General features: G+C 43.3%; 8 protein-coding genes and 1 long non-coding RNA gene across 9 annotated transcripts in view; 5 read left to right on the top strand and 4 right to left on the bottom strand.

The window, feature by feature from the left end:
• LOC133887044 (ultraviolet-B receptor UVR8) overlaps positions 1–3,085 on the top strand; it is a 5,865-nt gene extending 2,780 nt beyond the window's left edge. The window contains exons 5-15 of the mRNA XM_062326951.1: positions 1–86; positions 172–265; positions 763–805; positions 908–953; positions 1,044–1,084; positions 1,186–1,288; positions 1,396–1,450; positions 1,565–1,631; positions 1,745–1,781; positions 2,405–2,484; positions 2,583–3,085. The exon at positions 1–86 is cut by the window's left edge and continues 16 nt beyond it. Coding sequence (XP_062182935.1) covers positions 1–86; positions 172–265; positions 763–805; positions 908–953; positions 1,044–1,084; positions 1,186–1,288; positions 1,396–1,450; positions 1,565–1,631; positions 1,745–1,781; positions 2,405–2,484; positions 2,583–2,708 — 778 coding nt within the window. The 3' untranslated portion in view covers positions 2,709–3,085. The remainder of the gene's footprint in view (positions 87–171; positions 266–762; positions 806–907; positions 954–1,043; positions 1,085–1,185; positions 1,289–1,395; positions 1,451–1,564; positions 1,632–1,744; positions 1,782–2,404; positions 2,485–2,582) is intronic.
• A 21,739-nt stretch (positions 3,086–24,824) lies between these two features.
• Positions 24,825–39,895, top strand: LOC133886209 (centromere/kinetochore protein zw10 homolog). Its single transcript, XM_062325939.1, has 14 exons — positions 24,825–25,459; positions 25,553–25,696; positions 26,509–26,682; positions 27,107–27,265; positions 35,516–35,746; positions 35,856–35,966; positions 36,239–36,331; positions 36,488–36,583; positions 37,615–37,743; positions 37,848–37,925; positions 38,637–38,795; positions 38,868–39,024; positions 39,132–39,214; positions 39,586–39,895. The coding sequence occupies exons 1-14, from the start codon at positions 24,923–24,925 to the stop codon at positions 39,667–39,669; spliced, it is 2,235 nt and encodes a 744-aa protein (XP_062181923.1). The 5' UTR covers positions 24,825–24,922; the 3' UTR covers positions 39,670–39,895.
• Positions 39,896–66,369: 26,474 nt separating this feature from the next.
• On the bottom strand, positions 66,370–71,093 carry LOC133886567 (uncharacterized). Its single transcript, XM_062326234.1, has 6 exons — positions 70,909–71,093; positions 69,413–69,485; positions 68,843–68,936; positions 67,278–67,394; positions 67,150–67,201; positions 66,370–67,060 (listed from the first exon to the last, which is right to left on the bottom strand). Exons 1-6 carry the CDS (start codon positions 70,939–70,941, stop codon positions 66,665–66,667), a joined length of 765 nt encoding a protein of 254 aa, XP_062182218.1. The 5' UTR covers positions 70,942–71,093; the 3' UTR covers positions 66,370–66,664.
• A 12,987-nt stretch (positions 71,094–84,080) lies between these two features.
• Positions 84,081–90,707, bottom strand: LOC133886566 (uncharacterized). The gene is made up of 9 exons (XM_062326233.1): positions 90,517–90,707; positions 88,870–88,975; positions 87,752–88,029; positions 86,983–87,088; positions 86,498–86,854; positions 86,347–86,423; positions 86,134–86,258; positions 85,639–85,887; positions 84,081–84,451 (listed from the first exon to the last, which is right to left on the bottom strand). Exons 1-9 carry the CDS (start codon positions 90,606–90,608, stop codon positions 84,429–84,431), a joined length of 1,413 nt encoding a protein of 470 aa, XP_062182217.1. The 5' UTR covers positions 90,609–90,707; the 3' UTR covers positions 84,081–84,428.
• Positions 90,708–106,689: 15,982 nt separating this feature from the next.
• On the top strand, positions 106,690–114,549 carry LOC133886855 (uncharacterized protein At1g10890-like). Its single transcript, XM_062326744.1, has 4 exons — positions 106,690–107,021; positions 108,600–108,815; positions 113,580–113,799; positions 114,033–114,549. Exons 1-4 carry the CDS (start codon positions 106,882–106,884, stop codon positions 114,297–114,299), a joined length of 843 nt encoding a protein of 280 aa, XP_062182728.1. The 5' UTR covers positions 106,690–106,881; the 3' UTR covers positions 114,300–114,549.
• A 6,851-nt stretch (positions 114,550–121,400) lies between these two features.
• LOC133886639 (uncharacterized) lies at positions 121,401–123,089 on the bottom strand. Its single transcript, XR_009903398.1, has 3 exons — positions 123,031–123,089; positions 122,813–122,883; positions 121,401–121,488 (listed from the first exon to the last, which is right to left on the bottom strand). It is a non-coding gene; the product is annotated as an uncharacterized LOC133886639 (long non-coding RNA).
• A 4,082-nt stretch (positions 123,090–127,171) lies between these two features.
• LOC133886025 (protein AUXIN RESPONSE 4-like) lies at positions 127,172–129,566 on the top strand. The gene is made up of 2 exons (XM_062325740.1): positions 127,172–128,420; positions 128,979–129,566. The coding sequence occupies exons 1-2, from the start codon at positions 127,290–127,292 to the stop codon at positions 129,072–129,074; spliced, it is 1,227 nt and encodes a 408-aa protein (XP_062181724.1). The 5' UTR covers positions 127,172–127,289; the 3' UTR covers positions 129,075–129,566.
• Positions 129,567–129,804: 238 nt separating this feature from the next.
• Positions 129,805–132,495, bottom strand: LOC133887435 (uncharacterized protein At3g49140-like). The gene is made up of 11 exons (XM_062327394.1): positions 132,180–132,495; positions 131,971–132,118; positions 131,792–131,894; positions 131,606–131,673; positions 131,328–131,486; positions 131,096–131,236; positions 130,900–131,017; positions 130,706–130,800; positions 130,398–130,550; positions 130,188–130,283; positions 129,805–130,017 (listed from the first exon to the last, which is right to left on the bottom strand). The coding sequence occupies exons 1-11, from the start codon at positions 132,428–132,430 to the stop codon at positions 129,913–129,915; spliced, it is 1,437 nt and encodes a 478-aa protein (XP_062183378.1). The 5' UTR covers positions 132,431–132,495; the 3' UTR covers positions 129,805–129,912.
• A 5,329-nt stretch (positions 132,496–137,824) lies between these two features.
• LOC133886131 (uncharacterized) lies at positions 137,825–140,989 on the top strand. The gene is made up of 4 exons (XM_062325863.1): positions 137,825–137,945; positions 138,984–139,141; positions 139,512–139,628; positions 140,020–140,989. Exons 1-4 carry the CDS (start codon positions 137,897–137,899, stop codon positions 140,248–140,250), a joined length of 555 nt encoding a protein of 184 aa, XP_062181847.1. The 5' UTR covers positions 137,825–137,896; the 3' UTR covers positions 140,251–140,989.
• Positions 140,990–142,911: the final 1,922 nt, after the last annotated feature.

Below are 142,911 nucleotides of genomic sequence, written 5' to 3'. Positions count from 1 at the left end.
TTCTACCCCAACAAAGGTTGATTATTTGGCTGACTTCAGAGTGAAAATGGTTGCTTTGGGATCAGAGCATTCAATTTCTGTTACAGGTAAATATAATAAGTAGGTGTTTTATAGCACTTTTTTCAATATCGTGCCTTAAAGAGTCTGAAGTTCTGTCATTTTCTTCTAAAGAGAATGGTGAAGTCTTGAGTTGGGGAGCTGCTGGTGCTGGCAGGCTTGGGCATGGCCATAAATCTAGCATACTGGGATTCGCTCTGACCTCAAGGTATGGGAATATTTATTTCATAAACACTTAATCTATGAAACAACTTTTTTGGTGGTGCTTAATTGTGTATATATTATATACTCTATGTTACGTGATAATTTATTGTCATTTATTTAGAATATATGGGAATTCTTAACCATATGAGTTGCAAAATTTTCTACTATAAGGTGGCAGGCTATGCCTGTGTACACAGAAGAGTCATGGGTATAATTTAGTGGGGGGTGGGCCTTGCAAGTATCTTAATCTCTTGATGTAGGCATTCGGTATGACAGAGATGGACTTTATATTTTCTTTCCTTGAAATCAACAAAGTTCCTTGATGATATAGTATGAGCTTTGAGTATAATTCTGGGTGACATGTAGAAGCTGGAAACTTGGTATTCTTCTGTCAGTTATATTACTGTAAAATAGATCTGATGGTTCCAAATGTGTTTGCATTGTACTGTGCTAAATTGTTATAAGGGTGATAAATTGATAGCTACATCTTCATTTGTGCAGTGAATATACTCCAAGGTTGATCAAAAACCTTGATGGTATCAAGGTATTTTGCTTTAAAACTCAATATGGCTCCTGATCAAATTGCGGTTCGCTTATTATCTAATAGTGATTTGCTTCTCTTTCCATGTATATATGCATTGGCTAGATTAAAAGGATAGCTGCAGGAATGTTGCACTCAGCTTGCATTGATGGTAAGCTTATGGAAAATCAATATTCAAACAATCAAACTGTACAAATTATGATTTTCCCCATCTTATGATTTCCCTATGTCAAAATTGCAGAAAAAGGTACTTTGTTCATATTTGGGCAGAAGACTGAGAAGGTGGTACTCAATCAGGCCATATGGCATTTCTTTTTTCACCACCCGTATTGAAATATCTCTTCAGTTCGCTTCATTTCCTTGTATTTAACATAAACTTACAGGGATTTGGAAGATCAAATGAAGCATTTAGACCAGATATTGTTGTAGAGGTACCATTTTCGGAAGAAGTTGCTTGTGGAGGTTATCATACTTGTGTTGTAACAGGTATTGGTGTTTGATGCAGTGTTTGGGTTGTATTTTGTTAATGCAAAGTTATCGATTTTGTTCAAGTCTCATATGTTTTTTAAAAGATATATGGTGATTTTTTGCAGATGGTGGTGATCTGTATTCTTGGGGTTCAAATGAAAATGGCTGTCTTGGTCTGGGGTATTTTCTGCTATTACTTCTTCTAGAAATTTGCTATTTCAACTTATATTTTGCCTATATCAGTACGTGTATCCAAGATCTAAGTTATATTCTTACATGATTATCCCTTAACAGAGGTACGGATATGGTTCGCTCTCCTGAAATTTTGAAAAGCTCATTATTTAAGCTTCCTGTATCTAAGGTTTGAACTTCTGGTCATTGGTGTCAAGCTTTCTTTTGTATTGCATCACTCAAAGACAGTTCTTGTATTGACGTATGGTCGACCTCGTGTCCTTGACCATTTGCCCTCTGTAGGTATCCTGCGGTTGGAAGCACACAGCTGTAATTTCAGGTATCATAGTTATACTTTTCACTAATATATTGGTACTAATTAGTAGCAATGGTGGTAAGCAGAAAATATTTTTTCTTGAGTTCTGACAAAAACTGTCATAATCAGGCCTTTATAAACAATTTGTTTTGATGGTCTCTTCTAGGTCAAAAAATTGTGTTAAGAGTTCTAGCAACCAGAATATAGAACTGTAGTTCTACTAGGCTATGCTTGAAGTATCAAACACTTTTGAGGTGAATGTCATGTTACTACAATATAGGATACAGTACATCAGGTGCTTGTCATTGCAAATGGTTCAACTAAGCTCTAAGCCATCTGTACACACAACTCAGAGTAGCAATGCGCTAATTCTTGGCGAGTGCTACCTTAATCTAATTCAATTGAACAAACATACTAAAGGGCCTTTGCAGTTTGAATCAATTTACACGTGCATTTTTTGAGGGATGAACATGAAGTGCAGTTTTTTTTGGGGGGGGGGGGGTGGGGATCTGGATCTTAATGCTGAAATGAATGAGAAGAGTGCCTACGTTATATATTATAGATAATAGCAGTAGTTAAAAGAAGGTTTCTCAGTTTTTATTTCATTGTGTATTGTTTCCGTGCTCTGAGCACCTCAAAACATCCAGGTGATGATATTTACACATGGGGTTGGGGAGGTGCTAATGGTACCTTTTTTGAAGAGGGCCATTCTTCTGGTGGACAACTGGTGAGTTACTTGTATGTCATGCTGATGACCTGTGATTTGTGCCTGCCTGTGTAATCCCCACTGTAACACCTGTCGTGGTCACACTGCCTACTTTGCAGGGACATGGAAACGATGTAGACTATTTTGAGCCAATGATGGTGTCATTTGGCAAGAATACAAGAGCTGTCCATGTATCATGTGGCTTCAATCATACTGGTGCAATTTACGAGTACACAAACAACTGACTGCCATGCCATCTGCAGGACTGCAGACCATCATGTTTGGGAATAATTACTCAATTATACTGAGAAGTGCACAGAGAATTTAAATGAATAAGAGATAAGCTGGATGCTTTTGTGGTATGCATCAGAATTACAGATTAGTGAAGCTGTATAGTGTCCTTTCATTTATTGGGTGGATATGTATTATTTTACCAGCTAATAAGAACTCTATTGTTTGAGATCTCCCAGGCTGTTGTACTTGATGGGCGGTTGGTGTCCATGCTAGCTGTGTTTCCATGTAAAGAATATCTGAATCAGAATAGATCCCGTTGTACAGTTAAATATGTACGTAGATCATCCGTTTTTTTTCTGAAGATTTATTGCTTCTCCTTTGTCGGTTTCCTTTGGCATGGTAATATTCTTTATGATGAAACAGAAAAGAGAAGCTCCCCCAAAGATATTTTGCCCAAGATCTCATTTTATCAATGAACTTTCTTTTGCAAGGGTCAAGGTTTAAATTTGAATTTACCTTTTGAAATATCTTCTTTAACATGAAGGAAGGTCACATATAATTCAAGCTCTACCATTTATTTTTGGTGTTCGGAGATACATATAATGCAATGACAACATATAACTTGACTCAACTGTCTATTTCCTTTAAATTAGTCAATTTTGGATCAAGAAACCTGCCGCCGCCACCCACAATGGCGCTCTTGCTTCATTAATCTCACTAGTTCCTAACTTGGCCTTTTGCCACTCCTGCACCTCTTATGAGCAATATTGGTGGCGCTAGTGACAGCTCGGAAAACCTATTTGTACTAGTATAAAAAGCACGAGTTGGGTGAAAAACTTTTTATCTTATCTACTCATCAATTTAATCAAATGGTCATATCATGCGTGTGATCCTCTAAAATCATGGAATCCAATTAATGGTGCAGTTAATCACCACACTACAGGAATACTTAGGGTACGTTTGTTTTAGCTTAAGATTTTAAAAAACTTCTATATTGTAGATTTTAAAAAGCTAGATTGTAAAAAGGTAAGGGTTGTTTGTTATTCTATATTCATGTGGGTTGGATGTTTATTTTAATTGTGTACTGCCGTAATACCTATAGTTTTTTAGTGAATATTTATGTCTATTTAACCTTTTATTTATTGTTTTTCAACTGTATGCTTTCAACCTCTGGGATTCACATGAAACATGTCAACATGGAGAATACTGTTCGAGCCTGCCCCATCATTCGGAGACTGGCATACAATTGAATCAAAGAGTTGCAGAATGCAACATCAGTGGCAAAACCTCTATTTTACTGCAAGCCCATGTATTTCCTTTGCAAAACCTATGTCAGACAACAACCCTAATACGACATTCACACTGGTTAATGATAATTAATGCCTTACGAAGGAACTCGTAAAATTCCTGTGCAACTAGGGTGAAGAATAATTTTAGAAATTATTCCATGGTATGTGAAGAACTTGGTGAATTTTCTCAGATTTTAAGGTTTTGAATTGAAGACTTAAAAATTAGATCAAATTAGAAAAGTTTGCAACTTTAAATTTTTTTAATTGAATATTAGCTCAGGATTTTTGACCAAACCAATTAAAACAGGTTACATATAAATTATAGAACCTCGCAAAAATTTGTAGATTTGTCTGTGTATAGAAAAATATTTGTTTGGGCAGAGAGGGGAGGAGAGAAGTAAATGAGAACGGCTACTGTTCATGGCCCTCACTAACAGTTGATGACCGTTGATGGACGTGGGACGGCTCAGATGAGCTAAGGTTAGGCTGCACTTCACCCTCCAGCATGGTAAAAAACAACTCCAATCCGACGCTGCACTCATCATTCTCAAAATGCCCAGCAATCACCGCATTCCATGAGATACAGTCCATCACGGACATACTGTCAAACACTTTCCGAGCAACCACCATGGAAGCTGCAACAAAGTCACCATGGAAGCTGTGAAGAAACGATCTCACTTGTCTCTAATCCTGTTAACCCACATATAAGAGAGCTCAACAGACTATAGTGTGCCTTCCATTTAAGCTTCCATTTAAGTAGGTGATGGTGGATCTCTCCTTAATCTTCTGCAGGCACTGCTTCAGCTTCGACAGCGTTGACGAGCTCAACTTGATACCTAGATCGATCATGTCTTCTACAAACTTGCACGCCTCGGTAGCCTATCATCCTCTTTAATACAAGCATGTTTCCACTCTCCTACGGCCGCGCGCGGGTGCGCGTAGGAGAAGCGGAGGACCTGCTCGGCATTGGTGGCGGCGGAGCCCAGGATCTCGCAAAGGAGGCGGATCTTGGGGGGTAGGTCGGACGCGTCCTTGTAGGTGGGGAACGCCGGGGCCGACGGGTCCTAGGCGCGCTTCGCTGCCGAGGAGGCTGCAGCGTCGGACGGCCGCTTCGCCCGGTGGTTGGACATCGCGGCGGGGATTCGGTGGTGGGTGGGATCGAAGAGCGGCGGGGAGGGGGCGGCGCTGGGATGGGGCAGCGGGGAGAGGACATGAGAGACAGAAAAAGAATAGGGTTAATTAATTTGTTTCACTCGAGCAGTGGCACGCTCTCAAAAACCATCCTCTTGAGATGATAGGCTAAAATACAGACTGACCATAGAATCTTACTCATTTACCACTGAGCTATTTTTCATCTATATGTATTTTTCTTTTTTTCATCCGCTGATGTTAATTATCACGAGAAATGACCACTCTATCATCTCTCTCATTTTTTCCTCATCTTCTCTCTTGGTGGTCGGCGGATGCCATGTCGAGCAAGTCAATCAGAGGAGCAAGCATGGAGTGCGCCGACATGAAGGCTTTAGAGCGGGGGCCACTATTGGCACGTTGTTGGGCAGTTCGGCCACTGGCGCACCGCCGAAGAGCTCAGGTGGGAGCACCATGTCATCCATCGATCGTTGGGGTGTCGTCGAATAGGCGGCGACGTGGGGCTGGAGCGGCGAGCTGCCCCTAGCGCGCACGTGGGGAGGAGGTGGCGGAAGAGGAGGAATCACCAGTGGGACTTGTCGTCGACTGCTGCTCAGTCGTTGAGCACGTCCCTGTCCCACCACTTCCCGGACACCGACGCTATCGCCTTCCTGGCCTTCCTGGCGACCACTTCCACCCAGCTAAACCTCACATTAGCCCACCTCGCCAGCTCGGACTCCTTGCCGACCAGCATCGACCGTAAGCCCCTCTCTCCAGCAAGCGCAGCAGAGACACGAGCTCCTTGTGGCCCGAGACCAGCATCAAGGACCCTACAGAACCTGCAGACCGCGAGAGTACTTCTTATCCACCAACCGATGGTGGTACCAGAGAGTTCAACGATAGTGCCATAGCTGCGTGACCTCACCCTCTTGGTAGAGGCCGCCCGACTCCAAATCGTGGTAGCCACCACTCCATCTACCACAACTAGTGGTCGGCAGGGTTCATAGTGGACTCTGCAGCTGGAGGGAACCTATGCTCCCTCAGTAACAAAGAGTACGAGGAGACCCCCACCGTGTTAGGATAGTACACCCACAGACTTACATGACTCGCTTCACCACCGCGACCTCACTGACATAATCTGAGGCCAGAGGGCCACCTAGAAATAGGAGGACCGCGCCTGGCGAGAGTAGGAAAAGGGCAAGCAGCCCGGTCACTCACCTTCCTCTCGCAAGGAAACATCGGACTCCTCTGTCCCCTTGCTAGGGCTGCAAGACCATCGGCTTCCCCCGCCCCCCCCCCAATCGCGTGTAGCTGCCAATCAGCGAGCGGCTCCCCGTTACAGGACGGAGTGCAATGCTTTCTCGGTTTGGCTGCGAGAGGTGAACTGGCCGGATAAGTTCTGGCCAGTCTTAGCCGAAAAATATGATGGCTCGATTAAGAAGGAGTTCCTATAGATCTACACCACTATGGTGCAGGCCGCGGGAGACGACGGGAAGGTCATGGTGAACTATTTCCCAACCGCCTTGCCCGATTCATCCTAATTCTGGCTTATGAACCTACCCCTCGAGTCAGTTAATTCCTGGGAAAACTTGTGCGATCAGTTCATCGCCAACTTGCAAGGAACCTACACTCAACCAGGGGTCGAGGATGACCTGTATCAGGTTAGGCAGTGGCATGGTGAGCCGTTGTAAGACTACATCCGCCATTTCACCGAATGCGGAATACCATTCTAAAGATCATGGATGAGTTCGTGATCATAGCATTCCGGAGGGGGGGGGGGTCAGAGACCAGAAGATGGTCGAAAAGCTGGCCACCAAGGAAGTTCGGAGCACCACCAAGCTCTTAGAGCTCACAGACAAGTACGCGTAGGCCATCGAGGCCTGAGAGCGCCAGATCGGTGTGAAGCTGCAGCCAACCTACGACCAGCCCACCTCTTCCAAGGGGGCCAGCCGGAAGGAGAAGAAGAAGAAGAAGCACAAGGTCGAATCACCCGACGTCATGGCGGTCGAGCAGGCCGGCCAACCGTGCTGACGCTTCGAGAAGAAGGATGGAAAGAAGGGTAGAGGCTACTGTCTGATCCACCGTACCGACGCACATGACCTGACCGAATGCAAGGTCGTGCGAGGCATCATCGACAAGGATCTTGGGGATCGCAAACTCATGCGCGACAATGATGGGGAGGATGAGGCTAATCCTGACCAGTCAGCTTTGGGTTTACAGCAGGCCGAGTACATGGTCCACCATATCTTTAGGGGTACCGCGACATATTCCTCTAACAGGGAGTATAAGTCGGTGATCCATAAGGTATGTGCAACCATGTCGAGTCCGAGTCCATGTTTGAAGTGGTCTAAGGTACCGCTCACTTTTAGCCAGGCGGACCATCCTGCATACGTTAAGTGCCCCAGACGCTACCCCATCGTGGTTGAGCCCACGGTGCACAACATCCAAATGGGGTGTGTACTGGTCGATGGAGGGAGCTCCATCAATCCTCTCTTCGTCGATGCGCTGGACGCCCTATAGATTCTGAGAAGTACGTTGAAATCTTCTCCTCCCTTCTTCGGGATCACCCCTGGCTCCTCAGCCAAGCCATTTGGGCAGATCGAGCTACCCGTCACCTTTGCTTTGCCTAACAACTTCAGGACCGAGAAGGTCTTGTTCGATGTGGCGGACTTTAGGACTACTTAGAACGCGATCCTAAGGCGACCAGCGATGGCTCAGTTCATGGTTGCCGCCCACTATGCATACCAGCTAATCAAGATCCCTGGTCCCAAAGGAGCCATCACTAGTTTGGGCAATCCAAAGACAGTCATGCACTACGATAAGAGGAGCCTCGACATGGTCGAGCTGACTCTCGGGTCGCAGCCCAAGAACGATCGGCTCCTATGAAGGTCTACGTCGTCGCCAATCCTAACGATCGGCTCAAGGCAGTAAGCCTAGACAACATCGACCCATCTAGGATAGTCCATATAGGGGCCACTTTAGACCCTAAATAGGAACTCGCGCTTATCACTTTCCTCTAGGCAAGCGCGGATGTCTTTTCTTGGAATCTGTCTAATATGCTTGGGGTCCCTAGGGACGTGATCGAGTACAAGTTGTCAGTGCCACCTGACGCGTGACCAATGTAGCAAAAGGCATGTTGGTTTGCACCCAACTGAAAGGAATCACTTCATGAGAAGATCGATAAGCTCCTAGAAGCAGGCTTCATCCGAGAGGTGCAGTACTTGGAGTGGCTGGCTAACGCAGTCATGGTTCGGAAACCCAATGGTAAGTGGAGGATGTGCATCGACTTCACTAACCTCAACAAGGCATGCCCTAAACATTTGTTCCCTCTGCCCTGAATCGACCAGCTTGTGGACTCGACTATCGATAGCAATCTGGTAAGTTTCTTAGATGCCCGTTCAGGGTACCATCAGATTAACATGAATAGGGTAGATGAGGAGAAAACTGCTTTTGTAACGCCCTTCGGATCTTTTGCTATGTAAAAATACCTTTTAGGTTGAAAAGTGTCAGTGCCACTTACTAGCGATGTATTCAACTCATCCTTCGACCACAACTCGGTAGAAATGTCAAGGCGTATGTTGACAATGTGGTCGTGAAAAGTAGGACCCCTGGTCGCGGACCTCCAGAAAACATTCGATAACCTTCAGAAGTATCGCATGAAGCTGAACTCGGAGAAGTGCACATCCGAAGTCCCATCAGGGAAGTTGCTCGATTTCTTTGTGTCTAGTCGGGGAATAGAAGCAAACCTAACAAAATTAGAGCCATCGACCATATGGGATCCCTGACCAGGTTAAAGAAGATTCAGAAACTAACTGGGTGTGTGGTAGCATTGAGCAGGTTCATCTTAAGGATGAGAGAGAAGGGGATGCCGCTCTTCAAGCTCCTGAAGAAAAGCGTCCACTTCCAGTGGACACCAGAAGCGGAGGCGACCTTCCAAGATCTCAAAAGGTACATCTCTTCCCCTCCTGTACTAATTGCTCCTCGACCAGACGAGGAGCTCTTGCTCTATGTTACAGTTACCCCATAGGTCGCAAGCGCGGTCCTGGTTGTCAAGCGTGAAGGTCTTCAGCGACCAGTGTACTACGTCAGTGAATTCCTACATGGCGCGAAGGCTCAGTGCCCACATACATAGAAGCTAATGTATGCCATGCTGATGGCCTCTCGCGAGCCCAGGCACTACTTCTAGGCCCACCAAATCAAGGTAATCTCCTCACTCCCAATTAGGAAAATCCCCCACAGTAGGGATAAAGCAGGAAGAACAGCGAAGTGAGCAGTAGAGTTTAGAGAGTTCAATATTCAGTTTGTCCCCCAAACGACTATCAAGTCCTAGGCACTGGTCAATTTTATGGCTGAGTGGTCGTCCTTTGAGCTCAAGCAGGAACAACAACTAGAGGCAGAAGAGCACTGGACTATGCACTTTGACGGATCGTTCACACTAAAGGGAGTGGGGGCTGGAGTGGTCTTGACCTCACCTACCGGCGACACCCTTAGGTACGTAGTCAATTATGTTTTCATGCCACTAATAATTTTGCAGAATATGAGGGTATCTTGTTAGGAATGAGAGCAACCTCCACACTTGATATAAAACTCCAGCTAGCGAAAGGGGACTGTCTACTGATCGTAAATCAAGTGCAAAAGGAGTTTCAGTGCTTTGACCCGACAATAGTGGCATACCTCGCTGAAGTGAGAAGGCTGGAGCGACGCTTTATTGGTTCCGAGGTTAAGTAGGGATAACTTCCTCGTCGATGAGCTGGCCCGTCTAGCTTCTTCTCGCACACCTGTTCCGGTCGGAGTCTTTGAAGAAAGACTCACACGACCATCCACCACAGTCTCAGGCCAAGGTGAAGGTGATGCTGCACATGGAAATAGAGCACCCGAGGTAACGCCTTTGGAGGCAACACCTCCTTTGGTGCGAGCCATGTTAGTACCATGGCTGACAGACCAACCTACTAATTCAAGCACTGCAAACTATACTGCTCTCTTGGCCTTTCGCTGTCTGAGGGCTCGATATCGTGGGACCATTTCCTAAGGCCATGACAGTTTTGAATTCCTATTTGTGGCAGTCGATGAATTCACTAAGTGGATCGAAACTGAGCCCATTAGGAAGATCAGAACCACAACAACGATCAAGTTCATACGAGGGCTGGTAGTGCGGTTTGGCAGTTCAAACTGCATAATTACAGACAACGAGACTCAGTTCGTCAATAGTGCTTTTTTTGACGCAAAACTATAGGGAAGATCCCCATAGAGCATTTTCATTAAAAAAAGGAAAAGGAACGGATACAAGGTGAGCAAGAAGCTTACCTAAACAAGGGAGTCTAACCAAAGAGGCATGTTTTGGGATTTCATGAAAATTCTTGGTGGATGCTTTGGATAGACATCTTGTAAACTCATCTATGCAATGAAAATCAGGTTTGGTAAGTTGATAAGTTGTTGATTCGAAATTTTCTCTATGTTCTATATTCTACATGCTTGGTTTTGGTTTTTGAATAATTTTGTGTTTTTAGCAAGTTTCATCTTGGTTTAATCCATCCAAACCTTTGTAGAATATCTAGTGTTTGATACGAGAAAATTTTGAGTGGTTTTGATTTGATCTCGAGTAGCTTTTTGGTCAACTCGACTAGGTTTTGATCTACTCGATTCTGGTTAATACAGTCTAATTTGACTAAGCATAATTCTTGATCCACATACCCAATTGATTCAATTCTTATTGGAATAGTTTTGTATTTGAATCTAGTTTCTATTTTCCAAATTTGAGGGCAATCGGACCAACAGATCTTTTTCTACATCATTTTTACTAGAGCATGTACAATATGTTTTGAGTGGAATACCGAGTTTAAATCGATTTTCGATTTGGGTGAGTTAATCTTTTAATTTGATTCCCGCAATCATTCACCCCACTCTAATTGGGTATTTTGCACATATTTGATCCTACATGGCCGGAGGACCATCTTTCCTCACGGCTGCCGACATTAGGCTTTGGACCCGCGAGTTGAAGGTATTGTCATTAAGATATGGACAAATTAGGAGACGTAAGAAGTCGCACACATATCTAAAGGGCGGTACCAAGGAAACGGCGGTGGGGTTACCTGGGAAGCTCTCCCGGGTCACATCGTTCAACTTGGAATATAGAAATGTCAAGTGTGCTTGCCTCCATAGGGGACATAACTGGTGCTTGATGAAGTCACAGATGACATCTAACCCCGTCAGCCCGACCTCTCAGAGCTAGCCAACCCACTTAGCCCAGGTCAGTAGCTCCGGGGTAGTCATGGGCGGACTCATCGGTGCGCTTAGCACTCGGAGGTTTTCCAAGGAGTTGTCTACCACAAGGTAGAACCACTACTCCCTCCAGCCTGATTGCGATGACTTAAGGCCCACCTCAATGTAGGAGTCCTCGGAGCCGTTGCGAAGGTGGGCCCACAGCTTTTGGTGGCTGGCTCGGTCACCAACCGGCAAGTGTAGAAGAACCAGAAGAGGTCAAGGCATGGCTCGACCCCGATGAAGTTCTCACACAAATGAGCAAATATTCTCAGTATAATAATGGAGTCGGGGTTGAGGTGGAGGTGTCAGGTGTCGTAGAAGGAGGTGATAGTGGTGAAGAAATCGGAAAAGGGCGGCACGAGGTTGGCCAAGAAGAATGAAATGAACATGATGATCTCCCTTGAGCAGGGAGCAGACGCGCTCTCCCTAGGGCAGTACCCCGTGGTTAGGTGGTGGGTGAGCATGCTGGCGTCATGCATCTACCGCAACCTTGCTGTGTCACACTTAGACCTGGGGAAGGTGGGCTCATTGTCGCTGAGTGCCATCGGACGATGATGGAAGATGCTGCGAGGGCAAGAACGGAGATGGAGACGAAGTGCTTTGAGCGCGAAAGCTTGGAGGCTAAGAGGGGTGATGAAAAGATTTATGGGGAACCATAGGCACTCCAATTTAAAGGGTCACTGCGGTATCTCAACCGCCGCGGGGTCCGACCCGCCCGAAATTCGAAATATCATGCGTGGTGAACCAAAATTCCCTCAGGTTCAGCTATAATTAATATTTATCTCTCTCACATTCTCTCTCTATCTCGCTCTGTTCGGACATTTAACCTCCCATCGAGATGTGGTTTCCTGAGTCGACCACAAAAGTGGGCTGCATTAACAACCACTCCCCAGGGCGAGCATGCGTTCACTCAAGATCCAAGTGGTGCGACTAGGCCCGACCACGACTACTCATCGTGCAACAACCACGGTCTGCTACGACAAACCAATCAGTCCGCCCCATTTGCGATGGAGCTTGAGGGCTACTATCAGTGTAATAGATAAAGGGTGCCTCACTAGGCGAGCCCTACACCGCCAAATATCAGTCGATAGTAGATATTTTCAAGACCACATGGCACATTGCGCGATCAGGGCGGGCCTTGTGCAACGAGCTCTTGTTAGTCGCAGGGCAGGTATTCACCTAACCTGACAGGACACATTTAATATCATTAACTCAAGTGTTTTTCTTCCCCAGACACTCCTTTTCGGTGAGCGAGGTCATAGGCAAGCGTGGTGTAGCAGTGACCTGTCACGTAGAATTTAATGCTACGGGATCACCTTACCGATGAGCGCCACAACATTCGGTGATGGGAAAGGACGTGCTGGATGACCAAAGCAGAGCGAGCATGCCTATCCGACGTCATGATGGGCTAGGGGTAGTTGGCTTTGGCAGGGGTAGGTCTGCCACGGTGTTTGGCATGATTTGGTTGTATATATTCCTTTTTTCCCTACTATATAAAGGGAGGAGGGGAGTCCAAGAAGGGAGATTGAGAACACTTTGTAACAAGTTCACCCAATCCATAAGAAAATACACACGACATAGAGCTATTATCCCGTGGGAGGTATGAACCTGGATAAATCATTGTGTTCTTGAGTTCGTTTAATACACCTGCAAGAAATGTAGACCAATGTGCCCGGCGTTTGGTATACTCTATATTCATTGTCAAGGATCACCCCCAGGGTTCACAAATTTGACGAAATGTGACCGATATTCGTGAAATTTGACCTATGTGAGCCGCATCGCATTCATAAACCAATCGAATATTGAGATTTGAATTCAAAATTTTCAAATCCAAATAGAAAAAATCAAAATAATTCCTAAAAACACTTATGACAATTCTAAGACCTTCTATGAAATTGTTTTTTTAAAAAAAATTACATTTGCATCTAATTTTGTGGGCAGGAAGTTTGATAATTAGAAAATAAGAAAAGAAAAGGAAAAAGGGTGAAACGGATTCGACCCAGTGGCCCATTTTGGCCACCTTTCTTGAGTGGATAAGGTAGACATTTCTCCTCCTTGAGCAGCACATTGGCACTGTAGCACTTTCATCTCCTCCCCGAGTGGCGCAGCGGCAAGCACCGGCAGATCCACCATAGCCGACGAAGAAATCATGCCAGCGACATTGAAAACCAAGCGTAAGAGTAAATATTCGACCAAATCGAGTTGAATATCGAGTTCAGCCGAGCGGGCACCGTCGAGTTCGGTGAGCATCGAATATCGAAGGTGAGTTTTCAGTTTTTCGAATAAATCGGTTGAATACTGAGATAATCGCTTGAATATCGATGGTCGGAATGTTGGGTGCAAGACTTCATACATCATATGTAGTCCATGTTTGAGATGTATTAGGAAATGGAGCACCAAAGTTAGCACCTCACATTCATACTAGTAGATTTCTGTATGCTCAAATGTTTAGAGTTGGTTGAGTATATTGGTACTTAAAACATGTGGATTAAATTATTAGTGAGTCATTAACTGCCCTGATCTATCCTCTTCAATTACCTGATAATAATAGTTGGCATCTGTAAACTATTGTAGATGATTAAAACATGTTGGCATCTATAAATTGTTGTGGTTGTTCAATTTGTAGTGTGTTTGATTGGCTAAAGTTGTTCAATATCTGAGTAATGGAGAAATAAAACAATTTACAGGGAGAGATGGAAAGAGCCCTATGATCCTCTTTTGGAACATCACCAATCTCATACTTTCTATATGCAGAGGCAATACAGCGAAGGCTAGCAAAAGTTTGACATCTGAATTCTATATGTTGTTTTGTAGTAATCGATGGCAGACAAAGACGCGATGCGGGAGCATGACGAGAACTTGTACCTAGGGTTTAAGTGCAAGTATTGTCATAAGGAAAGGAGAGGTGATGGTGCCACGAGGTAGGAACAACATTTGGCAGGGCACAACACTAATGTTATACATTGTGACCGAATGACTTCTGATGTACGTGATTACTTCAGACGCGAGCTTGATAGGACAGAAGAGAAGAGGAAGGAAAGGTCTAAGGCAAGGCTTCTGAGGGTGGGGTCCCACATAGATTTGACAAGCGATTGTGAGGAGACAGAAGAGGAATAGATGCAGCATGCCATGGCCCAATCTAGGGAGGAGGAAGAGTTCAGGAGCTGGGCAGGGGACTTCTACGAGAACAGTGGTGGCAATGGGAGTAGTAGAGGAGGGGTGGTTCTACCAATGTGTTGAGGAAGATGTTTAGGTGGGCATCTTCCACGAGGGAGATACCGAGTATAAGGGATTATAGTGTTGCAGCAGCAAAAGGCCCTGTGTAGCAAATGATTGACACTGGGACATGGACTACAAAGGGAAATAATACAAAGACAGCTGTTGGTTTGGCACGGTCCAAATTTTTGCACACTTTAGGTATTTCTGATAGAAGGGCGGATGACACATTCTTTATTGTTGTAGCGAGAGAAATATAGAAATGGGGTGAGTGATGAAGTTGTAATGAATTTAATTTTTGTCATATTTCTTTTTTATTTACTTATGACCATCTATTCTATGATAGGAGAGGGTGCCCCATCTCCAACTGATCGGGATATAAATGGTAAGTACTTGGACGAGAAGGAGAGAGAATTGAAGAAACTAGAATGGTCAGAGTATGGTGTGACCATCATGTGTGATTCTTGGATTGTACTAATGCACATGAGTATTATTAATTTCCTTTTATATTTGCAATGGTCGTATGTTTTTTTTTTCACAAGTCCATAGATGCAACTGGCTACAGCCAAGATGCCAAGTATTTGAACAAGATACATTATTTTGCTGAGTTGGTAACTTAGTATTGCAATTGTTGCATATTTATTTGGTTCATTCACTTATGCAGGAGATAAGATCAGTGGTGAATGATGTGGGTACAGAAAATATTGTGCAAATCGTGATCGATAACGGGTCAAACTATAAGAAGGTTTGTCGGGTTCTCACAAGGGAGTATCTTGCTATCGCGTAGAAGCCTTGTGTGAATCTGCTCCCGAGTGCGACATAGATGAAATCAATTGGTCAATTTAGAGACCACGACATTTTCATTCAAAGTGCAAGTCTATATCGCGATGGCTTTACAATCATTCAAAGCTCCATGAAATGATGAAGACCGCGATTGGCGGGGAGTTGGTGAAGTGGAATGCTACAAGGTTTGTCACAAACTATCTATTTCTTGAAAGCTTTCGATGTCGAAAGGATAAGTTCATGCAATGAATAGCATCTAGTGAGCTGCAGCAGTCTTGCTACATTATTCCTTACACTGGGAGATATGCATATTCTTGCCTATCTAGCTTATCATGGTGGGACAATCTTAAAAGGGTTGTCGATTTTGTTCAATCGTTGTATGCCTTCCTTTGATTCGCTGATCAAGACAAAATCCCCACATTGAGTGAGGTGCTCCTGAGATACAACATTGTCAAGCAGGAGTAGGATTCCTTGTATCACAGTGATAGGGATACCTTTGATATGTACATGGCAGTTGCCGATAATACCAGTGATACACTCTTACCACAGAATATATGATCTAATTCAAAGCACCTACGTCAATACCAGTGATACACTCTTACCACTTTCATTGTTATAGTACTATTACTTATAGTACTATTGCTTTGATCATCAACTTGTAGTGGTCACATTGAATCGCCGCACGCACTATGCGTATGGCATGGGTCAAACCGTGTTTGAAGATCTCCGGGAGGCATTAGAGAGGATGACCGATGTTAATACTACTACGGAAGCACTTCGTGAGGTTGATATATATCGGACTAAGTATATATCATTCGATGGTCCACTCACTTCACGATGGCATGTGACGCTAGGACTCCACCTGGTACGAATTGCATTGATATATCTAACTGCTACATGTGCTATTTTCTAAACGTTTCTATCACTTCATCTACTTGTAGTTCAATGGTGGTCTATGTTCAGTTCATCAACAACTGTAAGACTCCAAACCCAGGATCTCCTATGCCTCCAGTATCAGTCCCTGAATCAAGTAGCTGATACGCATAGTATAACAATTATAGCATCACAATCAAACTTCGCATATAAGTATTAAGGTTTAGAGTACAAAAGGTTAATCAACCACAAGGTATATTGCAAACCTGGACGAACGGCCAACAAAAGCAAAGCGAAAATGACGATCTAAGCCACAAGCAGCTAAGGTGCGAACGCAACGGCTAACTCTACTCTTCATCCTTGTCTTCACCTCCAGCGAAGTCGACACCAGTTTACTCATCTGAATGATAGCAAAAGTGAGTACGAAAGGTATTCAACAAGTCCTATACTACTTCAAAGTGTTGATAGATGCATAAAGGGGGTAACTCAAGGATAAGGCTTTACGATTTAGTTTTAAGCAGTTTATACAGGTAATCAGTTGTATCCTCTACTATTAACTTTAAAACTATTTAAAATCCTGAAAACAAGGTAATAAGTTATATCTAGGGGTTTTCGGTCCTGGGAGGGGCTACACCTCGCTCCGCGGTCCCTTTCATCACATCTAGTGTACCTCTAGTATCACACAGCTTCTGTGAATTGAGCCAGCAACCTCATCACACAAACATCGAGTCCACACACTCACTCATCGAGAGACACGCACCTCGAGTCTAGTCAAAGAGGTCTTTGCTTCATATGTCCATGACCGTAAACACGGCTATTCAAATAGGTTTACACTCTGCAGAGGTTGTACACTATACCCACACGATATGTTCAGCCTCCCACCATAGCCAGTGGAGGAGCGATTCATACCGAGACACTTCAATCACATTTTCTGTCGGACTTTTCTACGTGATCCATCAAGTGCTCTAGGTCTGCGAAGGGATGTCAAGGTACCACGGGTCTGGTTCAATAACACCCTTGCAGAGAATGTTTCAATAACACCCTTGTAGGGCTGTCAGGGTACCAACTAGAAGACGCTTAGCTAACCTTTGCTTTCAACTTCCTAGTATCATACCTAACCCAGTCCGATGAAGAAAAGTCAAGTCCTACTCATTCAGGACTCATGGTTGCACTGGTATGGCTTAGCATGACGGCACAATGACTCAATCCTTAAGCGGTCAGGGCAGGCACCTTCCATTGGCACTGAGTATCACCTCAAGCCCCCAATGTATGAGATAGCCTCCAACTTTCAGAGAAATATCCTACTTGCCCCCGCCAAAACAGTTTTCGCCCATTTTACACATCTCCTACCATGTCTCACATGACATCAAGGATTTCATAACCATCAAGGATTCATGGTATATGAGTTATCATTGATAACGATGAAGCAATATCTCCGAACAGACGTATTTCCAAAAGTGACATCTCCGAGGAGACGTATTCAATCCTAAGCATGCTAGATATCAAGGCGTCATCCGACGTTAATATAGATAACAACAGGTAAATCCTAGGTAATATGTATTCTGGACGAAGATGTTTAAGGCATGGCAAGTGTTTGATGGAGTTAACTACTACAAGCAGTTTGTAAGAGCGCAATATATAGCACATGCGATAATAAGTCCAGTTTTAGTTGATCATGTAGATTATTTGAAAATATAGGTTCAATATAATCAAGGAAATAGGACTTGCCTTCTCCAAAGTTTTCTTCTAAGCCTTGGTCAAAATCAGGATCATCCTCGCTCTTAATGCTTCCCGCACAACACTCGCAAAACTCAACTGGTTTTGCAAATGCGACTACGATCAATAATGAACTATACTAGAGAAGAATCCAATAAAACCAAATGGAGAGTCAAATGAGCCCTAATGGATATCCCACTGTGATAGATGGATAGATCTCGAATTTAGATGAATTTTGGTGAAAGAATCGCCAAAATCGGAGTTGAAATGGAGGAGTTATGGCCGATAGAAGATTTACCAAAAATGTAAATTCTGGAAAAAGAGAGGGAGCATTATTCTGTGAACTCGATCCGCAGGATTGTGATCTGAAAGGAAAGAACACGAGTGCGGTGCATGGTAGACCGAAGGGGGTTGTGTTGTAAGTGGACTTGATCCATGGCTCGTGGACCGAAGTGCTTGCAGTGGGTGGTCCACCATGGACGATGGCCAATGGACCAGCCCGTGGGCCCACCTATCAGCGAGGGGAGGAGAGCCAAGAGATAAGGACTACTGGTAATTTTTCCCGTGCGGCTCACCAAGAGGAATAGAGGCCAGAGGGAGAGGGAGGCACCGGGTGATGGGGGCGACGCCGGAGATCTCGCCAGTTGGGGAAAGGAAGATGTGGCCGACGGAGAGGGAGGAGACGGCGGCTGGAGAGAGGAATGTTAGAGGAGGGAGTTTGGTAGTGCGTGCGAGCGGGAAAGGCTGAGCCAGTTGAGAAGGCCGGAGCGGGCTACCTCACTGGCGGCGTTGCGTGCGGCAATAGGACAACATGCACACGGCGGCGGCCGAAGAACACGCGCATGTGGGATGGCGTCGGCTGGCAGGGCGGCACGACGTGGCACGGTGCACGGCCTAGTGGTCGCGCACGCGGCGATGGTGGTGGCGAGACCAGGTGAAGCTCGGCCTGGCGACGTGTACAAGTGGCGTGAGCCGACGGTGCAGCTGGTGGCGCTGAGGAGGTGAAGGCGGCGGGAAGGCATAGCAGCGCCAACCGGGAGAGACCTAGATGATGCGAAGGGGCGAAGAGGAGAGGTAGGGTGCTCACTGTGGATGGCGGCGACGACGCACGCCTTGGGGCGTGCTCGCGGTTGGGTGGCATGGCGACGCGGTTGTGGTGGAGGCTCGACAATGGTGGTGCTCTAGACGATGTGCGCGAGCGGAGCAGTGCGGCGCGAACCGGCGGGGAGCAGAGCGCATGGGTGAGCTACTGCTGGTGGTGGTGTGGTGCATATGCTCGTGTGTGTGTGTGTGTGTGTGTGTGTGTGTGTGTGTGTGTGTGTGTGTGTGTGTGTGTGTGTGTGTGTGTGTGTGTGTGTGTGTGTGTGTGTGTGTGTGTGTGTGTGTGTGTGTGTAAATGGTGTGGGGTGGATGACCTTTTGTGGCAGCGATGGACTTTTGGGTCCAGGTGAACGATGAGAGAGGAGAAGATGGATTTGAGTGCTGTGTGAGAGAGATGAGATAGAGAACTGAGAGAGAGAGATTTGTAAGACAATTTTATTGCATGTAATCAAATTTGTAGACTGGATGTGTGGTAATTCAAATTAAATAATTCAAATTTGGAATTGGAATTGGAATAATTCAAATAAATTTACTTGAATTAGAAATTGTATGTACGATGATTCAAATGAATAATTTGAATTGAAATGGATTCAGATAAATCAATTTGGATTTGAGTTGAAAAGAATCTACGAATAGATTTGAAATTGAGAGTCATTCAATTTCGAACCTCCACTCAAAGAACCATAAGAACAATAAACCAAATTGTCACACCCTGTTTTTAACGGACAAAATCAAATGCGGCTTATGTTTGCACAGGAAGTTCAACACATAAGGACATCATAGGTGAAGTAACAAAAGTATAACTTTTAACTTACAACTGTTTAACTTACATTAAAGACTTCACCTAAACAACCTATTAGCTAAACGACAACAACTAAACGATGGCAGCGGAATAGAAGCATTGGCGACTAAGGAACTCCATAGGCACCGACCGGAAGACACGCTCTTAGTACAAGTCATCGTCTTGAAAGTCTTCCATTGAGCAATATATGTATTGTGTGAGATAGCAAGGATGAGCACATAGAGTACTCAGTAAGTGTGGAAAAGATAATGATATGTAGGCTTACAACAAAAATAGGCTAACATATGGTATATTTACGTAAATACGAGTAAAGAAAACGGTAATGTAATTCAAAAGTATTCAGTAGTTTTTAAGTAAATATAACCCAACAACTAGACATTACCCAAGGCTAACCACCTTACAAACTATAACCATCCAACCATCACTAGTATCATCAACCTATTGCCAAACCATTACCATGACCAACTAATCATGTGAGGATCCAAATCTTCCATAACTGTGGGCACAACTGTTATAACAGTTTTACACTCTACAGAGTTTATCCAACTTTTACCCATGAGTCGTGATATTCATGTTATCGTGTTGCGCAAACACTTAACACACGCCAGTGGTGTGTCCCTAGGAGATCACTATGAAGCATGGTCCATCAATTAGGTCCTGGTACTCCAACGAATGCCAGTCAGATATCTAATTGATATGCTAAGCCTTACTCATATCAGTCTCGTGTTTGATACGGTATTTCTTGGGTTGTCGCTGCACGAACTGGTCCTTATATGTGACACTTGGGCAAGTACTATCCAACAGGAAAATAACCAACAAAATCTAACACCTTTTCTTGGAACGTATTCACAAGCCCACCACATGAACCACCAATTCAAACCAACTCCTTACCCAAATCCTAGGGTTCCATGTTGCTAAAAAAAGTTCCTCATCACCATTGCAGATGTCCACTAAACATGTATGTGACACCTACCCAACATCCCAAAAGCATGGCTTATCAATTCTACCCAAGAGACTCATATCAACTACCACTTAGGCTTCAAGAAATGTAAAGGAAGAACTAGGTAAACCCTAACATAGGTGACTACCCATCAAGTTGACAGATATTGCATGCAATTTCGTAAAAAACAATATTTAAAACATAGGTTCAAAATGATCAATAACACTTGCCTTCTCCTTGCTACTGCTCAGAGTACTCTAGCTCATGGTCTTGACGTTCCTCAAACTAATTCGGGGCGTTGTTGTCTAATCGCGCGATTACCAGCAAAGCATACAAACAAACATACTAAGAATAGTGCACAAAACAGAAAACAACAAGACACAACCTATCTAGAAAGATAGAGCTCGGGAAAACGAATCTAACGGCTCAAGAATCACTGAAAAAGGAGCAACGACGAAAAAGATACGCTAAAAATAGGATTATGGTTTAATTTGAAGAAGGACTAAATTTAAAATAAAAAGAAAGTTTATGGACATTTTTGAAAAAATAGAGGACCTATTTGAAATTATATAAAACTTTAGGGGCTAAAGTGTAAAAGTATAGGGGCTTTTTTGCAAAAACAAAGAAGTACAAGGGCCTATTTGCAAAGTTACATTAATCCTAGAATTTCTGGAATTATTATTTTATTTAAAAACATGTTTAATTGCATGGTTGCTGATTTGGCTAACACGTCATTAGACACGTTGGCTAGATGATGATGTGGCGCTAAGGTGTCAAAGGCTGACGAGGATTACAGAGGGACATATGTCATCTAACTATTAGCTTCTAAATCGGTATTATCCAATCTAATCGTGGCCACACGATCTAAAATGGATGGCTGAGAACGAATCGGACAACCGGAGCGGAGCAAGACGGCGGCGTCGGGGCAGGCACGATGGCGCATGGCCGGAGAACAAGTCGGGATTAGGCTCCAGCGGGTTAGACACTCCTGCGAGTGACGGATCACGAAGAGGGTTGCTCGGGAAACTCACCTAGGCACCAGAAACGCTTGGCGACGAGCGACAGCAGCCAAGACGGCGAAGCTACTCGGAGAAGGTGCTACAACGTCGAACTCGAGTCGGTGAGTTGGGGAAAAGGATCGGCAGGCTCTGGTAAGGGCATACAGGCTCCTATTTATGGGCGGGGAGGCTTGGGGTGGCCAGGTCGGGTTCGATTTTGATTCGGCTATGGTGACTCAAATCCGAGCTTGTTTTCCTTCGTTTAAACACGGACTTGCTGGGGATAAGGTGGCAAGAGATAGAGTAGATCACAGGGACCAAGTTTGGTGAGCTTCTAGATGATATCCGACTCGGTTTAAGGCACGAATTTGACGTGGTGGTGCAAGTTGAGCGAAGGCAGGTATATGAGTTATCAAGGATTCATGGTATATGAGTTATCATTGATAACAATGAAGTAATATCTTTGAAAAGACGTATTTCCAAAAGTGACGTCTCTGGAGAGACGTATTCAATCCTAAACATGCTAGATATCAAGGCGTTATCTGACGTTAATATAGATAACGACAGGTAAATCCTAGGTGATATGTATTCTGGATGAAGATATTTAAGGCATGGCAAGTGTTTGATGGAGTTATCTAATACAAGCAGTTTGTAAAAGTACAATACATAGCACATGCGATAATAAGTCCAGTTTTAGTTGATCATGTAGATTATTTGAAAACATAGGTTCAATATGATCAAGGAAATAGAACTTTCCTTCTCCGAAGTTTTCTTCTAAGCCTTGGTCAAAATCAGGATACTTCCCCCTGATGCTTCCCACGTAGCACTCGTAAAACTCAGCTGGTTCTGCAAAGACCACTACGATCAATAATGAACTATGCTAGAGAATAATCAAGTAACACCAAATAGAAAGTCAAATGAGCCATAATGGATATCACACTATGATAGATGGGTAGATCTCAAATTTAGATGAATTACGGTGAAAGAATCGCCAACATCGGAGTTGAAACAGAGGAGTTATGGCCGACATAAGATTTACCGAAAATGGAAATTCTGGAAAAAGGGAGGGAGCACTATTCCATGAACTCGATCCACGGGACTGTGAACCGAAAGGAAGCTCATGAGTTCAGTGCATGGTAGACCAGATAGGGCTATGTGGTCGGTGGGCTCGATCCATGGTCTGTGGACCGGAGTGCTTGCAGTGGGCGGTCCACCATGGACCATGGCCGGTGAACCGGCTCGTGGGCCCACCTGTTGGTGAGGGGGAGGAGAGCAAAGAGATAAGGCTGGCTGATGATTTTTCCCGTCCGGCTCACCGAGAGGAAGAGAGACCGGAGGGAGGGAGAGGCGCCGGAGATCTCGCCGGCTGGGGAAAGGAAGAGGTGGCCGACAGAGAGGGAGGAGACGATGGCTAGAGAGAGGAACGCCAAAGGAGGGAGTTCGGTAGTGCGCGCGAGCGAGAAAGGCCAAGCCGGCTGAGAAGGCCAAAGCGGGCTTGCTCGCTGGCGGTGATGCATGCGACAATAGCACAACACGTGCACAAGGGCGGCCGGAGGACGTGAGCACGTGGGACGGTGTCGGCTGGTAGGGCGGCACAGTGTAGCGCAGCGCATGGCCTAGCGGCTGCGCACGTGGCGACGGCGGTGGTGAGACTGAGCGGAGCTTGGCCTGGTGGCGCGTGCCAGTGGCGTGAGCTGGTGGTGCGGCTGGCAACGCTGAGGAGGTGAAGCGGCGGGAAGGCATAGCGCTGGTGACCGGGAGAGTTTGGGACAACACGAAGGGACAGAGAGGGGAGGTAGGGTGCTCACCGTGGATGACGGCAATGACGCGCGTGATGGGGCGTGCTCGCAGCTAGGCGGCACGGCGACGCGGTCGCGGTGGAGGCTCAACAATGGTGGTGCTTGGGACAATGTGCGCGAGCAGAGCAGCGCGACACAGACCGATGGGGGAGAAGAGCACATGGGTGAGCTACTGTTGCCGGTGGTGTGGTGCATATGCTCGCATGTGTGTGTGTGTATGAATGGTGTGGGGTGGATGATCTTTTGCTGGTGAAGATCAGGGAGAGGGGCAGAGGAGCTTGGCCGATTTGCTTTTGACACTGCGTGAAACGACCAGCGAGGGAGCCATGGGTGCGGTGTGAACATGGGAGAAAGTGGCGGCGGTGGACTTTTGGGTCCAAGTAAAAGATCAGAGAGGAGAAGATGGATTTGTGTGCTGTATGAGAGAGATGAGAGAGAGAACAGAGAGATTTGTAAAACAATTTTATTGCATGTAATCAAATTTGTAGACTGTGTGTAATTCAAATTGAATAATCTGAATTTGAAATTGGATTTGAATAATTCAAATAAATGATTTGAATTAGAAATTTATATGTACGATGACTCAAATGAATAATTTGAATTGAAATGGATTCAGATAAATCAATTTGGATTTGAGTTGAAAAGAATCTACAAACAGATTTGAAATTGAGAGACATTCAACTTCGAACCGCCACTCAACCATATGAGCAATAAACCCTGTAGCATTTGTGAACCCTGAGCACCCCAATAAAATCCAAATGTGAAAATTGAATTAAACAAAATTAGCTAAATGCCCATACATTACAATAAAAACACAAAATATTGGATGCGGCAACATCAAGTACAAACTCAAGGTTTGGAGATGTGGATGCGTCATATGAGCGCCGCCAAATAAATATGTTCGGAGTGATATTGTAGTTTGATTTTAGATGGGATCTTAAAAAAAAAGAGAAAGATCCACTAATTTCTCTCCTAATTTATTTATTTATTTTCATTAGTTAACGAATCCTATATCCGTAGCCGGTAACGAGGTGAGGAAGCTAGAGCACGAGGGCGGATAGTAAAAGTAGGTAATTTATTTAAATTTTAGCTATTTTATTAAATAAAAGTAGAGTAAGGAGAAATATGTGATATATGAACTAAATCGTGTTTTATACAGTAGAGAATTATACAATTGAGAGGAGAGAAGAAATGCTTAAGGGTGATATGGTAAATTCGGTAATATAGATCTCAACGGGAGCTCAACTCACCCTCGCAGCGCAGTCAGCGAAGGCAAAGGCCGCCGGGATCCGCGCGCGGCCCAGCACACCGCCGCGGCGATGGCCGACGACGTGCGCGAGCTCCTCCTCTCTACCACCGCCGACGCCGACCCTTCGACGCCCCTCTCCGCGCCCGACCTCCGCCTCCTCATCGACCGCCTCCGCCTCCGCTCCGACCGTCTCCACGCTTCGGCAATCTCTTTCGCTGCCTCCCACCGCGGGGCTCTCGCCTCCGCGCTCCTCCGCGCAGCCTCTGCCGCCGACTCCTCCGCCTCCCTCGAATCCTCCCTCGCCGCCGCGCTCTCCCCGCTCTCCTCCTCGCCAGATCTCTCCGACCTCAGGACCCTCGTCGACCGCCTCCTCGCCGCACGCCGCGAGCTCGCCGAGCGCCAGGAGCACCTCGCCGCCGCCTCCTCCATCGCTTCGCTCGCCGCCCGCCTCCGCGAGGCCCGCGCCGCAGCGAATCCCCTCTACACCGCCGCCGCCGCCGCCGAGCTGAAGCCCCTCCTGATCGACCCTGAGCGATCCGGATCCGGCCAAGACGATCCGGTCGTGTTTGGGCTCCTCCGGAGCGACTGGGAACAGCTAGTCGACGAGGTGAGGGGGCTAAGGGAGGTTCTAGTTTGGAGTGATTCAACTTATGTTAGGGTTTGTGTTTGTGCTAATTGTTGTTGTTGGGTTGTGATACAGCTCCAAGTGGGGCTCGCGAAGAATGTGGAAGAGTGCGTGGAGTTTGCACCAGAGGGAGGGAAGGTGGTGGTGAGGGCTGCTCCGAGTGGCGGTTCCAGTGGAACGCGTGGTGTTGTGCTTCCTGTGGCGCTGCAGGCATTGGAGGTGAGTTTTACTGAGAAAACCCATTAGGGCTTGACAGCTCCAATAGAATTGACCCTAACCCATTTGGAAACAAAGTATTATCAAGAGATTATACAAAATTTAGTGATCCACAAAAGTTACCGCCTTAGAAGACAAGTGCAAAATATATATTTCGTCTTAACTTTTGGGAATGGTATTGGTATCCATCTGATGGAAAATTACTAATGGATTTTAGTTTGGAACTTTGGATGGACATCCGGAACATAAATTGTGCATTAGTTTAAGCTTCATAACTGTGGAAATAATGAAAAAAATATTGTTGATGAATATTAGTCAAGGATTGTGGGCTTTAGTGGTTGACATTTCAAATGCTAATCTGAACATTTGGCAGTTAACATCCTCACAGTTTTGAAAAGAAACATCCACTTCCCTGGAAGCTCCCACCAGCTTCCTGTGTTCATATCTTAACCATCTATCTGTATGTTATGGGCTAGATTGGAATTGAAGTGCAGGGCGTGATTCTGGTGTACGGCAGGCTGAGGGTGAGGCCTCGATGGGGGTTGGCCCTGGTGAAGGTGGCATGGCTTTGGATGTGGAGATGTTTGCGGTTCAAAGGGAGGATGGGAGGGAGGAGAGCAATGAATACAATCCTTATCAGTAACGTAACTTAGGGGGAAAGCCAAACCACAACAGACGTCACCCTCCTAGAGTTTGGCCGGTGGTTGCTGCTGTCGTGGGCATCTGACATAATGCTGATCCACACATTACACGATAACTGTTGGACTTGCCCAAATGAACCATTTTGTCATTTCTTTGTGTTGTCAAATATGCAGATGATCGATGCCCTAGACTATGGGATGGCAAAAGTTGCAGACTTGATGATGAAACATGTCCTGGTTCCAGCAATCAGTAACATATCAGTTGCAATTTCTGTAGAAGTGCTTGAGGAAGGTGGTCCAGAACGCTCTGTATCAGTCTTGAGCATAGTCCCTTCAGTGGAACAAAAAGTAAGCATTTCATAGTATTTCCTGATTTGTAAGAGCAAATTGTTCCTAAACACCTTCATTCAAAGTAACAACCTTTTGTTATTGCAATGGCCATCTGCTTGATTCGGTGTACTTTGAGCTATATCATTGTCAGCTGTGTGCCGTACTGCCGCCTCCTTAGTTTTCAAGCAATTACCTCAGTTCTCAAATATATGCTGAATGTGAGATTGAATGGGCACCTTTTCCTAAGAAGCAATTCAAACAAGTAAATATTTTCGGTTCTTAGAAAAATATTATTGAGTCGGGGGAATTATATATTTGTACATCTGGAGGTACAAACTGCAATTAGTTTAATTTCCTGATAAATTTGTGCTGACTAAGTAAACTTGGTTTTGTTCCTTTTATGGTTGGCTTGGACAAATTTAACTGGCTGTTATTGTTGAAGGACAACAAAGATGGTTCAAATCTGTACTCAAGAATAATTGATATCATCAAGTTCGTGTGCAAGTTTATTTGCATGGAAAATAGCAAGTGGGTGCAGTCTTTTGCAAAGTTAACCTGGTTAAGCATTTCTGACCTGGTTATCACACACTTTCTCTGCAAGGTATGATTCTGACGTGGTTATCAAGAACTGCTTGATTTCCTGTGTTTTTTCTCGTGAGCAGCCTTTAGCAACATGCTCGTCTCTAATCAACTACTGTGCTGTCATTGTGAATTGTGATTACCATTGTTTATTGTCTATAATGTGAGGCAAAACCTCTTGTATCTTAACTTGCATAACCTTCATCAAACATCTACTTTTGCTCATACATATGGGACTTGCCTGCAAATTTAAGTTCCTAGTTCCTTCTGTTAAGGCCCATATATTATCTAGGCCCATATCATGACTATATATCCACATCAACCCTAATGGTGTGAAGATCTTCTCTAATCCCCAAAGGTTAGTAACATGGTAACAAAGCATGGTTTAGGGTTAGGGTTAGTCCTCATCCACCCCGATCCATTTTTAAATTTTTTCGTCAACGTCCGTCGTCGTCAAGACGTCTGCTGTCACGGACTTCTCCCTGTCGCCTGTCGCGGACTCCGTGTTGTGCGTCATGTGAAGCTACAGTTCGTCTTCACCGTTGCGCCGTCGCTGTAGATCATCTTCACCGTCACGACCCTTCTTCACGTTGACCATTGCCACCCGTCGTGGCTGATTTGATCGGCAATCGCAGTCAATTCCATGTGGGGATCGATCTACTTCGTCCCGCCTGTCGTCAAGACCACGGCTGCCCCTTGCGACTCTTCTGCACCTCGTCGTCAGCCAATCGCGGAGGGCTGCCTGTTGTGGTTGCAGCTCTTTGCTGCTGCCCCTGTCTTGCGGCCTGTCGTCGTCTGTTCCAGCAGTCTTGCTGCTCAGGCCCATTGCTGAGTCCTGCAGCTCGACCTTCTTCACCACCCGACGGTTGCCCTTTTGCTACTGCCTTTGTGTGGAAGGACTAGGAGATCATGTTGCTTGTGTTTGCTTGGGCGCCACTGTTGGTGGTCATCCGCACGTGGTACTGCCATCTACTTCGCTGCTGTTGCTCGTCTATTGCAGAACAGAGGAGTTGGTAACTTCTTTATTATAGCACAAGTCTCCTTAGTACTTGAATCATGTCATAGCTCAATGCAATTGCTATCAATATCACTCTTGACAGTCAGAATTATCGGAAGTGGGCTTTTTCTGTAGAGACTGCATTAAGAGGTTATGGTCTAGCTTTTCATTTAATTGAAGATCTGCCCATACGTAAGTCTGATGGTACTAATGCCGCTGAAATCAAAACATGGCAAATTAATGATGGAAAAGTGATGGCTGCCATTGTCAATAGTACTAAGCAATCTATGATTATGAGTCTCTAAGTTTTAGACAGCCAAGGCCATGTGGTCTTCCTTGTAGCAGCGCTATGCTCAGGATAGTGATGCTCTTCTGCATACTCTCATGCAACAAACTTATGTAATTGAACAAAACGATATGTCCATTGATGAGTACTACTCTGCTTTGATTGTTTGATGGGCCCCTTGATCTCCATGGTACCTCAGTGCACAGCAGAGGGATGTACAACACACATATCGTTTTATCATGGGAGTAAGGGCAGAATTTGAGTCTATTTGTACATGGTTGCTTCACAATTCTTCTACTCTAACCATGCCACATGCACTGTATGATTTAATTGCTAAAGAGGCATGTCTCCAGTCTATGTCTGCTGCTCCTCTATCAGTACCTCATAGTGTGCTAGTAGCTTCTTCGAGGATGAGTGCACCCAGAGGTCCATCTTTAGAGCCTTGTTAGCACTGCAAGAAGACTGATCATCGTTTAGAGAATTTCTTTGCTCACCATTCAGAGAAATTGGTTGAGTATCGTACACGTCGTGCTGCTCATGGGCGTGGTACCCCTTTCACTTCTCGAGGCTTTGTGTCTGTTGTTGCTGCCTCATTCATCAGTGCTCCTTGGTTGTCTTCGGTTCTTGATTTATGGGCTTCTTTTCATGTGACATCTGATCAGTCCCAGTTGGTTGCTTGCAAGCCAGTCACTGATGGTGCTTCTATTCAGACAGCTGATGATACATCTTGTCATATCACTCATCAGGGTTCACTTTACAATTCTCATTTTTCTGTACCCGATGTTTCTTTTGTACCTCAGTTATCCATGAATCTCCTTTTAGTAGGTCAAGTTACCGACCACAACTGCTTTGTTGAATTTGATAACTCATCTTGTTTTATTCAGGATCGTCAAAGCTGGACTGTGATTGGGACTATCCATCCTCGTAGAGGTGCTCCTAGCCTCTATGTTTTGGACACCTTGCGTCTTCCTTCTTCTGCTGCCTCTACCGCTTATGTGTCATCCACTTCCTTCGCAAAATGGCATCATCGTCTTAGTCATCTATGTGGGTCTCGCTTGTCTACATTAATAAATAAAGGTTGTTTAGGTCATACATTTTCAGGAACAAGAAAATCAGAAGAATCTTTTTCTCTATTCACTACCATTCCGCGTCTTCGACTTCTATTAGTTTCTTTTCTTCTTTAATGCAATAGCTATAGTTTGATATAGAATCCATTTCTCAAAGTAATGGAAACCATTCTCTTATAGGAAATGGTTCGAAAATCGCTATTCCACCTTTTAGGTTTAGGTATCGTGAAAAGTGATACCTGTGAAGATCGTGTCCCATCATAGATACATACTCCTCGCTTCATCCATCAATCTTTCTCTTTACTACTTACGATTACGAGTTTTTTTAGTATTGATAAAATATACTAAAGAATCGTCACCCTCTTTATTTCATAGGAAGGCCGAGGCCCTTTTCAGAACCTGCCTATGATAGCAGGATCCTGATGACCTAACCCGAAGCCTAAAGGTCCAACGACCCACACAAAGTGGCTGATCAAAACGCGGAGTGGCCGTCTCTTGAAAAGAGGCTAACTTTTTCCCTATATCTAGAATGGAAAGAACAACTACTTTAGAGACAAGCAATGACTGGACTCTTAGGCTCAACAGGAAGGTGAGTAGAGGTGGAAGCACTCACCACCATAAATAGGCATGAATATGGAACAAAGAAATGTCAATGCTATCGGTTTGTTTTTTCTCAGAATTCGGTTTCTCTTGGATTTCGTGTTTCTTTTCCACACTGTTTGGTGGATCTCAAAGTTGGATAAGGAAAGGATTGGTTCGATTCTTTTCTATTGAGTCTAGCTTTCATTGTAATGGTTGCAAGCTTGGAAAATAGATACAACTTTCATATACCTCTAGTGCTTCTCATTCTGCTAGACCTTTTGATCTTATTCATTCAGATGTTTGGGGTCCTGCACCTTTTGCTACAAAGGGTGGTCATAAGTATTATGCTATTTTTATTGATGATCATTCTCGATATACTTGGATTTATTTCATGAAACATTGTTCCCAGTTGCGTTCCATTTACCAGTCTTTTATTTGCATGGTTCACACTCGGTTTTCTACTCCCATTAAAGTTTTTCGTTCTGACTTTGGTGGTGAGTATTTATCTGATATTTTTCGCCAGTTCTTGACCTCTGAGGGCACTCTTGCTCAGCTCTCATCTCTTGGTGCTCATGCTCAGAATGGTGTTGTTGAACGCAAACATCACCATCTCATAGACTGCACGAACACTTCTGATTGCCTCTTTTGTTCATTCTCATTTTTGGGGTGAAGCTGTTTCCACTGCTGTTTATCTCATAAATCGCAAATATCGTCCAAACTATCTGGTAAGTGCCCTGGTGAAGTACTTTTTGGTACTCCTAGCTATGATCATATTCGAGTGTTTGGGTGTACGTGCTATGTTCTGCTTGCACCTCGTGAGCGAACTATCCAAACTGTCTAGTAAGTGCCGAGGAGGTACGTGCTATGTTCTACAAAGGGTTGAGTGTGTTTTTCTAGGTTATAGTCCTAAACATAAGGGTTATCGTTGTTATGATCCTTCCTCTCATCGCATACGTATCTCTCGTGATGTGATATTTGTTGAGGACCATCCTTTCTTTTATGACCCTTCTATTTAGCCATTCTATTCTCCCACATAGTCCACATCGTTTCCGTGTCTCCCTCCTATTTCATCCAGTGATGATGTCTCTACACCGCCCCCATTCGTTCCACTAATTCTTGTTGAGCTTCCTCACCCACTTCTGCTCTACCTCCACCATCTAAACCAACCATCATACATGTATACACTCATCGTCCCACAGATCCCACAGAGCTTCCACCTAGTCCTACCTCCTCGGCCAGCACTGATGCTCCTGTTTTTGATGAATCTGACAATTTTTATGAGTCACATGCTATTTCTGATGAGCTACAAGTTGGTTCACGATATAATCTACGGGATCGTACTCCTATTGAGCCTCCTACAGGTTGGGATTTCCATGTGTAAGTGCTATTATTGATGGGCCATCCGCTTATCAGAAGCTTCTAGTATTTCAGAATGGTAGCTTGCTATGTCTGAAGAGCTTGCTACCCTTGATCGTATTGGCACTTGGGATATTGTTCCATTACTGTCACATGCAGTACCTATTACATGTAAATGGGTGTTCAAAATTAAGACCAAGTCAGGCGGTTCTATTGAGAGATACAAAGCTTGTCTTGTTGCCAGAGGTTTTCAGCACTCAGGGACGGGATTATGATGAGACATTTGTTCCTGTTGCTCATATGATTACTGTTCGTACTCTAATTGCAGTAGCTGCTACTTGTTCTTGGACTATCTCTTAGATGGATATTAAGAATGCTTTTCTTCATGGTGATTTGCATGAGGAAGTTTATATGCAGCCACCCCCAGGTGTTGAAGTTCCTTCTGGACATGTTTGTCGTTTTTGTCGTGTTTTATATGGTCTTAAACAGGCTCCTCGTGTATGGTTTGAACGCTTTGTCTCTGTGATACGAGCTACTGGTTTTTCGTCTAGTGATCATGATCCGACTTTATTTATTCATCTCTCTTCACGTGGACATACTTTGCTTCTTCTGTATGTTGATGATATGTTGATTACGAGTGATGATGTGGATTATATTTCTCATGTGAAGAAGCAACTTAGTGAGCAATTTTCGATGTTTGACTTGGGTCCTCTCAGTTATTTCTTAGGGATTGAGGTTTTACATTCTGTCAAGGGCTATTATCTTTCTCAGTCCAAATATATACGAGATCTTATTTCTCGTTTTGGCGTTACTGATAAACGGACAGCTACAACACCTATGGATCTTCACTTGCAGCTTCGTCCTACTGATGGTACACCTCTTGAGGATCCCTCTCGATATAGGCATATTGTGGGCAGCCTTGTTTATCTCACTGTTACCAAACCTAACATTGCTCATGCCGTCCATATTTTGAGTCAGTTTGTGAGTATTCCTTCTTCGGTTCATTTTGGACATTTACTTTGTGTGCTGCGATGCTTAAGGGGGACATCATCTCAGTATTTGTTTTATGCTCGTGATAGTCCGCTTCAGCTTCATGCTTACTCGGACTCCACTTGGGCGAGTGATCCGACAGATCGTCGTTCTGTCATTGGTTATTGCATTCTTCTAGGTTCTTCTCCTCTTGCATGGAAGTCCAAGAAGCATATAGTGGTATCTCAGTTTAGTACAGAGGTAGAACTTTGAGCACTTGCCACTACCACTTCTGAGATTGTATGGCTTCGATGGTTGTTGGCTGATTTTGGTATTTCTTGTGATGATCCCACACCTCTTCTCTGTGATAATACTGGAGCCATACAGATTGCCACTAATCCTATGAAGCATGAACTTACAAAGCATATCGGTGTTGATGCCTCCTTTACCCATTCTCATTATTATCAGAAAACAATTGCTCTTCAGTATGTGCCATCCGAACTACAAGTTGCAGATTTCTTCACTAAAGCACAGACTCGAGAGCAACATTGGCTTCATTTGCTCAAACTCAACGCTTCAGATCCGCCTTGGGTTTGAGATGGGGGGGGGGGGGTTAAGGCCCATATCATGGCTATATATCCACATCAACCCTAATGACGTGACTATCTTGTCTAATCCCTAAAGGTTAGTGACACCTTTGTTTAGAGCTGATTGAACAAAGCATGCTTTGATTGGTCAATTTGTGATTGATTTGACTGCAGCCAATACCCTGTGTATACTTTTTAATAGCTATAGTGACTACTCGGGTGCTAATGAATGGGGAGCCAGGAGATGAGACTGTGCACCATCGCGGTCTCAGTCTGGGCAATCCCCTCTCGCCCATGTTATTTATTTTGGTGATGGATGTGTTGAATTCACTGATTAACCGAACTAATCAAGACGGTAGACGGTTTGCTGCAGCCGCTTTCGGCTCGAGGTCTGCAGCATCGTGTCTCTTTATATGAGGACTATTTGCTGGACTCTCGCCAAAATCATCATTATCAATCCATTATCATTGTCATGAGGACTACTTGCTGGACTCTCGCCAAAATCATCCTCAACATCTTCATCATATGCTTCCAAAGATAACCATGCCTTCGCCCAATAGCTTAAGATTTGGATCTTGTTAGGCATATGCTTCAGATTTTTGGTATTGCCTTGGGGCTCAAGACTAACATTCTAATGTGCTCTGTCACGCCTATTCAATGTCATGATGAGGATTTGACGGTTATCCAAGACTCTGCCATGCGAGGTGAAGATCTTCCCTTGCACTTACTTAGGGATCCCGTTGTCGGTCAAGAAGCCTGCAAAAGCTGAGCTGCAGCTACTAGTAGATAAGGTCGCTGATTATATGCTAGGATGGAAGTCATCTTTGATGAATCAGGTAGGTAGATTGATTTGGTGCGTGTCATCCTGTCCACGGCCCCTATCTATCAGATGATTGCAATAGACGTGGTTTTCTTTGGAAAGGTCAAGATCAGACAAATGGTGGTAATTGTTTGGACTCTTGGCAAAGGGTGTGCCGGCCAATTCAATATGGGAGGTTGGGCATCCATGATCTCCTGACCCTTGGTTGGGCCCTCAGAATGCGATGGTTATGGCTGAAAAAAACAGAGCCGCCGAGGCCTTGGGCAGGGCTGCAAGTGCAAGTGCACCATAACACGAAGGTGATGTTTGCCATGGCCACTATGATATTGGTTGGCGATGGCGAGAACACCAAGTTTTGGTCTGATTGTTGGCTTCATGGCAAAACAATCGCTGAATTGGCACCTCATCTTGTTGCTCTAGTGCCTCGCTGGTCTATCAATCAAAGGACAGTGAGTCAGGCGTTAACTAACTGCTGTTGGGTGGCTGATATTAAGGGAGCTCTGCCCGTTAGGACACTGGTCGAATATCTTCAAGTTTGGGACCTGTTGGAGAGATTGATTCTGCAGTAGGGTGTGCAAGATCAGCATGTGTGGAAACTCTCAGCTTCGGGAGTATACTTTAGCAAGTCGGCCTACAAAGCTTTCTTCGTCGGATCCATCAGGTTTGCTCCTTGGAAGCGTGTTTGGAAATCATGGGCTCCATTGCACTTCAAGTTTTTTGTCTGGCTTGCTATTCACAACAGATGCTGGACAGCGGACAGGCTGGCCAGCGTGGACTTCCTTACCCAGCATGCTGCCCGCTTTGTGATCAGGCCGACGAAACTATTCATCATCTGATGGTCTCATGTATGGTTGATAGGCAGGTGTGGTTCACTCTGTTTCAGAAGTTTGGCCTGCAGGTTGCAGCACCACAACCGGATGCTGCAGTCTTCTCCAGTTGGTGGTGTTGGGCTCTCAAAATGGTCAACAAACAACAGAGGAAAGGGCTCAATTCTATAGTAATTCTTGTCGCTTGGGAGCTCTGGAAGCATCACAACGATTGTGTGTTTAACAGCGCCATCCCGGATCTGAACTTGGTGCTGTGGGCAGTAGCGGCAGAAGGCGTGCTGTGGTGTGTGGCTGGAGCGCAGGCGCTCCGGTGTCTGTTGTCTGGGTAGCCTAGGTTTAGTCTCGGGTAGCTGTTGGTTGTACATCCCTTTGTGTGGTGCGCATGTCTCTGTATAACCTGGTTTTTGTATTTTTGTTAAACCTTTTCTTCTCCTATAAATGAAATGACACAGCTCTCCTGCATGTTCGAGGAAAAAAATAGCTATAGTGAGCACTCAGTTCTGTTACAAAAATATGCATATAGAATCACTATAACATATGTTATCCCTCTAAGTTGCATGTTATAGCATCAAACTAACCACCATTTGAACAGTTGACTCAGATTGATCTTTCTAGTCCCATAATGGGAAGAATTAAATTTGTTGAAAAAGGTAATAGAGCGACCTAATTACGTAAACTTACTATCCTTACAGGCTACATGACCTTTGTGTTGCATATATCAAAATTAGTTTTGTTGCATATCTTCTAATTAATTGGACTGACCATTCAGTTATCTTTTCAGGCTGTTCCCAATGAGGCGTCCAAGCTAATTGAGTTCCAAGATGTTGTGAGAAGTACAGCTGAATTTGAGAACAAAGTTAGGAGTATGATGTTTATTTCGCCTGATAGAAAGGATGGCAAGTTGACCCAATTTGTTGATGACGTTGAAGTTCATTTCGCTGTAAGGAAGAGAAGTGAGATCTTGGTGAAAGCAAGAGACATTCTTGTACAATATGATTATGATAATCCTCTGGTGAGTTGCTTTGGTAAAAAAAAAAAAACAAGGTTTTTCATGGGCAAATTACTGACTGAGCAGGATATGATTATGTTTGGGAACATACTAAAGGGGCTTGTTATTGCAGGAATCTAATGACCAAGATGATTATGTTGTTGATTTACTTTTCCAACCAGAGAAATGTTTTATATCTAAATCAGCACTTCAATTAATGAAATTGGTTCATGGAGCCCTCAAGGTATGCCTTCCACCACATTCTTTTCCTTCCTTTTTTTGCTCAACAGATCCGTTAGCACCTAACAGAATCTACTGTTCTGTTTATTATGGCATGTGATTTTACCTATAGTTGCTTGTACCAGCCAATGTAACATGTATTTATTATTCATTTTTATTATCCCAACCACCAGTCCGTGCAAATGCACTCTTCCAGTTCACTGTCCGCATGCTGTAAGATCTTATTGGGTGAGGATTTGATGTACACCCATCTTTCTTGTTGAATAACCAGAGCAGGATGCCTGTTTGTCATCCACAAGAGTTGCTAAGGAGTTCTGCTATGCTGCTAGGGATGTCTTACTCTTGTATAAGGCTATTGTGCCAGTTCAGGTTTGTGAATATTTGCATGAATCATTTTAGTTTGACTTGCACATTTATGTCATGTCATTGGTACTTAAAGTGAATCACAGCATATTCTATTTCCAGTTGTCTGTTCCAGACAACTGTTTCATAGTAATTGACCTTTGTGAAATATTTTCTCTGAAGCTAGAGAAGCAACTCGATAGTATAAGTCAAGTGGCTGCTATTGTTCACAACGACTTCTACCATTTGTCCCAAGAAATTATTGGCCTTGCATTCCAGGTTTGCATATCCAACTTATTGCTGCCTGTTATCAATTATCAGGATTAATCTTGGGATTTGTTTATTTATGTGAATGCATTTTTTTAGAATTCTTGCTACAAAGATCCAGATTTGTTACGATCCAATCTGCACATATAGAACTGTGTTATACTGTTGTCCTATACTTTTATAGCAATTGAAATCAGTTTACATTTTTGTGGTTGATACTAGGGGAGGCGTTAGAGCATCTACAAGAGACTCTATTCGACTCCCTTTAGCCAAATTTAGGGGATTATGGGCTAAAATCGTGCTCCAACAAACTCTGTATCCGGTTCCCTATCTTTACCGACCCCCAATCGAACCCCTTCCGCTCACTAAATCTGGGGATGGGCACTCGATTCCCTATCCTCCATTTTCAGCCCATAGCCCACATCCTCAACACCACCACAAGAATCCATCTGCTTCATCAATGGCATGCTACCATCCCTCGTTCCCACTATCATCTCCCTTTCCCCTGCAACCACCTCCCCTCCTGCAGTCAGCGCCAAGAGCACCACCATGCTGCCATGCTGTCTGGACTCCTCACTTGCTGTCTCCAACCCCACCATCACCCACTGGTGCACTTGCAGGGAGTGGAGCCCTTGCCCCCCCCCCCCCAACTGCCGCCACCCACCACCGGTTAGGGGACTTGTGAAACCCCCAAAACCCTAACTCGTCCGAGTTGCTGCCGTTTGTTGTGTCTGCCACCACTGGCGTGTTGCGTGGCGACATAAAGTGTTTACTGTTTCCCTGAAACTAGTATACGCATGAATATCCAAAGATCCACGTGCTTCTACATTAGAGTTTTCTAATTTTTAATATTTCATTTCATATGTATCTTCTTTAATTCAAAGTAAAAAAGAACCAGCCTCATATTGCTGTAAATCTATTTTTCCTCTTTGGGCAATCAAATTGAATAGTACTTTTTAAAAATATATTTTTCTTAAGATACATTTTATGTGTTTTAAAAATGGAAACGAAAATCACTGACCTTTCTGGATGCTTTTGTCCAGTACCGTGCAGATTTTCCTAGTGGTCTACAAAAACATGTTGTTTTTGTGGATTTAGCTCCACTCTTCTCCCAGATGGCAGATGGTGTATTGAGAAGACAAATACAACTTGCTATTGATACCATAAGCGAGGTCAATAGATCTTTCTAATTTTTAATATGTCATTTCCACATGCATAATTACTTCTAGTTTGGAACATTTATTTAAATTTTCTAGTTTGTTGCATTACATTTCAGGCTATAGATGGCGCTGATGGTTTTCAGAACACACACCAACCTCAGCATTACGAGTCAGCAAAATTTAGTATTGAGCAGGTGTGTTCCGTTGCCAAAGAACATGAGCTGTTTGAACCTTGAAGATTTTCTGAGTTGGTGGGTGGGGGGCTAGACTTCTTCATACATATTTTAGTTTTTGCTTGGTTATCGAACTAATCACTTGTAGTCCCAACCAAACATCACCTACACAGTGGAAAACCAAACCAAAAAGTGAAAACCATGGTTTCTATGTCCATGGATCCACGTTTCTTTTGTGATGAAAGTAAACCAGAGAAATCAGCATTTATTAGTTATGAATTGATAAAATCATGTATCTCATGCGCTGCTACTCAAAATGAGTGGTGTTTTTCTTTTGCTACTTTTACTTGATTTGGAATTGCTATTGAAAAATTATAATGTGAAGCTTGGAAAAGCCTTGCTCCCTGTTGCTACATTTATTGACCAGTCTTCAGGATTTTTTTAGCCAGCAATAGTCATCTCGCAAATCATCATCATCATCAACAATAACAACAACAGCCTTTGTCCCAAGCAAGTTGGGGTAGGGGATGATCATCCACAGAATTTTTTTTGTTTGAATATTTCCTGGATCTTCAATAAACTAAAATGCCTTCTTTATGTAGTGCCAAATCCTCAGTGGCAATCAATTTCAATCTGTCAACTAATTGTCTCGATTTTTCATCAAACTAGAGTTATAGGTTAAACAGCATAATTTTCACTCTGATTCTCTAATGATCTATGAGTTCAATTCAGGTTGTGTTCATTTTAGAAAAGATACGCATCATGTGGGAATCGATACTACCGAGATCAACTTACAGGAAAAGTATGTGCCATGTCCTTGGATCTGTCTTTTCTAGAATCTCAAAGGATGTGCTTCTGATAGATGACATGGCAGCAGAAGAGACATTACAGGTGATACATGTTCTCCCTTAATGGTTTGAGCTGATCATCCTTGATTCTCACTAATATGTGGTATGTTTACAGTTGCAAGGCCTTATCCATTTGGCTCTTGAAAACCTCTCTTCGCTCTTTCTTTCCCTGGTTGAGAACAATGATGGCAGCAAAAAGTTGTTGGACCATCATACTTGGATCCAACTGGATGAAGTTGTACCATCTTTGAAAAAGTTCCGGAAGCTAGCAGGTACATTTTGTTGCTTATCATTATGTTTCTTAAAATCTTTAACAGGGCTATATATGTTTTTCTGTATTCACTTCAATAGCACTAAAAAGAATTATGATGTTGCCCAGAGTTGCTTGATATGTCATTGAAGTCCATCACAGCTGCTTGGGAAAATGGAGATCTAGTTAGCTGTGGTTTCACATCATCTGAGGTGAGCAAGCCAAGCGCCAACACCCACCACCCCCTCTCCACCCCCACCCCTTTCCTTTTACCTTCAAGTAGAGTTTGGTTGGTATCGTATACAATATCAGAGGCTTTGCAATTTTCTTTTTGGACATGAACTTATCTCATAGTTCCTTTGATATGATTCCGGATCCAAAATAGTTATAATCTACATCTTCTGCCTTTGCCCTCGGCAAGATTTATGTCCTCACAGGTTCCTATATAGCTCATTCTCTGATTCCAGTATCGCTAATTCAAAAACTGCTTCATGACAACTTTCCGAACTTTGCCATGTTGAACAAATACCCAAAATTATAAATCTGTTTGTTGACTTCAATTAATCTGTTGTTAAATGTGCAGGTGCAAAATTTTATCAAAGCAACATTCGCTGACTCACCTCTTAGGAAGGAGTGCCTAGGATGGATCGTCAGGACACCGGCTTAGGATGCAGAAACAACACATTTGTTTTTACCGCTTAATGATTAATTGTTTTCCTATTTGTTTTTGTACACCATATTAGTAAGTATAATTGGCATGGGAGTTCAGTCGGCACTGAATGAGATTGTCATCTCTGATCCCCTAGTTCAATATTCTAAAAAGTTAAAATTGCATGGGCTATGGACCAGGGAATACTAGGTAATACATGTTCATTTTACTCAATTCTCCCCAATCAATATTCGAATCACATCATTGCTTGTATTGATTTAGAAGACATTTTCGTTCATTCTATGGCGTGGAAGCAAAGTTTGGCAATACATCCCGATTGTTCAGTACTACTTTTCAAACCGTCTGGGGTGTCGAGAAGCGATCTGTTTAGGAGGCCATGGAAGCACGGTTGCCATTTCTCAAGCTGAATGCTCAATGACTTGGGTGGAATCAAGAAGCTACAGCACATAGGAGATTGTTCTCTCATCTGAAATTTGACTGACCGCAGTTTGCAGGTTTTCAGTACCAGATTTAGGTCGAGGTGTAAATTTGAAAAGGAATGTTGATGGGTTTGCTCGTCCATTAATTGGTCAGAATTGGAAAGGTTACATGTGTTTGATTTTGAGAAACTGAATGGTGATTAGTCGCTTAACCAATGACCGGCGGCTGAACCCTCACCCGTCCCAGTCATCCACATCTCCACTCCTGTCGACCACAACTCCTGCCCACCTAGTCTACCACCCCCAAGACGATGGTCTCGCACTGACCTGCTGAACACCTGCTACCGTGGACTGGCGGTGCCCTGTCAGTCACCATAGAATCGGTTTCTATAGTTGAGGGAGAGGAGCCCACCCTTGGAACCCTAAATGGCTGGCTCTAAACCCTAATAGCGTCGAGACTCTGCCCGTGGTCATTGCCGCCATTGTCATCTTCGTGTGCGAGGTGGTCGTTGGATCTAAAGAGATAGCTACCAGTATAATTAGAGGTTCGCTTCAATATTAGTTTCGAATCTAGCTCACTCTTTGGTTCGAGGAACGGTATATACATGTTTTTTTTTTTATCGGAACGGTATATACATGTTATGTCAGTGTAAGTAGAGAAAATTGTTTGAACCCAACGAAACCATGGGACGGTAGATCCATCGTAGCTCCATATCTGATTAGCATGTTTCATTTCAGGAATGAAACTGGTTCAATGACTTATACCTTGTACGGCCTTAAGAAACATTTTTCACTGCACCTATGCAACTTTTTTTTTCTTCTGAAAAGCTAATAAAACAGTTTGCGAGACCCAAAGCAAGAATTTTGAATAAAAAAAGAGGAATCGAGAGACCTACGCAACATTTATAAAGAACTAAGGCACCAAGTTGTGAGACACAATGTGACAAATTTTTAAAGGATTTATGCGCCGAGACATAAATAAGATATCCAAAAGATCTAAAGCAATCTATGAGACTTAGCGCAATATTTTCTTTAAAAAATTGTTAACGGACAATGTGCAAGACCCATGCATCTTTTTTCTAAAAGACTTCATACATTTTTTTTCATTCATTACCGTTATCAGTTTAATTTGTTCCAAGACCGTGAAAAAATAACATGACAGGAGAAAATAAAAGAACAAGCGAAAAATTACAGTAAACTAATATAAATGAATTTATATTGGATACAATTTCAATATAATTTGGTGACATAATAATATCACAATAATAACAATGTTACCTTAAAAAGGAAAAAAAAGAATAATCTCTACTATATAAAACACGAGTTGATTATCGCATCACATCTTCCCCCACTCTCTTCCCATCTAATAAAAACCCATAAAATTTGAATAATTTATCCACTTTTGTCATCCATTCTCGTCCTCCAGCGTCTTTGCCTCGTTACGAGCTACAAATTTAGGACCTGTTTTACAAATGAAAATTGAGAAACCAAGTTAAAATGTGTCTTGATTTATATGTGATAAGTGATTGACAATGTTGTGATTTTGGTTTGTTAGTTTGATGATTACACGAACATGTATATGTATTGCTATTATGATCATGGCTAACCAAACTTGCAGAGAGAAATAGAGTTGGCGTGTTTATCTTTGAGTTCAAGAAAATTATACACACCGAATGATTCAGCACTTGGAATTTTATACACACCGGAAGGTCCAGCTTTCAGAACAGGTTCACGTCGGAGCATTTCCTCTAGAGAAGATGCAAATCAGCTCTAGTGGATTTACATGCATCGGATGGTCCGCGATGGGCAAATGTACACGCTGGAGTATTTTATCCCAAAGGCAAAGATTGAAGTGCACACCGGATGATCCGGCGATGGAGTGAAGTGAACGCCGGACCTTTTTGTTGGGGGATGATCTCCCGTACCCCTTCGCCGGTGGCTGAACACTGATGAATATTGCAGTTGTGTTTCAGGAAGTGCAGGCGAAGGCTCTGGAGGGTCTTCGGTTGGAGGCCGAAGGTTGACTCGCGGTGCCAGGAATCAGCATAGGTGAAGACTCTGGCGGACCTTCAGATGGAGATCGAAGGGTGATTCGGGGCACAGCGCCGAGGCTGGTCGAAGGTGCCCTGAGGGCGTCGAAGCCCGTGTAGCCGTTTAGGGTATAATTTTAAATGTGCAGATGTACTTGATGGTACCAAATGCCCCCGAATATGCCAGGAATGTGGCAGTTAGGGGGGTAAAGCTGTAAATCATTGCGTGGAGTGGTTGAGTACGGGCTATAAATAACCTAGCACTGTGACTGAGGTGATGAAGGAATTAAGATCATTTCACCCCTCGGTTACGTGTCGCACGTCGAAGCCTTTGGCTTTTCCTCTTCACCGAAGGCCTTCCCTGTTGTTTGGTGACTTAGATTCTAACAGTTGGCGTCGACCGTGGGGATCGAACAATCCGAAGCCATGCCACCTAAAAAGAAGACGAAGCCACTCGGTACATCGGTGGCATTGCCGGAGCACCCGGTTCCAGCTGGGGCTTCGACCGAAACGCTCCCTTCGACGGTGTCGGATCTGGGCAACGCTTTGACCGGTAGAGCCGACGGCAGCCAGCAAGAACACGATGATGTAGATGTGGCTCCCCTAGGCGATAATGAAGACCACCATGAAGCGGCTATCCAGGAAGACGTAGCAGCAGCAGAGCAAAGGATAGAAGCTAGTGTCCGTGCCCACTTCGAGGCTTCGACAGAAGAAAGAAGAAAGGGGCATGTTGCTGCAAAGTGGGATGACCTTGGTAACTTCGAAGAATATGAAGACGAAGATGAGACAGGAGAGGAAAGAGCAGCCAGGCTAGAAGCCGAATAATTAGAGAGGCAGATTGCGCAGAAAAAACGCACGCTGGATTGCTTGGCAGTGAGTCGGAAGGCCGCGGAGTATCGCCGGCGAGCAGAAGAAGCCAGAAGAACACCGGAGAAAATGCAAGAAGAGATTGACATGCTGCAACGCGCAGAAGAACTGGCTCGCCACATGACTCCGTCAGAAGTTATAACACGACCAGCACAGGACCTTCGGCATAGGTCATGCGCGGGTGATCCAGAGTCACCGCTCTCTGTTGGCTTGCAGAACCGACCGTGGCCTTTGGGCTTCAAGATGCCTAGGGTGGTAATGTTTGACGAAGAGTAAGATCTGAGAGAGTTTGTCATGAGTTTCGAGGCGGCAGTCGAATCCGCTGGAGGAGACGACACAACATTGGCGAAGGCCTTTGTGTTGGCGATTAAGGGTATAGCAAGGTCATGGTACTCCGCACTGCCTCCAGGATCCATTTATTCATGGGAGCAATTGCACAATGCCCTATATAGTAATTTCCAAGGAAATCGAGTGGAAAGGGTTACCGCCAGTGACCTCTTCGCACTCAAGCAACAGCCCACAGAGACACTGCAGAGCTATATGCGTTACTTCGTACACATTTGCTGCCAAGCGAAGGGCTTGAGCGAAGACACCATCATTGATGCTACTATACAGGGCATCGGAGGAGGGCTTTTAGCAGGAAAGCTTACACGCAAGAGGCCAGAAAGTGTACATGAGCTCTTCAATAAGATGGAAGGGTACGCAAGGTCCGAGTTGGACCACCTTCGGAGGAAGAGTGAGATGGCAACATAAAAAACGCTAAAGACAAATGCATCAACCAGAGAGGCAAACGTTGGACACTCCAAAGGCAGACCGAAGCATGTCAAAAAGGCGAATCATTTGAGTACACATCGAAGCAAAAAAAAGTCAACCAGATACACTCTGGACCAGTCGAAGTCGCCCAGGAGTTCAGCGAAGCACAAGGCGGGGCTACTTGAGGAGGCCGGAGTGTTAGAGTCCGAGGAGGACAGGCTTCGCAGGACCCGGCCACATTGTACTGTGAGTTACATGGTGAAGGTGCTAGTCATAGGACTAAACAGTGCCCATAGGTCATGGCCATGAAAGAAAGCTTAGCGAAACAATCCTTCGATCATGCGAGAATTGTGCATCATGCCACACATTTCAGACAGGGTGAGGTGTGGGAAACCAATCAGACCCGCAACCCAAACACAACATTCGGTAACCAGTGGAGACCAATGGCTGCGCCAACACACCAATATGTTCCTGTACCTTCGGCTCCGCCGGACCAGACTGCTGGTCAGTTGACTTTCCAAGGGGAGCTCCCACCGCCTCCTCCAAGACCAGCAATCGAAGCCCCCCCCCCCCAGAAACCAGCAGATCGGTGAGCATAGTAAACCGTGGATACAATGTTGTGTTGGCAATCTCTGGGGGATCCAATCAGGAAACAGAATCGAAGAGGCAGTGAAAAGAATATGTGCGAAGGGTTAACCACGTTGGCATAGGGCCAACTTATGTCCATTCAAGATGGTCCGATGTGCCCATTACCTTCTCACAGGAGGACATGAGGGTTCTAGATTACCCACATACGGACGCCTTCGTTGTCACTGCAAACATTTCAGGAAATGAAGTGCACAGAATCCTGATAGATGGCGGCAGCTCAGAAAATATCATCTTCGCCAATGCTTTCGATAGGATGGGTTTGCAGCGAAGTGACCTTCACCAGGCTGGGTCCCCGCTACTAGGCTTTGGGGGAAAAGCAATCAATGCTTTGGGAAAGATAGCAATCCCGGTGTCATTTGGCGAGAGGTCAAGCTTTCGAATGGAGGATATCACCTTTGATGTGGTTGATATCAACTATCCCTACAATACAATATTCGGACGTGGGAGTCCTGAATACATTTGGAGCAATACTGCACCATGCATATTTGTGCATGAAGATGTCTGGTCCCAGAGGTGTCATAACGGTGCTCGGAGATCAACAGTGGCCCGCAGGATTGAAGTGGGAAATACTCCAGGCCGGTGAAATGTCCATGTAGTGGCTGGACCTTCGATGGATCATGAAGAATGTGAAGAGCAACCGAAGGTACATAAAATGGTGAAGGCTGGACCAGAAGGACAAACCAAGAAAGTGCCACTGTGTCCAGACATGCCAGACAAAAAAGTCATCATCGGGGCAGAAATCACAGAAGAAGCTCAGTGAAGGTTGATATTGTTCCTTCGCAACAACGAAGATATCTTCGCTTGGTCTCCGAAGGATTTGCAAAGAGTCAGCAGAGAAATCATTCAACACACTCTAAATGTAGATCCAAATGCAAAGCCCAAGAAGCAAAAGCTTTGGAAGGCCTCAAAAGAGGGGGAAGAGGCAGCTAAAGCTGAAGTGCAGAAGTTGCTTGACGCCGACGTGGTGCGCGAAGTATTACATTCAGAGTGGCTGGCTAACCCGGTGCTAGTCAATAAAAGTAATGGCAAGTGGAGGATGTGTGTAGATTTCACAGACCTAAACAGAGCTTGTCCGAAGGACGACTTTCCACTGCCATGAATTGATCAGCTGGGGGACTCCGCTGCTGGCTATGAGATGTTGAGTTTTTTGGATGCATACTTTGGGTATCACCAGGTTTGGATGGCGAAGGAGGACGAGAAAAAAACAAGTTTCGGAACCTCCTTCGGCATATATTGCTTTGTAAGGATGGCCTTTGGCCTTCGGAATGCTGGCGCCACCTTCGCCAGGTTGGTACAAACAGTGCTGAATTCACAGCTAGGACAAAATGTCTTGGCATACGTCGATGACATAGTGGTCAAAAGCATCAGAAAGTACAAACATCTCGAAGACCTTCGAGAAACTTTTGAAAACCTGCAAAGTGTAGGCCTAAAGCTGAACCCTGAAAAATGCGCGTTTGGGGTGCAGTCTGGAAGGTTGCTGGGCTTCTTGGTCTCGAAAAGGGGCATCAAGGTAGAACCTCAAAAAATTAAAGAAATAATTGACATGAGACCCTGCAGAGTAGGAAACAAGCACAGCGCCTGATAGGTAGGTTGGCAGCCCTAAACCGGTTCATCGCAAAATCAGCCGAGTGAAGCCTACCTTTCTTCAAAATGCTAAAAGGCTCTGACCTGTTCAAATGGGGGATGGAGCAGTAGGAAGCCTTTGACAAGTTGAAGAAACATCTAACGAAGCTCACGGCCTTGTCCAGCCCCGATCCTGAGGTTGAGTTGTTGCTATACATAGCAGCATCCCCTTCGGCAGTAAGTGCCGTACTCGTGTAAGAAAGGCAAGAAAATAACAAGTTGTAACAATTTTCGGTATACTATGTATCGGAGGCTTTGGCAGGACCGAAGAGGTTCTACTCTGAAATGGAAAAGGTGGCATATGTGCTAGTAATGGCATCGCGAAAGCTTCGCCATTACTTTACGGCTCACAGGATTACAGTGCCCACCTCCTTACCCCTTTGTGACATGTTTCAAAATCGTGAAGCTATAGGGAGGATTGCAAAATGGGTTGCAGAGATCACACCATTCATGATAGTTTTAGTCGCAAAAACAGCGATGAAATCTTAGGCATTAGCGGAGTTTGTGGCAGATTTGACGCCACAGGCCGAAGCTCTAGAAGAAGTATCGTTAGACCCGGTTTAGATCGCATATTGTGACGGAGCCTGGGGGGCTTCGGGTGCTGGTGTGGCAGCAGTGGTGTCTTCGCCTTAAAGAGTGGAGTTGCGATACGCCGCCAGGCTCGAGTTTTGATCAACAAACAATGTTGCGGAGTACGAAGCAGTTCTCCTTGGCCTTCGTAAGGCACGAGCGTTGGGAGCCCGAAGGGTCTTGGTCAAGACAGACTCTGAAGTGATAGCAAGCCAAATTGACAAGACATTTCAGATGAAGGAGCCAGAACTAGTCAAATACATGGTAGCGGTACGAAGCATGGAAAAGTATTTCCTGGGATTTACAGTCAAGAGCATATCAAGAAATGACAACTTTGAGGCTGATGACCTCGCAAAGGCCGCGGCGCAAAATCTGCCAATACCGCCGGATGTGTTTTATCAGAAATTGAAGGTGCCATCTGTCGTGGCCTCTTTGTAGAAGGCACACTCAGTCGCTATAATCAAGAGCGAAGTTTGGCGCTCTCCCATAATGGCTTATCTTTGCGGCTACTATGAGCCCGAAGATAATGTCGAGGCGAAGCGCATGACGCAGAGAGCCAGAAACTACAAAATTGTGGGAGCCGACTTGTACAAGATGGGAGTCTGTGCACCGATGTTGCAATGCATATCTCAAGCAGAGGTCCAAATCATGCTAAGAGAAATACATGAAGGACTATGTGGCTCACATATAGGCACTCGAGCGCTCATCGAAAATGCATTCAGGCAAGGATTCTTTTGGTCAAAGGCGGTCTATGATGTGGAGTGTGTAGTCCGAAGTTGTATGCAGTGCCAGTACTTGGCAAATGCTTCAAACAAGCCTTCAACAAAGACACAGCTCATACCACTGATCTGGCCATTAACGCGGTGGGGAATTGACATTGTCGGATAGTTACCAGCTACCCCAGGAAACTTGCGTTACGGTATCGTCACAGTAGACTACTTCTCCAAGTGGGTGGAGGCAATGCCGCTGGTGAATATAACGTCAAGAAATATCCAAAAATTCTTGTGGCAGAACATCATCTACCGCTTCGGATTTCCACACGAAGTGACTGTTGATAACGGCATGCAATTTGATAGCAAAGGGTTCACACAATTCTGCGAAGACCTGGGAATCAAAGTCCACTTCGCATCAGTGTATCACCCATAGTCAAATGAAGCTGTGGAAAGGGCAAATGACATCGTCTTTGGTGGTGTCGCAAGACGTCTGCAAGGCCTGCCAAAAGGAAAGTGGGTGGAAGAGCTACCGAAGGTCTTATGGTCCATAGGAACAACGGTAACAAGACCGACAGGATTCACACCATTTTGTTTGCTCTTCGGCGAAGAGGCAATGACTCTGGAGGAATGTAAAAATAGATCATTTTGAGTCATGAATGAATCAGCCCAAAGCGAAGAATTGACATCAAAATAGGCGCTGGAGGAAATGAGAATACAGGCCGTCGAAAACTTGACCAGATATCAGGAGGAGACTAGAAGATGGAGAGATAAGAAAGTGTCCCCAAAGGAGTTTGCCCTTAGAGATTTGGTACTACGAAGACTCACCAATACTTCCGTTGTGGGAAAGTTGCAGAGTAGGTGGGACAGACCTTTCTTGGTGAAGAGGTCATTAAGGCCGGGACCTTATCGCTTGGCTAATGTCGAAGGGGATGAGCTTCCGCATAATTGGAATGCCGATAACCTTCGCAAGTTCTATGTGTAGTAACCAAGGAAGATGTCTTCGCATCGATGGGCGAAGCACACGAATCAATGCAGCATTTACATAATTTTGTTTTCTTTTAATTTAATCAAAACAATGTACGGGTGTTGTACTCTTTTCCTCACAGGGGGAACCCTTCGTCAGGGCATGAGGTTTTTAACGAGGCAGCGACCTTTGTAAACCCTCTAATATATATGGAATTACCCCCTAGAAAGCGTGTACTTTTGTTGAGTATGCATAATTCATCGTCGAAGTGTTGCATGCCTTCGAAAAAAGGAAGCACACCAATCGACAAGAGGCGCGCCAAGAACTCACCATAAAAGTCATGGTATGGAATGTCAAAGACATCTTACCCTTCAACTTTAGACGGGCGCAAACCCACAGTGAAACTTTGATCATGGGTTGCTTCGAAATTGTAAATATTTTAAAGAATTTTTTTCCGCAGCTTCTTCACCTTTATGGCAAAGTAATTATGATTTAGTTGCACACGAATGTCTGTAATGCTTTAAAAAAAGAAAAGAAAGAAAAAGTCAAAGTGCTGCTTGACCTCAAAGAAGGCGGCGCACCTCTCGACTAAAAGTCAGGGGCTAAGAGTGCGTGCCCCCGCACCGAAGGAGAAACATACCTTCCGAAGAAAAAGCCAAAGTGTTGTTTGACCTCAGAAGGCGGCGCACCTCTTGGATAAAAGTCGGGGGCTAAGAGTGCCTGCCTCCACACCGAAGGAGAAACATACCTTTGGAAGAAAAAGCCGAAGTGCTGCTCGACCTCAAAGAAGGCGGCGTACCTCTCGGCTAAAAGTTGGGGGCTAAGAGTGCCTGCCCCCGCATCGAAGGAGAAACATACCTTCGGAAGAAAAAGCCGAAGTGCTGCTCGACCTAAAAGAAGGCGGCACACCTCTCGGCTAAAAGTTGGGGGCTAAGAGTGTTTGCCCCTGCACCGAAGGAGAAACATACCTTTGGAAGAAAAAGCCGAAGTGCTGCTCGACCTCAGAAGGTGCAACCTCTCGGCTAAAAGTCTGGGGCTAAGAGTGCCTACCCCCGCACCGAAGGAGAAACATACCTTCGGAAGAAAAAGCCAAAGTGCTGCTTGGCCTCAAAGAAGGCGGATGAAGGATCAAGGATACCGACTAGAGGGGGGGGGTGAATAGACGGTTTTAAAACTAATTGTCACGTGATCAAGAAAACTTACAAAATTAAACTTATGATCACTAGCAATAAAAGAGACAACTAAGAGCTATGTCGAAGGTTTGCAAACTAGGGTGACATGCAACAACTTAAAGACTAGGAATATAAATTGCTTGAAGTAAATTGCATGAAAGATAAATAGCTCAACAATAAAGTAAATGCTTAAGGAGACACAAAGGATTTTTCCCGTGGTATCGGTGATTTGCCGATCACCCCTAATCCATATTGAGGTGAGTTCAAGCTACAATCCGCTTCTCTATCAAGTATTCAATTCTCCAAGGAGAAAGGACTCACACCGAGCAACTTGATCTTAAGCCGGAATTGACAAGAACTACTCAAACCTCGATTCCACTAGTGATGCACTTTGCTGCTCCAGCAAGGCGTGCTCAAGCCTCTCACAACCACCACCGCGGCTTCTTCACAATCTCCTTGAAGAGCTCGACAGTGCCACAACTTCCAAGCCGTCTAGGAGGTGGCAACCTCCAAGAGTAAAAAGTCGATACCGCTTGCTTGAAGAATCACTTGTGCCTAATTGCTCAAACTCTTGAAATTATGCACTAGATTCTCTCAAACCTCTCAAAGATGCAACACTAAGTCAAGAGAGGGAGAGGAGGAAGTCAAGAGCTCCAAGTATGTGTATTGAATGGCTAGAGTGCAAGAGAGAGCTCATAAGGACCAGCCAACCTCATATTTATAGCCTTCACATTAAATTCAACCGTTACTATGGTTCTGACACACGAGCAACTCTGGCGGTCTGACTGCAGGCAACCTGCCGGTCAGACCGCCATCTTTCCAATGGCTATTTTGACTTTGGGCACAGGATGGCGGTCGGACCACAGACCCTCTCGGTCGGACCACAGACCATCACGGTCAGACCACAGACCAGTTTGGTCGGACCGTCACAGCCCAAAACCTTCTACGCCAGGATAGTTGAACCGAGCTACTCGGCCGGTCAGACCGCCAAGTAGGAAATGCTGTCATCGCTATACAGTGGTCAGACCGGCTGGAGGCCCGGTCAGACCGCCAACAACCAAAAACCCTGGGGCAGCCTTCTCATGGGGTTCTCAGAAGCTAAGATTTTTTTTTATCTCTATATGAATGCAAGTTTGAGCAAATTGGCACTATAGAGACCTCAAGTAAACATACACCAACCCCTCTTTATAGTACGACATTTATCCAATCAATCCGGTCATTTTATTCTCTAGACACCTTTGACCGGCAAAAATAAAATGCCATACAAAAATACCTTTGCCTTGAGCTACCCTTTTCATGCCTTCCACTCATGCACTTTTCTAGCTCCGCAACATCTTCGTGACTAACCTTTTTACAACTCAATTAATCAAGTTAGTCCACAAAGATATATTGTCATTAATTACCAAAACACAATTTAGGGGCCTAGATGCTTTCAGCGGAGCACCTCTCGGCTAAAAGTTGGGGGCTAAAAGTGCCTGCCCTCGTACCGAAGGCGAAACATACCTTCGGAAGAAAAAGCCGAAGTGCTGCTTGACCTCAAAAGGCGGTGCACATCTCCGCTAAAAGTCGGGGGCTAAAAATGCCCGCCCCCGCACCAAAGGTGAAAGATACGTTCAAAAAAAAATCCTCAACCTTAGAAGGCAGGACATCTCTCGAAAGTAGGGGCTACGAGTGCCTACCCCCACGCCGAAGGCACAAGATACCTTCGGAAACAAAAAAACAAAAACAAAAACAACAAAAAAGGGAAACCGAACAAAGAAGCACAACGTTAATCCCAAAACATGGGAAGTCTACAGAAAAAATATGAAAATTTGACAAAATAAAAGTCGAAGCCTGGATAGCCATCGCTATGAAATGCGCAATAGCATTTATGATTTATAGCAATTACAAGGCTAAACAAAGAGAGATGCACTACCAGGCCATTGAGGGCAAAGTTAGCGATTAAATGATCGAGGCCGCGTCAAAAAATGATGCTTCGCTTGCATTGCTGCCGAAGGTCCCTAAGGCTTCAAAGTCGGGGGGGGGGGGGGGGACGGCGTTCTCCAAATGATGCTTCGCTTGCGTTGCTGCCGAAGGTCCCTACGGCTTCAAAGTCTGGGGGGACGGTGTTCTCCATATGATGCTTCACGTGCGTTGCTGCCAAATGTCCCTACAGCTTCAAAATCGGGGGGACGGTATTCTCTAGATCACACTTCGCGTGCGGTGCTGCCGAAGGTCCAAATCGATGAAGGACTGACTCGATAAACTCAATATATAATAACCGTACATAATAATCATTTCAACATTCTTTATTCCGCAAAATCATTAACATCGGGATCAACAAAATCCTTATACCATCGGCTAAAGCGAAATTGAAAGGCTATACCTTGACTGGCATGAAAAGGCAGCGCTGGATCCAATGGGGATCCAATGTAGGTAGATGAAGAAGCGGTGGACGAAGATGCAGGCGAAGTGCTCCTGCCTTCGATATGTCGCACTATTTGCAAAGAAGGCCCTCGGCAGTAACAAAATTGAAACTGGCGGGCCAGGAACCCACGGTTATCGTCTTCCGGCTCAAGCTTCAGGTCGATGAGAATATGCGGAGGTTCAATGTCTCTACGCGCAATCCAGCGGGACTCACGCTCAGCCCTACGGGTCTCTAAAACTGAAGGGCTAAAAGACATCCAGAATGCTTTGGAGTTGGCATTCATCACGTCATAGGACCTACAATTCGCTCTCCAGTACCTCTCTAAATCAATAGCTGGGTGGTGTCGATGGAAGGAATCCCACCAAGACCAAGACATGAAAAAATTGTCCCACATCATAGTGACGGGAATAGCATCTTCGACTACCTGCACAGTGTCCGAGGGGAGGACCTGCGCAGGGAGTGAAGATAGTCAAAACATTTAACAACAAATAAAATTGTATATATTACAGAATATTTCAATCGATAACAAAATGTTCAATACCCAAAACGACGCTTTGCTCTTTCTTCACACCTTCTCAGGTTCTTCGGCCGCGTGGTCGTCGCTTTAGTGGAAGGGTCATCCTTCGCTTTCGCCTACAGCAAAAAGGGTCAATGAATGCGCAAACGACGGAAATCCCGATTTTAAAAAACGTACACGCTGACGATTGATCTCCGCCTCCCGGAGGGTGAGCTCACAGCCATGTTTACCCAGTAGTTGGTGGTGAATGACCGCGCAGTGGCCTTCGATGCCCTTGACACAACTGAAGTTGACATGTCCGATGGGTAGCAGAAGGTTGGTTTTGAAGCGCAATGTGATGGTCACAGCCAGTCATCTCAATTGATTGGACTAAACTCCTGGCCGAGACCATAGCGTAGAAGTCATCGTACAGCTGGGCCGCGGGCAAAAGGTTGCCGCTGGTTTTGCAGATCCAACCAACAAGGCCACCCACCCCGGCAAGATTAAGAGAGGGAGGCGTGGCCGAAGCACCGATCCCATTGAACGTATGGCTAATCGCTTCGTAGGCTGCAACGACCTTCAGTTCAAGCTCTTCTAGCATAACGAGGGTTTCTTCAGATAGCACCTTTGCCTCTTCCAGTTCTTTGTGCAACCATTGCGCTTTAGCTCTTTTAGCGTTGCAGAGGGCCTACAATTCCGAGACCTGAGCTTCGGACATCGTCAGATTGTGACGAAGGAAGGCGACTTCTTCTTCCGCGCTCTGTTTGCCCGAGCGAAGGGAGCTCAATTCCTCTTCAGGCTGCCACAAGCGTAGATCAACCTCCTTCACTAGTTGCGTGAACTCCCATTTTTGGGCCTCGGCCTTCTTCGCCTGGACCTAAAACAGATCCCTTTGCGCCTCTACATTTTTCGTGTGGGCCTCGAAATGCTCCGCCTGCTTGCACTGTGCGTGCGAAATAAGCATAGCCTGCGATAGCGCGCAGGTATGAGAACGAATAAGCGAGGAAAAGCTGCAGGACAATATATATATACCTTCACAATTGCCACGTCGGAGGCGTCGATGAGCTCAGCAAAGTGGGCTTTCATGCGAGAGAAATCTCAAGCTCGGGTAGAACGAAGGTTCTAAATATCTTCGTTGCATCATTGACCTCCCCCAAGCTTGACTCAAATGAAGAAATATTGAAAGCTTCGTCGTCAATAGCCTTCGCGTCAAGTAAGCCGCTATGACTCATAAGCCCCTTTTTTCCACAGCGAGGCATGGGCGGCGAAGCATTCTCCTCTTCAATCTCTGTGGCTCTATGGCCTTCGAACGCCTTATCCTTAGAGGAGGAACTCGAAGACGAAGAGGTAGACGACAATTCAGCTCCAACTTCAACATTCTCTGCTCCTTCGGCCTCAGCTTCCCCCATCGCTGGCTCAGCGGTCACTTCGCGAGGTCTCTTCCTCAAGGCAAGTGCTTTCTTCTTTTTACCCCCTTGCGGCAAAGGGTTTGCGATTCTCCGCTTCCTCTAGCTGCCCGCGGTAGGTTCTCTGTCAGCATCGGAGGTCAGGGAGCCCTCTCCGCCCTGACCCGGTAAAGGTGCGGTCACCTTTAGTCTGTCCTTATAGGAAAGACCTCATAACTCAAAAATCCAGTTAAGCCACCGACCAAGCCCTTGGTTAGCGCAGAGCTGGGCTTTGCCCTAGGTAAATTTCCCGAGTAGCAGCATGGCCTTAGCTTCCACTTTGGCTATCGTTAGGTCTGCCACAAAGCAAGCAATGTAAGCAAATGACAACCGAGGTGCAGTTAGGAACGTGATAAAAGGTAATACATGTGAAACCTCGGAAAACAGGATGAGGGCGGCAGAGTCCCTCCAGCCCTTTGTCACCGAATTTCGGGATGGTCCAGTCTCGGCTAAGGGGCCATACCCTGGATGCCACAAACTCTTCTATGAGATCGCGCGTTGTCAAATGCTTCGCGCACCTGGCGAAGGCCTCAAGTGCCACCCTTTGAGAGGCCTTCAGCTGTGCATCGGGGGCGCGGTTCCCTTTCACTTCTTCGCACCTGGAAACGAGAAACTCCTCTCGGTCCACCTTGTGGTAGAACAACCATTGTGTCCAGTCCTTCGGCCATTTATTTTTGTACACCACAACTGGCGTGGCTAGGCTAGCGCGATAAGTAAAGTTCAAGCAACCATAGTAGGCTTCGCTTTGCACACTTCTTGTGAAGACCGATTTTGGCTGGTGATGAAGCCTGTGGGCTGCGGCGAAGGCCCTGACTGACGCCTTCACTCCTTCGGAATGGGCCGCCCAGGCGTAAAGGCCGAGCCGAACAATGGCGTTCGGCGTTAGCTGGTGCAGGTAGACTTCAAACAATTTCAGAACCTTCATCACCATCTCATCGCATGGAAAGCGAAGCCCCACTCGGAAGTAGTCGACGAAGATGATGGCTTCATCATCTTCGGGCTCTGGAGTCTCTTGGCCCCTCGGGAGTCCAACCTTCGAGACATCACTAATCAAACCCTCTCTTACCAGTCTAACCAGGACTTCGTCGTCAACCTTAGATTGTCCAATCTAATAGGTCTTCGGATGGTTTGCCTTGCCTTTCGGAGCCATTCACGCTAGGCTTCGAAAAGAAAGGTGACTGCGAGAGACTTCATACGAGACTTGCAGCTTCAGCGAGTTCAAGCGATAAAAATCGAGCCGCCGCATGGAGCATATTTATAGCGGTAAAAAGTAGGGGTAGTGGCTGTTAAAACGAGACGCGTCGGAAGTCGAACCGTAACCGTAAAAGACGGTTCAGCATGAAGCGAAGACATTTAACGTCATCGAGCCGAGTGTTGTGTGGGGGCAGAGTGGTCATATCAACACAAAATAAAAATAAATAAATAAATAATAATAATAATAATAATAATAATAATAATAATAATAATAATAATAATAATAATAATAATAAGGAACAACATGAGGGTGTTGTTTGCTAAAAGGTTAAACGAGCCCCCAGGGTCCTTCGACAGGCCGAAGGGGACGGTGTTGAGATATATCATCCGATTTACAGGCTTGGCCCTTCAAAGATGAACCTTACCTGTAGGGGGCTACTGTTGGGGGATGATCTCTCGTACCCTTTCGGATGGAGAGTCGAAGTCCGCCGATGGCTGAACACTGATGAATATTGCAATTGTGTTTCAGGAAGGGCAGCGAAGGCTCGGGCAGGCCTTCGGTCGGAGGCCAAAGGTCAACCTGCGGTGCCAACAATCAGCATTGGCGAAGGCTCTGGCGGGCCTTCGGTCGGAGACCAAAGGTCGACCCGCGGCGCCAGGAATCAGCATAGGCGAAGACTCTAGCGGACCTTTGGATGGAGACCGAAGGGTGATTCGGGGCGTAGCGCCAAGGCTGGTCGAAGGTGCCCTGAGGTCGTCGAAGCACGTGTAGCTGTTTAGGGTATAATTGTAAATGTGCAGATGTACTTGATGGTACCAAAATGCCCCTGAATATGCCAGAAATGTGGCAGTTAGGGGGGTGAAGCTGTAAATCATAGCGTGGAGTGGTTGAGTTCGGGCTATAAATAGGCTAGCACTGTAACTGAGGTGATGAAGGAATTAAGATTATTTCACCCCTCGGTTACGTGTCGCACGGCTTGGATACCGCTTTTAATTAAATTTCTGTTTTCCAAAATGAGATTTACCGAATTTTTCATGACTCTGAGGTGCACCAGGTGCATTCCCCCAAGGGTGTCCTAAAGTTCCTCCACCAAATTGTAATACGGAATCGTCTCCAAAGATTTCGGTCAGAGCTGGCATTAATTTTCTTTTTACCTCATAAAGGAAACAAAATCTTTAATAAGGATACCCATTATCATTTCTAAAATTCCAACCATGTCGAAGCCTTTGGCTTTTCCTCTTCACCGAAGGCCTTCCCTGTTTTTCGATGACTTAGATTCTAACACTTTTCTTGTAGAGATGTTGCAAACTAGCTCTGGTGGATTTGTACTCGTCAAATGGTCCAGTGTTCAAAGGGATGAACATCGGATGCTTCGCCGAAGTATTTCTTGCAGAGAAGTTGCAAGATGGTTGGTCCAGAGAAGAAGTACACGCTGGATGGTCCGGTGCTTAGAAGCTGTGAACACTGGATTATCCGACGTTCATGATTTTTCTGAGATGTTCTTTAATTGAGGATTTTGATTTGGAACTAACTAGAAAAGGTTTGGAGATATGTGTGTGCTTGTCTCATGATGTGCATATGATGGATGCAACTTGGCTGCCGACGACAGGATGATCGGGGCCAAGCGAGGTGCTTGGTACCAGACGATCGAGGGGTCGAACGGAGTCAAGGGTAATTCTAGCTATGCACATGGAAGTCAAGCAAAGCATATAAGGAAGGATGAAGACGATGTGTTTACTAAGTCAAGTGAAGGGGATGTCGGTGCCAGTGGCAAGGTGGTTTGAGAGATCGGGAGTGGGAGAGATTTATCGATTGTCAAGATCGCAAGATAGAGTACACGTGTCAACATTAGGATGTATACAAGTGGGTCTGGAATTTCCTTGCCACTAGATCATAAACTTGAAGAACTTCTTTTTCCGGCGATCTTTACTTTGGAGCAAAGGTTTCTTCCATCAAATTACTATCTTTATGTGGCGATGGCTTGTGGTATGAGTATCAAAGGAACCTAGTGTTCATCTACATCCACGAGAGCCAAGCTTTCCTTTGTTGCAGCATGTCTTTCTTAAGTTTTTGCTTTCGCTTTTGGTTTTGAGATGCGTTGGGTGAAAAAATAGGAGAAGGCCATCAACGAAATTTGTGAGGCGCCTATTCACCCCCTATAATCGTCATTCTTGGTCCTACAATTGGTATCAAAGCCAATTTGATCACTTATTGGCATTAACCGATTTTGTGATCCGTATGCGACATGGAGAGACATGGGAAGATTCCGCTCGTTGAAGGTCGTGACTTCTCGTGCTGGAAGGTGCACATAGAGGCTTATCTCTTAAGCTAAGGAAGTGCAATATTGGAGATTGTGGAATCCAACTATGAGATCCATGCTGCTCGTACTTCTCAAGCTCAAATTGAACAATATGAAGCCAACAACAAGACTAGGAATATATTGTTCACCAGGTTGAGTCGAAATGAGTTTGATAAGGTTTAGCACCTTCATACTGTTTGGGAGATCTGGTCTACTCTAAGTGTCTTTTATGAGGGCACTAATCAGATTAAGGCTAGACGCAAAAGCACATACAATCAAGAATGTCAAATGTTTGTGTAAGGACCCGGAGAATCTTTGGATGCTATGTTTGCTAGATTTAATGGAATTGTTAGCAACCTTAGATCTGCCAGTGTTTTTCCCTACTCTAATCATGGAGGGCAATCAAGCTTCTCTATACTCTTGATCATAACATATGGGAAGTGAAGATCTTGAGCATTGAAGAGTCATCCAGCTATGACACATTGACTTGTGATAAACTCTTCAGCAAGCTAAAATCCACCAAGATAGCTAAGGTGGCTAGAATAGGCCTAGAAAACTCCCTATCTCCGAACATGACGTTGGTTTCAAGACCAAGTGGTTGTAGTCCTGCTGGAGTTGGTTTTTCTTGTGTTAACCATTCACCTAGTGGCTTTGATTTGTCTTCCTTGGTTTCTATCACAAAGGAGTAGGTGGACACACTTGACGATGAGGATCTTGCTTTGATCGTAAAGAAGTTCACCCACTTCTATAACAAAAAAAAATATTGGAGAGATTGACTCTTAGACTTATTATGAGTGTGGTGATACCACTTATTTTAAGGCTGATTGTTCAAATCTCAAGAAGAAGGAAGATCACGACCACAACCATGATAAGCACAAGAAGAACAAGAAGTCATTCTTCAAGAACCGTGACAAGTTGGCCAAGAAGACGGCCAAGGCAGCATCTCGAGCTTTCATTGCGGCGCTCAGCAACGTTGACACTTCCTCAAGCGAGGAGGAGAGCTCAGAGGAGGAGGAAATGCCCATAAAGAACAAGAAGAAGAACAAAGAGTTCACCGGCCTTTGCTTCATGGCGCACGATAATGACATACGCGACCCTGAGCTTGATTCTTCTGAGGTATCACCCTCATATGACCAGTTTTCTGTTTAGATTAATACTTTGAATGATGCGCTTGTTAGCCATGATATATTGCTCAAGAAAGCGGTTCATGAAGTCAAGGAACTCAAGTATAGACTAGAATGTTCATCTTCTGAGCTTGAGTTGCTTAGGTCTAGGGCCAGGGATGAGGAGTGTGATAGTTGCCTTGTGGTCATAAGTGAGCTAGCCAAGCTTTAGACTCTATATGTTCAAGTCGCTAATTGGCTTGAGATTGCAGAGAAGAAGCTCATTGAGGAGGAGTCTAGACCTACTCTTCGGTGCTTATAAGAATCACCTTTTTCTCTCAAAGGATGTTGATGTGAAAGCCAAGCGCATAAGGAGATAGAATCTATATTGGAGAGTGTTGAGTGTTCTAAGGATGTGCAGTCAAGCTCAGCTAGTTTAGAGGGCAAGTGGAAAAGCTCATGGCCGAGAATAAGTATCTTCTTTCTCTTGTGGAGAAATTCTTAGAAAGCAAGGACAAGATGAACTTGAAATTCCCTGTGAGAGAGCCTAGAGTGACTGGCAATCCAGTTTTGGAGAGACGCTACCACTGCACCAACTACCAGAGAGAGGGTCATCTAGTTGAGTTTTGCTTTCGCCGTAAGAGGGATGAACAGTGGGAGTGGAGTACTCGAGACATGTGCCGCCCCTCTTTTGGTATACATGAGCTTTTTCCTCACTCTTACTCACGAGGTTTCGGTACTTCTCAATTTCCTCCTAGAGGTCATGCCCGACGTGGATCTTGCTATGTCATATAGTTTTGGTTCATGTGTAAGAGGCTTTGAGTTGCAGCGCTATGACGGGCCACGCTTTACCTATTGTGGCACTCGCCCTCAGCTCGCTAGTATTGATTTGCATGCACCTACCTTTACTCCTTCAAGATGGATGACCTAGTACTAGATTCTGAATACTGAACCATCCACCTATTATTCTTCTCATATGTAGGTGGCAGGCGGAGTTCTAGAGAATAAGTGGTTCATCGACTCTTGTTGTTTACGCCATATGACCAGAGATGCATCATGGTTCTCCAGCCTCACCCCGACGAAGCGACATGAGTACATTACATTTGGGGATGATAGAAAAGGTAGAGTGAAGGACAAAGGTATGGTAAGAGTGAGTGAGAGTTTCACTCTCAAGAATGTGGCTTTGATGGAGCATCTGTGATACAACTTGTTTTCTGTATCTCAATTGTTGGATGAGGACTTAGAAGTGCGCTTCAAGCGCAATGCTTCTCGAGTTCTTAATTCCTCGGGCGGTTTTGATTTGCTAGATTTCTCGAGTAGGGAGAGTCTTTGGGGCTGATTTTTTTCTGAGTCTTTTGGTTCTTCTCGATGCATATTTGCTCAACCCTCTTCTGAGCTTTGGATGTGGCATAGGAGACCAGGGCACATGAGTTTTTATTTACTTTCTCATTTGAGTACCCTAGGTTTGATCCGAGGATTGCCTAAGCTCAAGTTTGAGAAGAATCTTATTTGTGCTCCTTGTCGGCATGGCAAGATGGTTTGAGAAGAATCTTATTTGTGCTCCTTGTCGGCATGGCAAGATAGTTGTTATCTCTCACACACTAGTTAATCTGGTGATGACTGAACGACCAGAAAACTTCTCCATATGGACACTGTTGGTCCTTTCCGAGTTCGTTCGGTGGGTGAAAAGTGGTATATACTTGTCATTATTGATGACTACTCTCGCTACGCTTGGGTATTCTTTCTTATGAGCAAGGATGAAGTGTTCTCACACTTTTGGAGCTTAGCTTTGAGATTGTTCAAGGAACTTCTTGGTGCATTGAAAGCAATTCGTAGTGATAATAGCATCGAGTTTAAGAACTATCTCTTTGATGCTTTCTACATTGAACATGGCATTGAGCATCCATTTTTTACACCACACGTTTCTTAGCAGAATGACGTGGTTGAAAGGAAGAATCGCGCTTTGGTGGAGATGACTAGGATGATGTTCGATGAGCATATGACTCTTAGAAAGTTTTTGGCTGACACTATTAGCACTACTTGCTATATCTCAAATTGGATCTTCTTGCACTCGATCTTGAATTTAACTTCTTATGAGTTGCGATTTGGGAGGAAGCCAAAGGTTTCTCATTTGAGAGTTTTTGGATGTTGTTGTTTCATCCTAAAACGCGATAATCTTAACAAGTTCGAGTCGCGCTCTTCCGATGGGATTTTCTTAGGGTATTCTCTTCATGGTCATTCCTACAGAGTTTATAATCTTGACACTAACACCATCATAGAATCTTGTGATGTGACTTTTGATGAATCAACTCTGTGTGCTAGTTTTCCTTTCGAGTGTGTAGGTGACAAAGAGATTGGCAAAAGTTTCTTCGTAGATGACGACCTTCTAGATCACGGTGATGATGAGGATGATCCACTACTTTCTTCCATCACACTTGCTCCCGAGCTGGCTTCTGCTTCTTCTACACTGGCAGAGGGTCCTACAGCCTCTACTTCCATTTCAGCTGCTTTTGAGCCAGCAGCAGCTATATTTTAGGGGGAAGTGGTCTCACAATGCAAGGCCCCTTGGCACATTCAGCGGATACATTCCCCTCAAAAGATGATCGGCGACCTTGGTGAGAGGGTAACAAGATCCAAATTTGACCATCATGCTCATTTTACTGATTATGCATTCGTTGCTTCTTTTGAGCCTCATGATGTTAGACGCGCTCTTTCTAATTCAAATTGGGTCAATACCATGCATGAAGAACTAGAAAACTTTAAGAGAAACCAAGATTGAGTCCTCATAGAGCCACCCCCAAATGTTCACACCATAAACACCAAATGGGTTTTTTAAAACAAATAGAGGGAGAATGGGTCTGTAGTGAGAAACAAGGCTAGACTTGTGGGTCAAGGTTTTACTCAAATAGAGGGGATAGACTTTAGAGAGATCTTTGCACCGGTAGCTAGACTATAAGACATTAGGATCCTTCTTGCATTTTTGGCATCCCAAGGTTTAAAGTTCTACCAAATGGATGTCAAAAGTGCATTCCTAATTGAGTTTATAGAGGAAGAGATCTATATCAAGCAATCCCCTGACTTTGAGCACCCCAAATACCCACATAGAGTATACAAGCTTGATAAAGCTTTGTATGGGCTTAAGCAGGTACCTAGGGCTTGGTATGATAGATTTAAGTCTTTCTTGTTAGAACATGGGTATATGATGGGGTCAGTTGATAAAACTTTGTTCACCTTTAGGCATATCAATGATTTCCTACTTGTTCAGATATATGTGGATGATATCATTTTTATGGCTCTCCTCATGCCCTTGTGGCCAAGTTTGCAGAAAGTATGAGCATGAAATTTGAGATGTCGATGATGGGCAAGCTCAACTTCTTCCTTGGACTGCAAATCAAGCAATCCAAGTAAGGTACATTCGTCCACCAGACGAAGTACACCAAGGATTTACTGAAGAAGTTCGACATGAGTGATACGAAGTTCCTAGAGACACTGATGGCTATCTCGACCGTTCTTCATCCGGATGAAGATGGAGAGGAGGTAGACCAACGTGAGTACAGGAGCATGATCAGCTCCCTCCTGTACCTGACGGCGACAAGACCCGACATCCACTTCACCGTTTGCTTATGTGCCTGCTTTCAAGCGACACTAAGGACATCTCACTGCTAAGCAGTGAAACGCATATTGAGCTATCTCAAACACACTCTTGAATATGGTCTTTGGTTTTCTGTATCTTCTTATCTCTTTTTCTTTGTGGTTTTTCGGATGCGAATTTTGCTGGTTGTAGAATTGACCAAAAAAGTACCTCCGACACTTGTCATTTCTTGGGTACTTCTCTTGTGTGTTGGTCTTCTCACAAATAGTCTAGTGTTGCGCAGTCAACTGCTAAAGCTGAATATGTTGCTGCTGCTAGCTGTTGTTCTCAGATTTTGTGGATGATTGCTACCTTGAGGGATTTTGGGTTAGACTTTAAGAGTATACCACTATTGTGTGACAACACCAGTGCCATCAGGTTAGCCAATAACTTAGTTCAACTCTCTATAACCAAATACATAGATATGAGATTTCACTTTTTGCGAGACCACAATGAAAAGAAAGATATTGACTTGAAATACATAGATATCCAATAATAGCTTGCCGACTTCTTTACCAAGCCTCTAGATGCAACAAAATTTGCCTATGTGAGGAGAGGACTTCGAGTTTGCCATCCCTATGGTATTGTGTGAGGGGGAGTTGCAGCTGTACATACTTTATCTTACTTTTGTTGTATTTGTGTTGCATCTCTTCTTGTAAGATAATAATAGTAGTTGAGCTTTGACTTGTATGTCTTTAGCACTTTCAGTTGCTAGAATTGAATTTGAACTAAGTTGAGTAGTTATGCGGAGTAATATTTTAAACTTAGTCTCCTCTTGATGCTTTGACATAAATCATTCCAAGTAAGCTATTTTTACTAAAGATGAAATTTAGCAATTTTATGAATCATGTAGACTATGAAATGCTACATTCTTGATCACCATGTTCATAATTATTTTGGCTTAGTCAATGCTTGTGTTAAGGCTAGTTTGATGAATATCTTGCTCTAGGATTCTGGTTCAAGATAGTGGATTGGGGAATATTGCACTATATTTTCAGTCTTTAGCAAATGTTTAGCTCATGATAGAACCTTAGGGGAACATGTGTTCCTTGCGTCGCAAAGATACTACTTGACTTGATCCAAGTGAAAATTTGATAACTTGTGCAATTTGAATACTTTTGAGCAATCAAGTTTCTTATGCTAAAATATGATCTAATACGGTTGTCTTGATGTTTCATATTGTTTGCCAAAGAAGCAAGCCTATGGTTGCTAAAGTCAACTTGAGGATAACATGAATCACAAAGAAATGTGCCTAAATAATAAATTTTGTTTTAACCACTTGATCTAACTAACTCTTAGTTCTATATCTGAGTGTTTGCAAAGTCTACCGTCGTGAATACTTGCTTGCATAGTTTGAGATAGAAGTTTGCTAGTTCTTGATGCTTGTATTGCCTTGGCTCAAGTAGATGCTTATATGGTGGTCAATTTTAACATAATTCGGCTACTTGAACTTAAATGCGCTAACAATTCTTTAGGATTAGCTTGTAAAGCTTCATGCTCTTATGTCAATGTCTCTTTTTGAGCCTTTATGCGATTGTGAGCTCCACATTCATAAAGAAGCGCTTGGATGCGCTAATCATAAAGAAGAAGAATCTTGCATAATGAAACCTGTGCATTCATTAAGGGAGAGCTGTTGCATATTTGGCTCGTCAATCCTTCACATGCCAAGTGACATCATTTACTTTTTGTTCAGTTTTTGGTCACTTGGATGTGCTTTTTCTTGTTGAACTTTTTCAAACCAAAATATTTGTACTTTGAGGGTTGTCAATGCATTCATCAAGGTGGAGATTGGGAAACTAAGTTGAAATGTGCTTTGGTTTGTATGTGATGAGTGATTGATAATGTTTTAATTTTGGTTTGTAGATTTGAGGATTGCACGAGCATATATATGTGTTGTAATTATGATTATGACTAACCAAAGTTGCAAAGAGAAATGGAGTTGGCGTGTTTGTCTTTGAGTTTAGGAAAATTGTACACATAAGATGATCCAACGCTTGGAATTTTGTACACGCCAGAAGGTTCGGCGTTCATAAGAGGTTCACATCGGAGCATTACCTCCAAAGAAGTTGCAAATAGGCTCTGGTGAACTTACATGCGTCGGATGGTCCGACAATGGGCAAATGTGCACACCAGAGTATTTTATCACAGAGGCAAAGATTGAAGTGCACACCGGAAGGTCTGGCGATGGAGTGAAGTGAACGCCGGAGCTTTTCTTGCAGAGAGGTTGCAAACTGGCTCTAGTAGACTTGTACTCGTCAGATGGTCCACCGTTCAAAGAGATGAATGTTGGATGCTTCGTTCGAGCATTTCTTCCAGAGAAGTTGCAAGATGGCTAGTCAGGAGAAGAAGTACACGCCGGATGGTCTGGCGCTCAGAAGTTGTGAACACCGGATTATCCGACATTCACGATTTTTTTTAGATGTGCTTTAAATGAGGATTTCGATTTGAAACTAACTGGAGATGGTTTGGAGATTTGTGTGTCCTTGTCTCATGATGTGCATGTGATGGATGCTACTTGGTGGGTGACGGTGGGATGATCAAGGCCAAGCGGGGTGCTTGGTGCCGGACGATCGAGGGGGAAGGACAGAGTCAAGGGTGATTCTAGCTGTGCACATGGCGGTCAAGCAAAGAATAGAAGGAAAGATGAAGATGATGTGTTGACAAAGTTAAGTGAAGGGGATGTCTGTACAAGTGACAAGGCAGCTCGTGGGATCGGGAGAGGGAGAGACTTACCGGCTGTCAAGATCGCAAGACGGAGGACACGTGTCGACATCGGGATGCATGCTTTAGGTGAAAGCAAGTGGCAGCAAGTCACGCTTTGAGAAGCATGTGAGGCGGTTCTACGATTTGACCTCAAAACCGTGGAAGGATGGAGGACACGTGACATCATCGCGAAGCTTGCGTCGAGGCGAAGCTAAGTCTTGAAGGCGCCACAACCGTTTGATGGATAGAGCAAAAAATAGACCAAAATACCTCAGTGGTAGGTAAGAGGCTGTTGGAAAAGGGGGTATTTTGGAAACAAGAAAACTTAAGAGCTAAGCTACGTCCCTAGGCCTATATATAGAGAGGTAGGGCTGTGTGAGAGGTTTAAGCCAACCACTTGAGTTTGTATGCTAGGGTTTTAGAGGAAAGAAGAGATGAGAGTTTAGCCTTTGTAATATATGGGAACTTTTTCTGAGAAAAATACCTTGTAATCTGCCAAAAAGAGGGTTGAACTTTGCAAGAAATGAAGTGCATGTTTCCTCCAATGCTTGTCTTCATCTCCTTTTAGTTTCTTTCTTTTGGTTCCATTGCTCTGTTGCGAGTTTTTTCTTTTTGGTTGAGATTTTCATTTAGTTGATGAGTTGAGATTTTCCCACCTTAGAAAGTTGTTCTTCTAGTTGCTAGAGGCATAAAACTCATATACAAATGTATACAAGTTGGTCTTGAATTTCCTTGCCACTAGATCATCAACTCGGAGAACTTTTCTTCTGGTGATCTTTACTTTAGAGTAAAGGTTTCTTTCATCAAGTTGCTATCTTTATGTGGCGATGACTCATGGTATGAGTGTCGAAAGAACCTAGTGTTCATCTACATCCATAATAACCAAGATTTCTTTTGTTGCAGCATGTCTTTATTAAGTTTTTGCTTCCACTTTTTGTTTTAAGGTGCGTTAGGTGATAAAATAAGATAAGACTATCAAAGAAATTTTTGAGGCACCTATTCACCCCTCTAGTCGTTATTCTTGGTCCTACAGAAAATAAATAAATAAAATAAAATAAGAGAGAAATTATTGGATAATCTGAATGTTTATCTAGCCCCTAAGTATAATTTTGGTAATTAATGGTAATACCTATGAACTAACAATCATGTTGAGAATTTTAGTAGGTTATTATAGCGGCATATATGAACTAAAGATGAATAATTTGCATAGACTACATTTTCAATTGATTTTACCCACAATTGGTAGCACAGGATCTAAATCTTGTCCCAAAAATGCCATTGGCAATCTCCATCAGCTTCAGTGGCTTAATTTCTCCATCTTTGTCACATACTGTTTTTGTAACAATTCTTTTTTTTAACTGTATTCGTAACAATTCTGATTGTACCAAAAAGTTCATTGACTTATCTTCGTTCATGCTCGGTTTTTAAAAACTGGAAATGCACACATGGCTAAAAATTTTCACATGCTAGATGTTGACCATGAAAGATGGATTTTTCTGTATCTACAAAAGTTGACTTACAGCATCACTTAGATATTGCCAGAATGCAACAGCCCTGAACTATATAAATGTACCAAGTCTATATTACATTGGCCTTTTCCCAGTGCAATTTACCACACAAACATGATACTAACAAAATTGACCTGAACTGTGAAAGCCATACAGTAAACAAAAATATTATAGCTAAATGACATAATATGGTCACAGAAAATTACTGTGGATCACAATGTTATACAACAGAAAATCACTGCTCAAATACTAGGTTAAATCTGACAAAACACTTATAGTCAGTCATGTCAATGAGAGGCAACTAGCAAACAATTATTGGGAAACTGAAAAGTTACACAGGACAACTAAATAACATCATCTAGCTGCACAAACTACTTGAAACTATATTTACATTTTACAACACCAGAACTGTCCTGTTAGTACATGCAACAAGAGGATGATTACGCCTAATCCTCATTGTCATAGTCCTCATCCTCGTCAACTTGCACCGTCAGATGCCCAAAACCAGATGGCCCAACACCGATGTTACCAATGACATCTGGCGTAGGCCAATCTGGCTGATGGTCGGTGTTCGCTTCTTCCACCTTAGAACTTGTAGCTGGTACAGCGGCTGATGGAGCCTCTACTGGATGATGTATACTTTGGGGTATGCTCTCATTGCCATGAATAGTCTCTGGAACTGTATCCTCTCCTGGTAAGGGTTCACCCTGTTCAGCAAGCATGCTGCTCTCATCCTCAAATTGTACATAACCAACTTCCTTTCTCTTGGTTGGTGGCCGTCCTCGCCCTCGACCTCGACCTCTCCCACGTCCTCTTGGGCTGATGTTTGAGCTTCTTATGATCTATACAAAAAGAAAAGGTTTTGTTATCACTCATCCGTTACTAAAACATTATGAATCAGGTGGTCTGTGATGATTGATGTAGGGCATACCACTTTGCTGGATCTTGATTCATCATTCTCCGGGTCACTGCCATATGACTTTCTGAAAAGTGAATTTCAAACACTAGTTAGGTACATGTAACAATGAGTCATGAAAAGTTGATTATTACTGAATTTACCTTCTTCTAGGTAATCCTCTTTCATCTCCACAAGAATCAGCACCACCAAGGTCGGGTACCTTGTTGACAACTTCAGTTAAGAAATCAAAAGAATTGTACCTTTTCACACATTGCTTCCTGAACATCAGAAGACAAATATAGAACTGTTAGTCATTAATGGCTCAAAGTTGAATATAAAAGCTAGCATTTAAAAAAGAAAAAAGTTCTATCACCCATCTAGATTAATCTACATATAACAGTCCCCATCTCAATATATAACAGTCCCCATCTCAATATACATGTTTGTGTGCCCAGTTCCAAAACGGAGGATATATCCTCTCTACAGATCTCCTATAGCTAAAGTTCCAAAAACCGCAATAAAATAGCTTACAGTGAAAAGAAAAATACCAGTTTTCAATTGGTTACCAAAACCAACAGCTTCATATTTAACATTCAGATCTTAAAAGACTGTTTTCAAGTCGAGACTTCCACCGAAAGCGATCTGTTCATCGCTTTCTCCAGAGGTCAGGCAGAAACATTAGTTGAATCTAATTTGAGTACCTTATTTTTTTTCTATACAAATTAGTTGGCCATAGTCAGGGACCGACCAGTTCTCGAATCCCACCTACAGATATTATGAACATTAACTTAGATAACAGCTAATTTTTTAAATAGTACTCTTTTATATCAATGAATTTACAAACAAATCTATATTCCAACGCATCTGTCAAAGGGAATATAGATAGCATGTAATGTGCAATAGTCATGTGAGGCATGAGCTATATCTAATCAATTCTGGACAACTTATCAACCAACTTCTCTGCAATGTGTTATAAAAAATAAGTTGTCCCCAAACAAGATATCCATAACCCTTGCCAGTAACATATGGTTTGTAATTTACAGGAAATACTTGGATCCACTGCCATTGTATTTATAAAAAAACTCTGTATCCTTTTCCCATTGCAAGCAGAAAAAAAATCTTTTCCTCTGCAAAGGATTTGGGGAAGAAATATTTTGGAAAGATATGTCAAACTAAACTTAGATCTCAAACCAGGAGATGCAGTAGTTAACTGACAAGAAATGGGTAAAATATCATGAAACACACAAAAGAAATATTTTGCACACAAACTTTAAAACTGCACATGTTATGCATTCTACAAGACAAGGAGGGCTTTTGATGGTATTTCACTAAGTTTGAAGCTCCAAAGAATCCAAACATCCAAAAATGAGTAAAACCTAGCACTTTATGCTTGTGAGATCATCAAAGCTATTTGGAGGCTTAGGTGTATGGGAGAAGCCAACTGAAATTTGACGTGTCCCCAAAAATCAGGAGCTGAACCGAAGCTATGGTAAAAAAGAAAAAAAAAATCTCAGCTTCTCTATCACACAAAGATGCACTGTGTGTGTGTGTGTGTGTGTGATGGGATAAGTAAACAGCACATCTGATAACGCACTTCAAAGTTCAAACATAGCAATTGGAAGCTTTCAGGTTTAAGCTCGCAAGACATGACAAATGAAAATCACTATTGAATGATTCAATGTAAAGTTTTAATAAAGATCAAAATGTCAGATGGAATCGAACTCACAGGTGGAAGGAATTCAGTGTCTTTGCACCACTTTGGAGAGTAATTCCGTAAGTCCGGTCAATTAAATCTTGCAAAAACAATTCAAGAGCCCTCGCTGCACGCAAACAACAAATTCAAAATGTCAGGAATTCAATTTATATGCTTCATCATGATTCCAACTAAGAGTTACAACATATACAGAACTACCAATGACAGCAATGTTTCTCAAATACTCAGAAAAGCAATTGAAAATGTTGGCCAAACAAACTCCTATAATTTTTTTCAGGTAAATTTCTCTTTTGTATAATTGGATTGGTAAGAACGAACCTGAAACCAGTTTGTCCAGAAAACTAATCAAACTATATGACAAAATAAAAAAGAGGAATTTAGGTTTTCTTTGTCAGGAAAAGACAATTGTAGGTACCTTAGTATTTGATGGTAGTCCATCATCCATGAAAAATTCAAAATATTACCTTTCAGATCAAAGGCTGATAAGCATACCTTTTATTGAAGTAGCACTACTAGATTATTGTGGAATAGCAATGCAAATACATGCATCAATACAAAAACACAGATTTTAGCAAAACTTACAAACTAAAACAGGCACCGCTAGTGCAATCTTGCCAACATCCTCATCTGCTTGCATTATCTTTTTGATCCGCGCCTATTATAACAGAGAACAGAATTAGGGGATAATTTCACATTACAACTGTGCAAATATTTTTATATTTTTAAAATCAAATCCTCCAATACACTGCATAGTATGGAACTAGTGCATCGTATACAACAAAAACACTAAGGCAAACACTCAAAATTATCAACGAAATATATCCAACCTGTAGTAATAAGTACAGACACCAAAACGCAAAACCCAAAATTCTCAGTAATCAACACAAACAGCAAAAGAAGTTGTGAAAGCTGTATGAGTAAATCTAGCAAAGCCAAATACAATAGAAGACAGTCCTGCAGCACAAACCATACTGGTCTGTGTAGCTTCGAACTTCAATTCATGTTAGTATCATGACAACAGAACAATGAGAGGTTTTAAAGATTGGAAGACACAAAAATCTCACGAGAAATGTTCAGGAAACCTCTGGAACAACTAAGCATGCTAAAAGCATATTAGAGACCACAAATTTAGTACACCGTGTGCACCTTGGAAAGTCAACTAAGGAAGAGCATCTGAACCTACACTCCTGCAGCACTTCAACGCCAGACTAGGCAGTTCCTTCATCGTGAATTTGCACTCGCAAGAACTAATCATTAGTTAGCTACTATCAGGTGCTCAAAGATATTTCCCCTCATTAAACACAGCAACTGCAACAACAGAACAGTGAAAGTTCTCGCCATTCCAAATATTTGTACCGCCATAAAACCCCACGAACCATAGAGGCTGCACATGTCGAATTCCACTGCGTAAGCACTCCTGTATTAGACCACACGTCGAAATTCCCCAGCAATACACGCTCATACATTCAGGAGATCTCGCAACCATACCGCGCGCGCGAACAGTGGCGCTAGAGCACAAATCCGGTTCACCCGATGCACCTCGGAAGCCTAGCGACAGCGTATCGAGATCGCACCAGGCTGTCCCGTTAACATGAACTTAACACTCACCAAAAAGCCCCAGGGCAGAACTGATTTAGTCGGCTGCGAGTGCCCACAAATCGCTCAGTCCTTCCACCAAAGTCAGACCCCAATACCACCGATCTCGCCTCACCTCCTCCATACAACACGAACACAGAAGCAGACACAAAACTCTCAACCTCCTCAGCTCACCACCGAGAGAAAGACCAATTTTTTTCTTAAAGAAAAGAAAAGAAAAGAAAAACACGACGACTAACTCCCCCCGCGCGCGCGAGCACGCGAGATGATCTGCGCCTCTGCACCACGGCACCTCGCCCCCGCAGAACCCAGAGAACGCCGCCCACAAAAGAAACCGCGAGCCAACGGCGGCGGCCGCGTCCGGATCCCGCGAGAGAGAGAGATCCACACCGCACGGCACCACCCAGATCGGAACACGCGCGCTCGCGGCAGATCGGAGCGACGGACGACGAAAGGGGGAGGAGGAGGTCAGAGGCACGAACCGCGGGGAACCGGGTGCCGAGCTTCTTCCTCATCTCCGCCTCCCGCTGCCGCCGCCTCTTCGTCCTCCGCCCTCGGCTCGACGGGATGCCGTCGTGGTCACCCTTTTCTTTCTTTCTCTTTTCTCGCTTTTTTTCCTCTCTTTTCGAAACACACGCAGATGTGAGTACGTCACGGCGTCTCCCTCGGCGTTCGTGCTCACATCACACCACGAAAGGCGGGCGGAGTAAGCCGGGCTGAAACGGATCGAATAAATCGAATAGTCTATTTTTCACGTTGATATTTATATTTTAATATAAATTTAATCCGAATATTTTAAAATATAAATACGAATTGGATTATTTAATATAAACTAGATTTAATTGTATGCAAATATCTTATAGTTTTAATGATAAATTTTAAAATAATAAATATATTTAACATGAGCATGGTAGCAATTCAACATAAAAAAAAACTTCATTTTTAATGGATTGGCCTTAGGCAAAGAGTCACTTTAATATAATACTACAACTTTAGATGATTTTGGAAGTTTGAATAGGAGATGAAAGGGCCATATTTGTCGCTATGGTATACGTGATATAGTACCAAATAATAAAATAATAGATATGATTAAAAAAATTAAGTAAGAGAACAAGATAAAAAAAAGGAATTTTGTATTACTTATATTTATATTTTATAGAAGTATTTCTACATATTCGAATACACATATTATCCATATCCATATCTATTTCTGGGAAACGGATTTGGATATATCCATATTCATATCTGGAAAACGAATTCAGCTATATCCATATTCGTATATGTCTGTCAATCGGATACAGATTTTCTCTCACCAGAATATGAATATTAGATAATACAAATATTTGCTATCTATTTTTCACTCATAGCCTTGGGCTCAGATAACGATGTTAGGGCTAAATCGGCACGGTCTTGCTTGCCTGCGTAACCAAATGCAAGCTCAGAAAAATACATGCATGGATTTAGAAATTTTATATTTTATAAATTTCTGTTCTCTAAATTTAATAAAAATAGACATCCGTTTGAAGTAATTGTAAGAGTAGGCGTCTGTCACCCTTCCAACAGGTGATAGGTTGACTTAGTGTGCCGGTGTGTATGTGGGTTGATGTGGCGTCCTTCATGTCTCCTGTTGGAAGTGCGACAGGTTGTTATCACTATTTTATTGGATGATAGGTTCCTGTATATGGTTAGGGTTTTAAATATTGCAATTGTAGTAATAGGTTCGTGTTGTCCGTTTAAATTATTTTATTTTTTTTAGAATTTGTGATTTTTTTAGAATTCATTGTTTTTGAGATATTTTAAAAAGTGGAACAATCGGATAAAAAGAATAGAAGATGGCAATTTTATTCACACAACCAACATATACAATGGTATATATGGTATAATTTTCTAATGACCAAGCCATGTACCACGGCCGATGGTGTGGTCAGGGTCAGGGTTAGGGCGCGGTCGCTTAGAGGCAGGGCGTGGCGCGACCGTGCAGCGGCCGGCCGGTGGTGTGGTCAGGGTCAAGGTTGGGGCACGGGCCGCCTAGAGGCAGGGCGGGCCGAGGCGAGGCATGGCCGTGTGGCGGTGGCGACCGACGGTGTGGTTGGGATCAGGGTCAGGGCACGAACGAGTAGCGGCATCAGTTGGCTGGGGGCAGGGGCAGCCGACGATGAGGTACGGTTGCAGCGACCGGCTGGGGACGACGCCTAGTAGAGAGCAACAGCTGCCTACGCAGTGCATGTGTGTGGCTTGGGGAGCCGATTAGAGACCTAGGGTTAGATACCTTTCACTATGGGCTGGGTTAGAGAGCTTAAGGTAATTCGGCTGGGCCATTTTGTGTGCTTCACGAATATACCTGCGGGCGATTGTAATACTCGCGTCTGACTTGTGACTTCGTGGGTACCTGACCCATCGTTCCCATGGGCGATATCTAAGACCCAAACCCATGATAAGACTGTCATCCCTACTCCTCTCTCCCACTTCCATTTATTCGAATCATCTCCATGTCGTCTGATGCTCGTTGTGTAGGAGGAACATGTTTGTTGGTGACTACTTAATATCCATCCACTATATGAACTCGTAGAGAGGTGGCAAAGACAACCAATGGACTCGAGAATGATCAATGATAAATGATAGATAGTTGTAATGTAGTTTAGCCATAAGTGTTTACCTAGCTGTAATCGCTAGGGATGCTGCTCTCTGGTGGGTCGTACTCTTAGTTCGGACACATGAAGAACCTCCTTCTGAAGGTGTTTGTGAAGTTGTTATACTTCTTCAGCCTACAAAGTCTCTACACCAGCACATCAGCATTTCCACCCCAGCGGGTGTAGGAAGAGGTATATTTTTCTTTGGGAGGGGAACATATGACATTTTAGAGGCAATAGAAGAGCTTGAGGCGATTGATTTCGTTCTACAAGTGGCCCCCTCCACTCTTATTTATACACAAAATTCGTTGTGGTTTATGGACTACATCTACAAAAAATAGTTGGAAAAAGGAATTAATTTCTTTGTCTAGAGCGGTCATGTTATCTGAAAATACTACATCTGAAAAATCTATATCTAAAAAGACTATGTCTGAAAAGTCTATATCTGAAAAACTTATGTCTGAAAAGTCTATATCTGAAAAACCTATGTTTGAAAAGTCTATGTCTAGCCTATGTCTGAAAAGGCTGATGTTTCTAAAAAGTTAAGTGGTAAGTTACTAAATAATATTTTATTATTTTTTAAAATAAACCCTAAAGCTAACGAAAAGTGCATTAATCAAACGAGAAGAGTAGAAGCTAGCAATTTTTTTTCACAAAGTTAAACGTCTACGATTAATATAAAGTTCATGAAAATATTACAATAACGGAGATTGAACTTGGATTCTACTACATGGATGAATAATTCGTCACGTCCAGGGTTCATTGTGAACGAACCCTCAATCCCAAACCCATAAAGCTCATGGTTCCATGTGGCGAAGAGAGCTTCTTTCTTGAAGTAGTTGGAGACATAATTCTAAGAATTCTAAGTCCTTATGTCCATCATAGCACAAGGAGCAATAACATGAGAGTATGGCTTATGCAGTAGCATTAGCTTCTAGCAACTACAACTTTATCTTTCTCTGAAGAGTGTACACTCCTGAATAATTCTTTCACGCTTCCCCCCCTCCGACCTTTGTTCCTACACATAATTTTATATTTGTGTTGCGCAGACCCATGGGCTTCACTCGGTACATCTGGCCGATCTCCCACAATAAGACTCCTTACATGGTATAGAAACCATTGCTTGTGTTCTCACTCTTGGCAAAGGCAAAAGTCACCAGTAACACTTGGTTGTTTCCATCAACTACAATTGCAATTAGTATTTGACCCTTATACTTTCCCGTAAAGAAGGTCCCACTGATGCAAAGTATAGGGCGATAATGCTAAAAAGCTCGAATAAATTATCTGAAGTCGAAGAATGTTTGCTTCGAGACCAACTTACCAAGTTCATCTACTGACAGGTAGTGATCAATGTCAAAGTAAGTCTCAGAGTTTCTCTGAGCAATGGTGCGAAGTGACTATGGGAGATTATCGTACGATGCTTCGTATATCCCAAACCTCATCTCAATCGCCTTCTTTATCCTACAAGCCTTGTTGTAGCTGATAGTGTATTGGTACTTATCCTTAATTATCCTGATTATAGATCCGGATTCATAGTTTAGGTTGTTCACAATCTACGCATACATGACGTTGGCAACAAAACTGATAAAAGGTTCATGTGGCACCGCTTCAGTTCGTCCAGCAAACAATTTGATTCACCACTATCAACACTTCTTAATAGCCAACCCACTTTCCTTGAAGGCGTTCACCTACCACAGGCAATATTCCTTCTTGCTAGACTTCACAACAATGTATTGCCTCTGAAGAGATGTCATTCATTGAACCACATCATCCTTGACACCCTGATCGGTAGAGTACCTAGCCCCTCCTCGTTTTGAGTGTAGTCCCACGTCACTTGATTCTCTTCATTCACCACTAGGTTGGAAAAATCAGGATTGTTCTAGTCCCCAGGGACAGGAATATTGTCCTCATCATTCTATATGTCATATTCAAGAGCTTCCTCGTTCTCCTAATCCTCCCGTTCCACCTGTTCAATTAAACCAAGAATGAGTTCCCTGTCGTTTGCCTTATCAGTTGGTTCCATCGGAATGTGCGAGGACTGACCAACATCCGATTCTCCAACCTCGTGTTCCACTATTTCATCACCCTCCTCCTCCTCCCCTACATCGTCTCCACCCTGCAATTCCCTAATTTCCTCCATATAACTCCATTGCACAAGCAACATAAGTGGCCGTACCCTATTAATTATATCATATAGGTACCTCCTCCTAATATTGGTTTCACTTAGCAGGGATGCTAATAGTCATCTCTTGTTGCTCGGGATCTATTTTGATACTCCGCATAAACCAGTTGTACAAAAATACCCAACAATCTTCTACGTTGGTCTAGCTATACCCTTATCTATTGAGTCAAACACTACCATATCTACTCCTTCCGGACCATAAACAATCAAGAACTGCCACTTATCTAACATACTTTACTACGATCATAAAAAACTACACTTTTATTTCAGCTAACAACAACTATATTTGTTAGATCTACAACAACAAAACATAAAAAACAAATATCTAATGCTACTTAAAAACTTAGGTCTAACAGCTGCTAAATAATACTAGATGTAATAATAGTACAACTATTCCTAAAAAACTTTGGTGTAGCAACTACTCTACATTGCTCTAACAACTAGATCTAATAGCACTACGTATAATATCACTAAATCTTATATTTGATTGCTAACATATGCCTAAACTAGATTCAATGGCTAATCTAACTGGTTTGTAAAAAAAATACAAAGATTAGAACATTTACCTTCACCGGAGATGGATTCCCCTAGTGCTGCTGAGAAGAAAATGACCCTCGTTGTGAATGAACCCGCATCTCCATCTCCTTCTCCCTCATTGTTGGTTGAGAAGAAAATGACACGCGCTGAGTGGAGGTCGAGTGCGACCCCTTATCTAGAAAAAGATGTCGCATGTTGTAAAGGCGATAACATTTCTAGTGATGCCCACCACACGTAGACGTTCCTATTGCCCGCTAGAAGGGTGTCAGGTGAGTTATCGTCCTTCTAACGGGTGACAGGAGGACGTGACCGCCACCATGGACCTTCATTTAATTTTTTAACTATTCCAACATGGAGCCCACCACTACTTGTCGCCCTTCTAGCAGGCGACATAAGTATATTCTTGCATTTTTTTTCAAACAGATGACTATTTTTGTTAAATTTGGAAATTAGAAATATAAAAAAATCTATGGATTCGCAACCACTACTTGTCGCCCTTCTAGCAGGCGACATAAGTATATTCTTGCATTTTTTTTCAAACAGATGACTATTTTTGTTAAATTTGAAAATTAGAAATATAAAAAAATCTATGGATTCGCAATAAAATTATTGAATAAGGTTATCAGCAGACAAGCTTATGATGAAAAACGAGTCGTTCTAGTGAGAAAAAAAGAACTGCAAAATTTGATATAATTTTTCGTAATCGATGATTTCTTTAATCTCAGGTACTTTATCTTCATTTGTTGGCTTCAAGTTCAAGTCGAAAATACCTGAGAGGAAAGAGCTGCATAGAGAGCTCCAATTCTCCAACACAGGTGGAACATGTAGATCCATTAAGACAAAAGACATAAAAGTATATTGCAGACTTCTCTTCTTTACTCAATAGAATAGACTTGTTACAATAATAGGATCTCCACACACGCGCCCATACACACACATGCGCTACGCCATAAATAAATATTTAACGTGTCGGACAACCCAACCTCATAGATTCAGCCCGTCACCAGAAAATCCCTATTTCTTGATGAAAACCCCATTTTGAGATTGAAAAATCCCTATTCCTTAATTGGAAAAAGCCCATTCCGAGACAAAAAAAAAATCCCTATTGCTTGTCTAGAAAAAATTCATTCCACAATTAGAAAATATATGCTATTGGAACCGGAAAATATATATTGTCATGACTAAAAAATGTATGTCGGAGTGACAAAAAATACATGTTGTCGCAACCGAAAAATATATGTTGCATAATCAAAAACAAATTTTAGCTTGACTGAAAAACATGGCTTGAGGTGACCGAAAAACATATGTTGATTTGTCTAAAAAATATTTGCTGTCATGACTGGAAAACATATATCGGCGTGACCGGAAAATATATGTTACTTGACAAAAAATATATATTGGTGTGACCAGAAAATATGGCTTGCTGTGACTGAAAAATATGCATCTTCGAATTGGTTGAGTCTTCGTGAAGGTTTACTGTTATGCAACGAGTAACTAATCCACCACGCACGTGAGTTATTATGGGACACGACCATGATTTTCTCCCACTTTTCATAATCGTCCAACCACACTGATGAATATTAAAAGTGCATTTAGTTCTTAAGTGTGGTTTTAATAATTAATAATAATACCTAGGACTAATAATATTGTTGAGAATTATTGGTAGGTTGTTACATAAATGATGCATACGGAAGAGATATGCATCAAGATGAATAAGTTCTAGGTAATGCTCGAGTAAGTGGTGATAATACTTATGGACTAACAGTTATGTTGAGAATTGTTATTAGGTTATTCTATATGAGATGCATAAGAAATAAAGCATGAATTTACTGAAGAATGACATGAGATCAAAAGAAATGGTTCGTTGTCACTGAGCTCTTAGTGATGCTCATGAGAAGAAGGAGAAGCTCAAGAATATTGACGATATACGTGAAGGCTAAGTCAGTTATGGAGACTAAGTGACTAAAGGTATGAGAATGCTAATTACGTTTTATGGACTAACTCATGTGTTATGTGTTTAAGAGTGAGTGTGGTTAAGTTCTATATGAAGATTGACAATAAGAGTGAACATCAAGTTGCTTGTGAAGATCGAATAACTTAAGGTATAAAATTGTCAATTAAGTTTTATGGGCTAACCCATATGCTTTGTGCTTGAGGGTGAGTTAGGATTGGGTTCTATAAGAAGGCGTGAGTTGAATTGATATATTCAATATACCAAATTGGAAGAGTAAAATAAAGACAAGCTTAGTAGACAACTTATATACTTGAATGCTTGCAGTTCATACCTCGGTGTTGAACAAAATGAAGAGCGTGAAGATGTCGGATATAAAGTGGCTTTCCATAACAAGACAATGAAGGGCAAGAAATACTCAGGTGTGATGGACCATTCAGTGGTGAAGGAGAAGCAAATGGCTTGGTGCCGAAGGACCAATGCGGTTGTGAAGGGTGAGTGAAGACTTTGCGCCAATGGACCATGCGATGTCATAAAAAGCTATGGATAATTCACATCAATCACGTGAAGATCAAAAAGGGAAGCGAGGATGAACATCGTCATCATACTTAAGTGAAGAGTTGATGACAAGCCTTAAAGAGCTACGAGGAGCATCTGACTTGGATGATGTGTTCGTCATGTTCGATGAGATTAATCAAGGCAAAGGTATAACTAGAATATGTTTACTGGTTTTGCTGGTCTCAAGGAGTTTGGTGAGAGACCTGATTATAGGTTTGCCACCCTATTAAGAGGGATGCAACGTAGAATGTTTTGATATGTCTCAGTGCTCAAGAGTATCTAACCAATCTAAATGGGACATAGAAAACACCCACGAACACCAGATAGTGCTAACTTGAGTTTGTGTTGAGAGTTCGTTTTAGGAGTCCAGTACTGAAAGTGTGTAAGTGTCCGAATTGGATTTCAGAGTGTTTCTAGTTTTGATCTAATAGTTTGAGATCATATTTTCTGGTGAGATAGGTAGCCCTCTGAGAAGTTTTTGCGGATTGGGTATAAATACCCCCTCACCCTCTCCTTTGAGAAGTGCTGGTGCTCCTATGAAAATACTCAAAGTCAAAGCCATTAGAGCTCTGTCCACTCTATTTTAGTGTGAGATTTGAGAATAAAAGTAAGTTGGGTTGAGAGATTGAAAGATTGAGTTGAAGTGAGCATAACTCCCGTCTTGAGCACTCAAGTTCATGAGCAACAAGTTCATCGTCGTGTTTGTTACTCTTGGAGCTTGGAGCTTCTAGGCGGCTAGGTGTCGTCGGTGTGCACCCAAGGTTGTGGTGTGTCGTGAAAAGTTTGTAAAGGATTAGATTTCACCTCCAAGGAAAGAAATAAAGAGTGAAAACCCAAACTTAAATGTGATCGAGCTTGGTGAGGAAAAGAGTTGAAAGAAACCCAGCTCAAGTGTGACCGAGCCCCTCAACAGAGACATAGAAACCTGAACAAGTGGAGGTGTCCGAACTTCGGGAAACAAATTGCGTGTCTTCTCTTTTTGTTTGCTTGTTCTTGAGTTCTTGCTCTCTATTTGCAAATTTGCTCGATCTACTTGTTTGTGTGAAATTGACTGCAGGTACTCCATGGATCTGCTTGGAATTGTCATTTGGAACACGCGACTTCATTTAGTTTGAGCTAGAACTCAATAGATGCTGTTTAATTTCAGTTTCATTATCTGAACCTAGAAGTTCCGGATTGAAGTTCTGGATCGATTCGAGATTCAACCCGGAAGTTCCGAATTAAACTCGGAAGTTCTGAATTCTGTGAAGTTCTAATTTTATAGGAACACCTATTCACCCTCTCTAGACAATATCAGTGTCATTTCAAATATGAAAAAAAACATATAGGTTACACTCCAATATGCACACATGAACACATCAGAACATGAACAGAATGATCAGTCCACTCAAAATTGAACCAAAAAAGTAAAAATGTTGTCACAATATATGATTCACCTGATCTTTTTTTACTAGAAAAGATTTCAGAAAAAAATCCTTAACACATCACATTAACTCAAGGTCAAATCTGTACACAAAAGGAACCCAACGCTTGGGCTGAAATAGATGGTGAGGGGATGATAACCACGGTGTCACCGCTTGTATCGATGATGGACCTGGATGCACAGCAAGCACCACAATGATTGTGGGTGGTACCACCATGGCGGTGCCTGTTGAGGTCTAGGAGCACAGACACGACTGAGAAGTACACATAACTGTCGAGTACGTTGATTGGGTCGACAATGGAGATTGAAGATGTGTGAGCAATGGACAGAGAGATGCTTACACCGATAGGTAGCGTCTCGGCTCGTCAGTGAACATCCAGGAGTGAGCGCGGTGATATGGAGATTTATGACCCTCTCAAATCACCCCATCGACACTAGCTAGAAATCTAGATATGAAGATCTATAATAATTTTTGAGATTAGAGGGAGACAAGGAAACAACCAATACTTAAAGGAAGATGAATCAGAGTCTGATGTTTGTTTTGGGTTGTGAGAGTGCCTTTTCCTGTTACGATCCTGCACCCAACCGGCGCACGAACCAGCAATGGCCGACACATCCCAACCAACCCGCAACCAGTAAATGACAATTTGTTACCGAAAAATCTATCACGAACGGAAACTTCTAAATTGCATACTGAAAATCTATCACCAACTCTTTCTGGGCTAATTGAAATGAGACGGAAGTGTAAGTAGGGCCTCCATCTAAAAAAAGTCGCGTACACAGTTTCTTATGAGAAATATATTTGTGCAATTGTAAAATCTCAACGAAGACGTTACAAAATCCTAATATGTGCAATGTCTTTTTCCCATTCTATTTTTCCTGTCAAAGTGACTTGAGTATCATGTTTATCCGTTCGGCGTCCCGAATTTTCTAGCCACAACACGCGACCATCACATATTTTCCGGTTCTGGTGTCAATTTTTTAGCCACGCGAAGCGCCTATTCTGCCTTCATGTCAAATGACATGACCATCGTGTTTTTCCGGTCAGGGTAGTTTCTGAGCAACTTTTTCTTATTGTGGTTTAGTTTTTTCTAGTCCGTGGACGCTCCGAGCAACTTTTTTGGGTCCCAAATATTATTTTCCGGTCAATTGACTAATGCATCCAGTTTTTCTGTCAAATCCAACAGGCACTTGAGCCGTCTAGCGACCGACACGTCCCAACCAACAAGCCACTCGCAACCAGAAAATGTCACCTTGTTACCGAAAAGTGACACACGAATGGAAACTTGTGAATTGCGTAATGGAACCTTGACCAGATATTTTTGGCTACATATTTAACCGCCCCTTTTAACCGTAATAATCGGAAAAATATTTTTGGAAACCTGACCAAATATTTTTGACACAACCGGAAAAATATTTTGGGTCGGTTGCAGCGGCGGCGATCCAATCCCTTGCGAGCCACGGCATTGCACCCTTCGGCGATCCATGGCGATCCATGGCGATCTCCGCAACTCAGCCACTTGCATCTCCTTCCTCAAAGACGCCGGCAGATTGCAGCGGCGCGTGAGCTTGTCCATGGCGAGACACGGCGTCGCAGTCCACCGCGATTCACAGCGTCGCAGTCCATGCTAAAGAACACAACAAATAATAATGTTATTACACAATGCATGCTCAAGAATTCACAGAGGTAGCATTTTTTTTCAAACAGTAGGATGAATAACTAACTATACATCGTGATAAAAGAAGCTACACCACAGCAAAATTTATACAAACAACACTACAGGATGACCTCTTAAACTTTTTTCCCAAGAAGAATAAACTCTAGGCCATGATTAGAATACAACGGTTTCCAAAGTGCACTATGGTGCTTGTGCCTTGTGGACGACTCTTTGAAATGGGATGACTGCAGATGAGGGACCAATGCTATCAAGAAGAAAAGGACGTCAATGAAACGTTTTTACCCAAAACCAGGCATGCACATTGAGCTGGATACGATTCTCAAGGAATGAAATTGAATGTTGAGTACTTAAGTTAAAATAGATGTTTCTTAACCACACACCTGCTGCAAAACTGTTCGAAAACTTTCATATGCCTCCTGTTGGGGGAGTGGTACCACAATGATATGACCCGTTACTTCGGCCGGCCTCAACCAACTTCATAGACAGACGCTACCATTTCCCTTGAGCTGCTTTGGTTGCAGGTATGGAAAGCTTCCCTTCCACCTTTCTGCCATTGCTCAATTCTTCCACAATAATCACTGGAGTGTGATACAGCTGAAACCAAAGGAATACCAGAGTATCTCCTCTACATCCTCTGCTACTTTCCTAACCTCAGCAATCCGCCTATAATTCATAAAACAGAATTAGCAAAGGTTTCTCGCACTTGATCGTAACATAGATAAGACTTTCCATGGGGTGTAAATGGCCACTAGGATTCATTCCCAACTCAGAGTGAATACTCTATTCATATTTCGAGGAAATTATTTCTCAAATAGAAACTTCAAAACTTCTAACATACCAGGATATATAAATATACAAAAGCACTTCCTTCTCATCGAGGGGGAGAGCGAGCCAAGAACAGCAGCCCGGAATCCATCAAAAATTTAAGAGGGACGAGCTAAAAAAACAATTTGTGTTTAGATTATTTATTTTTGCAGGGCTGTGTTTAGATTTTTTTAATTCTCCAAGTTTTTTTAAAAAAAACTACAGTTCTAGATAAGGAAGTAACTTTTCCAAACACAACTCAAGTCTATAGAGAATTCTTTGTTCACTGCTTGGTTTATACTTTAGAACAACAGCCTCTTGAAAATGATAGGCTGGCGGTGCTTCCAAAAGATCCAGTGCAAGCTGCAAGCTTCTCACATATGTTATCGACCCGCTGCCTGCTGGGTTAAGGGCCGCCATACAATGGGAGGAGTTGATATTAAAGTTAGAATGCAATGTGACGAGTTGAAAAGAATTTACATGACAGCTGACAGCTCGCAGGTGAAGCGCGTTGTGATTTCCCATCTACCAGGTGTCTTGGAAGTTATCTCCTGAAATTCAGACTTTGAGAGAGAACATTTCAAGAGATGTTTTCAACTTTGAAGCTTAATAGTACACCATAAACTGCTCTACTAGCCAGCTGACTCTAAGAGAACATCGACCTGCGGGAAATGCAACTCCATATATCTTTGCGCACGTACGGTCTATCTCAGCCATCCATCTCTTACACGATACTTATTCATCTGTTGATTCTCTTACCTACTTTATAATTCTTTACACATACTCTTCTAACACGAATCTTAATGTAAATGAATGGTTCTGATAATTCATGAGTCTGCATGCCCTAGTGAAATTTCATGTTTGTGCCCTGTCTACACATTGTGCACAATGCAATATATGTCGCTTTATCATCACGTGAACTTTATGGACAGAAATACTTCAATCCACAACATATGCTCATTTTTTACTGATCTATTTAAATGCACTGATTTTGGTTAGTAAGAATGGGCACCATAGTAGGAAAGCGTTGACAAGTGAAAAGTATCAGGGTAGCATTATACGAAGAAATCATCATGTTATTTAGAACAATAGTGAGAGAATAATCGGTGAACCAAAAGATCACAATGCTAATCGAAAAATAGTACATAACAAAATAGCCTTCACTATTTAGGGATATATCACCATTCTTGGACAAAAAAATCTACTTATAACCAAGGAGCCATAAAAAATAGGGGAAGATTAAAGGGAAATGAAAATTTTCCATGATGATCATGCAAAGAACAAAGCACAACCAAGAATGCAGGAATAGTCTGTCAAGTCCTAAATATAGTAATACAGTTTGTGCTTCCAGTGAGATTTAAAATTAACACAAACGTCAAGCAAGTAAGTTCATAGCAATTAGTAGCAATAATTGGTTGCGGACTTGGAGCCTTTCGTTTACCTGAGACTTCGTCTACCCGAGAATGCTCCATCATCTCGTACCGGTATCCAAGCATGTTGTCGCCGCGCTCACGATTCATGAATTGGCAGCGCCCCCTGCCGCACCAAGACTCGAGTGGCATATTATCTTCAACAGCAATTACTACTTACTGAGAGTAGCAAATAAGCAATTAGTCGGTTGGCAACGTCAGAGGGTGAAGGGACGAACGCGAGGCTGTCTGTGGGGAGCGCTCGGGGACGAACCCGGCTCGCGTGGACGGCCGCGCTTGCTCGTGAGGACAACGGCTTCTAAATTAACCGTAGTGATGTGTCATTTTTTTTTTTTTTTGAGAGATTACAATAAGACGCATACCTATATCTTATACATACACATGAGACTCGAGACCTCTAGTGTGGAACACGAAGTACTGCCAGTACACACTTACGGATGGATGGCTGAGATACTCTATATCTGCCACAACTAGTAGTTTATTATATTATTATAGTTTAAAAAGAAACAATCAAATGCATGTAAGTGCAAAAGCATTACAATTTCTCATCTACAAATGTTTAAGATTAGAACTAATAAATTAAGTACAGTACTTAATTGCTGCTAACTGAAATGTTCTGTGACGCTTGCAAGCTACACCATCATGAACAAGATACCAAGAAAACAAATCTGATATTACACATAACTACTGAACTACAAGAATCGTCCCCTTCACTACTGTTCCACCAGCACTGAAGCTAATAAAATGTTTGGACGCTATCATCACGCATTCACGGTCAGAACTGATTCCGCCTTATCCGGCGCAGCAATCAGTCGCTCTCCTTTTCAGCATCTGCACGTGTACAGAGGTGTTATTGAGAAAAAGAATAAAAAGATTATTTCTATAAGATGGTTGGACGTCAGAGGTGGCAAGAAGCAGAAACATTTGAAATTACGTATAAAAGAAAAGGAAAGAGACAACCAGCTCCGCATACAAAGAAAAATGAAGGAAATGCAAGTGATAAAGAGTACCGGACTATATGAATGAAAATAATATTGATTTCAAAATGATTATGGATGGTACCATGCCTTAACTATGAAAGTGTGAAGCCAACTTGACCATTAACTGCTACATTTGTGTTGAGTAAATTTTTCAAGTAAAGATGCTAAAAAAAATACTTGCAAAAAGCAATGCAAGGCTTCGTGGCACACACAAGCTACAAAAAAAAACATATGCTGAGTCTAGACTATGATAATTATAGAACACCATGATGGAAATTCTTAACTTGCTGACCAGTGTACACACCAAACTTGCATAGTGTATAGTTCTTTGGATGTCCTCTATTAAAAAATTCAAGAAAGATTCAAAAGCTATCAGATTTTCCGTGAAATCAGGAGGGAAATATGCCTAGGGAAACAGGCTTTCAGGATTTTTCACGATACTATCTACTGAAGTGATGAAGCGTTTGTTTTGCGAGCACAAATACAGCATGTAAGCAGATACCACGCAGGTCAGTTTCAAGAATTTCGCTATGGGTCCGAGGCACCAAGGCGTGCTGCAGTGGATAGTGCACCAGCCATCAATGTTTTTTTCTTTGGGGAGATCAAGACATTAGGACTACATGTCAAACCAGGCCAATTGCTAGTGTAGAGCACTAGTCACCGGTCTAGTGGCAAGAAACGCCCCAGATAGTGAGAAAGGCCCTTGGTGATATGTTACTTCTCCGGTCCATATTCATGATCCAAAAAGGTACAGAGACTTGACTGTGCTTTCACACAACAAAAGGATTGGAGTAATAAGGTCATCTCCAAGAAAAAACAAACTCTAGTGTAAGCTAACTGCGCCTCAGTGAATAATTCCCTCTTTCTGGCGAATTTGGCATGCTCAACAGGACAGGTTTAAGGGAAACTCCTTCCTAATTGTAGGTGGGGATGAACTGAATTGAAGTAATTTTGAAGCAAAATATAACAGAAACTTAAAATGCATTTATCTCAACACTAAAGAAATTTAAGCTGTTGAAAGAAATGATTGAACCATACCATCAGCAGATCCATCACCAACTTCTGCATCATCATTATCATTTTCATCTCCAACCTCTACATTCTCCTCAACATCTTCATCATCATTTTCTGCATCATCTTCATCGTCACTATCAGCTTGTATTTTAGGTGTTGGCAGGGGTATGAAACTTGATGCACTTCTCCGACGAGAACTCGTGATAATATTACTCATGTCTATGCCCTCAAGTTCCTTTGCTCTTTCCTTTCTCTTCTTCACTGCTTTAATTTCTGTGCGAAAAAAGCATAACAAGCATGTTTAATGATTACAGAAAATATAAGCATGTTTCATCCATCTACTCTAAGTCACCAAAGCGAACAAGAGAGAGAGAGCAGGTAGTGTTCAAAATATGGGAGAAAGATAAAACGAAATACTGGTAATCAAACATTCTACTCATCCAAGTAGAGAACAAAAGGAAACAAACAACATAAGTTTACCTAAATAATTTACTAGAATTAATCAACAAGAAAGTGCACCTTTTTCAGAAGAATTTCTCGATAATCCTTCCTTTTCAAGTATATCCTCCAGCTCCTTTATCAACCGGGCCTCACGCTTGTTCTCAGGGGCCTGCTTTGCCTTCCGATACACATTTGGTGGAATACTAATATAAAGGAGACATATTGGTTACTTACTAAATTTATCATTCCAAAATTCAGAAACTTGCCTTCAATTCAATTATGTGAAAGTACCTCATTCCACAAGACTTAATTATCGACTTCAGATGTTCTACCTGTTTCCCGTAAGCTGGAGCCAGTTGTCGTTTTCTCTGCACATCAAGGTATAAGACACAGAAGTTGACATAACAAAGAATCAAGCATGCAATGTTTAAGCTGAAAAAACCTTGTTATCTTCCTCAGCAGATGAGTGAGAACTATCCTCTGCTGTTGATTTTCCTCCCTGTTCTTCAATACTTCTATCTGAATCTCGTTTCACGACATTTTTAGCCTTTGGAGTTGACAGTTTCTTCTCATCTGTAACTTTTTTCGGCCTTTTAATAACTTTACCCTTTTCAGCCCCTCTCTTTCTTGGCCTTGCATCCTCATCACTGTCTTCCATCTCACTCTGGCTATCATTTAATTCAGAGGTGTCAGAGTCTTCACGGGCTCGTTTAGAGCCTTTGCTTGCTTTTTGGTATGCATCCTTGCGAGATCCCTTTTTACTACTTTTCTTTGTCCCATTTGCAGGTTCTTGCAAAACCTGCCACACAGAAATAAAAGAAACGGATCCTAAGAATTCATGTTTTTAAAACTAATTCAACCAAAAAAATTATCAAACTATATCATATCTGAAGAAATACATGTTCCTGATGCATATTTTAAACTCACCCTATCTAATTCTGTGGTAACAAATTTCTTGTAAGCATCCAAAGCTTTCTTCTCAAGCTTGAGATCTTCTTCTAAAGTCCGGCGAACTCCTAGTAAAGTAAGAGTTCTGCATTGCTTTCATTTTGTGAATATATTGCTGAATAACCAAATGCACTAAAGGCAGGTAAAATGGATATTGAGTACATATATATCAAGAAACATAATTCAATGATTTTTTCTTTCTAAGAGGCAGCATTTTTATGGTCCAGAATCCAGCGTTCAAACAGAATGAAGTAAAATAGAACACTAAATATGCCTAGGAAAAACTATATCCTAGCATGCTCTGTAATAGTTTATAGCAATCTCTTGAAAAGAACATCAGGTCACTGCAGATAACTCAATAAATTTAGAGTTTCTACCAGCATCATATAGAATTATATGCTATGTAGCATATAGAAGACTCCCCACTCAAAGATATGCAATAAATGAAGTCTTCCAACTAAAATACTCGCTCTGACCACAAAAGGCTGACCCCTTTCTACTTTTCATAGCCTCCAACATGCAATTTCGTTCATTAATTATATAACAGTACTAAAAACTACAACTTCATAAAAATTACTTTTTTATGGTGTATCTGTTTATGACATTTTCATTTTCCAAAGTCACATACATTAATGCACGAAAAGTCAAAAAGTTTGATAATCTGACACATGGTAATTAAGACGTATGTATCGACTTTCAATGTGAAGCATAGATTAACAAATAACAAAGACTAGTTGAGGACACATACTCAGAGTTCTCTCTGAAATAAGAAGCCCTTTTGTCAATGGCTTCTTTTATTATGTCTTCGCTTATATGTGTGCCAGAAGCTTGATCCTTCACTCCCTCTGGATCTTTTTCTGTCTCACTGGATCCTACATCTTGCTCATCAGCATGGGAGGACATTTTATCCGAGGCAGGCATCGATTGAGCATCGTCTAACCCTTCTTTGGATAAATGATCATCTTTGGCTTCAGCCTTCTCGGATGCATTATTATTTATGTTCTCATCTTCAGAACCAGAAAAAACCTGATATAGTGCTTGGCCAAAAGAAAAGAGTGAAAAAAGTGAGTTATCACAGAAAATTTTTTAATAGAGTAAAAAGTTACACATAGTACCAATATATCATGAACTTCCAGATAAAAAACCAAGGGAACCAGTCATCTACACAAGCAAAACTGCCACCGTTTTAGAAATAGATATATTCGGAGAACGTTAGTTCCCAATTCAGAGGAAGGGTTAAGGGTATATGAAGTTTCAAGGCTCCTGAGTACTGACTCTTAACATGCAACCAGAGCCTGACATTTGAAATAACAACATTGCATTGATTGTTTAACTGCAGTAACATTCTTGTAACAAATATAACCACCATCCATCACCTTCCTCTATATGTGAACTTACTGCACGGAATATAGTGTCTGAAGAATCATCCTACTCCTGCTCTGAAATAATGGCCTGAGCTTATATTTCTTAAAGGAAAAGAATGCATGGATTTAATATATTTCATTGTCAGCAGTAGGTCTGATTAACCAAAATATTTTGTACAAGCACACAGTGGACTTGGACAAATATTGTCAAAATGAGAAAGTAGTAAACTAGATTATATATTTTTCAAATTCATCTGGTTCCATCAGAGGCAATCCCCAAGACTAAAAATTCAATACATTGAATGTTTATATATAAGCCCCAACAATTTTGAGCAAAATATCTTCATCTCCTTTGAAGAATGCTCAATTCTAGTATTCCCCCTTTTTCCGAAAAGAAAAAGAACATGTACAGATATGAATATAGTTGGATATACAAAAAACCATGGCAACACTTATATTTCTTAAAGGAAAATAATATTTATATATAAACTGCTGACCATACCTTGTCTACACATTGCTTTATGAACTTTTTATGTGCATCGAGTGAATATATCACCAAACCCAGGTCCTTCTCCAGTGCTCTCCTAACGCCTTCCAGGGTCAAGGAGCTGAAAAAGAAGGTCTCTTTGTGTAAGTGTTACATTCCTCTTTGTTAAAGCTGAAAATGTTCAAATTTGTATCCTTCTTTATTCTAAAATTGACTCCTAATACAACGTCGACATTAAGCCATGCCACCTCTAAACTATAGCCAGCAGATAGAACTCAAAACAAAATATTGACCAAAAGATCATAAATACTTAAGAGGGTTTTTGGTTACTTTTGGTTGAAATGGCGGAGGTTTTCAAAACTGCACATCCTTTCATGAAAAGGCACACTATCGGCCTTTCGTGAAAAGGCATGTTTTTATGGCACTTTTAAGAAATTATTTTGGTTATAGCGGTGGAATTTTGTATAACCGTGCATCCTTTCATAAAAGGACGCCATTTTGTGAAAATGCATGTTTCTATATATTGCACTCTTTAGAAATTTATAGATAGTCAAGAGTTATTGAAAGATGGTAAACATCACTCCAATAACCTACCCACAGCAAAAGGCGGGCAATACGCTGGTAGTAAATAAAGAAGAAGAAGATATCAGCCTCCTCTTATTCTTGCACAAATTCACACAGGAGCCAGCAGAGCTAAGCCTTCAACAAAAGGTAAATGCCAATGTACTACACCGAGCATTGATCACCCCACACAAAAGAACAATCCCCCACAGTGAAATCACTGAATCCCTGTCAAGAACTCAGAATCACAGATTTAGAATTTGGGGATAAATCGGTAGAAATCAGCAGAAATTGAAGAGGGAAGGGAAAAATACGACTAGGATTCTACTGGAATTTAGGATTACTTCCCAATCACGGTATATTCAAGTTACAGCAGTCAGGCCTTTATACATAGGCGCAGCTTAACAGGAAGGTAAACAAGTTGAACCACCGAAACGGAAAATTACAGGCAACAGTGAATTCAGAAGTGACAGTAAAAACTGAAAACAATTGCGCGCTACAGCGACACGGCCCTCCTTCCGACCGAAATGGAAAATTACAGGCAACAATGAATTCAGAAGTGACAATAAAAACTGAAAACAACTTTGCGCCACAGCGACACGGCCCTCCATCCGACCACCATCCAATCCTCATAAATGAATCAGTAAGAAGAGATCTCCACCGTCTAAGTGTGTATACAGCTTCAGTTGCCTCCTGTCTTGACACTTCCAAATTTCCTTTTCCCCCTAACCTCTAAAACCCTAGGAGCTGCAGGCTGCCGCGAGACCTACACCGCGCATTGAGAAGACCATGGCTCAGGATTCATCACCACCGCTTGCCTTCGTCTCCTACCCATCAAGTCACCAGGACAGCGCAAGTAGAAACCCCGCCCCACCCCACTCGGCCAAAACCTTCCCCAAGTGCACGACCCTCCGAGGCAAGCAACGACCGGCCAATCGAGACCCCGAGAAGCGCCCCAATTCCGTGCGGCGGCGGCAGCCACAGGCCACAGCGCCGTGTTCCGGAACCCTATGCGCGCAAAACCCTAGAGGGCGGGCGCGGGGCGACAAGGGCAGCCACACCAGCCCGAGAAGGAGAGGAGGGAGGAAGAGGTGTGCTCACTCGGCCTGCTTCTTGAAGTCCGGGACGCGGGCGCGGATGGCCTTCTCGATCTCCGCCTCCCTCTCGCGCGCCGCGCCGGCGTCCGCCTCCATGCGAGCGTGGTGGTGGTGGTGGCCGCTCTGTTACTGCCCCGTCGCTCGCGCTCGCCTCTGCTTGATTTTACTGCTGCCGTTTTCAGTCTCGCGCTCGCGCATATAAAACACGTGGGTTACTCGGTGGGATTTGGAAAACGCAGGAATACGAAAAGAATATAGGATTGGAGTGGTCTGATTTATGTAATTTTACAGAAATTTATAAAACGAGAAAGTTTTTAATAGAGAGTTTAGATATAACACAGGAAGGATGCGTTGGTTTGCATCTAAATTTGTCACATTTAAGATTAATCATGTTATAGATCTTTAATCTACTATTTAATTAATTATCATAATTGTGGTAAAGTCATACTATGTTAGTCTCTGATACACATGTCATACACTCAATTTTTTAATTAATTTTGTCATACTTATAGCTAAGAATATGTTAACCACACTATTTGTGACGAGCTATATTTGACTAACTTTATGTGTAAACCAACCAACCAAAAAATATAGTAATTTATAAAAATAAGGTACAGGCAAAAGAAAATTTCCATTAAATCTAACCTTATGCTTATATTCATTTGGAATTAGGTTATAAGAAAGCCATCTATAAGAATTTTTTCTTTCCCTTTCATGTGATCCAAAAGGCCATATAGGAAAACTTACTTAGTAACTAGAATCCTAAAATAATCTTTTGAAAATCCTTCATTCCAAAAAGGTCTAAAGTTTTGTTGTTTGTTTGTTTTATGAGAGTTGGAGTTTCTTAGATGAGAAAGTGAGTTTGGAGAGAAATCTTATTAATATCTTTTTAAAAGGAGTGGTAATTAAGTGGGAGTTGTGTGTTTAATAGAAAATGATTAAATCTCAATAGTTCATTGTAACATACGTTGCAATTTTCCATTACTAAACCTACTAACCAAACAGGAGAAAATATTCCATTTTAAACTCTCTCGTTTAACTTTCAGCACAAGCCAAACAAGGAACTGGGAGTAAAAGTCTAATTTAATATTCCATTTTAAACTCTCATTTTCACATGCTCCACATTCTCCTTCCCTTCCTACCCATATTTAGCAAACTCAAAGACAGAGAAAAAAACTGGTGAAGTCTCAAATCCTCTCCTCTACTGTAGCAGCTTCTTCCCTATCGCAATTTTCATTGAATCTTTCAATCCTTCCTACACACTGCAAATTAACCTAACCTTTCCTGGACTGGATCGATCCGTTCTTAATTTCCAATCGCCTCTTTCCTTTCTTGGACTCATATTCAAATCCTCCATCCACAAATCACTTCCTTTTTGCTCCATGGATCCAGAACCACCTCCCCTCCCCCCCCCCCCCCCCACCACCACCAAAACCTACAGAAGCTTCCTGAAGTTCTTGAGCTCAAGTTTCAAAGTCTGAATCTCTCCTAAAAAGAAAAGGTTCAGATAGACTTTAAAGAGCAGAGTCAAGTTCAAATCTCTACTCCTTTTACTCTACTGTGTAAAGTTGGTCCCCCAGATGGTTCTCCTTCAAGAAGCATTTCTCTTCACATATTTGAGAAGGCTATGAGAATTGCTTGGGATCGTAGATACTACAGGGCTACACAGATTGTGCCTAATCTATTCCTTGTCCATCTAAGAGAAGAAGATGATATCCAATGGATTTGGCAGCGGCAACCATACAAAAGGAAGGAGACCATTGGACTCCTTTACATTCAGGTACCCACCGGTTACGGTTCATCTTTATGGCATTCCAAAATCTCTCCGGTCAATTGATCTTGTCAACAAAATAGTTAATAAAATTGGTGTTAAAGATGAATCAACAACCTTTTCGGAGAGCATTATGTTCAAGCCCCGTGATTTTGTTCTTGCAAGAGTGAATCTTGACATCAAAAAGGCTCTACTAGACAGTGTTACTATCAACATCTCACAAGGTAAGAAGATCAAAGTCTTCATCCACTATGAAAAGTTAATCAAGATATGCAACTTTTGTGGCTGCCTTTTCCACAATGTTTCAACTTGTTTGCAAAGACAACAGATTATTTGGAAATTAAGTCTAGAAGATACTACCAAGGTTCTTCAGGATATCTATGGAAAGTGGAGAACACAGGAGTTGGAAATTCCGTAAGAGGCAAGGGAAGAGCAAGATAGTAAATCACATAATCCTTACATTCAAACATTCAAAGACTATTTCCAGACTGCAGCAAGTTCATCCAGTTCACCCTCAAGCCCAAAAGCTTTTCTAGAAATTTCCTCTAGAAAAATAGTTAATTGGTAGTTACTGCAACTACTTGGTTCTCAATCAGCAGCACCTAATGCAAGATGCCAGGAAGGGAAAGAAATTATCTGGTCCCTTCCACAAGGGACAGGGCAAAGGAATTTAACAGAGTTCAGATGGGAGAGAGAAGCAGGTAAAGATCCAGGTCATTTTCAGTTGGGCCAGAATCAGAGAACACAACAAAATAATGAAAGTCCAGGCGCAGTCCAAGCTACATAGATTTTTAACTACCAAGCTCAATAGGTTCAACCTCAAAATGTGCAGTTGCATTATCAGAACCCATTCTTCCATAATTAGGAGTGGCAACAACAAGCAAACCGTTTCGTTTTCCAAGGTTCTCATCAGCTTAACCTGTAAGAATGCAATCCTCATCTTAAGAGCACAGAGGGATACAAGCTTGAAAGTCACTCCTCCAAGCATCTCCTAGCTCTCCCACCCCCAGAGATGGCCATCAGCATCAAAACCTAAGCTCCTCTACTGAAATCTCTAATCAATTTACAAATCTCACCATTGAGTAAGCCCTACAAGAAATCTAGATCCTTCCCCTACCCAAATCGAAAAAATCCACACAATCCTAATACTATGAATCCTTACAGGAGACAAGGATCTCCTCTACTTCAGCCAATATCCAAGAAACCTACTAGTCCTCTACTTATCCACCAGCCTAAGTCTCCTCATCTCCACCAGTCTCAACTACACCTCACACATTTTCCTTTGTACATCCTACTTCAGAGCTCAACCTGTGTACAAGAAAGCGCATTGGAGGGCATTCTAGTAGGTGGCATAGAGAGGCCGACGATGACAATGATGGAAAGCATCTCCAACAGCTTCCTTTCCACGGCAGTGGAGCTCAAGATGAAGGAGTATGCCCTCATTCCATCTTGGATGTTGTTCTTGTTGGGAGTAATGTTCTCTGTGTTGCAAGCTATGGTGATCCAACCCTTGCTCAGCTTGCTCAGTAAGAGGATTTCCCTATGGATAAGCACCCTGATCATTGGTATTCTCCCCTCACTCTAGCAGGTCATGGTAGCCAGATTATTGATGGAGGTGGGCAACCGCCTCCTATTGGAGCAGACAATACTCCTGGGGAACTTCTTGCTCCTTCTATTCAAGCTCAGGTTGCACATGATCATGGTCAAGATCTTACTATGTTTGTTGTTCAAGAAAGTGATATGACTGCTTATTCAAGTGCTGATGGGGCTTTGGTGCCAGCCCTCAAGGTGCCATGAGCGCCATGAATCTACTCTCTTGGAACTACAGAGGGGTGGGTGGCTCCTTCCGCAGTGCTAGGATGCACCACCTTCAAAGATTGATAACTTCGACAATGGCTAAGGTAATATTTATCTCAGAAACCAAAACTAATAAATTTTCTATTAATGATCTAATCCTTAACTTTTCTGTTCATGATAGTTATATTGTCCTATTGAAGGAATCTCTGGCGGTTTATGGCTTTTGTGGACTGAAGATGTTGACATAGTAACAGTCAATGCTAGTTCCAACTATATTTTAGCTAATGCCAGTACTAATCAAGGTTTAGCCTTTAGATTAGTCTGTCTTTACGGCGATCCTTATCATGTAAAAACTATAAGTATCTGGTATGTGGTGGCTGCTTTTGCTTCTAATGGCAACAACCCTTTATTTTGTATGGGTGATCTTAATAGTCCTAATTGCCAGCGTATTTCCTCTTTTTGCTCTATCATTAATAATTGTGGCCCAATTGATTTGGATTATCATGGTCCAACCTACACTTGGACTAATAGAAGATTTGCCTCTAAACCAACTTTTCAGAGGCTGGACAGATGCCTTGCTAATGATGCTTGGTGCATAATGCTAATGTGTATCATCTATCTCTTCTTTATGGTGATCATGCTCTAATTCTTGCTATCCCAAGTGCTAATCATGTTTACAGGAAGAACAATTTCAAATTTGAAAACTGGTGGCTATATGAAAAGGATTTCCAAGAGGTAAGTAAGAATATTTGGAACAGGTTCCCTCATATACCTTTTCACAAGAGATTAAAGCAGCTTGGCTTTTACCTTCAAAGCTGGTCCAGGAGAAATAAAAACTCTTTGATAATCAGCTGAAGCATATTGAAAATGACATTGCTAATCTTTAGGCTCTTCCACCCCCTCTTATAATCATTCCTTAGAAGATACTCTTATTAAAAAAACATGCTTGCATTCAGAATAAAATCACATAATACTACAGACAATGCTGCAAAAAGAAATGGATCACCCAAGGTGACCGTAACACTTCTTATTTTTTATAGCAGTGTTGTCAAGAGGAGGAGGAAAAACAGGATAAGCTCTATCACTAAGCCTGATGGCCACATGGTTAACACTAATGATGAAATAGCTAATTGTTTTATTAATTATTTTATGAATCTCTTTACATCTAACATGCAAGATGAAAATGAACTTCATGATGTCAACATAACAAGGGAGATTAGAGACTAAAACCTTTCAATTTTTCCTTCAAAGGAAGAAATTCGAAGTATCATAAAGGTTATGAGGGGAAATGCAGCTCTAGGACCAGATGGGCTTAATGCTATGTTTTACAAGTCAACATGGAATTGGATTGGAGATGATGTGTACAAGTTGGTTAAATCTTTCTGTACTCAAAAATATCTTCCACCAGGTATAAGAAAACCAATATTGTTCTTATTCCTAAAAAACCTCATTGTTTATCCTCTATTGATTACAGACCCATCAGTCTTTGCACCATCATTTATAAAATCATTGCCAAATCTCTAGCTCTTAAAATGCAAATTCACATGCATGTTGCATCAATAATTCTCAACATGCTTTTGTTAAGGGGCGTAGAATCACTGAAAATATTATCATTGCCCATGAAATTATTCACTCATTTCATCTAAAGAATTGGAAAGACAATTCTTTCATGCTTAAGATTGATCTGGAAAAAGCTTTTGACGGACTAGAATGGAGCTTCATCAAATATGCTATGCACCGTCTTGGTTTTGATGATCATTTTATTGATTTGGTTACTTGTATTGAATGATTGACTTTCTCTGTCATAATAAATGACCTATCACATGGAAGAATTCAAAGGTCCAGGGGAATACGAAAAGGATGTCGTTTGTCCCCCTACCTTTTCATTATTGCTATAAATGAACTGACTTGCAGATTACATGATGCAATCTCCACATGAAGAATCTCTGGAGCCAAGCTGACACCACAAGCACCAACCATTCACTCTCTTCTCTTTGCAGACGATGTTATCATATGTAGGTAAGCCATCATTCAGGAAGCTCAAGAAATCAAAGGTATTTTGGAATCCTTTTGTCATGATTCAGGCCAAAGCCCTAATTGGAATAAAAGTGCTATCCTTGTCAGTTCTAATACTCCTACTCATATCCAAAATGATATTAACGATCTTTTTCAAGTTCCTCTCATGAATAATAGTGTCATTCATCTAGGTCACCCCTTTTTTCAGCTCATACTCATAAAACCAAAGTTCATACTTTTCTCAAAATAAGTTCAAGTCTAAGTTTAGTGATTGGAAAGCTAATAATGTGTAAGACCCCGATCCCGGGATCTCCTGCGCCTCCTGCATCAGACCCTGGATTAAGTAGCTGACACGCACAATATAACAGTTGTAGTATCACAGTCAACTTCGTACATAAGTATTAAGGTTACAGAGTACAAAAGGTTATAACACATACTGTGTATTACAAACCTGGCTGAGAAGCCAACAAAACACAGCGGAAAGCAAAAGCTCACGCCATAAGTAGCTTAGGGTGCGGACGCGACTTCTAAGACTATTCTTCATCCTTGCCTTCATCTCTAGCGAAGTCAGCATCGGCTTTCTCATCTGAATGACAGCAAGAATGAGTACGGAAGGTACTCAGCAAGCCCTATACTACTTCAAGGTGTTTGATAGATGCATAAATGGGTAATTCAAAGATAAAGCTTTAAGATTTAGTTTGAAGTGTAAAACGGTTTATGCAGGTATTCAATTGTATCATTTATTATTGACCTTGAAACAGTTTAAATAGATTAAAACCAGGCAATAAGCTTTATCTAGGGGTTTTTCGGTCCTGAGAGGGGCTACACCTCACTCGACAGTCCCTATTATCACATCTGGTGTACCTCTAGTACCACATAGCTTCTGGTGGATCAAGCTAGGAACCTCATCACACGGATATCTAGTCCACACACTCACTCGTCAAGACATATGCACCCGGAGTCTAGTCAATTGGGGTCATGCTTCACATGTCCATGACCGTGGACACAGCTATTCGAATAGATTTACACTTTGCAGAGGTTGTACACTATACGCACGTGATATGCTCAGCCTCCAACCGTTGCAATCAGAGGAGCGAATCATATTAAAACCCTTCAAACACCTTTCCTGCCGGGCTTTTCTACGAGACACCCCAAGTCCCAGAGGCCATGTACTGAAGGCCAGCTCCCTTTTTAAGCCTAGGCCGGTTCTTGAAACCTTTAGACAGAGGGACAGATGGATACTTAGCCTCTCGTTGCTCTCAGCCTCCTAGTATTATGCCCAACTTAGTCTGGCGAAAGAAAAGTCAAGTCCTGCCCATTCAGGACACATGGTTGCACGGGGGTGGCTAAGCATGTCGAGCATCTCAGGCCAGCCGGTACACTTCAGCCCTTGCCCATTCCTTCCTAAAAGTGGGAGGAAATTGGAATGGATTTCATTACCGGCTTGCCGAAGACCTCGAATGGGTACGACTCTATATGGGTGATTATGGACCGATTGACGAAGTCCGCTCATTTCTTGCCCGTCAAGACCACCTTTTCGGCCAAGCAATATGCGGAGTTGTACCTCACCAGGATAGTTTGCCTTCATGGTATTCCGAAGAAGATTATCTCCGATCGAGGCACGCTGTCGGTGTATTTAGAACCAGGGGTCCCTAAGTCCCGAGGCTAGGCCGGCCATCCACCACATGTCACCACCCTGCAAGGTAGGTAGAAGCTAAGTCCCGGGAGAAGGTGCTCGGGGTCGCCGCTTCTGGTTCCCGAGCACCCTAGTTCCCCGATGATCCGCAGAGCCCAAATACCAAAAAGGAAGTGCTCGGGAGAGAGTGCTCGGGGCTGCACGTGGCAGCCCCCGAGGACTCGGTGCCCCGAAGGTCCCACTGAAGTGCTCGGGAGAGAGTGCTCGGGGCTGCACGTGGCAGCCCCCGAGGACTCGGTGCCCCGAAGGTTCGCGCAAGATCATTCAACGACCCGAAGGGTCCCGTCGTCAGGGTGTCATCCAGTCAAAGGCCCAATACCGCATTTAATAGGCACGCGCGGTCTGACATCCTGACATCCTGACATTCTCAGCTGCCCACGCCCCAGTGTCAGACCCTGCCATGCACTAGCAGGGGGCCGTGGGTCCATTAAATGCATGGGTCCCGTCCCGTTTCATCCAGGTGCCTCGGGATAACGTTGCCAGAATCGAAGCGCTCCGCCTGCCACCCTACCCTGGCAGAAGAACAAGACAGGGTGGGCGCACTGGGCACCTCTGAGGCTGACCGGTGGGCCCCTTTTAGGGCGCCCCGAGGCTTCCGCAGCAGCTGGTGGTCGAATGCGCGCCGCATTTCTCCACCGCCCCTGTCACTTCGCCAAGATGAAATGATTACGCCTTTCTCCGTGGCACCTTGGCATTCGCGTCCCCTCTTTCCCATTCAGGATATGTTGAGGTCGGCGCGCCTATAAAAGGAAAGGATGGAGAACACTAAAAGGGGAGAGCAAGAGCCCCCGACCACCAGACAACCAACAATCTCCGACGAACCAGGCAAAAGATAGATCGACGGACATTCGAACCAGCTCAAGTTAAGTTAGAACATAAGAGCCTCAAGCTCTTTGTAAACAGTTCTCCCTTTAGAACCAGATACCCCCTTGAAGAATCTCCTTCAAGGATAAATATAGCACTCATACAGGAGTAGGGTGTTACGCCTCCGTGCGGCCCGAACCTGTCTAACACCCGGCGTACCCCCTTTTTTCTTGCATTAGGGTGATCGTCTCCCACTAGCCATCGCATTTATTTCCGTTCCTGCTTATTTCCCAAACAAGCTTTCCCAGGATCATCCCCCCGGCCGAATCTCTAAAAAGGGGTCTCTCGGGATCCCTGCGATAGGAGTTCACTCTCCGACACACGCCGTTCACTTCTCATTTCTGGAGGAGTTTCCAAGAGGCTATGGAAACCGAGCTTTTTCACAGCACGGCATATCATCCTCAGACAGACGGTCAAACTGAGCGGGTGAACCAGATTCTAGAAGATATGCTCCGAGCTTGTATTCTCACTTATGGGAAGAAGTGAGACATATGCCTGCCATTCGCAGAATTCTCTTACAACAATAGCTTCCAGGCTAGTATTGAGATGGCACCGTTTGAAGCTCTTTATGGCCGGAGATGCCGAACATCGCTAAATTGGTCCGAATCCGGTGAACGGGCTTTCCTAGGTCCGGATTTGGTCAAGGAGGCGGAAGATCATGTTCTGAATATCCACAAGAGTCTTCTCACGGCTCAATCCCGGCAAAAGAGCTATGCGGATTGTCGCCGCTGAGACCTCGAGTTCACAATTGAAGATCATGTGTATCTCAAGGTTTCAGCGCTCAAGGGTGTTCGCCGATTCATGGTTCGAGGTAAGTTAGCGCCTCGATATGTGGGACCATTCCAGATTGTTGCTCGACATGGAGAGGTGGCATATCAACTGGACTTGCATCCGTCCCTCTCTGCCGTGCATAACATCTTCCACGTGTCGCAACTGAAGAAATGCCTCCGAGTTCCAACCGAGGTCATTGATGTTGCACCTCAGGAGTTGCAGCCGGATTTGACATATTGTGAGCGGCCAATCCGAATCTTGGATGAAGTCGAGCGCAAGACACGGTGAAATTCCATCAAATTCATCAAAGTCCAATGGCGCAACCACTCGGAAGACGAGGCAACTTGGGAACATGAGGATAAAATCCGCTCCGAGTATCCCGAGCTCTTTGCGAGCTTGTAAGCATTGTGTGAGTTTTGTACAATTGGGACCTCTTGCATGTCTATGCTCATCACACATGTGGATTAAAGGTATTGCTTTGGGTTCCATCACTCACCGCGTGAAAGTGTCCACAGCGTGGTACTTCTCACAGTGTGGTTTCTAGACTCATCGTGCTCTTCCCTGACTCGTGTCGAATCTCGGGGCGAGATTCTTTTTAGGGGGGGGGGGGAGGTTTGTCACGTCCCAAATTTTTAATCACGCAATTAAGCATAATTATACTTTTTAAGCATTATGTTTAATTTTTTGCATAATTATAATTCGGAATGTTAATGCATTCGTATGAAATCATTTAGATGAGAGAAAAAAAATACGGGAGAGAAAAGAATTGATTTCGCAGCGAAATTGGACTCTTTGTCTCTAACATGTGGGACCCACATGTGGCCCCACCTTTCAACCACCCCAAAGGGGCAGCTCACCTGCCCCCTCTCTCTTCCCCACCTGCTCCCACTCTCACTCACGTGCTCAACCGGCCAAGGAGGAGCTCCCTCTCCTCCCCACTCAAGCTCTCAAGCCCTCTCTCCATTCCTTCTCAAATCCGAGCTCAAGAGGAGGAACTAAGGTATGCATATGGTACTCATGCAATCACAAGCTATGAGCTATCCATCCCTCCAATTCATTTTCGTTTTCCCGAAAGATTCGAACCAATTTTGGTATCTTTTGGTGTTCTAGGTCGAAACATGAAGAACACCGGAATTCATCGTCTCCCAAGCGTTTCCTCCATTTCCCGGTGGTCACCAACCTTCACAAGCTCCGTGGGTAAGTCTCTTAGGTTTCCCATGACAATAATTCGTAGTTTGGTTGGTCGATTTCTAGTTTTAGCAAAGTTCATGAGTTCTTGATATTTTGGACCAAAAATGAGGATTTTGATGAAATTGAGTTAGGAATCAAGTTGCTAGGTTGATGAGTGAGTTCTAGACTCTCTAAACTCTCCTAAACATCCCCTTTGGAGTGGAAAAGATCGCAAATCGATTTGGCAAAGTTTCCCCTCAAATAGGAGCAGTTCTGGAAAGTCCGAAACCTCCGAAAAATTGTCCGGAGGTTCCGTAGTCCGGAACCTCCGCAGAAAAGTGCGGATAGTCCGCAAAAGTGTGGAGGTTCCGTAGAAAAGTACAGAGGGTCTGCACTTACTATTCATCAGGCGTATTGAGGCTTGTAAAATTCATAATTTATTCATCCGAACTCCAAACGACATGAGACTAGTTGCGTTAGCTTCGTATGAGTGTGAACTATGTGTTAAAAATGTTGGAACTCTAGAAAATATTTTTGAGAATTAGTGAGTTAATTAAATGTGTTTCGGCTTGTTTAGGTCACGGTTAGTTGTTGCCATGTCCTAAAATTATGAAACCACTTTTGTTAGCCTTGTATTAACATGCTCTGCACATTAAAAATACTATGAGCCATGAGATGAGTGTTTGAATTCTGTTAGTTAATGAAATACACACTAAGGTTTAATGAGTCATTGAAATGGTTTCAATATTTAACATTGCGTAATTAATTGGATCTAAACCCCTTATATAGTGTATGACCATGTTTAGGTAAAGTATGTCTAGTGTTCAAATTGAATCGATCAACGAATTGGCGAAAACACATTTCCTGTCGATGTCCGGAGTGTCCGGACAAAGTTCAGAGGGTCCGCACATGCCCGGAGTATCCGGAGAATTCTCCAGATAGTCCGGAGTTTGCCTGAGTTGCGCAAATGTCTGGATATTCCGCATAATTTTGCGGATAGTCCGCATATGTCTTGAGGTTCCGGAGATTTCTCCGGAGGTTCCGCACTTTCAGTAACGTTATTCTTTTTAGAGAACGTCGAGCCGGTTTTCCAGGAGAACGAAGGAGATCCACCTGAACAGCAAGGCAAGCAACTAAGCATATTGATCCCTCTTGTGTAATTGGATAAGTCTAAAATTGATAAATTATGCTTATGTATGGATGCATATTTAGTGAGTCAGTGTCGGGTATCAGTGGGTAGAACCTATGCCGATTGCATTCTTCTACCTTGAATACTTGTGTATTTATATTCCTTGTAGCCTTGAGATGTTGTCAATGTATAGACACGAGTTCGACTTATATGCTTAGCCATGCTTAGGTCATTTGGTAGAAGTCGAACGACGGCGCGTTCCGTTGTTCACGAGCATATAACCTTCTTATAGTTACACACACTTGTTGAGGTTGGGATGGTTGTATGAGTGGTGAGTATAAGACGAGATGTGGGCGGTGCTAGGATGGTGTTTTGTCCTGCCCGGATGTGGAGTTCCCCTGGGTAGGCCGGTAGAGGAAGACCGGACACTGTAGACCGCTTGCATCGTTTAAGGCCGATCGTCAGGGTAGTTAGCTTTAGTACTTACCTTACTCACCACATGCCGATCTAATGGTAAGGCGAGCCGAATACCTTCACAGCTGTGGCTTTGTGGGCGTGAACATCGACGATGTGAGCGGGCGGGCTTGTAAGCGGTACTAGTTTGCTCCGGGAGTAGTTCTAGTATCGCTGCGCCGAGCGATGCATGCTCCCACACGGTTGGGGCTGGTTGGGAAAGGTTGTCACGGGTACCCCCTTGTGTGCACTTTAGCGGGTGGCACAAGCCGTATAGTCCTCGTGTCGTGTGGGTCTAGGAGTATCCTGCTGCAGGGTGTATAAATAGTTCGAACCGCCGCGCTCTCGGTCATGAGCATGCTATTGTTTCATTTGCACCCGGTCGTAGAGTTTCGAGTATGGTTTGTGGTTTGGTATGTGGGAGATGGTGATGTGGTACTTGTTACTTATTGATATACATGTTGTTACAGTTACATGTTTCAATTGTTAGGTGCAGGGTAGTTTTCATATGCTTGGTAAAGTTTCAGTCGCTCATACATATGTCTAGAATGCTTAGTGCATATGTTTTACTTAACCTGTGGTTCATCCTTGCTAATGATCAATGCATAATCCTTGGAGTCGAGCTATGTATATGTGTTATATATGGTTTAAGTCTTGCGAGTAACTTCGTACTCATGCCTGCGCTTTCAGGTACTCCTGTCGGCGAGGAAGAGGCGGTGTTTGGCTACTTTGTGCCTGCCGATCAGGGTGGCGGGCAGGAGTAGCACACTATACTCCGAAACTCAGTGTTTTGGTATGGAGCCTAAGGGCATATGGCTCCATATCCTTTTGTTGTATAGCTTTTAGTCTTCCGCTGCTTAGTTCTTTTGCTAGTTGGGAGTTTAGCAGGTTTTAGTCTCCTCCTAGCTCTCTTTTGTTGTAAATTGTGATAACTTGTTGCATGCTTAATATTTGTAATATAAATGTCTATTACTTGCTCTTTATTAAGCTATGTTGTGATGCACTATGTTGGAGGCATGTGTTCTGATTTTTGGGCACAAAACACGTGCCGGGACTGTCGGAATGGTATTCGGGTTAATCGTCGAGGTTGGATTATGAATAATGATCCGCCTGATGATTAATTTGAATACTGTTTGGACGGGTCCTCACAACATCTCATATGACATCAAGGATTTCACAACCATTACGGAATTCACAACCATAAATGATTCATAGTATATGAGTTATCATTGATAACAGTAATCTTATCTCCGATAAGATGTGTTTTAAAAGCGACGGCTCCGAGGAGACGTACTCAATCCTAAGCATGCTAGATATCAAGACATCATCTATCATTAATATAAATAACAACAAATAAACCTAGGTGATATGTATTTTATATGATAACATTTAAGGCATGGCAAGTGTTTAATAGGATTAACTACTATAAGCAGTTTGTAAAAGCACATTACATAGCACATGCAATAAAAATCCAGTTTTAGTTGATCGTGTAGATTAGTTGAAAACATAGGTTCAATATGATCAAGGAGATATGACTTGCCTTCTCCGAAGCTCTCTTCAAAGTATTAGTTGTAGTCAGGATCCTCCTCACTCCTGATGCTTCCTGCGCAGCACTCGCAGAACTCGTGTGCTTTTGCAATTACAGCTACGATTAACAATTGGCTATACTAGCGAATAATCGAATAAAACCAAATAGAAAGCCAAATGGGTCCTAATAGATATCACAATATGATAGATGAGTAAATCTTGATTTTAGATGAAATTCAGCGAATGAATTGCCGAAATCGGAGCCATAACGGAGAAGTTATGACTCCTAGAAGATTTAATCTAAATTAAATCGAGAAATTATGAAATAGAACTATTTATAGGTGGGGCTCACAAGGAGGGCCCACTGAACAGTAGCTTGGGCCCATAAGTGATTTGGTGGGACCCACATGAACAGTACCCAACTGGGTCGAGCTGGGCCCAAATTAGGTCGGAGCTGGGCCTAGATGGGTTGGGCTGGGCCTTGGGTTGCACAGTTTGGGTTGGGTGGCTTAGCGGGCTGCAGAGCTGGGCCGACCCATGGGGGCGCGGCCTATGGGAGGCTGGGCCAGCTTGGTAGGTCGGACGCATGGCGGAGAATGGGGAGAGAATAGCAACGGTGAGGGATTGCGATGGAGGTCGCCGGAAGGCTCGCTGGCGATGCGTTCCGGCCAGGGTTTCATGATGGGAATTCCACGCCGAGGATCTACACAGCACGGTGGACTCGGTGGTGGGTTCAACGTCGGCGGCCGGCGGTGGAAGCGGTACCAGATGGCGGCCAAAGAGGGGGCATCGTCACAGGAAAAATTGGGCAGCACTTCCCCTGCACTGGGAGGTGCCAACCTGTAAAGAAAAGGGGCATGAGGCCCCTAGGTATCACAGCACGATGGCCGACCACACAAACGGAGCACCAGCACGCTGGCGATGAGCAAAAGTACGGCGGCGGAAGATAAATACATGCTGGCGAGCGGCAACCAGCCAAGAGAGAGCATAACGACTACATGCTATCTAAGAGGGGGTGCTAGGGGCCCGGGGTGCTCACCGTGCACGGAGACGACGACCGACGGAGAGTTTGCGGGTTGGCGGGGGAGCGGATCGGCTCCGGCTCGAACGGTCTCACGTCGGGCTTCCGGCCAACGGAGAGCGACACAGGGATGACGACAGCACACGGGCGGTAGATCGATAACGGCGAGCTGCGGTGGCGAGAATGGCAACGACAGTAGCGCGGTGGTGAGACGAAATGGAGAGAGAGAGAGAGAGAGAGAGAGAGAGAGAGAGAGAGAGAGAGAGAGAGAGAAAGACTAGGCTATGCTATTTATAGAAGGGAGAGGTGAGCAGAGAGGCGGCGATCACGCTGGCGTCGAGCGGACGTCGACAGGCAGCGCAACGACGAGGTGGCGAGGCAGCGCCCATCGTTTTTCCCGCAGTACGGGTGCTCTGTGCCGTCCATGTGCATGCATGGGTGCGAAAGTCGCGCGTCGCAGAGGTATGGGCGCGCGAGCATGGGTGGAGAGAGAGAAAGGAGGAGAGAGAGAGAGAGAGAGAGAGAGAGAGAGAGAGAGAGAGAGAGAGGGTGCGGAGGTCGGTCGAGGATTTTTTTTCATGGAGAGGAAAATGATGGTCAGCGCGGCGTCGCACAGGAGGAAGGAGAGGGGAGAGGGCGCGCGGACGGCGGCGGGATGGCCGACACGTGGACGGCCACGCGTGCTCGAGTGCGGGTGAGCTCGCGCTGGAGCGGTTGGGCCGGCAGCGTGCCGAGTGAGCCAAGCGCTTAGGAGGGGAAAAGGGGGGAAGGAAAGAAAGACGAGCTGGCTGGCGCTCAGGCCAAAACAGAGATGAAGGAAAGGGGAGATGGCTCGAGAAGAAAGTGAAAAATTAGGCCCAGGTGAGAAATGAGAAAAAGGAAAAGAAAGGAGGTTTGGGTTTAAATTCAAAGATGAGATTTGACTTCGGATTATTATCAATTCAAATAAACATATTTGAATTGTGATCTTGGATTTAGATCTTGGGATTTTTGAAAATGATTTAAATCAAAGGATTTGAATTCGAATTGGATTTGAGCTGAAATAGAATCTAAGAATAGATTTGAAATTGAGAGACATTAAATTTCAATGTCCACACAAAGAACCATAAAAACCTCAAACCAAAGTATATGAACAAACTCAATGCAAGGACTATTTTGAATTTGACTCTAGTTCATCTTGGGACTCCTAGTCAACTTAACATACTTAATACACGTATGAATGTATATATACTGGTGTATATACATTCATATGCCTATTTTTCTAACCTTAGCTAGCTAATTAATCATAAAAAGTTTTAATTTGTAATGAAATTTATAATTAATTAACATACTTAAAACTCAAGATGTTACATAATGTTCTCCATGCTACTCGTTCTACTCTTATAAAATCAATTTTCTCTTCCATTCCAATTTACTATATGTCTCATGTGCTTTTTCCAAAATCTTTCACCGATGAACTTACTAGCATTATAAGACACTTTTGGTGGAAAGGTAATAATCTTGAAAATTCCAATAAACCCTTGTGTCTCTCCGCTTGGAACAAAATCTGTATTCCTAAACGATTTGGAGGTCTAGGGTTTAGAGATTTGAATACTTTAAATGAAGCTCTTGTCACAGGTCTTGTGTGGAGAATGCTCAAGGAGTCAGATGCTTTATGGGTACAAATTCTCAAAGTTAAATATTTCCCTAACTCATCCTATTAGAGAATTGGAACTAATGGACCTAAATCTTGGACCTGAGATTCTATTCTTAAGGTAAGAAAACATATGATTAATGCTGTACAATGGCACAGGATCTCTATCTAAAATTTGTTTGTCCTTAAAAAAAAAAAAGCTGCGGGGTACAGCCCGTCACGTTCCCGTCACGCATCGCATCGAGATTGGAATCGGTTGCTTCTCCACAGGCCGCACCGGACTTACGTAACTGGGCCTACCCTTGCCGGTTAATTACACTAACTTGCCACTAGATATATTGCGCAGAACAGCCAACCCTTCTTCGCCTCATCTCCACCCGTGCGGCGGCGGCGGCGACAACTCCAGCGGCCTCCCGCTTTCCCACCCAGCCGCCGTCGATCCCCCAAAAATCGTAGGATCGTACGGTCCCCGACCGGATCCGCGGGCAGCGGGCTCCGCGGAGGCTCTAGATTCGCGCGCGATGCCGCGCGACCTGTCGCCGTCGCCGCCGCGCAGGCGGCGGCGGTCACCGTCCCCGCCGCGGTACCGCGGCCGGAGGGGGCGCAGGGACCGCAGCCCCAGCCCCGTCCGCATCAGGTCCCCCTATCGTCCATCGTATAGGTGACGTCACCTCCCCTGTCACGCGATCGCAATCTGGGCGTCTGGCGCCTTTCCTTGGCCTTTCTTTTTACTGTAATGGATATGATGTAGGTAGCAAAAAGATGTGATGATTCTAATCCACTGTTAAATCTTTTTTTTTATCTCGTTGCCATGGCGTCATGGGATGTACCGTAGCTTGTTTGATGGAAATGAAACTTGTGGTTCTTTTCATGGTCCTAGATCTGTTGATAGTTGCTTGATGTTTTAGTTAGAGATAGCTAGTGTGTTTTTCTATATCAAACTTCAGGTAATTGTACTATGAAAGTGTGAAGTATTCACAGCGCTATGGATAAGAGATGCCTGAACGTCATAGATCCCCTTTGGAAAATCTGGGATAAGATACATCTAAGGGAAACAGCCTATTTGAAACTTTTAGGAACTTCTTATGCCGGTCAGAGAGAAATCATCATCATGCTGTGGTGTTGGGATAGAGCAAAGTAGTGTTAACTACATGCATCCGGTGCACCTTTGCATGCCTATGCACGGTTATTTACTGCTTGCCGCTTTCATTTCCGGTTATTTGTGTGTTCAGGAACAACACTGCCCTTGCCTTTGTGTTGGCCACAGGTGGCATTGAGAAAATCGATGATATTAAGGACTCAGTTGCCGTTTTCTTTTAGCAGAAGAGATGTCATGCCCTATTTGTTTAGGCAAGCAGTCCTGCAATCTGCTGAACTGCATTCTCAGTCCTGACCCATGAGATTCTTCTTCAGACTCATCTTTCTAGCCAACCCCTCGTACCAAACCTGCCCAGTTTTGCAGTAGTCAATAATGATCTGGATACATGAGCCTCAAAGAGGAAACTATCAGTGTCACCTGGATGCGGACACGGGTGTCAGAATCTGACTTAGATTTGGATATCCGATTCAGCAAAGAAAATTTGGATACGCGAAATACAACTCGGAATCTGACTCGGATTCTGATGCGGGTGTCGAAATCCGATTCAGATTCGGGGTGTCCGATTCGGAAAAAAAATGGACACGGGTGTCCAGGTAACACTAGAAACTATTATATATGGCTGGGGCAGTTGCTCCCGCAAAACTGCGGTCTTCCGTGCATGAGGACAGTGAAAGTGGGCAGAGAGTTTATTGTTTGTTTAATATATTCATTCAGGCTAAACCTGATAGGATTAGATTATAATTCCCTTAATCAAACAGGGTCTTGGAGTGATGTTGCTTATGGCATGAATCTGATATACAACCAGCAGTATTTCTGAACAATTAGTAAATATTTTTAAAAAGATTGTACAACAAGGCAGCTTGGAATATGTGAGGAGATGATGCTTAAATATAGTGCCATGTTTTGCATTGCTTGTCTGTACGGACTAACAAGAGCTCCTCTCGTAAAAAGCATGGAATCTACAAAGATTTTACTCTGTGCTGTATTGCTGTGGAATGCTCAGCCTCAAAGGTTATTCTAACAGTGTTTGAGGTAACTGCTTTTGCTCATGTTTTAGGGCTTCAGGAGATGACAGTAACTCCTTGTTTAAAGCTGCTATGCCCCTATTTTTATCCTCACAATGATAATCTTTGTATCCAGAAGGAAGAGCCCTTCACCTTCCCCAAGAAGGCGCAAGAGCCGTTCTCCATCGCCTAGGAGGCGCAAGAGTCGATCAGCATCACAAAAGCGTTACAGAAGAAAGAGAAGTCGGAGTGTCACTAGCTCTCCAATCACCAAATCTCAAAGTCCTCACCTCGGATCGACAGAGAATAAGAATGCTATTGATAAGCAAAGGCTAGAAGAAGAAAAGAAAAGGTGGGGAGTATCTGCTTTGCTACATAGAGTGTATATTATGGCTTCTTATGACCACACTTTTTTCAGTTGCACCCTTATCCACACCTCTTTTATGATGTCATTAATGAAATTGTATTAATTTAGCTGCTGTTTGCGCCAGAATGTATAACAAGGTCAGCTCTATTTGGTTATCTGTGGTCTAATTATCTGGATACATCTGCTGCAGTTTTATTATTCTTAGATTTTGTAAGTAATAATGATAAAAGATACTTAAGGATATGATTATTGAGTGTGGGCATCTTTTGTTTTATAAGATGATTGAGCTTCCAACTCTCCAATCTGGTAGGAGCTCTTGCTTTCTTTGTAACTGTGTCTTCAGGTGTTGCAAGATAGCTCCACAGAAATCATTTAGAGATAAAAGTGCATTAGAACTAAGATGGCTGTTCTAAGAAAATCCTGTCTTGCATGGAACAAAATGCCCATTGTAATTTTCTGCCCACAAATATAAGTTGGCTTCTGAGCAAGACATATTTTTCCATATGTTATCTACTAAGAAATGGAATGGCTTCTTTACCGCATACTTCGAGAGCTTTTAAAAGGTTCCTCATGCAATACATAGATTAGCAAGTTGAATTAGTAACTCTGAAGGAGCGTTCTTTCTGAGATTTGCTAGTCAAACATTTATATTCTTCCTGGAAGTTTGTTTTGGACTTGAAATTTAACAGTGGAATAAAGGCTTGCCTCAAGAGACAACAACAACAACAACAACAAAGCCTTTCAGTCCCAAACAAGTTAGGGTAGGCTAGAGATGAAACCCATAAGATCTTGCAAGTCTAGTCATGGCTCTGGCACGTGGATAGCTATCTTCCACGCACCCCTGTCCATGGCTAGTTCTTTGGTGATATTCCAGTCTTTCAGATCCCTCTTTACAGACTCCTCCCATGTCAAGTTTGGTCTACCTCGACCTCTCTTGACATTATCCACACGCTTTATTCTTCTGCTATGTACAGGCGTTTCTGAGGGCCTGCGTTGTATATGCCCAAACCATCTCAAACGATGTTGGACAAGCTTCTCTTCAATTGATGCTACACCAACTCTATCACGTATGTCATCATTCCGAACCCGATCCTTTCTTGTGTGGCCACACATCCATCTCAGCATGCGCATCTTCGCTACACTCAACCGTTGGACATGTTGCCTTTTAGTTGGCCAACATTCTGCGCCATACAACATCGCAGGTCTAATTGCCGTCCTATAGAACCTGCCTTTTAGCTTCTGTGGTACTCTCTTGTCGCAGAGGACGCCGGAAGCTTGGCGCCACTTCATCCATCAGGCTTTGATTCGATGGCTCACATCTTCATCGATTTCACCATCCTTCTGCAGCATCGACCCCAAATATCGAAAGGTGTCCTTCTGAGGTATCACCTGCCCGTCAAGGCAAACCCCATCCTCCTCGTACCTAGTAGTACTAAAATCGCACCTCATGTACTCAGTTTTAGTTCTACTAAGCCTAAAACCCTTCGACTTCAAGGTCTGTCTCCACAGCTCCAACTTTCCATTCACCTTGTATATCCCTTGTGACCTCATCCATCACCAAAGCAAAAAGATAAGGGCTCAAAGCTGACCCTTGGTGCAGTCCTATTCTAATTGGAAAATCATTGGTGTCACCATCGCTTGTCCGAACACTTGTCACAACATTATCGTACATATCCTTGATAAGGGTAATATACTTTGTTGGGACTTTGTGCTTCTCCAAGGCCCACCACATAACATTCCGCGGTATCTTATCGTAGGCCTTCTCTAAGTCAATGAACACCATATGCAAGTCCTTCCTTTGCTCCCTGTATCTCTCCATAAGTTGTCGTACCAAGAAGATAGCTTCCATGGTCGACCTCCCAGGCATGAAACCAAACTGATTTTTGGTCACGCTTGTCATTCTTCGTAAGCGGTGTTCAATGACTCTCTCCCATAGCTTCATCGTATGGCTCATCAGCTTAATCCCACGGTAATTAGTACAACTTTGAATATCCCCCTTATTCTTGAAGATTGGTACTAATATACTCCGTCTCCATTCTTAGGGCATCTTGTTTACCCAAAAAATGAGGTTGAAAAGCTTAGTTAGCCATACAATTGCTATGTCTCCAAGGCATCTCCACACCTCAATAGGGATACCATCAGGGCCCATTGCCTTGCCTCCTTTCATCCTTTTTAAAGCCTCCTTGACCTCAAACTCCTGAATCCTTCGTACAAAACGCCTGTTGGCATCATCAAAGGAGTCGTCCAGCTCAATGGAAGAGCTCTCACCTCCTCCATCGAACAACTGATCGAAGTACTCTCGCCATCTATTCTTAATCTCATCTTCCTTCATCAGAAGTTGATCTGTCCCATCCTTGATGCATTTGACTTGGTTGACATCCCTCGTCTTCCTCTCACGGATCTTGGCCATCTTATAGATGTCCCTTTCCCCTTCCTTCGTGTTTAACCGCTGGTAGAGGTCCTCATACGCCCGACCTCTTGCTTCACTCACTGCTCGCTTTGCGGTCTTCTTCGCCACCTTGTACTTCTCTACGTTGTCAACACTCCTGTCCAAGTGTAGGCGTTTGAAACATTCTTTCTTCTCCTTGATAGCCTTCTGGACATCCTCGTTCCACCATCAGGTATCTTTCGCTTCGCTTCTACTTCCCCTCGTCACCCTAAACTCCTCGGAAGCCACCTTCCGAATGCAAGTCGCCATCTTTATCCACATATTGTTTGCATCACCTCCTTCCTCCCAAGAGCCCTCCTTAATTACCCTCTCCTTGAAAGCTTGAGCCGCTTCCCCCCTGAGCTTCCACCACTTCGTTCTAGCGACTTTAGCGTGCTTATCCCGCTGGACACGTATCTGGAAGCGGAAGTCAGCCACCAAAAGCTTATGTTGAGGGACAACACTCTCTCCAGATATCACCTTACAATCTAGGCAAGCACGCCTGTCTTCTCTTCTCGAGAGGACGAAATCGATCTGGCTAGAGTGTTGGCCACTACTAAAGGTCACTAGATGGGATTCCCTTTTTTTAAAGAGGGTGTTAGCTATGATCATGTCGTAGGCTAGAGCAAAGCTTAAGACATCCTCTCCTTCTTGATTCCTGCTTCCATAACCAAAGCCCCCATGCACCCCCTCGAAACCTGTGTTGGATGTACCCACGTGGCCATTGAGGTCTCCTCCTATGAAGAGCTTCTCGCCAATAGGTACACTCCTAACCATGTCCTCCAGGCCTTCCCAGAACTCCCTCTTGGTGCTCTCATTGTGGCCTACTTGAGGGGCATACGCGCTGATAACATTGAGAACTAAGTCCCCAACGACCAGCTTGACCAGGATAATCTGGTCCCCTTGCCTCTTGACGTCTACCACTCCATACTTGAGGCTCTTGTCGATCAAGATGCCTACTCCATTCTTATTTGTAGTTGTCCCCGTGTACCACAGCTTGAAGCCGGTATCCTCCACCTCCTTCGCCTTCTGTCCTTTCCATTTGGTTTCTTGGACGCATAGGATATTAACCCGTCTCCTCACCGCTGTATCAACTAACTCCCGTAGCTTACCCGTCAGGGACCCTACGTTTCAGCTACCTAAGTGGATCCTACTTGGCTCGGCTAGCTTCCTTACCCTTCGCACTCGTCGAGTCAAATGCGAAGACCCTTGCTCATTTTTCACTACACCCGGGCGCCGATGTAGCGCGCCACTAAGGATGCGACGACCCGATCCTTGCCCACTTATCACCGTATCCAGATCAAGATATGGTGCGCCACCAAGGGGGTGACGGCCCGGCCCTTGCTCATTTAACACCACATCCGGGTTCCAATGTGGCGCGTCGCTAAGAGGGTTACGCCCCAACGATTTTCTTTCGGGTTTCATCTCCATAAGAGTGGCTGAGTTTTATGTTGGCTCGCCAAGCCTATCACAACCCTCCTCCTTTACCCGGGCTTGGGACCGGCTATGTCGAGACAATATAGGCGGAGTTTAAAAGAATAAAAGAAGGGTACACACAAAATTAATTACATCTTAATAGCACCGTCGATTTAAGTCGAACACAACTTTTTATGATAGTGATTCTGCTCACTAGTACCATCAATTTTAAGTCGAAAACAACTTTTTATGATAGTGATTCTGCTCGTAACCCAGGAAACTCAAACCATTAGATTTTGTAATCATTGCAAGAAATCATCTTTGCTAAAGTGTCATCAGAAACTTATGTCTTTTGACTAAACACTAAGTTACAGTGTGATCTTAGTTTGTTTCCATTCCAGTCAATACAAAGTTTTCTTGCTTCCACAGTTACACTAACAAATGATAGTAAGTAATCATTGTACAATTGCTGTGAACGTTGGGTGGGCATGTAGCATGTAAAAATTGCTTTAGTTAGAATACTGAAATGCTTCATGATCAGCTCTAAACCTGCCACAAGTTACTTGACATTCTTCTCTACAGGCTTTTCCGAAGGAAGCTACTGCTATAGTTCCACTTGTTATATTTGATGATGCAATTGGTGATCCTTTATCTACTCTTGCCCAGTTTTGATAATTCATTTTTTGGATCTGGAACGTACTAGAGGTATGCCTGAAATGCATTAGTTTGTTGTATTCAACACTGCTGATGAAAGGCATAGTTGATCATAGATAGTGTTGAAGATTTTAAGTCATGTGCTTTGCTTTTGGCTGCTTTTATGGCCTTGAAGAGTTGAATAACAAATCGACATTGGCCATACCCTGCTTTTTGTAGTACATTTCCTTAACTTGCTATCTCAATTGCAGGCGCCAAAAAGAAGTTGAACTGAGACTATTAGAGGAGGAAACTGCAAAAAGAGTTGAGCAAGCTATTAGGAAAAAAGTTGAGGATAGTTTGAATTGTGAGGAAATTAAGCATGAAATACAACGACGAATTGATGAAGGGCGAAGAAGGATACATGAAGAGGTAGTGGCCCAAATTGAGAAAGAAAAGGAGGCAGTTTTAACTGAAGCCAAGCAGAAAGCGGCAAGCTTCTCTCTCTCTTTTGCTTTATGTTATTTGTCATTGAGGAAATGTGGAGAAAAAAAATCATTTTAAGGTTTTGTCTTGATCAACACATGGAATTCACAAGCCACCATAGGATATCCTGAGCAGATTGTATTCTTATTGGGTTCCTGCTGCTTGATTACTAGGCTCTTCGTGCAATATGCTGCATACCCTGCCTGTAGCGAATGTTTACTGGGGTTTTGTGCCTGCAGGAACGAGAAAAAAAGGAGCGAGAGGAGCTAGAGAAAAAGCTCGAGGAAGAACAAAAGAAAGCCGAAGAGGCATTGATGAAAGAAGCAATGGAACAGCAGCAGAAAGAACTAGAGCGGTACCAGGAGCTGGAGAGGCTTCAGAAAGAAAGGGAGGAAGCCCTGAAACGAAAACAGACGGAGGAAGAGCAGCAGAGGCAGAACCAGATGAAGCTGCTGGGCAAGAACAAGTCGCGGCCAAAGTTGTCCTTCGCTCTTGGGATGAAGTAGCGTTTGATTCACCAAAAGAAAATTAGCATTTTAGTTTGTTGTAACCACCTATCTCTATGAAATTGCCCATGTTTTCCTTAGACAAATTGTGATGGGTTAAGGGCCCGATTGGTTGTCTGTATGGTTCAGCCTGGCTCGTATTAGTGAGCCAGACTGAGGAGATGCAATAGGAGCGTCCATGGTTCGACCCAGACTTGCTCCACGTATCCATGCAACTAATTAAGGGCCATGGGTAGACCCAATTTGCAGAGACAGTTTGGTTCACATGATACGATGGGTCTTGTGGGTCGACAATGCCTGGGTGCTCGTATATGCGTACTCGTATATGGTATGACCCTGTTCAGCTGTGTTGTTGATGCACGGTTTCGAACATATTCTTCTCACAAAAGGAAAAAAGAAACCCATGCATACATAGGCTAGCTCCTGCTGATGTCCAAGAAGATTACTAGCTCCTGTTGATGTCCAAGAGTAACAGTTACAAAAGAAGATTATATGCATACATATACTAGCTCTTGTTGATTACTAGCTCAGGTACATAAATTTTTCAATGTAACAAGGGGCGGATCCAGCCCAGATTTGAGTGGGCCAGTAGCTATTGAGTTTCTGTAGCTACAGTAAAAAGTCTACAGTTACTAAATAAATAAAAATGAGTGGGAGTCCGTGCCCTCGGGGATCCGCCCATGAATGTAACAGTTACCAAATAAAAAATACTAGCTCCTTCTGATGAGTGATGTCCACGAGTTCAAACAACGGCTCAAGAAATGGCTAGACCTCTGCAACCATTCTCACGTTCGGGGCAAAGCATTGAAGTAAACTATTTTTAGACTATCAAACGACATCTTTGCATTTTCTTCAGATTACATGATCCCTTCACGTTACCAACCAGAAGATGGCAAAGTCCAGTACTAACCAGGAACTCTTCTGTTTCAGACTACATGATCGCCTCACATTAACTTTGCTGTTTTCAACTTGGAGATCTCAACCAGAAGATGAGCAGCTCTTCTGCTTCAGATGACATGAGGAGTGAAGGCTCAAATATTAACAAAAAGATGCTCAACTATATGAAAAGTAACTTGTGCAGGAGCATGTTGATTTGTTCAAGAAGTCTCTAGGAATAAACCATCTCACTTTTTTGTCAAGTTCTACATATATATTCATGTCGTCATCTACTCGGTTATAGATTTGTTCATAATGCAAGTACCAAGTCATCTAGACTATTCAATTTCGGTGACAATTAGACAAGAGATGCATGGGTTCCGGACGAACCAAGAAACAAGCCTCTTTCTGTGTGTTTAAGTTTCTTTTGACCAACTTTCAAACTTCATGGAAAAGAGGTATTGCCAAACCTAGTAATTTCCATCAACTGACGTGATGCTTGTACAAAGGCCGACTCTTGCTCCTAAAGGTGAAGACTTTCATATCCTAAGTAATTGGTTAGTACTAAGGCTCAATTTTTAATTTGAGCAGCTCTTCTGCTTCAGATGACATTAGAATATGTAAATGACTTTGAGGCTGTGACCAAACGTACAAGATTCAGTATAATATATCTGACTAAAAGTGCAAGATTCACCAATATATGCAAATGACAGAAATTTCAAAGACGTGCTTCTCAAATTAAACCTTACTTCCTGCTCCTGCTAGAATGCTACTGTAACACTCCGGGACCACCACAAGTCCGAAGTGCCACCAAACTAACCTACAAAGACTGCCGAACCTTAAAAAAAAAATCAACAGCACCTTCTCTGTAACTAGAGGTATAACTAACAAACCATCACAGAGAGATAAAAAATCACTACACTCACAGAAATAAGCATCCTAGCAAAACAAGGAACAAGCCTCGATCATACTTTCGGGCCAAAACGAGGCTGACATACAACACAACAACTAAGATTTTGACCATTAATTTCTCTTGCAACATATTTCAATTGCTACAAAATCATCTTCAAATTCCTTTGAATATGAATCTATTGATGTAACTTTTGTACACTAAACACATATATAATTTGACTAATTGTTGGTAAAAAATCTTAAACTTTGACTTTTTCAAATCAAAATACATCTTACGTTGATGGAGTACTAAATGTCATAGGGATAGAACACTAAAAAAACTAGGTAATCATGATGACCAAAATTACACATAAACATTATCTCCATGTGACAGATCATCAATAGGGAAGCAAGTATAACAGCCATGTTCTGCAATTGGGGAAAATCAAAACCCTAGACCAAACTATAAGATATGACACTGCTCATCTGTTCATGCCATGGATCCTACCAAGAAGCAAGTACTGATCGACCCAACTAGTGTTTTTAGCCAACCAAGAAATAGGTGGGGTAGAGGAAGATAAATGCTATCTACCTCTCCGATGTTGGAGTTGAAAAGGAACGCGCTGCCACTGCACTGTCGCCGTCGCATGGTCGTTCTAGCCATCGCTGCTGAGATTAGACTTGTTTTGCTTGGAGCACTTCTGTGTCAGGAGCGGCAACTAAAGAAAGCGTTGAAGTGTTGGGTGCGCTCTGGGCGAATTCAATTTAAAATTGTCTAGCTGTCGTCAGGTGAGTGGTGAGCTGGCATGTGTGGGCTCAGAGGACAGAGTGTTGGCCGAGGGGGATATATAACCTGGCCGTGTAATCAGAACAAACTAAGAAATGAAAAACAGAAACAAATACTCCCAAATCCTCTTTGTTCTTCTTTGTTCTGTGATGAGTCGCTAGCTCAGGTCATGACAATCGTCACCAGTGACCACGGGCGTAACAAGTGGCATCAGATTCATCGATCCTCGGCGGCGCTTCGATTGATTGTCGCGGTATTCCTTCAACTCGTGCAGTAATTCCTGAGTGGTGGTCGAGATTGAATTCGTCTGTGTGCCAACATGACGAATTTGACATCCCAGAAATCCATTTTGATACATTGAGTTTGAGGTCCGACGATCACGACGCCACCGAAGCCTTCTCCACAGACGTTGTTCATGTTGGAGAAGATGGAGGCGGCCAAGAAGAAGTCCGATAAGCATTGGGATCGTGTTCTGGAGCGTTTGGACTTGCTGTTCGTGAAGGTGACCACGATTGACGACGTGTAATATCAAATGCGCGCTCAATTGGATATCATGATGAAGGTTGTCAAACAATCCAGTTTCGATAAGCAAATCCTGGCGCAGCGAGTCATGCCATGGCCAAGATGACTCTATCGCAATTGGTGGATTTTGTGGATCCCCAGGGCGGCAGTCCTCCTCGTCTGGCCAATCCTTGGGGTGATCCGGTTCTATCACGACTAGGTCCTCGAGTTCATCAGACAGCTTCTCCGTCGTGTTCAAGTGAACCTCATAACACCTGTTCGATGTTTGGTCCATATCAGAGTGGGGGAGAGAATCAGCATATGCATCGGAATGTTTTGCCCAAGTTGTCATTTCCTAAGTTTGATGGTGAACATCCGCGGATTTGGAAGGATAAATGCTTGGATTATTTTCAATTATATAACATTGGGGAGTCCATGTGGCCTATTGCGGCATCTCTGCATATGGAAGGGAAGGTAGCCAAATGGTTGCAGGTGCATAAACTGAGAGTGGGTTTAGGTAATTGGGATCAATTTATTGGGGTTGTCAAAGAGAAATTCGGTGCTCAGGACTACTGGAAGGCAGTAGGAGCTTTGTTGGAGTTAAAATAGATAGGATTTGTAGAGGAGTATACTCAGACTTTTGAGGATCTGCGCTATCAGATAGCTATGCACAATATCGGTTATGATGAGCTCTTCTTTATTTCTCAGTTTGTGAAAGGGTTGAAGTATGAATTGAGAGGTGCAGTGCAATCTCAGGTTCCTGAGTCTGTTGATAGAGCTTCTCTACTGGCTCGAGTTCAACAACAAGTGCTGGCTAAGGGTAAGCCCAAGTATCAATTGAATAACTTTGGCAATAAAGCCACATCAGCTATGGGAAAGGATGAGCAAAGAGGAAATGGATTATGGAAGGAAAGACAATTAAGGAAATATAGAAGGGCAAATGGTCTTTGTTACTATTGTGGCGACAAATTTGATCCCACTCATGCTCAAAGTTGTACAAAGAAGCCACATGCACAGCTTCATGCTCTGACTACTGAAGATATGACAATGGCTTTAACTGATATAGTGTTACAACAGTTGAAATTGGAATATAAGTTGGACACTGATACATATCAGCTTTCTCTCAATGCTATTTCTGGAACCAAGGAGAAAGATCAATTGAGAATAAGAGCCCTGGTCCAAAATAAAGTCATGTTGATCTTGGTTGATAGTGGGAGTTCACATAGTTTTGTTAACACTGCTTTTGTATACACTTTGGCCCTGCCCACCATGCCAGTTCAATCAATACAGGTGAAGGTGGCTAATGGAGATGTTTTGGTGTGTGATAGAGTAGTACCTCAATTGGAATGGCGGACTCAAGGTCACACTTTCCAGCATGAGATGAGAATTCTGGATTTGGGTGCTTATGATACCATACTCGGTTATGATTGGCTTATGAAGTTTAGTCCTATGCTCTGTCATTGGGAGGACCAGCTTGTTCAATTTGAGTATAACGGCAAGACAATTACATTGCAAGGCGTTGGTATTCATTTAGTACCTATTTCTAAGATGCCAACAGAGTGTTTTCCGCATGCCATTGCTTGGGGTCAAATAATGTTTGAAGGAGGGGAAGGTATCAAGAGTGGCAACTGAAGAAAGCATTGAAGTGTTGGGTGCGCTCTGGGCGGATTCAATTTAAAATTGTCTAACTGTCGTCGGGTGAGTGGTGAGCTGGCGTGTGTGGGGCCCAGAGGGCAGAGTGTTAGCCGAGGGGGATATATAACCTGGCCATGTAATCAAAACAGACTAAGAAATGAAAAATAGAAACAAATACTCCCAAATCCTCTTTGTTCTTCTCTATTCTGTGATGAGTCGCTAGCTCACGTCACGACGATCGTCGCCAATGGCCACGGGCGTAACATTCTGTGACAGAGCGCAACAACAGTGGACAGCGGCACGATGGAAGGGGCGGTGCATCAGAAGTGGCTGCGCCAGACAAGCTCGAGTTTCTATGAGTTGATGGAGGCAGAGGCAGACCCTAGGGATCTTTTGGTTCTGGCCCACTGCCCCTCAACTATTTCATGGGTCGAACCACTGGCCCATTAGACTCGTTTTTATAGAGCAGGTCAGTGATTCATTGGAGCAATCCAGCTCACACCCACCCTTAAATAGGGTCTGTTTAGTTAGCTATACATGCTCAGTCTGGCTGAGAAGAGAGGGTGTTTAGTTACCTCTATGAGTATATGTTGCATTAGAAAGTAACTTATTTTTTATCAAATAACTTAGGGTTGGTGATATTTTTATAAATTAGTACATCACATGATAAGAATATTAATGACTTTTCTTAATTTTAGGAATTTATTTGAGATATCAAAAATTTCTAGAAGTTATAAAAGTAAGTTATTTTAGGAATTTTAATTAAATATTAGCTTAAAATTTTTAGATCAAATCAATTAAAATAAGTTGTTAGTGAACCTTAGTTTACTTATGAAAATATTTAGAATTTTTAGATCACTCTTATACTTAAATAAAATCGAGAGTTAAATAAAAAAAATACACACGTACACGAGACTGCACCAAATAAACTAGACCTGTGAGATACACTATCTAAATCTGTTTCCCGCAAGCCTGCTGGCACATCATTTTTGCACGCACAGGGCCTGGCCCGAGCACCTCCTCTAGGTCAGCCGTGCGGGCGAGCGGTGAATGAATGAGCCGAGTTTTCTGAGCCTTGCATATGCACCTAATGCACGCAGCCAAACGAGGTTAAGCTGCTGTTTGGAGAGGATACAGAGATCAACTGCAATTTGCCGAGTGCCGCCCTGCTCCCGCACGTCGCTGCCGTCTGTATGGTGCTCTACGACGCCTACGACCTCCTCGAGTGACACGCGGGCGTGCTCGCTGCCCTCATCTGCTTCCTCTGCCGGGCCGTTAGCGGCGCACTCGCCGCCCGACTCGGCTTCTCCAACGGACAGAAGGTAAAGAGAACACCGGGATATAAGATGGTATGCCATGAGCAAAATTAGTACTACACCGGGATATAAGATGGTATGCCATGAGCAAAATTAGTACTACACTCACGATTCAGTTTGTCATTCCGTTACAGGAAAGGGTACTCTGGCCGAGCAGGCCGGCCGGCGTCGCCGAGATCGCCGTTGATGAGATGACGCTCGTCCCCGTCGAGATCATCGAGGCAGTCGGTGCTGATGTGATGACGCCTGTCCCCGCCGAGCATGCCGGCGCTGCTCAGATCGCTGAGGCTGCTGCCGTTGATGCGATGATGTTCGTCCCCCGCGATGTTACTCTTTTTTTTTTTGTAAGCGTGTGAATAAAACTAAGTTTGTCAAACTTCTTGCACTGGTTTTCTTTAATGGAGATGCAAGAACTCTTGTGATGTCATTTTGTAATATGTTTATGTGTCATTCAACACTAAATGATTTAAGCTTCAATATCGTTTACGAGGTCAACTAATTTTGCTATGATTCTGAAGCCCAAAATTCATGATGATGATGATACTCTTGTTTGTATAGAAAGCAATTGTATAATTTTGCAATGCTGTTCTTACAATTGATGATTTACAGAAAGCCCAAAATGACACAAACTTGTTTGTACAGAAAGCCCAAAATTCAAGCTTTACAATACATAGTTGTTTGTACATAAAACAATCTTACAATTGATGATGATGCTCTTGTCCGAGTAGCCAAACTGACAAAATCATGGGTCACTTTTCTTTACAATACATACTTACAAACAGAGACATACCTATTGAGGTCGAAACATTGCATTGTAACTCTCTCAGAACACTACGCTACATTCAGGAGAAAAAAAAAAAAGAGCTACAACATTAGTGCCATTGTTTCCTCGCGCTAGGCAAATCATCACCATAATGGCCATCATTCGTCTACTCCATCTTTCTTGCCCTTCTTCCTAGTCAGGATCTTGTTTACCTTGTGGAGGTTACTCATGAGCTTCTGGTCCTTGTTCTGCTTCATGGTCTTCTTGACGTCCTGCATCTTCACTCCAAACTGAAATGTTGTCTTTGGCATGGCTTAATCTAGGACAACATCCTTTTCTGATTGATTTTTCAGAGGAGAACCATTAGTTTGAGAAAGTCTTACTGGCTCATCATAGTCACCGCTTGCAAAATTGTTCTTCCTTGCAATGTAGCAAACAAATAACTAGTTGAAAATGACCGTTATAGTTCCACTTGAAAGTGAAAGTAGTGCAGATATTGGATGTGGAAGTACAAACATTATATCACATCATACAAGAAGACTATTGAAAATGACCGTTATAGTTCCACTTGGTGGTTTTGTACTTTGCTTGTGGAGATAATAGATGTAGGATGAGGGTAGGATGTGATTGCTGTTGTATTAGGCTACAAGTCTTTACCACTCTTACACTTGGTTATCCATTACTTTTGAGTTGTGTAAAGCAGAAAACGCACGCCTATAGAATATTTTGCTTTTATGGGCATTATTCTTGGCGTGTGTTAAGGACCTTCTACGACTAGTATCTAACATGCTTTTTTTGCTTCTTCTGTGCAATAACCCTTATGCAAGTGTTGATCTCAAGATGCAACTCAAATAGAAAGTTGCTTATAACTAGTTCTCAAATATAAATTCCATTAAAAATAAAGATTTTTCTATGGTACCTAAAGAAGGGGTTATTCTCACCAAAGATAATTTGGCAAGATGAAACTGGAATGGAAGTAAAGCTTGTTGCTTTTGCAGTAGCAATGAAACCATTCAACACCTTTTTTTCGATTGTCATTTTGCAAAGTTTATATGGAGAGTGGTTCAGATAGTCTTTAACTTGAATTTACTTTCCAGTATTGATAATCTTTTTGGAGATTGGTTTGTGGGAAGGGGAGCAAAAGAAAAAAGGTTGTCATTAACTGGGGCATCTGCTTTATGTTGGGCTTTATGGCTTAGCAGGAATGACGTGGTTTTTGATAAATCACCTTGTAAAACTTATATGCAGGTAATTTACAGAGGAACCTATTGGCTCCGGTTCTGGGCGCTGTTGCAAAAGTGTGATGAAGACAATGAGATGCTTCGTCTTGCATGTCGGACTCTTGAGACTACGGTGATGCAACTATTTGCCAACCATGGATAGAGGTTTAGGAATAGAATTAGTTCTTAATAAATACTCTTTATCTTATGTTAGCTTTTTTTGTCTAAGTTTCTCTACGATCAAGATGTGTGATGTAGATGCCTGAGTGCAACACTTTGTAATAAGTTTTGGAGCCAGATGCATTCACGCAGAAGGCTGGGATTTTGATTCCATTATTAAAAAAAACTAGTTCTCAAAATGCTCTTGACCCCACAAGCTTCCTAGGATATGAATATCAAATTAATAATTGACATGTTTTCCTTTTTTCTGCACAAGTGCTTGCTATGGGACTTTTTAGGCATTCAGATACAAGGTATACATACAATGTTTCCTTTCTTATATTCAAGCAAATGAAAGAACTCACTTGGTTCTTGGCACGAACATGACGATTTTGGAGACCACCCTGAACGGTTGAAGCAACTGAAGCATATCTGGCTACAAAAACAAGAGCACAGTGAGCAAACACCCAATAAAGATCAAATCTTTTGTCAAAAAATCAGATGAGCCGAATTAAAAATCATCCCATAAAAGACAAAAAGGGGGAAAGATTCAAGATTTCCCCTTTCCTCCTCTCATTCTCACCTCAACAATCTCGTGCCCGACATTCCGGATATGGATTATCTTGGTGGGCTCCACCATCCTCCCGCACTGTACCATAGGAAACAACCACTAATTACCACGAAATTCTTTGGATAAAAGGTCTCGAACCAATAGGGAAAATAGGGAGAACAGAGTCGACGAGAGATCTAGAACGAAAGCCCCAATCTTTGGGCAAGAAACATTACCTTCCTTGAGGGTTTTAGCGGGAGGGAGGTCTAGGGTTTTGTTGGTGACTGCTGCTGCGGGGATGAAAGTGCGGGGGGGGGGGGGGGGTGTGAATAGGCTTTTCTGAAAATTAAAACTAAAAAACAGCGGATTAAAACTGCCGGATATTCCGGTGAAGGCCGGATACTCCGGTATGGTCCGGAGTATCCGGTCTAGTCCGGAGTCTCCGGCCAAAAAGGGAATTTCAGAATAAATGTGAATTAAAGATAACAGCTAGAGTCTAAGGTTTATACTAGGTCTACTAGATATCACAAAGCTAAAATAACACTTAACACTAGCAAGATTGTCACTAGAGCAATTTATATGATAAGTCACAAAATTCACACGATAAAGTAAATAGCACAAATAAGAACACGTGAATTTATCCCGGAGTTCGGCCACCTCACAAAGAAGTGCCTACGTCTCCGTTGAGGAGCTCACAAAGAGCCGGATCTTTTCCAACCTTATCCTCTTCTAGCGACCACCAAGATTAAGCTAGAAATTCTTACTCGATTCGAAGATGTTTACAAACTACCCGAGGCACACCACAAGTTTTGGGTGCTCTACGGGCGACTCCTTTCCTTCTAGAAGCCCAAAGCTTCAAGAGAGATGATTGCAGTAGATGCTCGATGAAGAACTCAATTGCTCAAGTGGCTTGTATTCTCTCCAAACACAAACTCTCGAAAATTTGCAAACTTTGCTCTAGAGGTGGTTGGAGGGTCTTTGAATGCTCTTAAAGTGCTCAAGAGGTCTCAAGTTTACCAGCCACAGTAAGCTCTAAATGCCATAGGGTGTGAGGGCATTTATAGCTCTCTCTCAAAAACTAGCCGTTACTGTTTTGTCAGAACTTATCGGAGTATCCGGTGAACACCGGAGTATCCAGCCCTAAATCTAAAAACGGCGTCAGAACGGTCACAGAACGTGTTAGAACTAGCCGTTACAGTTCTGTTAAATTACCGGAGTCTCCGGTCAACACCGAAGTCTCCGGTCCTGACAGTCCTTCCAAAAACGTTAAGTCCGGAGACCAGTCGGACCCTCCGGCCTCTCCAGGTACCGGAGTATCCGGTGAACACCGGAGACTCCAGCCTCTCTTTTCTTTTATCAAAAAGATTAAACGCTAACCAAGAGTTTCTGCCGGAGTCTTCCTCGGAGACTCCGGTTAACTCTAAAATATTTACCGGAGTATTCGGTGAACACCGGAGACTCCGGTCCCCTTTTTTTTTAAAAGACACTTAACCGAGCTCGGAGACTCCGGTCTATTAACCCTTAAACTACCGGAGTGTCCGGTATACACCGGAGACTCCGGTCTTTTTCCAAAAAGAATAAACCGTAACCGAGATTCTTTGCCGAAGTCTACCTCGGAGACTCCGGCTGAGTACTGAGTACCGGAGTATCCGGTGAACACCAGAGACTCCGGACTCAGTGAAGTTTTTCAAAATGAATTCTGTGTCCGTGAGTGAATATGTCTCTCAACTAGGTGGTTCTAAAGGATCTCTTGAGCATTGAGATATTAATCAAGCAATCAAATCCATCCTTCTAAAAAAGCGTCTATCCTAGACTCAATTTTAAAAATAAAAGAATGTAAACCCTATTTAGATAGAGCGATTCACCGCCGCTGCGAGGCTCCTCGATCACAAGCGGCATGTGGGAGGTGTTGTTATCTCCAACCTCTGGGGTTCAATCAGTTTTTGCAGAAAACCAAGATGGGCATGGTTTCAATTGCGGGTGACACACATTCACATGGACAACTCAACTCTTTATGATGGGCGTGGATGACTTGCTCACACGACTCGCTCGGAGGTGCTTTGAGATTGTTGTTGCAGCCACATGGCGGGCATCTGGGACGTCCTTCATGAGGAGGGCTATGCAACATGCCCTATAGAATTTCCCCCCTAATAACAGGTCGCAATTGATTGTTGACATTTAATTCCCATCCTCCCAGTTAAAATTCAAAAGAATTTCCATGGAAATCTTGTTGCTGATTTAATCCAGAGATCTTAATCGAGCATTCTCTCTATTTCTTTGGCACATTGGCATCGAATTTGGCACATTTATTTTGTTGAAAGTTGCTTGGAACAAACTGCCTCTTTTTTAGTGGAATAGCATGTGTAGTGAATAGATTACAATCACTTATTGAGTTGCTGGCCTGGCAAGTCCCATCGATCAGGGCTGGTTAAAATTCAGAAGAATTTATGATTGTGCACAAAGTGCTCCATGGCAGTTTGGAATTTCACCACACAAGTAACATAATACTTCCTCCAATCAGAAATACATGACGTCTAGGAGGTTATTTATATTTTATATTAATCAAATTGTTCTTCTCTACGGAATCATTCATGAGAACCGGAACAAAACTTGAGAAGTTGAGACCTTACCTCGTTTAGAAAAGTGAAGGTGTGCGCGCGCATCTTTTTTCTGATGTTGTCAGTATTTTGCCGCCCATAGATCTACAAGGATTTGTTATACTAAAACCAAGGTTTTGAAAACTGATAATTTAAAAACCGGTAAGAGGTACTCAGTCACCCACCTAGTAGCGATTATATGGTATAATCAAGCCAATTATGTGGCATAATCGGCGATTACACATCCTAACCGGCCTAACAGGTAGGGGTACCTGTTTCTTGTACAAGGCCATGTATACGGGAAAGTAGACCTGTTTTCAAAACACTGACTACAATATTTTAAAAATTGACTCCATCCATTTAGAAATAGCAAACATATATTTTAGCAAAATTGCTAGCTCGGCTCGACTTATTAAAGAAACGAGCAAAATTGCTAGCTCGGCTCAACTCCATAAGAGCTCGAGCTAGCTCATTAGGCTCGCAAGCCGGGCACAAATTTTAGTTTGTTTCCATTCTTGACACTATTTAATATCACCCGAGTTGTAGTTTAAACTCATGGATTTATTATACTTAAATTTATCACTTTATACAGAAAGATGTGCATTTACATATACAGAAGCATGCATACATACGTAAACATATCCTACATAATAAATCAGACAAATTGAGCGTCCTGCAATGACGGTAGGGGAGTGAGCGTGGGTACGAGCATAGTGCCCGGCGAGAGAGTGGGTGTGAGCGCACTACGCGTGGCGATGGCGACCGACATCAAAACCCTATCCTACGAGCTAGGATGGCAAGTACGATTTAGATGACTTGAGACTCTGGAGAGAGGATCAAGAGTTCGAGATGAGAGAAAGCAAGTGATTCAAGTATTAGGTGGCTCCCAGCCTCCCAAAAGTAACAATTGTGCTCCAGCAAAAGAGCCAGCGTGTTGGACCACACTTAGCTCGTTAGGCTCTTGAGCAGCTTGCAAGCTAGGTCGTATCTGCTCGTTAACGAAACAAGCTAAATCATAAGCTTAGTTTATTAAAAATTACTCCATCCATTTAGAAATAGCAAACATATATTTTTTAAAAAAGTTAAAATTTGTATACTATAAATGATATATTTTATTAAAAAATATTTATTAAAATTTAATTTTAAAGATCGAGTCAAAAAATATATGTGTACAATCTCTTAATAGAGGGAGTATTCCGGTGACAAACCGGCAACCGCAGGACGCGCAGATACTCCAGCAAAAGAGCCAATGTGTTGGACCACACTTAGCTAGTTAGGCTCTGAGCAGCTTGCAAGCTTGGTCGAACCAGCTCGCTAACGAAACAAGTTAAATCATAAGCTTAGCTTATTAGAAGTTACTTCATCCGTTTAAAAATAGTAAATATATATTTTTTTAAAAAAATTAAAATTTGTATACTATAAATGTTATATTTTATAAAAAATATTAATTAAAATCTAATTTTAAAGATCGTGGAAAAAAATACAATCTCTTAATGGAGGGAGTATTCCGGTGACAAACCGACAACCTCAGGGCGCGCAGATACTCCAGCCGCTTTCCCCAGCGCAGAAAGGAAGGCGCCCAGTCCACGGACACCCACTTTCCCCAGCAAGCGAGCGGCTTTTCACACTGCCCGCTGTCCCCGACTCCACTCTCCTGTCTGCCCACGCCGCGCCGGGGAGCAAACCAAGCCAGCAATGCCGGCGGCCGATCCCCCCGCTGTCGCCGATGCCGACGCCGCAGCGGCGCCGGACCAAGCCCCGCCCCCACCGCAGCCGCCACCCCACCCCCTCTCCCTCGCATCCGCGATCCCTTTCTGGTTCTACCTCGCGGCCGCCGTCTCCCTCCTCGCGCTCCTCCTACCTCACTTCTTGCCTCCCTCCTCCCACGCGCCCCCTCTCCAGCCCCCCCTCCTCCGCGGCCACCTTGCCTCGGGGCGCTTCCTCAAGCTCGACCCATTCCCAGGCCTCTTCGCCGCCACCTCCCGCCCCGCCGGCGGCCCTCCCGCGCACCGCGTCCTCATCCTCCCCGGCCTCGCCGCAGGATCCTTCTCCTTCCGCCGCGTCCTCCCCGCCCTCTCCTCCCGGGGCATCCTCGCCGCGGTCCTCGACCTCCCGGGCCAGGGCCTCTCCGCAACGCCGCCTGCCGCGGCCGCTCCCGCGCGCGCCAGCGCTCTCCGGGAGATCATGGATCGCGGCGTCTTCCACGCCTTCGAGCACCTCGTCCAGACCGGCGAGGTGCCGTACCAGGAGCCCGCGGGCGTGGGGGCGCCGCCGCCCTCGTCCCCGTACGCACCCGCCGAGGCGGCCGCGGCCGTCGCCCGGGCCTTGGAGGCGCTCGGCGTCGCCCCCGTACACCTCGTGCTCCACGACTCCGCGCTCGCCGCCGGGGCCTCGTTCGCGTCGGCCAACCCGGGGGCGGTCCGGAGCGTGACGTTGGTTGACGCCACCGCGTCCCTGCCGGCGTTCCCGGCTGCAGTCTTCGACGTGCCCGTGTTGGGGAGGCTGGTGCTGCGGGTGCCGGCGCTGTTCCGTGGGCTGGTGCGGCTGTGCTGCGCGCGGGGGATAGGGGCCGAGGAGGCTGAGGCGCAACGGGCGGCGATGCGCGGGGAGGGGAGGACGGAGGGAGTGATTGAGGCATGGAAGGCGATGAACCACAGCTTTCAGCTGGGGGAGTGGAGGGGTTCTTCGGAGGAGGTGAGGCGGCTGCCGATGATGGTGCTGTGGTCGGGTTCTTGGTCGGATATGTGGATCGATGAGGGGAAGAAGGTGGCAGCTGCGCTGCCGGATGCCAAATTCATCTACCATTCCGGCGGTCGCTGGCCTCAGGTCAGTGTGATGATTTAGCTTATCAATTTCATTTTTCAGAGAGCATGCCTAAGTGAGAATTGTACAAAATTAAATTGCCAAATTTTAGGACAAGATCAATGTCGCACACTCCGCAACTGATTGATCTGCCCCTAGACTGGCATTGCCTAGCTTGCCATGAAGTTGCAGTGAAATTTCTTTTAAGACATAGTTCTACCAGCATTTGCCATCATGTGCCAATTGGTGAAAGATGCAAATCATTCCAAAAATAGGTGCAGTAGTGAACCTGGTCGCTAAATTTCCGTGCCAACTAGCCAAATCACTCCCTTCTCCACTGAATTGACTGTCGATTTCTTCTCTCTTTTTTTCATTTTCCTTCAAGCAGCGCTCCTTGGTGTCAGGTTTCCATCATCATAGTTCTATTTCTATTTTACAACTTCACTCAAGAGTGATACTTCACCCTTGGACCTTAGGCACTACATTTTCAAACAGGCATTGCTAGTTTGTGGCTTTGTGCCTCTATTATAGCTAAGTGGCAAGCCTAGATGATGATTTTATTATTTTCAATGTTTTGCTCAGGAGGATGCCGCTGAGGAAATCTCAGAGCTGATAGCAGATTTTGTGACCTCATCAGAAGAAGCAGAAGGTGGTCGCATTGAACAGCCAGTGGTATGACAACCTTTCAGTACCAGATTCATGATCATGTTCAAGGATCAAGGTTCTGGTTGTGAAAATGCCTTATGGGCATACAGAGTCTCGCTCAACCAAGATGATTTGCTCTTTCTTGTACAAGTTGTAGCTCCTGCCAGCAGGAAATGCTCACCTAAGTGCGGACATCATGTTCATGTACGATATCCTCCTTCGAGGATCGTTGAACAAATGCACCCATAGAGCTCTTGTGTTGGTCTTTCAGTTGATGCTGTGACATGTGTACCTTGAGATGTTTGTTTTAGGAGAGTTTCTTATTGTGCCGTCTGTAACTTACACTGCTGTACTTTGTTGCTAAATGGGTATTGATACTTGCTGTCCTGCATGCATTGTAAAACGGCGAGATACTCATGCTAGCATTTGTGTTTTTACCAAACATGTCCTATGGTAGTATGTACTCATTTTAGCATTACTTTGAAGACAACATATTCTATTCAATCACTTTTCGGGGTGCATTCATCGATCATTGCTTCCTATGATTTTTTCTGCGAAATTTCAATGTTCCAAGTGAGACCTAAGTGTGAGCTACAATTTTGAGGTCTTAATATGTGCCTCTTCTGGGATTTAAATTTCGAAGGCCCTTGGCTCCACGGTTTCCAAACCTCACAAGAACAAGCACTGCCGTTACTTTGAAATTGGTCGGTTTTTCTTTTTCTTTTTTATTTTTACTTGTGCATGCCCCAAAAAATCAAAATCATAATGCCAAGCTCGAAAGTTATACCATTACCTTCATGATAAGTGCCAATAATTTATTTTGCTAAATCGATTTCCTACCAAATGAATAAAGTTATCACATTGAATTACATCAAGACTCTTTCTGTCGAGCTTGTGGTGACTGCCCCTCTTGATGTGTATTCCTAGGAAACAGAAGCTCATGTATTTGCTTCTCTGCTCCGAACTCCGAAGTGGCCTGCAGTCCAAAAGATTCATAAATCAGAACCACATGAAAATGAAATGCATGTACCTTCCTTCAGTTAATATTATTTTCGGAAGTAGTTATTTCACCATCCATATAATTCACTTATTTAAGTACCAATTGATGTTCCAGTAAGTAGAACCATAAGGTGAACTGTCACATACCTTTGTAGGGAAAGCAAATCTCAACGTCTGCACTTGTGTTCCTGAGCACACTCTCAAGTCAAAGCCAAGGCAGTCCACTCCGATCACCGCCCCTTCCTGCGGAAACATTACCGGGCAGTGTTTCAGCACTCACCTTGAGAGGTAATGCGCTTCTCTTCCATAATGTTCAATGTTGAAAGAGTGCTTGCAATCAGTCTGAAGAAACTGTACCTCTAATTGGATGGCCTTGCACCTCCAGCAGAGTGATTTCAGAGCTTGTGTGATCTTATCTCCACCGGCTCTCAGCCGCGATATTATGTTCGGTGCGGAATGCGCAATGATGTCTGGCCTAGCTTTGCGGTAATCTTCGATTTTTACCTTTGGCTATAGGGAATCAAACCATAAAAAAGACTATTAACTGTGGTCAACAAAATACATAACACCAAATGCTACAATTTCATATCATAGCACACTGTTCAGTCAACTCCATTAAGTGGTTGCGGGTAATTTGAAAAACATATCAAAAGAAAGAAACATGCCTCAGTTCCATATGCAGTGATCAACTCGATGCTGAGGACCTCAACTTTAAAGAATGTAGCACCATTTCCCTTTTTATCTTTCTGTGGCTCATCACCTGCACCGATTTCAGAAACCTATAAGAACCCCATGTTTCAGAACAATGGATACATCTGCAGAATATAATGTTCATTTCGGTGTTCGTCACGGTAGATACTTGACAAATGCTTGGCAACCATGGTGCTCTCCTCAGCAAAGGCAGGTCTCAGCTGACCCTCAACGACAAGGCTTGCCGGTGGTCGGTCCAACCAGTCTATGTTAGATTTGGTTGCGGCCTGGGAATGAAATTGAGAGCATAACTGTTAACAAAACATGCTAATACAGCTCACATATGCTAAACTTCAATCATATACCTCTGCAATCATCCTTGCAAAGTACAACGGATGGCAAGAATTCACGGTCTCAAGGTTGGACCAGCTTGGTAGATCGTCATCTCCGTCGTCCTCACTGTCGTCGTCGTCGTCGTCATCATCATCAACAGCAAACACACCCTCCTGCACATTTTCAGAGACGCAGGATCATGTAAATAAACAATCCCTCTAGATTCCTCACAAGTAAAATTAGCTGCTAGAGAATTATTCCCACCACGTCGTTAAAGTCATCATCGAAGTCGCTCTCCTCATCATCGTCCGAGCCATCGTCGTCGCTGTCGTCGTCATCTTCTTGAGCGAAATCGGTGGCGGACGCTGCTGCTAGATCCAAGTCGGCGAAGACCTGTGTGTTATCCAACCCAATAATGACATGCTGCAGCCATGAAACAACAACATGAACAAGCTCAGTGCCATACCCATTAACAACATGAACAATGTGTTGCTATTCATGAAGAGAAACAAGGGAGGAAATGTGAAGAACAGAGTCGTCACCGCGATCTTGTCTTCGCCCATGATGCTCTCCAGCAGCGCGTCGTCGTTGTCGATCTCGAAGTAGATATCTGAGCAGATTGCCACGCAGCAGCTTCAAGAAGGAAAAATAAGAGTGTCCGGCAGCAAGTTATTTGAGCTTCTAGCTGCATTACATCAGCCAGGGAGCTCGGTCGGCGTACGGCGTACCTCCGTTCTCGTCGGTGAGGTAGGGGAACTCTGGCAGGATGATCCGCTCGTGGACGCCGTCGCTGACGAGCGTGGAGATCATCACCGTCGCCTTGTTGTTCACCTGCAGTTCACGCGCGAATTCTTTTAGCATTTCTTCAAGTGGCAAGCAGAGACAGAAAGCGGTCCAGGTTGGCAACCTCGACGATTGTCCGGGCGGACTCGGCGTCGGTCAGGTGGGCCGGCTCGCCGTCGTCTAGCTGCAACGTCTCTGCGATCTCCTCGAACGGGTGGTACCTCCCCCTCGCCGGCAGCTCGTCCATGTGGTCCGGCGCCGACCCGACGGCCCTGCATCAGCCATCAGTCAGCAGCTGGCTCCATCAAGACTCTGTGAGACCAATACACGTACCGGCAATGGCGGCCACGGCTGGCGCAACAGCTCCGGCGTGCGCGCTCATTGCTCCACCAAGCGTGGCAGCGACAGCGGCACTGGCACTGGCACCGTCGCGAGAGGCCTGAGCTGATGGTGGCTCTCATTGAAAGAAGGAAACTAGGCGGCGGCGGAGGAGGAGTGCGGCGGGAGGAGGGGAAGGGGGAGCACGAGTGGTCCGGCGCTGCAGCGGTGGCCGCTGCCAGCAGCCCAGCAGCATGGTATACCATGGAAGGGGAGGAAGGTGACCGAGCCGAGGAGCAGATAGTTTTATGTGGCGCCTATCGCTGCCTATCCAAAACCGGGAGCTGACGCAAATGCTGGAAGGCTGACGGCTCTCCCTGAATGGGCTGGGAACGTGGGCTAGCTGCGGCTTGCAGCGCAACCATATTTGGCACGGCCCATTGTACATAACATTCTTGATTTTTTGAAATATATATTAATATTACAAAATTAAACCCTGACGTCGACATCCTTACAACCACAACAAATGATTCTTCGGTTGTTGCACTTATGTAAGATTCTATTATAAAAAGTGCGTATATGTCAATTAAATCATAAGATGAGTTTGTTTCTCTCTATTTATATTATAAATGTCATAGTATTTTACTATTTCAGATCGCCGCTGAGTTAATTCAGCCACCCCTATACCAATTTGGTGCATATTCCAAAGGATGCCACCATCTTTCCAAGTCAAAACATAACTTGGACGTCACCCTCCCACGTCAACTACAACTTAGATATCTAAATTTGATTCGGATTTAACAAACAATAACTGTGTAACAACATGATCATATCTCTTTAGTGCACAGTCCTATGAAAGGACATGAGGCACGCTTTCGAACATATCTGATCCTACTACTAGATTCAGGTTCAAAATTAAAAAAATATGAAACAAATTTTGTTAGATTTATATTACTGTCATCTACATATTAAAACTATATATGTATAAAAATAATATTATTTTTCCTATAATTAAATAAATATTTTAAATATTAATAAATTTATAAATAAATATTGAGATACTCAAAATTGTTGAATATAATTTTTTAAGACTTCTTTTATCATGTACTGTGAAAAAACGGACGCGACGTAGACGCGCCAATCCACCTAGTTTTTCTCTCTTGCACTGTGCTTGCCTCGCCACTCCCGGCCCCACGCCTTCTCCTCTTGCCTCTAGTGAAAAGCCGCTAGATTCATTGTCGCTACTCACTACCTCACTAAGGCTTTGTTTGTTTTCTGGTTCTGGTTCTGCTTCTGCTACTGGCAGAAGCCAGAAACCAGAAGCTAGAACAAACAGGGTTATGGGGAAGTGTTTTCTGGAGAAGTCAGAAGTTTGCTTCTGAGGAAAAAAAATTAAAGCTGAGAAGCTCGCTGAGATACGTTTTTCTAAGAAGCTATGTGCTTAGAAACCAAAAATTTATTGTAAAAGCCAACAAATTATTTTCAAAAACAGCTTTTCAGACAAACAAAAACACAACTTTTCAAAGAAAACCCAAAAACAAAAGCTTAAACAAACAGACCCTAACTCTGACGTGCCAGGCCATCGCTTTGCCCCCCGTGCCAGCACTGTCCTTCGTCCACATACCACCCGTAGCTCCGACGGCGCCACTGATTCCTCGCCACACCGTTTCCTATTGTCGGTCTGCCCATCGCCTTGCCTGTAAGCCCTGGGGCACCTCCCGAACCTCTAACCCTGTTCTCGAACCGCAAAGCTAAGCCCCGGTGGCCGTCGGGTACTTGTTGATTAACACTTGTAATTGTTGTATGTCTGTTCCAAACTATAGTACCAGCAAACATGTATAATTGTTGTATGTCTATTCGAAAGTAGATTACCAGAAGAACAATCCGAAATTGATTTCCAACAGCAAGTCTGTCAAACTTTTAATTTGGTTTCGAATCCTGAAAACTGGAGGAGCAAGTAACTAGATCCAAAACTGTGGTGAAAGCGCCGTACCCATAACTGCTCTGTCACCCAGTCAGCTAGGGATAGCAAGCACAACTCAGCATTGGGTCCGATTTGGAGGAAAGAAAATGAGAGAGAGAAGGAAGATTACTACTATTCTGGAAAACAAGGTGGGTATCGATCAATTAACACTGCTCTATCGATCGAGTCATCTCTCCGCGATGTGTTTTTTGGGTTCGGCCGGGGTCGAGTGCTTCCTCCCCAAAACCCTTTTCCACGCAGTCATGCACCCCACCTCCTTCGCGTGCGATGCGCTTGCTCCTCATCTCCTGCGCGTCAAATCCACCCCATTCCCCTTTCTTCTAGCAATGCGCGACGCTCCAAATCCGCCCCAACCTTCCTCATCGGAGCGCCTCTCAGCTGAAGCATTTAGCCTCCTAATTAGTATTTTTATAATCAATGATAATATGTATATGTAGATTAATATGTTTAATTGAGAAATGTGAAAGAATAATCTTGGAAATGAGGAAAGAGTTAGAAGCACTACATAAGAAACTATCTCTAGTGATACAATATTAATAACGGTCCAACAAAAAATGTCATTAATGCACTATTAATAACAGGTCCAATGACGATCCGTCACTAATGTGTGGTTCAAGCCGGAACCCAACCAAGAACCGCACTAATGAGGAGTCATTAGTGACAATGAGTAAACGACCTGTCACTAAAAATAATAGTGGTAGGTCACCTTAAAACCTGTCACTAATGATCTATTAATTAGTGACAAGTGGAGATGTCATACGTCACTAAATATATCCTTAGGTGGCTCACTGCGGGGCCACTCATTAGTGATGGGTTATGAGAACACCCGTCACTAATGTCTCGACAGACAAAGAGGACACACATCACTAATGTCTCGACAGACAAAGAGGACACACATCACTAAATATAGCATCAGGCGGCTCACTGCGGGGCAACTCATTAGTGACGAGTTATGAGGATATCCGTCACTAATGTCTCACTCATTAGTGATGGGTTTTCTTATCACCCATCACTAATGAGTGATTTTAGGTTTATTTCTGTACCGAGTAGCTTGACCAGACAGTATCTGTCCGCTGGCTACTCAGCACAGGGAACGATTTTTTGGCGATTCTGTTGAAGACCAACCAAAATCTTGGTGATTTGAAGTTGAGATTGTTCCTTGGTATTTCAAGGTTTGCCTCCCCTTTCTCATCCTCTTGCTCATGTACGGTGGATTCTAAGGTTTGAGTTGGAATCAAGGATTTTACTCATTCTCTCAAATCTTGATACATGTGGATTGTCCCCCATAGCATTTGAAGATTTGCATCCCCGCTTTCCTCCTCCTCTTTCTACTATTTTTTAGATTCTAGGGTTTGGGTAGAATCTTGATATGTTAATGTGCAATTATGGTCCTACTATATTCCTACATGTGAAATTATGTTGCTATTAGGTGCAAATCTTGATATATTTATGGTGCAATTATGTTAGTTATATTCCTAAAAGTGAACCCAATTTGCGTAACCTATGTCTTCCATTTAAGAGTGTTTGATTATAAATATGACTTGGCAACTCATCATATTTATAAGAAGATGCTCCCAAATTATCTATGAACTTTAGATAGTTCGATGAAATGTGACCTGAGTAGTAGGTCTATGTGTTCTTGTATGGTTCTAGAGAGAATTTTGGTGTCATCTCCTTGTTGTTCTTCGGATATACATCCTCTTGGCTTGTTGTCTAGATATGTATTTGGAGAACAGTGGAGAGATGCTGTTGAAATTTTCTCTAAAACCGTATAAGAGCATAGAAACTTACTTAGGTCACATATCCTCGAATGAGATTAGGACATATCTGTAGGTGATGGTGACAACCTAAGAGGGAGGGGTGTTGAATTAGGACACTTAAAAACTAAACTGGCTCCAAAAAAACTACACAAGATAAATCTATATCAATTTCTATCTAAATGTGCTTTAAGTTTCTCTAGTATGTCTACTCTACCGTTTAAAAGATATTACAACCTATTTAGGAAGGTAAATTATAAGAATGTAAATATGGAAATGTAAGGTAGAGAGCAAACTCGACACAAGAGACTTTTTTATCTCGTGGTATTGATGCCATGAATGTTACCCTTAGTTCATGTTGGAGCTCCACCAATACCTCAAGTAGGTTGAGCCACCAAGCCACCAAGATAGGTGGAGCACCTAGTCACAACCATTGAGCTATCAAGGCCTCAAGTAGGTTGAGCCACCAAGCCACCAAGGTAAAGCCTAATCACAAGCCTCTCTTCCGGTCACTTATCGTCGTGATCACTTCAGAGCTTGAGCCAATAAGTCAAATGTCTCTACGTCCCCGTACACATGTCTTGCTATCGCTCCACACCAAGTCAGAGGATCAACAAACTTAGCAACTCCGGCTTAATTTGCCGGTGAGTCACCAAGACTCCAAAGCGCGGTGTACCACCCGGTACAAGTTAGGATCACTCCTTGATTCACTCTCTAGGCAAAAATCACCTAGCAACACTCTTGAAAGGATTGAATGGCCCAAGAGGGGGGGGGATGAATTAGGCTATTAAAATTACTCCTACCAAATTTTAGAACAAGTAGCAACCTTAGCCTAGATGAATTAAAATATGACTACATGATCAAACTAGACCGATGAGTGAAAAACTGGTAAGCTAGAACACAAAGTAAATATTGCAAGTAAGTAAAATTCTCAAATGTAAATACGGATAAGTAAAGAGATGGACAAGAGAACACAAATTTTTTCTGAGGTATCGAGGAGTTGACACTCCTCCTAGTTCTCGTTGGAGCATCCACAAAGGATATCGCCCCCCTTAAGTCATGAAGTCTCAAATGCTCACTCATGATTGCCACTTCTCCATCTCCAGATTGGCGGGCATCAAACCAAACACATAGCTCTTCTCGGGACTCCCACAAGAACTCTAAGAGCTCACCAAGATAATTGCAATCACCAAAGATTGGCTAGGTGTTGCCAACCACCAAGACTAACAAGCCAATAGTTTTACTTGACCAGGATCAAGCCTAGACTACAGCTAGATGCACACTTGCTACTCTCCAAGCACTAAAGATGTCCTTAACCTTCAATTATAAATTTTGGAATTCAATCAAGTGCATTCTCTTGCTTCTTGATGACACACATAATATATGATCTCTTCTAGGGTCACAAGAGTACCAACCGAAACCAAGTGAGAGGATATTTGTAGGCTAGAGATCTAAATTTAGCTGTTGCCTAACAACACACTTTTTTCTGTTAACACCGGATGATTTGGTGAGTATCTTCTTACAATCATTGGATAATTCGCTGAGTGCAATCTTCAGAGCCCACCGTGCCAGCTGTCATTAGTCGTTACTACTAAAAAATGATCTTGTGGATTCATCCGGTAAAACTTAGTTCATCATCAGACCATCCGATCAGAAGAACCAAGCCGGACTACCCATTACAATCTTCACTACAAAAATTAGTCCGGTGATTTCTCTTTGCCTTCACCGGACCATCCGATCAGAAGAACTAAGGCAGACTACCCGTTGCAATCTTCTCTGCAAAAATTAGTCAGGTGATTCCTTTTTGCCTTCATCGGACCATCCGATCAGAAAAACAAAGCTAGACTATCCGTTGCAATCTTTTCTACAAAAATTAGTCTGGTTACATTTTGATACCAGTTCTCTTTGTTGATTGCAAAATTAATCAGGAAGCTATCATCGCATCTGGCTCGCTGCTTGAGTTATCATTTCAGAAGGCAGCTATATGCTCTATGGCAATGCACCGAGGAGCAGCACTTGCAGCAATGTCGTATATGTCATGTGAGTGCTATTTGTCCACTTCTATGTATTGTCTTCTGGTTGTAATTGCATGAATGGTCATGCAATGAGTATACTTGTCTGAGTAAACTTGTCAGTTGCAATCAGTTGAAAAGAAGAATTTGAAGTGGAAATTGATGTTAGTGAAATGTTAGCTCCTACTAACTATTGTACTGCTTGGCTTTACATCTATGAGAATTTTCTTTGCCTGATAAGATGAATCTTTATACACAACAAAACACTCTCTATTCCTTTCCAAGCTCCATTTTTTTTTTACTTGTGCACACGTACTAAAGAGAAATACAATATGATTGCATATGCCTATTAAATTTCTCTTAATACCTGATGAACATTTGTCTTGGTAGCCACCCATCTTTAGTCTTAGTTACCAATGAACGAACAGATTGAGCCTTGTAGTCTTGCACAACAAGGATCAACTAGTTAAAGTAGGTGCAGTCTAGGAAGATGTAGTTTGTTGCTTCTCGAGATCCTATAACGCCATTTAGAAGAGAACCTTTTCCTACTTTCTACTTCTCAAATATCATTAAGAAATAAGAAATGATCAGATTGAGTAGTGCTTGGGCTCAAGTGGAAGCATAACCATGTCAAGTTAATGTTTTTACTACAAATGCATGAATTTTTAGCTAGTTTCTGGATAGCAAAGGAAGTTTATATGGCAACACTTTGGCATCAGTTTAGATTTGGTGATTCCTTTTTATAATTTTTTGACTGTTTAACATGTTTATTAAAGGCATTTCAAATTGATATAGTACTGGAGCAAGTTGGTGCCTTGTTCGTTGAGTCCTGTGATTGTTCTGGTTCATGTATCTATGCTTTGGGGGAATGTTTAAAATCTATTTGTACTTTCTGAACATTTTATACTTTTATTTTGTGACCATTGACATATGGTGGCCTTGTAAGTTATAACCTGCCACAGTGGCATGCTTCAACTCAAGCTATTGCTCTTAACATGGTACAACGCCTGTTGTTGTACTCGATCATTTCCAACTAAATAATTCAAAAGTTGTATAACATCTGCAGGTTTTCTTGAGGTTGGCCTTGCTGCTGTGCTAGAATCCCCAGAGTGCATCCCTGACGGATCACCTGGTATGGTGCTAGTTCAAATCTTGGCACGCTGTGGTGAAGGTCTATTATCTACTGTACTTTATGCTCTACTTGGTGTATCAGCCTTGTCAAGGGTGAGTACAATTTGAAGAGTAATTTCGTATAAGCTATGTTTTTTTTTGTCACAATTAGTTCATGTATATATTTTTTGGATTCTCAACAATTGTTTATGCCTTATGTCAGACATCAAAAGTAGCCAGTACATTGTACTTGTGCCTGTAAGTCTATTAATAAGCTCTGGATTTTCATCTTGCACAAGCGCATAGATTATGCTCGTATGAGTTGACTGTTGAGTTCTTAGCATACTGGTGATGATACTATTGATACTGTTATACAAAGTTTGCTTCTGTTGACTTATTTTTAATTATGTTCTATTCATGGGGTCAGTTATGTGATCAAACAGATGTCGCAGAATATTCACTTCTTTTTTTTTCTTCCAAACAGGTGCATAAATCTGCCACAATATTGCAGCACCTGGCAGCATTGTGCAGTCTCTGTGAGAGAACGACATGGAAGGCTGTTCTTTGTTGGGTTTCTCTTTGTGGGTGGCTACAATCAACGGTATTCTTTCTGCACTCGTTTTCATTCTGATTGTTCCAGACATTGCCGATATGTTCTTATCTTCAATTAAGTTCTCAACTAACTTTGTAGTTTGCAAGTATCAACATGAGGTAGTATATGAGATCCAATTATCTGCCATTTAAGTTTCAGATGCATGACATGTTTGTCATGTTCAAGTGGATTGTCTCAGGTGATGTGAGGACCACTCAGATGATATTTCCCTTCATTTGGTTACATGATAATTTCATGCCGGATCTGAATCCATACGTGCAGAGAGCAAATGTAGCCATTTGCTGAACGAGATTTCACAGTTATTTATTCTGCTACTGAAAGCTTTCCCTGCAAAGTTGCTGTCTCATATTAGCTGACACGTTTTGAAAATCTTGATCAGGTCAAATATTTGCCCTCTGAGTATCTAAAGCCAGGGGAAGCTGAAGTGATTGTTCCACTGTGGCTCAAGGTGCTTGAGGATGAAGGCTCAGACTATGTTCACAGCAGGACTGGTGATAATGTCAGGAATCATCAAGGTTACATGCAAGGGAAAGGTGGCAGAACACTTAAACGCATAGTTAGAGATTTTGCAGAGAGCCATCGGAATGTTCCAACCCCCTGTCCTTCATGATATCCAGACGAAACAGCGTTCTGCAGTCCTGCCGATTCTGAAGTTCCCATATTCATGTTTGGTAGCGTTAAGACGGTGCATGTGGAATTGACGCGCAGGCATGGTACATAGTGTTGATCCTAAGGTTCGATCTCCATATGATTATTCTTTATGAAGGACAAGAGGCTATTCGCTGCTTATGCAAAGACCTGGCTGGGACATGGAACCTCGATTTGTTCTGTACAGCAAATTACCTAAGGGCTAAAGATGGACCAGGTAGTAAAAGTAATGTTTACTTTGATGACTACGTGGAATTGAGTCATTGAGTGGACCACAGCTACATGGACTTACAAGTTACAAGGCTGATCATTTTCAAAGTTGGAATTTATACGCCAGAGCTCGAAATTCTATTTTTGCATGGAAATATGCACTCTATGATAGGCTTGTTGTAACATTTTGGTATGCTGCGAAGCTGAGAAAGAAGACTGAGGGGGGGGGGGGGGGGGTCAGGGAAGATGGATGCAATAGCTGTATATATCATTACTGCGAGATTAGCGTGATGTACAAAACATCCCACTATATCCATACCGGAATTTTGAGTTTACATTGGCAATATTGGTGGCATTTTATACAACTGCTATCGTGTTGAGTTAATTTTGAATGTATATATGCAACTTGAATATGGTTTGAAATGTATAATTTTTGGGGCTGAAGGTTCACCTATAAAATTTCTGAGCTGAGGGCAATGCTTTTGATTCTTTATCTTTGACTGCTCAAGCTTATCTGCTGATCAACTGTGATATGTGTCAACTGATTGATGTGGTCTTATGAGGCTGGCATATAACTGTATCAGTCGTGCTGCAAGTAGTGTTTTCCGAATCATATATTCACATTCAGCACATCTCCCAGTGTGGTGATGGAGAGTCATGGGGGTACGATGTTTTTCATCAGGGTTCAAAACCTGGTGTCCACCTATTTATATTTATATAATATGCACGTGTGTTCAATGATAAAAACACGTCTCCATACAAGCCTGTGGCTTTTTAGGCGTGTGGAGTGAGTACGATGTGTGTGCATACATTCATACGTGTCTTTCCATTATTTGAAAAAAAAACCCCATAAGGTTAGGGGCTTTTAAATCTAACTATAGCTCTTACCCGATGTACTTCACCTCTCCGTACCGTCGCCCAAAAGGCCAAATCGTAGCCGAAAGACCAAACCGACCAAATTAGCCCGACCAAGCTGGTTAATCTGCACCCAAAGCCCAAATCCCCGCCCGTTAATTACCATAAAATCTAATCGCGTGTGACGCCTCCGGCCGCATGGATCAATATTTGCAGCCTCCCCCGGTCAGCCGCGCGCGCGCCGTCCCACGCTCACCTTGCATGGCGCGGAGCGGGGCGTCGGACGTACGCTGGCGCCGACGCGGCCGGGCGCCCTTACGCCAACAGCGTCCAAGCATGCAAACCAAACCTGGCAATTAGGTAGGCGTGCGCTTTTGGTTGGGGCCGGCGTTTGAAAAGCTCGCAGGCATGGTCTGGCACTGGTGTTTCTACGTGCTCGCAGACGCGGATGCGGAGGCAGGACGAAAGTGTAAGAAGAGAGAGACAAGACTAGACTGAAACGGGATAATCTATATAACCTTCCCTGTGCCTAAAAAATGATAGGATGATGAATGCTAGGATGACCAACGCGGATGGTAGCTACTGCTCTCGGGCCTTGGCTTGCCCCCATTCTGTTAGTGTAATTTTATTGGGAAAACTCCGGAGCTTGATCCTGTGGAGAAAGAAAAAGAGAAAAAAGAAGTAGAGGAGGAAGAAGAAGAGGAAGAACTCTCTTACTTTATAGTTTTGGATCCATCACTCACTGAACTTCATTCCTAGCTAGTTTGTTGTGGCCAATGATGTCTCTTGCACTACTTTAAAAAGTCAACAATTCACCTTGTGCTAGATATTCCAAAAATACATAAGAAATGCAGGAATAGTGTTCCTTCAGTGCCATTACAAGTACTAGGGAATGTGGACTGCAGAGCGATTTATGGGTAAAGTGAAAGTTTCATATGGTTTGCTTTGCAAATCCTAGGCAACATTTTTCTAAGGCGCCGTTTGGCATTGAGATGAATTATGATAAATATCATTTAGTTAACTTCTATAATAAATTTACTATTTGTCTCAAATTTGTAATAAATATCAGAAAACAATTGTATAACAACTAGTTGTAATCCTGTCGGTGGTAGTGTGAGTTCTTTGGCACATGCTTTTTCCATATCAAATTAAAAAATAAGCGTAGCAACTGCAACTTGGCACAGAGCTGACGTGTAAAAGCAACCCTGCCAAACTATTTTATTTCTTCATTTTATAAAGTACAGAGTGTGTCAATGTGTGGTACGATGAAATGGAGTTTTTTCTTTCTTTAGAAGCTACGAGGGCACGGAATTATTACGGGATTAGACGTCGAAGCCTTCACCCACCATTGCTACTCTTGTTGGGCTTTGTTAGTTGCAGCCATGCACTTGCAGGGATATGGTTTTTATGTGCTTTCTTGTGCTTGCTTATTGGACACCAATATGTTAACAGTATGCGGCCAAATACGGAGTACACAGGGAACCACTCCTTTACGTTGTCGTGAAGGTGTGACAATACGACTCCACTGACGGTTCAAATCTGAGTGTTTATGATTTAC

Source organism: Phragmites australis, chromosome 12 (assembly GCF_958298935.1).
Source record: "Phragmites australis chromosome 12, lpPhrAust1.1, whole genome shotgun sequence".
Taxonomy (NCBI): Eukaryota; Viridiplantae; Streptophyta; class Magnoliopsida; order Poales; family Poaceae; genus Phragmites; species Phragmites australis.
This window is presented reverse-complemented; position numbering and strand designations above follow the sequence as displayed.

Coding starts and splice junctions, on each gene's coding strand:
- LOC133886131 (XM_062325863.1), top strand. CDS start 137,897: ATGGCAATGCACCGAGGAGCAGCACTTGCAGCAATGTCGTATATGTCA. Junction 139,142..139,511: donor GTGTATCAGCCTTGTCAAGG/GTGAGTACAATT, acceptor TCTTCCAAACAG/GTGCATAAATCTGCCACAAT. Junction 139,629..140,019: donor GTGGGTGGCTACAATCAACG/GTATTCTTTCTG, acceptor AATCTTGATCAG/GTCAAATATTTGCCCTCTGA.
- LOC133886567 (XM_062326234.1), bottom strand. CDS start 70,941: ATGAGGAAGAAGCTCGGCACCCGGTTCCCCGCG. Junction 69,486..70,908: donor TCGGCACCCGGTTCCCCGCG/GTTCGTGCCTCT, acceptor CTGTTATAATAG/GCGCGGATCAAAAAGATAAT. Junction 67,395..68,842: donor ACACTGAATTCCTTCCACCT/GTGAGTTCGATT, acceptor TCTGATGTTCAG/GAAGCAATGTGTGAAAAGGT.
- LOC133886025 (XM_062325740.1), top strand. CDS start 127,290: ATGCCGGCGGCCGATCCCCCCGCTGTCGCCGATGCCGACGCCGCAGCG. Junction 128,421..128,978: donor CCGGCGGTCGCTGGCCTCAG/GTCAGTGTGATG, acceptor TGTTTTGCTCAG/GAGGATGCCGCTGAGGAAAT.
- LOC133887435 (XM_062327394.1), bottom strand. CDS start 132,430: ATGGTATACCATGCTGCTGGGCTGCTGGCAGCGGCCACCGCTGCAGCG. Junction 132,119..132,179: donor AGCCGTGGCCGCCATTGCCG/GTACGTGTATTG, acceptor TGGCTGATGCAG/GGCCGTCGGGTCGGCGCCGG. Junction 131,674..131,791: donor CCTCACCGACGAGAACGGAG/GTACGCCGTACG, acceptor CAATCTGCTCAG/ATATCTACTTCGAGATCGAC.
- LOC133886855 (XM_062326744.1), top strand. CDS start 106,882: ATGCCGCGCGACCTGTCGCCGTCGCCGCCGCGCAGGCGGCGGCGGTCA. Junction 107,022..108,599: donor CCCTATCGTCCATCGTATAG/GTGACGTCACCT, acceptor CTTTGTATCCAG/AAGGAAGAGCCCTTCACCTT. Junction 113,800..114,032: donor CTGAAGCCAAGCAGAAAGCG/GCAAGCTTCTCT, acceptor TTGTGCCTGCAG/GAACGAGAAAAAAAGGAGCG.
- LOC133886566 (XM_062326233.1), bottom strand. CDS start 90,608: ATGGAGGCGGACGCCGGCGCGGCGCGCGAGAGGGAGGCGGAGATCGAG. Junction 88,030..88,869: donor TAAAGCAATGTGTAGACAAG/GTATGGTCAGCA, acceptor GCACTATATCAG/GTTTTTTCTGGTTCTGAAGA. Junction 84,452..85,638: donor TGGTGATGGATCTGCTGATG/GTATGGTTCAAT, acceptor GTACACGTGCAG/ATGCTGAAAAGGAGAGCGAC.
- LOC133886209 (XM_062325939.1), top strand. CDS start 24,923: ATGGCCGACGACGTGCGCGAGCTCCTCCTCTCTACCACCGCCGACGCC. Junction 25,460..25,552: donor GGGAACAGCTAGTCGACGAG/GTGAGGGGGCTA, acceptor GTTGTGATACAG/CTCCAAGTGGGGCTCGCGAA. Junction 26,683..27,106: donor TCCCTTCAGTGGAACAAAAA/GTAAGCATTTCA, acceptor TTATTGTTGAAG/GACAACAAAGATGGTTCAAA.